The 144,179-nt window shown below is 41.0% G+C and overlaps 1 protein-coding gene across 3 annotated transcripts; it reads left to right on the top strand.

The window, feature by feature from the left end:
- The first annotated feature begins 41,127 nt into the window (after positions 1-41,127).
- LOC140480036 (phospholipid phosphatase-related protein type 4-like) lies at positions 41,128-130,924 on the top strand. Of its 3 annotated transcripts, none has more exons than XM_072574582.1 (7): positions 41,128-41,718; positions 72,756-72,941; positions 96,825-96,954; positions 99,846-99,951; positions 118,393-118,450; positions 121,180-121,353; positions 127,771-130,924. In XM_072574582.1, exons 1-7 carry the CDS (start codon positions 41,641-41,643, stop codon positions 129,109-129,111), a joined length of 2,073 nt encoding a protein of 690 aa, XP_072430683.1. In that variant the 5' UTR covers positions 41,128-41,640; the 3' UTR covers positions 129,112-130,924. The 3 variants fall into 3 exon arrangements, with proteins under 3 accessions (XP_072430683.1, XP_072430682.1, XP_072430681.1); XM_072574581.1 differs by having other exon boundaries at positions 99,819-99,951; XM_072574580.1 differs by having other exon boundaries at positions 41,129-41,718; positions 99,756-99,951.
- The last annotated feature ends 13,255 nt before the right edge of the window (positions 130,925-144,179 follow it).

Genomic DNA, 144,179 nt, shown 5'->3' with positions numbered 1-144,179 from the left:
GGCAGCATGGTTTTGTGCAGGGAAGATCATGTCTTTTAAACCTAATAGAATTCTTCAAAGAGGTGACAAAGATGATTGAAGAGAAAAGGGATATAGATGTCATATACATGAATGTTAATTAGGCATTTGACAAGGTTCCCCATGGAAGGCTGATGAAGACGACAAAGTCACATGGGGTCCAGGGTGTTCTAGCTAGATGGATAGAGAACTGGTTGGGCAACAGGAGACAGGGAATAGTAGTGGAAGGGAGCTTCTCAAAATGGAGACATGTGACCAGTGGTGTCCCATAGGGATCTGTGTTGGGACCACTATTGTTTGTGATATACATAAATGATTTGGAGGAAACTGTAGGTTGCTTCATTGAGTTGCTTGCAGATGATGCTAAGATTGTTGGAGCACCAAATAGTGAAGGGGACTATCACAGAATACAGCAGAATATAGATAGATTGGAGAGCTGAGCAGAGAAATGGCAAATGGAGTTCAATCTGGACAAATGTAAGGTGATGCATTTTGGAACATGCAATTCAAGAGCAAACTATACATAAAATGGAAAAGTCCTGGGGAAAATTGATGTATAGAGAGATCTGGGTGTTCAGGTCCATTGTTCATTGAAGGTGGAAATGCAGATCAGTACAGTGGCCAAGAAGGCATATGGCATGCTTTCCTTCATTGAATGGGGTATTGAGTACAAGGGTTGGCAGGTCATGTTACAGTTGTATAAGACTTTGGTCCAGCCACATTTGGAATACTGCGTGCAGTTCTGGTCACCACATTACCAAAAGGATGTGGAAGAGAAGGAGAGGGTGCAGAGGAAGTTCACCAAGATGTTGCCTCATTTGGATGATGCTAGCTATGAGGAGAAGTTGAGTAGATAAGGATTATTTTCATTTGAAAGAAGGAGGTTAAGGGGGAACCTGATTGAGAGGTATAGACAGGGTGGATAGCAAGAAACTTTTTTCCCAGAGTGGAGGACTCAATTATTAGGGGTCACGAGTTCAAAGTGAGAGCGGAAAAGTTTAGGGGAAATATGCATGGAAAGTTCTTCACGCAGAGGGTGGTGGGTGCCTGGAATGCAGAAATGGTAAAGACAGGAATGATACCGTTATTTAAAATGTATGTAGACAGATACATGAATGAGCAGGGAGCAAAGGGATACAGACCCTTAGAAAATAGGTGACAGGTTGAGATATAGGATCTAGATTGGCGCAGGCTTGGAGGGCTGAAGGGACTGTTCCTGTGCTCTAAGGTGCTTTGTTCTTTGTTCTTTAAAATAGAGTTTGTGAGTTTGGAAGTAATAAAGAAACTACATATATTTTCTTCTTATATTTTAGTGCTGCAAAAGGGATTTTAAAACCCACTGCTCAATGGAGAGCAGAGCAATAATAGAACCAAAATCATGCTACTGAATATATTGTGCCACTGTTTTTTCACATTGTGCTTTCCATCAAAGTACCCAAGATTCCTGCCTGAAAACCAAACAGGCAAAAGTGAGGACGGCAGGGACACCCGCACCAATCAACCTCACCGCCCCGTGGCCCAACATTTCAACTCCCCCTCTCACTCTGCCGAGGGCATGCAGGTCCTGGGCCTCCTCCACCGCCGCTCCCTCACCACCCAACGCCTGGAGGAAGAACGCTTCATCTTCCGCCTCGGAACACTTCAACCCCAGGGCATCAATGTGGACTTCACCAGTTTCCTCATTTCCCCTCCCCCAACCTTACCCCAGTTCCAACCTTCCAGTTCAGCACTGTCCTCATGACCTGTCCTACCTGACAATCTCCCTTCCCACCTATCCGTTTTACCCTCCCCTCTGACCTAACACCTCCATCCCTACCCCCATTCATCTATTATACTCTTTGCTACCTTCCCCCACCCTCCTCTCTGACCTATCACCTCCATCCCCACCCCCATTCACCATTGCTACCTTCTCCCCACCTCCACCCCCCTCCCATTTATCTTCCCACCCTGGAGGCTCCCTGCCTCCATTCCTGAAGGGCTTTTGCCTGAAACGTCGATTTTCCTGCCCCTCGGATGCTGCCTGACCTGCAGTGCTTTTCCAGCACTACTCTAATGAAAACCAAACAATCCATTTACATTTCAGTTTCTATATCCTTTGATCCTCTATGGCATTCTAATGGCCTACTGAACAATATGTACAGCATAGATGTTCTGCACTCTAAAACCAAAAGGTAGTGAACAGACTTGAAGATATCGATGTTAAAATGATTTTTTTTGTGGTACCAGGAAGGTACTTCCCTAGAATAACTTAGGTTCTGGGTCTTGGGCTCCCAACCTTTCCATGATCACAAAATGTCCGAGATCCTAATTTTATCCTGGCTGGCTATCCTCTGCACTGCTCAATGTGACATCAGTCAGGGACTAATAGGATGCATTGGGATGCCTCTCAGACCACAATGAACCAATCAAATGTCAGCTCTCTCAGACCGTAGGACTCACACCTAATCGCCAAATACTCTAGTCCATCCTCACACAATTACCAAAGCTGTCCGCTTTTCCACCACCTCTGATTACTTCCACAGGTGTTAAGGAAATGTGACCCACGAAACAGACTGTGTAATTTTGCCTCAGTTCTGGGGTGGCAAACACGTCCAATAGTTAAAATGCACCCTTAAATCTATAGTATAGTGTGGAGTTCTTCCACATATTCTCACGGATTGAGAAACCTATTAAAAAAGGAGAAGGACATCATACACATTTACAGAACAGAAAAAGGCAATGGGTTCACTGAGTATGAACTAACTGCTTGCTCTAGTACCTCCCTCATAATTTATTTTAAAAAATCTTTCTTGGGATATAAGCAACTCTGGAAAACCCAGTATATTTTGCCCTTTAACTGATTGACTCAGCCATTTCAATGGTCTTTGAAGAGTCAACCATTTTGCTATGGATCCGGAGTCAGATATAGGTCAGACCAAATCAGTATGGCAGATTTCCTTCTCTAAAGGACATGAGTGAATCATATGGGCTTTTTCTATATTTTTAAAAATTGTTTTTGATGGTAGTTACATGATTATCATTCGGCCAAGTTTTATTCTAGATTTCTTATTACCTGCTACAGTGGGACTCAAATCCAGAATATTAGCCAGGGAGTCTGGATTACTAGTCGAGTGACATGATCAATGTGCCACTTCCTCCCAATAAATCGTTGATCTTTGTCATCTGTTAATAATATTTGTCACTCCTGGATTGAAATGTGTAAAAAGGTCAGTCTCAACCTCATTGCAACATGTTCCATTTTGCAAAATTGCTCATCTTAAAAAAATTCTCCTGACAAGTGACAGCGTTAACTTAATGATTTTGCATCACTGATTCTGTGGTCAAATAAAATAATGGTTCCATAGTCACTAGGTCAAAATGTCTTGCAGTTCTTTTAAAAGAAAGCTTATTAACTCTCCTCTTTACCCTTTTATTATTCAATTGGAAATAGCCCTAATTAGAATCAGAAAGGCCATTTGACCTATTGCATCTATGCTGATTCTTTTAAAGTTCAGTTTAGACCCACACTCATATGGTTGTAAGTTCCTCAGTCTCAAATACAATGTAAAAAAAAAATGTTTATTGAAGTTTGCATCATCTTTTCAGGTAAACTATTCTAAATGCTGGTAATTCTCTGAGTTATAAAAAAAACTCCTCTCCCCTCTAAATCTTTTTCTAAAGATTTTATATTCATGGCCTCTGGTCTTTGATGGGAGATTTTAATTTTCCCAGCATTGACTGGGATACACTTAGTGTCAGAGGTCTGAATGGGGTAGAATTTGTAAGAAGCGTCCAGGAGAGTTTTCTAGAGCAGTATGTCAATAGTCCGATGAGGGAAGGAGCCATATTGGACCTGGTACTGGGGAACGAGCCAGGACAGGTGGTAGAAGTTGCGGTGGGGATTTTTTTGGGAACAGTGAGCACAATTCTGTAAGTTTTAGAATACTTATAGATAAAGAAGAGAGTGGTCCTAAGGGGAGAGTACTAAACTGGGCCAAGGCCAATTATATCAAAATTAGGCAGGGGCTCGGAAATGTGGATTGGACACAGCTTTTGAAGGGAAGTCCACGTTTGAGATGTGGGAGGCTTTCAAAGATAGGTTAAAGATAGTGCAGGATAGGCATGTCCAGTTGAAGACAAAGGATAGGAAAGGCAAGATTTGTGAACCGTGGATGACAGGAGAAATTGTATGACTAGCCAAGAGGAAAAGGGAAGCGTACATAAGGTCTAGGCAGCTAAGAACAGAACGGGCCCTGGAGGAATATCGGAAGGGTAGGACAATTCTTAAACGAGGAATCAAGCGGGCTAAAAGGGGTCATGAAATAGCTTTAGCGAGTAGAATTAAGGAGACTCCCAACGCATTTTATTCTTGTATAAGAAGCAAGCGGGTAACTAGAGACAGGATTGGTCCATTAAAGGATAATGAAGGAAGGCTGTGTGTCGAACCTGAGAGAATGTGTAAGATTCTGAATGATTACTTTGCATCAATGTTCACTGAGGAGAGGAACATGATGAATCTTGAGATTAGAGATAGAAGTTTGATTAGTCTGGATCACGTTGACATAAGTAGGGAAGATGTGTTGGGTAGGCTAAAGGTTATTAAGGTGAACAAATCCCCAGGACCGGATGGCATCCATCCCAGGTTGCTGAGGGAGGCGAGAGAGGAAATAGCTGGGGCCCTGACAGATAACTTTATGGCATCCTTGTATCAGGTGAGGTGTTGGAGCACTGGAAGGTTGCTCATGTTGTCCCCCTGTACAAGAATGGTAGTAGGGATATTCTGGATAACTACAGGCCAGTGAGTCTGACGTCGGTGGTGGGAAAGTTACTGGAGACGGTATTAAGGGATAGGATCTATTTATATTTAGAAAAGAATGGGCTTATCAGTGATAGGCAACATGGTTTTGTGCAGGGGAGATCGTGCCTTACCAACTTAATAGAGTTCTTCAAGGAAGTGACCAAGTTGATAGGTGAAGGAAGGGCTGTTGATGTCATATACATGGACTTTAGTAAGGTGTTTGATAAGGTTCCCCAAGGTAGACTAATGGAGAAAGTGAAGTCACATGGTGTGCAGGGTGTTCTAGCAAGGTGGATAAAGAACTGGTTGTGCAACAAGAAACAGAGTGTAGTAGCTGAAGGGAGTTTCTCGAAATGGAGAAAGGTGACCAGTGGTGTTCCACAGGGGTCAGTGTTGGGGCCACTGTTGTTCATAATATACACAACTGATCTGGAAGACGGCACTGTTGGTATGATCAGCAAGTTTGCAGATGACACAAAGATTGGTGGAGTAGCAGAAAGCATAAGGGACTGTCAGTAAACGCAGGAGGATATAGATAGACTGGAGAGTTGGGCGGAAAAGTGGCAGATGGATTTCAATTCAGACAATGTGAGGTGATGTATTTAGGCAAGACCAATTCTAGAGTGAATTATACAATGAATGGAAGAGCCTTGGGAAAAGTTGATGGACAGAGAGATCTGGGAGTGCAGGTCCATTGTACCCTGAAGGTTGCTGCACAGGTGGATAGAGTGGTCAAGAAGACATATAGTATGGTTGCCTTCATTGGATGGGGTATTGAGTATAGTAGCTGGCAAGTCATGTTGTATAAGACAGTTTGGCCGCATGTAGGATACTGTGTACAGTTCTGGTTACCACATTACCAAAAGGATGTGGACGCTTTGGAGAGGGTGTAGAGAAGGTTTACGAGGATGTTGCTTGGTATGGAAGGTGCTAGCTATGAAGAGAGGTTGAATAGGTTAGGTTTATTTTCATTAGAAAAAAGGAGATTGAGGGGGGATCCTGATTGAGGTTTACAAAATCATGAAGGGTATAGACAGGGTGGATAGAGACAAGCTTTTTCCCAGGGGGAAGGATTCAATAATGAGAGGTCACACTTTCAAGGTGAGAGATGGAAAGTTTAAGAGGGATACACGTGGCAAGTACTTCACACAGAGGGTGGTGGGCGTCTGGAATGCATTGCCAGCAGAGGTGGTAGAGGCAGGCACGGTAGATTCATTTAAGATGTGTCTGGATAGATGCATGAGTAGGTGGGGAACAGAGGGATACAGATACTTAGGAATTGACCGACAGATTTAGACAGTGGATTTGGATCGGCTCAGGCTTGGAGGACCGAAGGGCCTGGTCCTGGGCTGTCAATTTTCTTTGTTCTCTTCAGTTATTGATCAACTCAATAAATGCAATAGTTCTTTTTTCTACTTCCTTTATCAAAACTCCTCATCATCTTGAAATCTTACAGAAATCTTTCCTCTTAAATTTATTTTCCATCCTGAGAACCAAATTAGTGAATCTGTACAGTATCCTTTCGATGCATCTAATGTTTCTTTTTTACAGTGCATCTGCAATTTCACAAAATACTCTAACTGTAATCTAACAAATACTTGGTACAAATGTGCCATTACTTCTTTGTTTTGTATTCAATGACTTGGCTAATAAAATTCCAGATGCCACTTTGCATTAGTACATTGACCTGTACATCCAGAGATTGATATAAACCAACTCAACAAGCCAAGTTTATGCCTAGAGGCTACATTGAAAATCAATCCCATTGTCTCATCCTAAATTATTAGTGTACAGTCCACTGATTAGCTATGTACTCATGTAGTCTTTTGTAGAATTCCTCTAAATCCTTATTTTGCTGTCATCATCAAATTTTAATATTGAACTATACACCTAAGTCAAAATCACCAATACTGTATTTATGCTAGTAACAAAAGTGGAGCCTGCACTAATCTTTTGGGGTTTGACACCTTCAATGCTTCTCCAATCCAAGCAACCTGTGTTATTTTCTATCAACTGACTTGCTATCAGTGGTGTGACACACAAAGGTCAGGCAGCATCCAAGGAGCAGGAAAAGGTCTTTTGCCTGAAACGTCAATTTTCCTGCTCCTCGGATGCTGCTTGGCCTGCTGTGCTTTTCCAGCACCACTCTAATCTCACCAATGTTCTTACCAGCTGCAACATGACATCCCAACTCCTACAGGTAATGCACTGGCACAAGTGTGCTAAGTGCATTCTTCACCACTCTGCCTACTTGTGAGTCCACTTTCAAGGAGCTATGAACCCGCACCCCTAGATCTGTTTGTTTGACTACACCACCCAGGGCCCTACCATTAACTGTCTAAGTCCTGCCCTGGTTTGCCTTACCAAAATGTGACACCTGACATTTATTTAAATTAAACTCCATCTGCCACTCCTCAGCCCATTGGCCCAATTGACTTATACAGTGGACTTTGATAGATGCAGAGTCTTTTCAAATTATTTTGTTCCCAATAGACTCAGACATGATCTATGCACCATCCAATCTAATCTCACAGAAGTTGGAACGAGGCCACACAGCATTGCCGGACTTCTTTTGATGTACCTGTGATAGCACAAGCTTTCCACCAGATGGCAAAAGATTCCAGACAATCAACCGAAATCATCTTCAGTATTTACTTGGACATCTCTTTTATAGTGTGTCATCACAATTCCATCTCTGAGTCCTATTGAAACAGTCATCCCTTGTGGTTTATTCAGAATGCTTTCAAGTTGTGCTAGGCATTTGCTTGCTATACACACAAGATACTTTATACTTCAGGGTCAATTTAAAATCAATCCATTTAATGTCTCAGTATGAGAGATGTGACACCTCACTTCAATTATACCATTGCAATATGTACAATTGCAGCCAACATGCTCCATGCTGCTCAGGACACTGTTGTCTCTCACCGCCTGCTGCAGTCAGTTTTCATCTATCAACTAACTCATCTCCTTGATGCTTAGCAAAAAGCTTTAATATTGTGAGCTCGAGTTCTGTTGTGTAATCTTTTAAATACGTTTTTGAAATGCAATGCAGAGGTCAGTAAGACTTGCAGGCAGATTTTCATTGCCAGAATGAGTTGTGGTGTATATATGTTCCAATAGCACCAGTGCCCTGCGAGCTAGTTTGCTCCTTTAGCTGCTGACCCAGGTCGTTTCCGTGAGGGTGTGAGCAAAGCAGTGGAACAGCAGGCTCCCATTCTCACCTCCAGCACTGTTCAGCCCGACAATCACACTTAATGAACTAATTGCCATGCCTTTGAATCTTTTCAAGCTTTCGTGGGACAGCTGACCTTCAAGATCTGTCCAATATAGACTGGCTCAGTAGGCAGAGAGGATAGGATCATGTGTAATTTGACAGGAAAGGGTTAATTTATGAGGGAAAGTGAAAAGACTTAACAGAGAAGAAGGGACTTACCTTATCACAGGAAAAGTTGAAAAAACTTTACCAGTTCTCATTCCTGCCTAGTTCTGGGTTCCAGTGATCCACCTGGCCTCAAGTAGACAACCTGCATGTTCCTTTTTTTCGATTTCACACTTCAGTTTTAACTGACAGCTACAACAATGGCTGCCAAAGTGAATTGGAACATTACCTGCATTTCCAACAGTCCTGCATTGTAACCACCTTCCCACTGGCCACAAATTGGCTAGCTAAACTGTCCCTGACCCAACTGACAGCTTACCTCCACCAAACTATCAATATGCAGAGTCCTCCCAGACCTAGAATGACATGGGCTATGGTGAGAAATTTGGGAGCATTTGGTGAGAAGTAGAATGAAGTCTTTCTTGACTTTGAGTCTGACAAGTCTGATATTTTCCGGAATTCTAGATGAGATTCTCGCTGGGGAGCTGTGAGGATCCTTGCATATTAGTACTCAATCTCATCTCATTCACATGCACTCTCCTTTCATGCCAGCATGAGAGAGAAACGAGACACCAAGAATTCATGACATGAAAGTCAAAGTGGGAACCTGGCAACTCCAACTTGCTGCTTAGACACAGGTCAGCAATGTTTTAGGGCACACTCTGTGGATAGTGGCAACATGGACTTCATATTCAACAGACATTGGCATTCAATATATCCCAGCTTCACCAGCACTCTAACATCATATCACCATTCAACTTACAGTATGCTTCTCCACTTGAATGTTGCACTTTGAGTGCCTCAGCACCTTTCATTGTTGCAAGGACATTCCGCATGATTGGGCATACACCCAATGCTGTCTTAGCATTCACTCACTTTGAACCTACTTGGACATGCACAGAGTTCTTGTCCTGCTTTGCCTTCCTTTATTATGCTTTGCTCCCCCCAGCCAGTACTCGCAGGTGCACACAACGTCTGTCTTGCCTTGCTGTTTAGCTCAGACTCAAGCCAGGCAGATTGCCATGGTTGTCATCAGTGACCAGATAAACAAATAGACATATTTCTGTATGGCATCATGCTACCTCTATTTCACAGCTGCAACATGGGCCAATAGCTTATGTCACAAACACACTGAATGTGCTTCAACCAAATTGCCATATCACAAAGTCTAAGAAGGCTACTCCTCAGTTAAGAAACATTCTTGGTCAGGACTTCCCAGCACAGTAAGTTGAGGGCAGCCTTTGATATCAGTGCAGGAGTAGGAGCACATTCAGTCAACCACTTGGAGTGGTCAGTGTCAGACACTTCTCCTCAGAGGGATGAGGAGCTATATATCAGGCAGCCTGCCACTCATCCTTGCTTTCTCTGCAATTGTGTTTACTCCTGGAATGAGAGAAAGGGAAGGATTAAATGAGATGAAAGTGTCTGGCACAGCTATTAGTGCTGATGCAGGTGTAAATAAGGTGGTGAGGCCTCCGAAACAAGTGGGTAGGCAGCGCAGAGAGGTTAGCCATGAGGGAGGGTTTAGGTGGATGAAACTGAGTGAGTGAGGGAAGATGTTGCGTGCAATCGTGAGAATAGTAGAGCATGAGTCTTGGTGGGAGCTAGTTGCAGTTGTAGCGATAGTGTAGGAGGGTAGCTGAAAGAGGGTGGAGGTACCTACACTGGTGAAATGGACAAGGTAATTGACATTCTTCAGACACTGCGGCACATTCCTCCAGCTGTCTGATTGGGGTAGCAACCTTGGAGCAGTCTGACAGGATCGGGCGGCATGGCCTCTTCAGCTGATCCTGTGGAAAAGACATTTCTATTGTGCACCATCCCATCAACTAGGACCTCGAGGTTCCTCAAGTGGGTCACATATAAGACAAATGTTACAAACAATGCAGGGCAGCTCCAGACTGACAGTGCTTGAGTAGGTACACAACAGCCTTTTAAAGTTGCACTGGCAGCAGGGATCCCAGGATGTTTCAGCAGTGTTGAGTTCTTCCATCTGCAATGAGTGGGAGAATTGGTCTAGCACTCGACAAGTGGATGCCATAGGGACATGCTGGGTGGTTAATGAGCCAAGTTTTGGACAATAGCATAAGAAAACATGCTTGGACCTGCAGAGAGGAATAACTCATGAAACCCAACGCAAATGACACTTTGCCAAAATACAGCAAGATTTAGCCCAATGAATATCAACATTCCCATCAGGCATAGGTTTATGACTCAGTAATGAACCTGTCTCCACCACAAATTTTCTTTCAAAAATCAGGTCTCCTGAGCCCTTCAACTCTGTAATGTTCAAGAATCTAATTATTTTTCAATTATAAACATAATTAGTAATTTCATTTTAATTTGATAGAAATAGAAATATTTAAGTAGTCATCAAGTTAAACAAATAGCATCATTTAAAAAATTACGAGTTTTACAGATTTTTTTGCATTGTCCCATTGAGCGATTAAGGTAAACAAGATGGATATAAGTTTTACTCCAGTTGATATAACACAATATGCAGATTTTGTCTGATTGATCTGTAGTGATTGTAATGAGGTCAGCCAGCTGAACATCATAGAATGTGCATTCCCTGATCGGAGGCTGTTAATCTGGTCCAGTCTGGGAGCCCTGGCTGTTATACAAAAAGATTGAGAGTCAGAGAGCCTGTCACTCTGCTACCTGACTCTGTTTCAGGCAGTACTACAGTCGAGGACTGTTATTGTATAAATAAAGTGGAACTTGATGGGATGTTGGCTTCTGTGGACTTACTTCAGATCAGCTCTGCATGTAAACATTTGAACTTTGAGTTAAGTAACAATACCTATTATAATAGTTTTATTTCCCAACTTAAGTTAACATTAAAGTTGATATATATTAGCAAATATAAACATAATTTACATGAACTGACATTCAGTCGTGATCATAACTTTTATACTAGAGTATTAATTTGCATTGTGTGAAAGCTCAAAGTTCTACACTTGTCTAATAATCAGTTCCAATGAATTTGAATGGAACAACCTTGAGACGCTGATGGTCCACCCCAGTTCTTGTATTCCAGATAGAACTAGATAATGTAAAAGGCTAATGTTTCCGTTCAGCTCAAGAATACTTTTAACCATGCTGACTTCTCATTGTTAGGTATAATTGATCTTTTCAATAGCTTACAGTTTATTCACTTCTTAAATCTAATTGGCACAGCCCCAGTAATGTAAAATCTGCCTGTACTGCTCATAACACAAAGCGTTTCACTGTACTTAGGTACATGTGACTACAATAAATTAAATGAATAAATCAAATCCAGTCAAAAATCAAAATTCTTGCATAGCATCAACTTGCGCTTCTATATTGCCTTCAATGTATCTCTAGATTATCAAGCATTACCAATATTTGAAAAACACATCAAAATGCAGAAAGAGATTTTAACTCAGGTGCTTAAAAGCTTAGTTGTTGTTAATTTTCCCACCAGTCTAGGCTCTGCCTGGGAGTTGGCTGTAAAATGCAGGAGGGCAGCAGATGGAGTGCCCATCGAGTGATAGGTCCATGGTTTTACCAGCAACAGAGTACGTGGAAGTCAGTCTTCCTAAACAGACGTCAATTGAACCACCATAAGCAGGCAATAACGTTGCTGCTTACCTGAAGTGGTGGGACCCTGCAGTGAATGAGAGAAAATGACTTGGTGAATTCTGACAGTCTCCCTCTGGGCTTGTGGGTGGGGTGCACCTCCTTTTTGGCACACATTGACCTATGACAAGTCTCCATTGTGACAGTACCCTTAGTTTTTTCATTAGGGTTTCAACTGCTCAGACAAAATTGTGGAATAGTCACTTGCCTTGTTTACTTAGATCCTGGATATCCAATAAATAATTAATTATTAATTCAGCAGGAATTGAATTAAAATGTGGAGCATGGATTTTCCATCCTGGCATGGGGCAAATTCAAATCAGATATGGGGAAAAAGAGGCTGTGTGGCTGGATTTCTGCAGCTACAGTCTGAGTCCTTCCAGCCACCACTCTAACCAATCTGCATGAAACTTCGAGACCTATCTCAATTTTGTACTTCGTGGAGTTTGAAATCTTCAGTCAGGTGAATACGTACCTGAAACTCGAGTAAAAGATGTCAGGTCAGATGACTTGGAAATCCTTGGGGAAACCTGTTTTTGAGTTTACAACTTTTCGATAGGTAGGTATTGTAAATCATTGATCAAACATTGCTAGTTTGGCAGTGTTTATGGCCCATCCTTAATTTCCTTTCTGTAGTTGCTGAGTTGCCTATAAACTACTATAGCTCTTGGAGTGTAAGAACACACACAATGGTGTTAGAGAACGAGTTTGAAGATTGAGCCAATAACACCGAAGGGAAGACAATATATTTTCAGGACAGGATAATAATTGACTTGGAGAGAAACTTTTAAGTGATGAATGTTCCCATGCATCTCCTGCTCTTGTCTTAGATGATAATACTTGTGGGTTTGGAAGACACAGTCTTAGGAAACTTGTTGAATTTCTGCAGTGCATCTTGCAGATGGTGCACATGGCTGCTAAAAGGAATGGATGTTTGTGGATGGAGTACCAATAAAGTGGGATACTTTGTCTTGGCTGGTGTCAAACTTCTTGAATGTTTATGCCGTGGCACTTATCCAACTAAGGGGGAGAGCTTTCCCTTGCCCACCAGATTTCTGCCTTGTGGATGGTGGACAGACACTGGGAAAGTTGACTGCTAATCCCTTGCAAAAGATTCCTAGCCTCTGACCTCCTCTTGTAGACATAGCATTTATATGGCGAGTCCACTTCAGTTTCTGATTAATGATATTTCCTGGAATGTTGATAGTGTAAAATCCTTTGGCTATCTCACATGCCTTGATTAGATTCTGCATAATTTCAATATATTTTAATGCAATGATTGATGACAAGTTCTTAAAAATTAAGTGACCATTAAATTGATGAGTATTGTGAAAGTGCTCAAATGCATTAAAATACATTATCCACTGGATTAAGTGTACTTTTGCATTCAACTGTTTTGAGAATTTTCAGAATTTAATACAAGGAATTGGATCCTGTGCTTTAAACTTTACCGTGATTCACAACCAGACATCTTAAAAATACATGAACAAATAATTTGACTGACAGTCCAGCCATCTGTTGAGCCTTTGAAGTAATAGAACAGTTGGCCATCTCTTGCAATATTTCAAGATTTTAAGTGCATTCAGCCCTGGAGACATAACATTGCAATGTAATACCATTAGGAATACTTAGCTGAGTTCCAAATGTCCCAACGGCAACAGGTGTATGGAAGTGACATGGAAAGATATGAGAGTGCCTATGATGGATAGTATGGGCATAGGGGCTATGGAGTGGTGTGGGGGGAGATGAAGGGTCATAAATGAATATAAGTAGGGCATGATGGATGAGTTGTGTTTATTGAGGATGAGAGGTGAGGGCGACAGTATGTGAGAAGAGGACCAATGTCCCAGTGAAGACGCCAAGCCTTCTAACCTGCTCGTTTGACATCGGCCCAGCTCCAACCCCCTTCAAGCCTGCTTTGGGAAGTATTGTCCCCAACTTTAGCCCATCATCATAATCCAGCTGAAAACATAACATCGGTGGCCACTGCTACTCAGGAGATGGGATTGTAACTCTGGAAAATAACCCAATTTGTGAATTTCCACCTTGAATGGGAAAATTCCTGTCCAATTAGATGCAATCCCATTTTATTATTTGTTCATTTTCTACAGAACAGTCGAAACATTTATACTTCTTATGATTAAGTATTAGGAGGTTCTCATATAGAATTGCAATATTCAGGATGTAAGTCATGCTATATGATCAACTGGGTAAGTTTTCAGGATTTGCCATGTGGGATTGTGTTCACATCAAATCACTCACTTTGACTATGATTGTCTTTGACATTGTAGAGTAAAGAATGGATTACTGGGCTTAGCAAAAACTGTGGTAGCAGAAATCCACTTCAATCAAGCTTTCCAAATGAATGCAATCACTGCAGCACTGCAATAAATCCTTTGGTTTCCTTCTATTCTCCAGCACATAGAGATTAATGAGGATGCTATTTCAAGCCTCATTGAGTTCAATGTATTGCTATGTAACTTTATGCATCGGATTGCATTTTTCTAACCGGAAGATGTACCCTTGACTGGAAAATTTGCCTTGTGGATGGTGGACAGACACTGGGAAAGTTGACTGCTAATCCCTTGCAAAAGATTCTGACCTCCTGTTGTAGACATAGCATTTATATGGCTAGTCCACTTCAGTTTCTGATTAATGATATTTCCTGGAATGTTGATAGTGTAAAATCCTTTGGCTACCTCACATGCCTTGATTAGATTCTGCATAATTTCGGGTCTCAGTTTAAAATTAGTGTCAAATAGTTTGGCTTAAAATAATAAGGAAGGAATTAGGAACAGAAGTAATCCATACATTCCCTCAAGCCAGTTCCACCATTGAATAGCATCATGGATGATCGGATTTTGATTTCAACTCTCCTACCTGTTCCCAGACTTCTTGACTCACCTAAATTTCAAGAATTTGAACAGTGTCATTAATATTACAGCTTTTTAGGAAAGAGAATTCCAAAAGATGACATCTCTCTGAGGAAAGAAATTCTTCAATTCTCTTTTGATGTGACTTCACAAACTACCCAGTGATTTGAGTATAGGTCACAATCATTTATTCAAGTGTACACAGGAAGTGATGGTCCTAGATTGTCTAAGACAACATTTTGAAAAGGCACAAGTGTTCATTCATTATAGACAATTTTAGTCCTGTACATGTACCATCACTGGATTCTATAAATTACAATCTCATGCTAAACAGATACCCCATCTAGTTCCTTGTTCCCACAGTACATATATCAGTTTTTTATTAATCCAAAGTTCCCTTTTTCTGACTGATTATGTAGCCGAGCTTTCCATTTTATTCCTATCACCTACTCTTTGGCCTGAGCCTGAGTCATTCTCATTCCTTATCTGTCTAGAGTACACCTGCTAATCTTCTGTTCTGCTCTTTACTGCTTACATCATCTTTGACTAAAAGATACTTCCAACTAAAAGTGTTTAATCTTTTCAGTTTCACCCTTTTGGCTCTTAACCTGGTCCAAAGTAACCAACTTAGTCGCATTTACCTTTCCCCTTAATGCTCTGCTTACCAATAAATTCAAGAATAGCTTCTTCCCTGCTGTTGTCAGACTTATGAATGGACCTCTCATATATTAGAGTTGGTTTTCCTTTGCACCTCCTCTATAACACTATATTCTGCATTCTGTTATATTACCCTGACGTACTTATGTAAGGATCACATGTAAAACAATATTTTTCACTGTATCTCAGTCCATGTCACTATAGTGATTGTAATGAGGTCAGCCAGGTGGACATCACAGAATATGAGTTCCCTGATTAGAGCAGTTAATCTGGTCCAATTAGGGAGCCCTAGCTGACAGATAAGAACAGGAGCATCAGACATCCTGTTCACTCTGAGAGCTTGCTCTGAGGGAAACTAGAAATGTATTGACCTTAAGTTTGTAAAGATACTTGGTTATACCATCTGTACAAATAAACTGAAATACGGGCTTCTTGTCTCCTCTGTCAAGTCTCTGCATTATCTTAACATTTAGAACCTCAGGATCTCTTGTGTGTCTTCTGGTGCAGTGTCTTCTGTATGTTAAATACAGAACAAAAGGCAACTGGATAATAACCAAAATATGGGAGATGATAGATGTACCTGCAATTCAATCCCCAATTCAAATAGTCCTCTCATTTGTTTGATTTCATTAGCCAATGGCCCAGCTTGCTGCTGTATTATGTAATAGGTTCTATGCAATTGCTGGGCATCATCTTGAATCATCTCGAATAACTATAAGGTGTTTAGGTAACTGTGAGACCCAGATCAGACACTGTTTCAGATTTTCCTTAATGTCTTCCTTCACCTGCTTATTGTTTCTGTCAATGAGGGCTAATAGGAGCTGGCAGCAAGAGGAATTAAGAACTAGGGCAGTTGGGAAATATTTTATTGACTAGCAAGGCAGGCTTGAGAGACAGAATGATCTGATCCTGCTCCTCATTCTTATTTCCTTATGTAAACTTCCATCACACCCACCCTATTTGGTACCTGTAGAAATAAATATATTGCATGACTAGTTATAGGACAAGATCAATTGTTCCCGAATTGGGTACTTTTTTTTGATGTGGCAATGCCATATCATCCTGCATCCAGGTCTCCAACATTGATTTGTTCTACTGCAGCCCGTATTGTTTCTGTCATACATATAGCTATTGCATTAAACCTGCACATCACTTCTTCTGTCTCATAAAATGGATACGGAAACACTGCTGAAGAGATTTCCACATTGCACCGATATAAAGTGGGGCTTATCATACGACCCTCTCTCTCCACCACAAATGGTGGCAAATTTGGATAGCTTACATTGTTATTTACCCTAACTACCCCAATATCTTCTCTCTATATTGTTTTAATGGATGTTGACTCCAGAATGATTGAGATTGCCAATACACTGCCAGTTGATATTATTAAACATTCTGCATCAGTTTTATATACATATGTTAAACCCCTGAGCTGGCAACAGATAAGGCCATGCTTCTTGTGCCTTGATAGACTAAAAAATGCTCTAGTCAATCACCCACGATTCATAGGTGCTGCAGGTATCATTCCTGACCACATAATCTGAGACCAAAAGAAAAAATGCTGGAAAATCTCAGCAGGCCTGGCAGCATCTGTAAAGAGAGAAAAGAGCTGACGTATCGAGTCTAACTGACCCTTTGTCAAAGCCCTTTTGGTTTCAGATTCCAGCATCCGCAGTAATTTGCTTTTATCACATCATCTGAGAGATTTTTCTCCACATGAGCAGACTATCATTGGTCCATGCATCAGTCTTTACTACAATGGTCAATTTCTGAATTCCTTATGTCAGGTCTTGGTCCGTAGCAAAATGTCTAACCTGATCTCTTGTTTCTTCTCAGAATTTTCTTAAGTTGGGAACTCATGGTCAACTGTTGCCAAATCATCTGAAGTTACCACTGACATCCCTGTGCTTAAACGTTATCGAGACATCATTAACTAGGCTGCATTTTAGTCAACCTTTCGTTGTACAGGAATGAGGACTTTGGCTGCAATCCACTATTAGATCACACTCCCTGCGTTATCACTCAATGTACCAAAGCTCCACACAATACTTGGGTCTGAAGTGAGCACCACTCAGGCAGGCCAATATTGGGGATGATTAGAATGATGGGTATCAATCCATGGTGTACATTGTCATTTTGTTTTTGGAGCAGGCCAAGGTACCTAGTGTTGGACAGAAAGTAATATTGAAGAATTAAACCAAAAGTTCAGTTGATAGGATCTTATGAGGAATTAATGATTTACAGCTTATTTGTCTAGGGGTATGATTCTTGCTTTGGGATATGTAGCATAATGTGAGAGGTCTCTGGTTTCAAATCTTGAATGAACTCTCACCTTATTTTGTCTTTAGGGGACTCTTGTGGTTCATTGACAATGTCCTTGCCTGTGGATCAGAAGATACAAGTTTAAGTCCTACCTGCCACAAAGACATGTGACAACAGGTCTGAGTGGGTTGATCCAAAGTGCTTCAGGTGTGTTTGCCTAGTGTAGTGATAATCATACTCACCTTGTATCTAAGAGTTTCCTGGTTTGAAACTGGAAGACAGTATTACTAAGGCGCTTGGTAGTGTTCCTGCTTTAGGATCAGAAGGTTTAGACTCAAGGCCCAGCAACCCTGAAGGTGTATCACATGTGAGCAGGTTAATTAAAAATATCCATTCATTATTATTTAAAATTTTATCATCCTTTACCAAGTTTAGTTAATTTTATTTGGGTCTGGGCTTCACACCAGAGAAAATGGACACTTTTTTAGACCTCTCGTTCACTGTCCCCTGTGTGTCGAGTGACAGTTGTTGCAAATGTCCTCCTCAGCCCATTGGCCCATGTGACCAAATCCAGTTGTATTCTGAGGTAGCCTTCTTCGCTGTCCACTACACCGCCAATTTTGGTTTCATCTGCAAACTTACTAACCATACCTCCTATGTTCATATCCAAAGTGGTAGCTTTGTCACCCTATAGGAATATTCACCAAACTCCCATTTATGTTCCTAATTTTGCTGACCCTATTATTCAACTACTTTGACATCAGTCTATGCTGAGAGTTGATGCTGAAATGTTTCTGCCCAGTTATAGTTGAGTGTGATGTAAGTGCAGGCAAACTGCACACAATCACTTGTCAATGTCACCATTGTTTGTCTTCCCAAAGACGATTCAAGTATAGTTAGCAAACTTTAAGCATAAGACAGTGAGTTCTTTACTCAATCCTTCTGTTTCAAGTTGTACAGTGTTAAAAAAAACATTGCAAAGCCTGCACAGCAGGGTGGTTCGTCATAACGTTAAGTTCCAGGCAGTGAGCTGTTCCATCGTAAATTAGCCATTCTCCAGAATCACTGGGGAGGCTATTAGTATCACTATGACACATGCCAATTCCTTGATTAACACAGTTCAGTTACTTCTGTGATAATTATTCTACAAAACATAAACCAGCTAGTGGCATGCTTTGATTATAACCAATGCTTCTAGCACCCTTTCCCTTTCTTACCAATATATGTGTAAGTATCATAAATCATTATTTCCTCATAAGGTCCTATCCACTGAGTTTTTGGGTTTAACCTTCATCATTACCTTACCTCCTACACTGGGTAATTCAGCCTGCTCCATTCCTGCCTCTACTTCAATGTCCTGAATTATTTACTGATCCCTAACTTTTGTCTCAGTCTACAGAGCTACTTGCACAGCTCTCTCACAAATATTTAACTCACTCTCTCTCATGGTCCTACTTCCTCACCAACAAAGTTCCTAGCGATGACACACCCTTCCTGTCATTCATTCACACAGAGGTGATCCAGTTGCTCTATTGAGTGTTACCTTGAGTCCCATTAGGATACTCAACAACAGATCAGCTCATCTCTGCCCTGTATCTTAAACAGCTTTAGCTAATGTTCTCTTTAATGACCTATTCATTCATTCACTCATTCATTCAAACATTTCTATAGATGCTGGGGGATATGAAGCTTTTATCTGATTTCCAGCAATTTACATTTCTTAATCAATCATCCTATAAAATATAGTCTCTAATCCAAATCATGTGCCTTGGTAATCCCCTTCACCCTTAGGTTTCCTTCTTTTATGATATGTTTTCTTCATTGTTACGGTCATGGGAATTCATTTTTCCTCACATGGTAGTGCTGTGGCAGGGGAGTTGTGAGAGTGTCATCACATGAGGAACAATCTTTCACTTAAGTCACTTCTTCTTCTAAACCTCCCCAATCGGTTTCCCCCTTATTGTCAGTGGCAGGGTACACTTCCGCCACTTATGGTTTTGTTACTGAGATGGTTATATGTGGCATTTACTCACCTGCACAGTTGTAAACATAAAATGGTAATAGTCATTGCCCCTTTTCGTTCTTTCTTTTCTTTGGTCTAACCATTCTTGGAGACCTTGTTGGGTTTCACCCATTTGTCAGTATTTTCTTAATGATCTTCCTCTGGTACATCAATGTGATGGTGCTTTCAGAAACGAGCAACCCTGTTTTGGACTGGGTCTCTACCCCTCAAAGCATTTCAAGAAGGTAGCCCAGGCCCTAACTTTTCTAGTTGTTTTAAGCAGGTCTAAGGTGGATATTCCAGGAGCAACGTAGCTTGTCAAATCACTCAGTTTTAAACAAAACAGAATTTATTTACATACGCACAAAAGAAAACCAAATTTAGATTAGCATAACTATTTGAAAACCCAACCAACACTAAAACACAACTTAACAAAGAGCTGTTCCATTTTCCTGCAACATCCAAAAAAAACACACGACTTGGCTAAAAGGTAAATTCAAACGCAGGTTCTTACCGGAAAGAGACGCCACAAAGCGAGAGAATCAGCATGGAACTGTTTCTATGGATCCCCAGCTAAAACTAACCCAAAACTAGAAAAAAATCCCGAACTGAGAGAACTGGACACTCCTCTTTCATTGTAAGTCCACCCCTAAGACCACACTGTGGACCTTCTCCACAGTGCCAAGGTAAGTGCCACCATCGTTTTTCTGGTACCTCACACGATCTTTGCTACTCCACCCATCGTCCACCAAGCTCATACTCTGCAACCCTCATTACTGCACGCAACATCTTCCCTCACTGATTCTCAACCCCTGCCACCTCAAACCCACACGCCACTAACCCTGTGTGGTCTCTGTCAGTCATTCAGCTTGCCTCAATATCTATCCCCAACATGCACCAGTGGTCACAGCTACATAGATCTCACTCAATCCCTCCCATTCATTATGTGAGAAAACAGGCCACAGGCATGTTAGTCTTTTACAATCATATGTGACATATGATATCACTACATTAGCTCTTATGAGAAATGAAACTTTGCTGAACATTAATATCCAATTCATATTTCAAAAGGCTGCATTGCCATCTGAACAACATTTGAAATTGTCTTCTGAAAAAAGGAAAAGCGAATACTCTACTCAAAGAACAAAGACAGTATAGCATAGGAACAGGCCCTTCGGCCCACCAAGACTGTGCTGACACATGATGCCTTTCTAAACTAATAATCTTTTTGCCACTATGCAGTCTGTATTTTTTTATTCCCTACCTTCATATACCTGTCAGGAAACCTTTTAAATGTTTCAATTATATCCGCCTCCACAACCTCCTCTGGCAGCGCATCCCAGGCACTTACTATTCTCCTTTAAACTCACTTCCTTTTACCTTTAACTTATGTCGTCTAGTAATTGACATTTCTACCATGGGAAAGAAAAGACTGATTATCCACTCTATCCATGCCTCTCACAATTGTGTAAACTTTGATCAGGTTTTTGAATTTTCAGAATTTCGAATGAAAACAAACTAAATTTGTCCAATCTCTCCTCATAGCTAATACCCTTGAAACCAGGCAACATCCTGGTAAACCATTTCCGTACTCCCTCCAAAACCTCCACATCTTTCTGGCGATGAAACTGTACATCATATTCCCAATGTAGCCTAACTAAAGGTCTTTAGATCTGCAAAATGATTTGCCAATTTTTCTCCTATATGCTCTGACTGATGAAGGCAAGCATGCCATATGGCCTCTTGACCACATTATTTACTTGTGTCGCCACTTTCAGGGAATTATGGACATGTATGCCTCTGTATGTTGATGCTATTAAGGGTTCTGCCATATACTGTGTACTTATCTCCCAAAATGCATCACCTTGCATTTGTCTGGATTAAATTCCATCTGCCGTTTCTCAGTCCAAGTCTCTAGCCTATCTATATTCTGCTGTGTCCTCTGGCAATCCTCCTCACTATCTGCAGCTCTCCCAATCTTTGTGTTTTCTGCAAACTTAGTAATCAGGCCGCCTACATTCTCCTCCAAATCATTTATATACATTACAAACAACATGAGTCCCAGCATTGATTCCTGTGGAATACCACGGGTCACAGATCTCCAGTCAGAAAAGTACCCTTCCATCACCACTCTCTCCCTTCTATGACTAAGTCAGTTGAGTATCCATCTTTCTAGCTCACCACAGATGCCATGTGACTTCACCTTTTGAACCAGCCAGACCTTGTCAAAGGCCTTGCTAAAGTCCATGTAGACAACATCTATCACTCTGCCCATATCAATCAACTTTGTCACTTCCTCACAAATTTCAATCAAATTTATGAGACACCACCTTCCCTGCACAAAATCAAGCTGCCTATTGCTGAAAGGTCCATATTTTTCTACATTTGAGTAAATCTTATCCCTTAGAGTCTTCTTCGATAATTTCCCTACCAGTGATGTAAGGCTCACTGGCCTGTAATTTCCAAGATTATCCCTGTTGCCCTTCTTAAACAAAGAAGTAACTTTGGTTATTCTTCACTCCTCTGGGAACCCTCATATGACTAAAAATGATACAAGGGTTTCGTAACCAGGTCCCACCAATTTCCTCACCTGCCTCCCTTAACATTCTTGGATAGATCCCATCAGGTTATGGGGAGTTGTCTACATTAATGCTTTTTCAAACACCCAACACCTCCTCCTTTTATAGATGGACATAACCTAGAATATCAACATACCCCTCCTGAGACTCACCATCCACCATATCCTTTTCCTTTGTAAATACCAATGCAAAGTATTCATTAAGAACCTCAACAAGTTCCATGCATAAATTCCCTTGTTGTCCTTGAGTGAACTTACCTTTTCCCTAGCTACTCTCTAGCTCCTTGTGCATATGTGTAAAACACCTTGGGATTTTCCTTATTCATTTCCCAAAATCATTTCATCTCCCCTTTTAGCACATCCTAAATCTTTGCTGGTCCTTTCCTACTGTCTTTATATTCTTCGAGGGCTCTGTCTGTCTTCAGTTATCTAAACCTTACATTTTCTTTTTGACTAAGCTCTCAATTTCACTTTTCAACAAAGGTTCCTGAATCTTGTTATCATTATTCTTTACTTAAACAGGAACATGTTAGTCCTAAACTCTGATCGACTAGCCTTTAAAAGAATCCCAAAAGACAGTTGTGGATTTACCCTCAAACAACTGCTCCCAGTCTACATTCCCCAATTCCTAACTAATATTGTGGTAAATAGTCTTTTCCTAATTTAATGCTTTCACCAGAGGACTACTCTTGTCCTTATCCCTCAGCACCTTAAAATTTTCAGAATTATGGTCACTGTTCCTGAAATGCTCCCCTACTGAAACTTTGACCACCAGGCTGTGCTCATTTCCCAATACCAGGTCTAGCATGGCCCCTTCCCTAGTTGAATTATTTACATATTGTTTCAAAAGACATTCTTGATACATCTAACAAATTCCCTGTCATTCAGGCCCCTGGCACTAAGCAAGCTTCTGTCTGTATAAAGTTAAAAATCACACAACACCAGGTTATAGTCCAACAGGTTTAATTGGAAGCACACTTGCTTTCGGAGTGCCACTCCTTCATCAGGTGATAGTGTCTGTCTGTATAGGGGAAATTAAAATTACTCACTGCAACAGCTGTGTAGTTTTTACATTTTCCCATAATCTGTCCACATATAGTCAGTTCCAATATAGTGTAATAGTTCCATTCTTGTGCAAACTCGTGTTATAAGAAAATCTCACAATAGCCACGCCAGAACCACAATATATCCAATACAGGTAAGAAAAGTTCGCATTCTACAATTAATGGTCTAAATTCTTCAATCACATTAAAGCCAATTTGCATTGAAGAAACTCACACTGTAGCAGAACAGACTGTATCTGTTCCTTTATAACCCACTGGCTGCTGGAAGACCTGTAGCACAATCCCATCAAAGTGATTGCACCATTCCTATTTCTGAGCTTCATCTATATGGACTCTCTGGATAAGATTAGATTAGATTAGATTAGATTACTTACAGTGTGGAAACAGGCCCTTCGGCCCAACAAGTCCACACCGCCCCGCCGAAGCGTAACCCACCCATACCCCTACATCTACATTTACCTCTTACCTAACACTATGGGCAATTTAGCATGGCCAATTCACCTGGCCTGCACATCTTTGGACTGTGGGAGGAAACCGGAGCACCCGGAGGAAACCCACGCAGACACGGGGAGAACGTGCAAACTCCACACAGTCAGTCGCCTGAGGCGGGAATTGAACCCGGGTCTCAGGCGCTGTGAGGCAGCAGTGCTAACCACTGTGCCACCGTGCCGCCCACTGCTAACCACTGTGCCACCGTGCCGCCCTCTAAGTTTTCTCCCTCAGTCCAGCTGTGATATTCTCCCTTATCAGTAATAGAACTCCCACACCTCTTTTACATCCCTCTCTATCTCACCTGAAATATCTAAATCCCTGGAAGATTAAGCTGCCAATCTTGTCCCTCTCTCAACCAGGTCTCTGTAAAAGCTATATGTAAAAGCTGTAAAAGCACTGTAAAAGCTATATTAGTTATATGAATTAATCCAAGCACAAAGTTCATTTGCCTTATCTTTCATACTCCTCATATTAAAACGAATACACCTCAGACCACCAGGCCTGTCAGGATCAGTAACCTCTCCCTGACTGTTCTTCCACTTGACCTAACAGGCCTTAGTCTCTGACACCTCTTCAGTTTTTACTTGCTGACCCAATGCTCTTGTTCCCGTGCCCGCCACAGTAGTTTAAGTCTTTCTGAGTGACAATAGCAAATCTCCCTGACAGTATATTGGAGCACCTCCAGTTTAGGTGCACCTGTTCTTCTTATACAAGTCCCACCTGCTCTAGAAGACATCTCAGTGATCCATATATCTGAAGCCCTCACTCCTACTCCAGCCTTTTAGCTATATATTTAACTGCACTACTTTCTAATCTTAGGCTTAGTGGCATTGGCACAGGAAGTATTATTACCTGGGAGACTCCTGCTTTTCAACTTCCTAACCGACTCCTTGAACCCCCTTTGCCTGTCCCTAAAAGATATTTTAAAATACAATGAACGATTGCAGTTCATTCCAAAAGGTTTAATCATAATTCCAAATGTCCTTGTTGATATTCTTAGAACAAACTGGTACTGAGAAAAATAAAGCAGCTCTAGATTCCTTCTAACTTATTGTTGTTAATTCTAAGGTCCAAACAACAGTTCAGCCAAGTAAATATTGCAGGGACTACCTGAATTGGCACAAAATAAAAGTTGTTCATTCAATGTATAGCATTGCCAGAGCTTCTGAATGTTGAAAATTGTACATACTGCACTTATACAATATTATATAAATGCATTCCTATTTATTTCATCCAGCATGACATAACCTTGAAAGAAGTATTCATCATAACAAGGTGTCCAAGCATGTATTTTATTTAGGTGCTATTTGATGTCTAGACTTCATCCATTCCTATTTATGCTGGCAAAAGATTAATGTCAGGAATGGAGCTTGTACTGTCTGTACCTACACCAGATACAAGTTCCAAGGTAAAAGGAGATTTTACATTAATGTTGGAAAACTTGGGCTTAACTCTACATGGTCAAAGTCATTCTCTTCAAATTTTCTAAGGCATAAACATAGCTGCATGGAATGATAACAAATAGAGTAAAGGATATTCAAACTTATTTCTCTGCTCTGGTTGTTTAAAGAAATATTTAAATGGTCTCTTTCCCCATAGCCTTGTATTATTTTCTCCTTTAAGTAGTTGTCCTTATTTAGAGTTATTACTAACCTGGCAATGCATGCCAGAGCAAAACAAGTCATTGCATTTTTACACCTCAGGTCAACCCAAGTGTTTTTCCAACCATCTTAAAACTGCTTTTCAGTTAAAGGAAAATGTTTCTCTTTACCATGCTCGTAAGACCATTAATGATTTTAAACATCTCTACTGACTCTCTCCTTAACCATGTGTGTTTTAAGAAAGTAACTCAGTTTCGCTGGTATCTCCCTGTGGATCACATTTTTCACCCCTGACCTAGACGTCCTTGATAATGTGAAATGTGAAACCCTGAAGATTTTCCAGTGCCCAAGAATGGTGGATGGGTGAATTTAATCAGGTCAGATGTGAGAAAATCAGATTCTTGCTGTCAAGATGAACTTCAGTGATTAAGTTCTCCCCCTTCAGGTAGCGGGCTAAGTATGTCACCAGCAGGTGATGAGAGGCCTATCTGCAATTTAAATTAAAAGTACAACTTGGATTTAGTTTCTGTTACCCAGTTGAGCAACTTGACATATAAGAAGCCTGACAATAAGAAATTGTTATAGATCTGCCAATAATGTCATGCTGACAAGCACGACAAACTGCCACACTTCATATCTATGCTAGATATGAAGTACTGTGAGCTTTTAAAGTAGGAGTCAAGAGGCAAAATTCTGAATTGCAGGGATGCTGTGAGCATTTAGGTAGGCACAAAGTGAGTGTTCACTATGCGAGCGGTGTGCCTGTCCCTGCACTCAAAGTGTCCTTACAGCAGCTTTATAAAAAAATCATACTGGTCCACTCAAAAAGTTGAAATGCAAAATAACAATTCTACGATTCCAATGAGATCTCTTGAACTCACAGAGATAAGGTATATTTTTGCCCAATTATTACTTAAAGACCTCTTGAATATGCAGTAAGCAATGCAGCAAGGGAGGTAAATGTTAAGCTATTAGCTAATCTGAGTCGCAGAAGCCACTATCACATGCATTGCATGTCCTAGCTGGATGCCACTGCCACACAGGGAGGATGGGTGGCAAGAACTGGGGCTTAGGCTGGGCTGTGATGAAGCTACTCCTTATTCTGTCCTTGGAGGTAAAGGCAGAGGTACTGAAATGTCTGAACTGGCTACTTTAATAATGGCTAACAGATGCTGCCTAAGTCCACACACTGACCCAGATGGCAACCGATCAGGTAGTGTGTGATGTTGGTGATTCCTCTGCCAGTCAAGGGGAAAGGCTTGGCCCTCCACTCCACCAGGGGACATCTAGTCCAAGTCCACAAAGCAGAGCACCAATTTCCCCTTATCTGCCATTTTACTGTACAGGGCAACTCAAGTCTTCCAACTGAGCTTGACTGGGAACATAGTGACCTGTTAAAGATGACACCTTCACCAGGAACCCCAGGAAATCCGAGAGGTGACAAGTACTTCTGGCAACTATCAGTCGGAGAATTGGGCTAGCACTGGATGAGAAGGGTATCACAGAGGTGTGATGGATAGTTGTTAAAGTAAGTTAGAGGCATTCACACAAGAAAAACTCATTAGGACCTGGGGGAAATGTGTGAGATGTCCAGCAATGCCTTTTTCAATGTTGAGATCAACATATTGCATTTTTCAACCAAGTCCAAGACATCAAAACAAGATTCCTACTAACAAATGGAAAAGGGCATATGAATGGAGGTTATGAATGCAGAGAGAGACCCTCCATGAAACTCAACAGAAAGACACTTAGCCAAAATATGGAAAAATTCAGCCCTGAGTATTAAAGGTTATTTATGGGAATCAAAATTGAGCAACAGGCAATACAAAGCTGCACTTAATTTAAATTATTTAATTTACTATATAGCAATAACTTATTTTATATATCCCTGATTTCACTGTAAGGCAGATGAGATATTGTGAGATATAAAAACTGCATGAAGTTAAATCTGTAACACTTACTGATTACAAATCGCATTTGGTTATTTAATGCAACATGCTGTAATTCTTATGTGGGATGTTTCCATATGCTGCATAATCTCAAAAAAGAAACATTGATCTTTAGGAAAATGGTTGCTAGACTGAATAAATTTTTTGGTAGGCTTCAAGTGCTCATACTGTAGTCATTAAAGCTGACTCCGAAAGCAAAAGTAGCTTATGAAATGATTGGCCCTCTGAACATGAAGATATATCAAATAAATCATATGGAAGTAAATTTGCAGCAGTTAGCAATTATGATATTACAAAATCTTTTTGAATGGCTCATGTGATGAGTATTTTTACCCCTCTGTTAAATAACTAAAATCATTCCACACAAGTAGTGCTGAAACTGTATTGAATCCATGGGAGAACTATGGAGATACTTAATTAGTAAAGCACAGCAGGAATTCAGACTCATAATAATGCAGTCTGTTTTCTTTTAGTGCTGTGGAGGGCACCTTTAACCTGAGGGTGATAATACCTCCTCCTTTTGTTCCTAAGGACAGAACAAATGATAATCTAAGTAGAAATAACTTAGTTTAAAGCAGCAAATGATATTGATACTGTATGAGGAGAGCTGGTAGTAAATCTTGGGGAAGAGAGTTGATTTTGGGCATTAGGATCTTCAAAGCAGATTTGTCAGGTCAACTGTGAGAAGGATGAATAATAGATGTTTTTTTTGAACAGCTGCTTATCCAGTTGCAGTTCATTATCTGACAAAGCTTCTTTGAAATTTTGAGTACAAAATTCAGCTGCTTAGTACCTATATTTTCAACACTGGAGGCATTGTTTTGGATGCAAAATAGCATCTCTGCTGCTTGTGCACACTTTGGGCTGAATTTAGTCAGGCAGCAAGGGCCTCAACAATGGGACAGTGTCTTGCGGCACTCATCCCCCAACCACATCTTAGACCAATCTGCCATGGATTTGCAGACACCACATGCAAGTTCAGATATGCTCTGCACTCTATGTTCCCTCTGAGCTGCACAGCCACAGCCCAATGCAGAAGTGCCCGTGCAAGGTGCTTCTTGTCATCCCTTACTATGTAAGGCTGTACTGAAGAACTTAAAAGGCCCCAGAAACTTAAACAATTGTCCTGCATTCCAAAACAAATTTAGAGGATAACTTACTTGCGATCACAATGTGCAGCCATGCTCAGTGCAACATATGCAAATGACTGCCTCATATCCTGGCTGCTGTCACATTGGCTTAACTCTACATCAGTCCACGGTACCATCAGCCAACATACCAAACCAGAGACTGCTATCTACTGACTATCTGGCTTAGGGGTCCAGTGCACAATCTAATGTGCCCAGCACAGATATCATAAGACGCATGTTTCCACACAAAATGTCACCACTGACAATTAGTAAGCTCTGTGGAGAAACCCTGATATCTTCACCAAAGCATGTGTCAAGATATGTTATAATCTACTGTACTTTAGCATCATGAGGGCACAGCTTTTATCACATAATAAAAAGAAAGAAGTGCTGTTATATTGGACTTTCATGACCAACAGATATCCTATAGCCTGTGAAGTATTTTTGAAGTATAGTCACTATTGCAGGAAGCTAGATCAATGTTGATCAGCAGAAGAGGTGGAGAAAGAAGACAGAAGGGAGGGGAGACAACAATGGTAGAGGAGGAGGAAAAGGGAGAGGATTAGGAAGGGTGGAGGTAACCTTTCCACCTAAGCCCTCTGGGTTTGGCACACCCTACTGTAGATCCAATGAGCACAGCAATCTGTTGGGGGACTGAGACTGATAGCTGAATTTCTGTGAAGACCTGCATTCATCTTTCAACTCTACTATTCACAGCTATGATGCTCAGCCTCAGCCTGAGTGAGTTTCCAGTACCAGGACATTGCAATCTGCTATCACCAGTCTGTAGGTTGTTATGCCTAAATGCACAATGGTCTGGTTTCCAGTTCAGGTTTCGAGCCCAGCTGAGCCAGGAAATAGGAACATTCAATGCGCAAAGTTGTTAGCTCTGTTTCCACTTCCAGAAAACATTTAAGGGGAAATTCATTTCTCATGTCAATTCCTGCGATTGGTCGCAGCACAGACTGCAACCAGCCTGGATCAGTTGGCATTTTCCTTACTTTCATTGAAGATAACCATATAGATAATGGTGCATTGCATCAAATTTCGGAACTGGAGATCAATGCTATGAACACTGTTGGCATGCCAATCACTGATCACCGTGTGTGAATCCTTAAAGTAGCTGTGTGCTTGCACAGTCGAGACGGAATGTTGCACCCTTCCATAGCACCTAAAAACTTGGCATCCTACCAACCTGAACGTTCCCCACTTCTACCTCACCTCCTATCCACTTGGCACCCTATCCCACATGGTACAGACTTATCCAACCGGCGGGCATTGTATGTTTTTGATATCCTAACCTCACACTTACCTTATGTACTTACCACTTGATAGCAGCTGTCAAAGTGACTGCGACTCGAGATCTTTAAATTTCAGAATTGCCAGCTGACTGCTGTGAAAAAGGAGGATGTAGTTTGCCTTTGCTTACTGTTTACAATATAAGAAAACTGTCAGAATGTATGTACAGATCTGCATTTCTGAAGGCTCCCTGATTAGAATCTCTTGACAGAAATGCAGAGCTCTCTCTCATTTCATAAAAAAAGAGGTGGAGTGGCAAACAACATAAGATTGTCACTCCCAGAAAAATCCAATCTTATCTATTTTACTGAGCTTATTGTCATTTGAGCTAAGATGACTTAGTATCATAAATTGTACTACAATGCTCCTGAGAAGCAATGTAGGATGTTTCATTACAGTGTAAGTTCTATATAAATACAAGTTGTTGTAGCTGTAATGTCACAAGTGCTCCATTGACTTCTCCCCCAGCTCTCCCTTTGTTTGTAATGAGTTTACACCAACAGGTTTTGGAGGTCAACATATTGAAATCAACATACAATATGAAACTAATTACTTGTTTATCAGGTTTTTTAGGACTAGTGTGTTTCAATACAAAATAGTTTTATAAATTTATTTTTGAAATATTAGACCTTCTATAAAAGAGCTCACATTGTACAGATTCATAACTAAATTATTACCTTTAAAGGCATTGTAAATTGAGTGAGTTATGGGATAACAAATGTGGCAAACTTCCATTCATTCTACACTCTCTACTGCCTGGTAAATCATACTGGCAAATCAGACTCTGAAAATGTTGCTTAAATTTATAGATTTAATTGTATCAAAAAATAATAATTTCTCAAATAATAATTGGGGTTCATTGAAATGTATTGTATTAATAAGGTGACTGACATTTCCAACCTTACATTTTGTGGGAAAAAAACTGTGTTACATGGACCTATTACTGAAAAGTCTCAGAAACCCAATATCAGTCGGTCGTTGTGAAAATTAAAATTGAAAGTTTTTCTTGTACATGAATGAAGATATATTCTATGTTAAATAAATCATGCTTTTTGTTCTTCATCTGCCAACCAATATTGCAAAAGTACTCCTTTTGGATTATGGATAGGTCATGCCTGGAGTGAAATGCTTGGCTTATTATTAAACTAAATGGGATAGCAGGGAATTATTGCACAATTTTAACATCATTGTCTGAAATTTACAGAGAAAAAAAATGGTTTGCAGACAATTAAAATGACAATTTTAAAAAGACAAAAAGACAATTAAAATCAAGTCATGAATTCCTAATTCTCATTCCAGCAACATGCCAGAAAAACACACCAGGACCATTTGGTGCCAAGTTAGTTACTAATCACATGAACAGCAAGTTATTAAAAGTCAAAAGTGTGGAACTCATAGATAGCTGATTCATAATATGAAAGGCTGTTTGTGAACATATGCAGAAATCATCTCTTACTGATTGCTCAACCTACCATATCACCATTGAATGATTCAAGTCATTAACTGCACCATAAGGAAATAATTAATCTAGGGATTTAGAAGTTGTTGAAATGCCGGAGATGGAGTGCCCAATATTATCAAAAGGGCAGATGGTAAAGATGGTGGGAGGCTGCACTCAGGGTAAATTGTAAACTGGAACTGGAACTTCTGCTTCTGTCGCCCTATCTAGTCCCAGGGAACTTTTGCTTATAACCTGGAACGAAGCCACATCTAAAGAGAATGGGTGATGTTCTCCTCACTGGCAATTCTTTATTATGAAAATGTAATGCCATCTAGGCAACAAAGGCCCAGACCATCCAAATATGTTTATGTTTATATTTGAATTATCCTTTTGAACATGGACCAACATACTTGGTCACATGGGACTGGGACCTCAGTTAAGAGGGTTCTAGGAAGTCCTACTCAACCATACCTCTGTACATCATGTAAATAATTAACATAAATCCCATGCTTTCCACTAATGGGATGTTCAGTCCTTGTCTTCTAAAAGATACCAGAATCTGCTTGTAATATTTAATATTGGTAACAACAGTGGTATACAAGCTATGAATCACTTACACGCAATCTTAATAGTGCTGATGCTGGGAATGTGAAAGACCATTGGCTGGGTGGAACATTTAAGACAAACACTAATTGCAGTAATCATACAATTACCAGAATGTTGTCAGGACCGACAGCCTTTGCAACATCTAGTGCTTTTTGACATCATGTGGAATGTGAAGGGAAACTTTTTTCTGCCCTGTTTCTCTTCAAGTGGGTTGTTATTAACTTGATACCAAAATGTCTGCTTCATGAAAAGCAGAGTAAATAGCTTTGAGATTTTTTTAGACAAAAGAAGCATGAGTGGATGGAGTCAGGCTCACACATACCCAGGACTTTTGAAGTTGGGTTTCTGGAGTTGAAGCTGCTCTCCCTCTGCTGCTGCAAAAAGTTTGAGTTCTCTCTTTGTTGCTAAATTCATTGTGGTTGGTGTTCCTTCTCCTGGACTGGAAAAGATAACAAGTGTGGAAAATCCATTTTGCTGAATTTGCCTTTGCCAAGAGTACGTTTATGGGATGTGACTATATTGAAACAGTTAATGAGTAGTAGTTAAATAATATGTTATTTTGTTAAATATTTTGATAGAGTTAAAGTTGTTTCAATTCTTCTTTGGTTATTTGCATTTTATCTGTAGTGTAAGAATAAAGTGTGTAGTTGACCAATTAAATCACAGCAGGAACACAGTGCCTTTAAATAAAACTTAGGGTCTAGGCTATCTCATTAGTATATTTTGAGGGTGTTTGGTCTGTTCATAACAGGAGTGAATCAATATTGCTGTAACATCGAATTACTGCAGTAATGAAGTAGACCATTCAGTCCATCAAGTCCACACGCCCCTTCAGAGACCATTCCACCCAGACCCAGCCTATCCCTCATTGGCACATCCCTGGTCACTATGGGCAATTTAGCACAACCAATCCACTTAACCTGCACATCTTTGGACTGTGAGAGGAAAACGGAGCATCCAGAGGAACCCCATGCAGACAGGGAGAGAATGTGCAAACTCTGCACAGATAGTTGCCAAAGGCTGGAATCCAACCTGTGCCCCTGGTGCTGTGAGGCAGCAGTGCCGACCACTAAGCCACCATGCCTCCCAATGTCAAAAACTGGCATTTGTAATGTTAGGATAACTGGAGGAGGCCAAACTGGATTACCCACTTGATACTTCTTGCTGAAGATTGCTGCGAATGCTTCAGTTTTATCTTTTGCACTTACGTGTTGTGTCCTTCCATCATTGATGATGGGGATAGTTTTGGAGCCTCTTCCTCCTATGAATTGGCTAATTGTCCACCACCATTCAAACTGGATGCGGCAGGTTTTGAAGGCTTAGATGTGATCCATTGGTTGTGATTCCTGAGCTCTGTCTATCACTTGCTGCTTATTCTGCTTGGTATGCAAGTAGTCCTGTTTGGTAGCTTCATCAGGTTAATGCCTCATTTTTAGATAAGCTTGGTGCTGCACCTGGCATGTCATCCTGTACCTTCCTTTGAACCAGGGTTGATCCCTGGCTTGATTGTGGTAGTTTAGGAGGGATATGTTCTAGTTAGCACAGTAACAGTGCCACAAAATATGATGGGGGTTATTCTCATTGTGAAGGCAGGTCTTTGTCTGCCCGAGGATTGTATTGTGGTATCTCTTGCCAATACTATCATTAACAGATGCATCTGCAGCTAGTCAATTGGTAAGGATGACATAAATTTATCTATCTGTTGGTTCTCTCATAACCTGCTGCAGACCCAGTTTAGCAGCTATGTCCTTTGGGACCTGATGAGCTCAATTAGCTCAATGAGACACACTTGGTCATGAACATTGAAATTCCCCCACCAGAATAATTTTACATCATTGCCAACCTCAGTGCTTACTCTAAGTGTTGTTCAACAGGGAAGGGTACCAATTCATTAGCTGAGAGAGGTTGGCATATGGTAATCAATAGGAGTTTTCCTTGACAATGTTTAACCTGAAGATATGAGAATTTATGGGTTACACAGTCAATGTTGAGGACTCTCAGGAGAACTCCTGACTGTATACCATTGTTATGTCACTTTAGCTGGGCCTCTCCTAATATATTTGGACATATACAGTATATATGGTATATCCAGGGATGGTGATGGTCGTGTTTTAGGGCATTGTCTGTCAGGCATGATTCTGTGGATATGACTATGTCAGGCTGTTGTTTAACTACTCTGTGCAACAGCTCTCACACTTTTGGCATTAGCCCCCAGGTGTTAGTAAGGTGGACTTTGCAGGGACAACAGGGCTTTTTCTACCATTTGTATTCTGGTGCCTAGGTTGATGGAAGATGATCCATTCAGATTTATTTCTTGTTTGAGACTTCATAGCAACTGTGCGACTTACTAGGCCATTTCAGAGATGATTTGAGAGTCAACCACAGTTCTGTGGGTCTAGAGTCACATGCAGGCCAGACCAAGTGAGGATGGTAGATTTCCTTCCCTGAACTAAATGGGTTTTTCCAACAATTGATAATGGTTTCATGGTCATTGGTAGATTCTTAATTCCACATGTACTGTTGAAGGCTCTTCAGCTTCTTGTTATCTTTGTGGCCAAAAGCAATTACAGCCAAATCTTTTGTGAAGTTTCTTTGACATGTTTTGGCATTACATCTCATCAGTTCCAATAAGAAGTATGTACTCCTGCAGTTATGTTGTCTCTGTAGCAGTGCTTTATAAACCAAAAAAAACCATTTTGGAATTAAGAGCTAAAAGCACCCATACTATTTAAAGGCCTTGATGGATCATTGTAACATCAGAGTGGGAGAAATTGTTCTCACTCATAAAAAGATTTAGAATTAGAATGGGCAAATTTAATGTGATTTGTAAACATAGCAAATGTGATGTGTGAAAAGGTTTTTTTGCACTTTTGAGTGGTTCAGGGCAAAATGTACTGCCTCGATGTATTTTGGCAGCAGAGTCAATTGAAGCTTTCAAAAGGGCAGTGGATGGTTATTTGAATAAATATTCAACCTGCAAGGATTTGGGGGAAAAGGCAGGAAAAACTGCCAGTGTCTCAGCTGTTGTAAGAAGCTGTTCTGAAGTGTGGTTCTCACTGCGACAATGTGTTGACACTCCAAGAAGAAGATAATGGAATGCATGTACACTATCTAGCCATGCCTAGAGAGTCAAGAACACTGCTGGAGATTGTTACCTTCAGAGAAAAAGACTTACTTTTAGGAATAGAATGAATATGGTTTTGACGTAGATGATCAGCCATAATCTAGTATGTTGGAGCAGGCTGAACAGCCTACCTCTGCACTTATGTTCCTATGAAATACTTTATGGGTGGAATGAAGTTGTGGGGGGTGCAGGGGAGGGGGGGGGGGGAAGTATAGTGGTATATGGAGTTAATAGAATTTTGCTAAGAGCTAGACTGGTTCCAGTCAGTCCTGTCCAACTGTGACTCTCTGAATAGTGTACAAATGTTTACAATAAAGAATAAATTAATAGTTTATAAATATTCCTTGGCTGACCATGGTATATTGGGCAGATTTCCTCTATCCAAAGCTCCCAGAATCTGTTCATGTTATTTTTGCACTCAGCAGCCCTGTGAAACAAAAATATTCTTCAAATCAGTCTAAAGAGCTAAACTTGGCTTGTATGTCAAAGGTAATGCTTCAAACTAATTTTAAAGGAGCCATTGGTAGCATGGAGGGCCTGGCAGTGAAGGTTATATTGGGTATTTGCGACGAATTGTAAACTAAAAGAAAACATATAACCTTTTTAGAGGCAGAATGTTGCATGATTGAGGTAATAACTGATCAGAATTTCTTTTAAAAATTCATAAAAACATAATGTGCAGTGTAAGACAAATCCTGATCCCCAAAAGTTCCATTTTTTTCCCGAAGTGCACAAATTAACGAACTGGAATAATGAAAGTGCATAAAGAGAACAGGAAGTTAGGGACATTAAAAGGAGCTACCATTGAGGAACAGAGTGGTGAGCATGTAAAACATAACAATGACACTATCCCTACTTCACACCTAAGTACAATGCCAAGCTGCATTAGTAGTTGAAGGTTAGCTCAATTAACTGACTGGCTGCTCTGGTATTGGAGAGTGATACCAACAGCAACGGTTCCATTCCCGCATCAGTTGAAGTTAGTACAAGGGATTCTTCTCAAGATTTGCCTGAGGTGTGGTGACTCTCCAACGAGAAGCCTGTCGTTACCTGATGTAGCAATATCACCTTACTTTCATCACGAACATATATGTTGCCCCTTCATCCTCTAGTTATTGGTTATAAAACTATATTTCCTTTTTATGAGCCAGGACTCATACATTACAAGACTCCACTTGATTTCTTAACAGAAGTGGCACAGTGGTTAGCACTGCTGCCTCACAGTGCCAGAGACCCAGGTTCAATGCCCATCTTGTTGGGCCGAAAGGCCTGTTTCCACACTGTAAGTAATCTACTCTTTAAAAAAAGTATCGCCTCTCCCTAACAGGAATCAATATTAAATAACGCCACCAACAAAGAAGTGTTTATAATGTTAAAGTTTTCATATTGTTCCAGTTAGTTTCTGTCCAATTTCATACATGTTAATAATGCCCATGACCTCCCATGAGCAGTTTGTATCTGTAAGTAATTTAATTAAATTCAAGCAAACACTATCCTCAGAAAGGTAAAAACAATGACTGCAGATGCTGGAAACCAGACTCTGGATTAGTGGTGCTGGAAGAGCACAGCAGTTCAGGCAGCATCCAAGTAGCTTCGATATCTTGGATGCTGTCTGAACTGTGTGCTCTTCCAGCACCACTAATCCACTATCCTCAGAAAGCAAAGTGTGTGTATCTCTGAGTGATGATGAACGGGACTTCTCACCGTGCAGGGATCAGATTCCCACAGGAATAAACTGTATGTGTGTGCTTGTGTGTATGTCTATGTTTTAAATAAAATCTTCGGGACCATACTGTATAACCTTAGAAGTCAGACGGTTCAAAACAGTCCGTGACCTATTTGCAGGTGTTTTCCCAGTAGGATATTAAAACGAGCCAGTTCCCGACGCTCTTAAAAATGGAATTTCCGAAGCTTTGAGATTTAGACACACACATTACGTCTTGCTTTTATAAGTGGTGATGTAAGTAATTCTGTCCACGCGCTGCTTTGAAGAAATGTGAGCGTCTCTGTTGGTAAATTCTGGATTAGTGGTGCTGGAAGAGCACAGCAGTTCAGGCAGCATCCAAGGAGCAGCCCTACACGTCGATTTCGCTGCTCCTTGGATGCTGCCTGAACTGCTGTGCTTTTCCAGCACCACTAATCCAGAATCTGGTTTCCAGCATCTGCAGTCATTGTTTTTACTCCGTTGGTAAATTGCTCCATGCAAAAGTTCCCCAACACACAAAGGGAGGCGAGTTTGATTTCAGTTCAAGTCTTCAACATCTGGCATTTTCAAGGTCTGGGGCTACCTTCCATTGGTAGGTGTATCCAGGATATAGCGATTGGGATTTCCGTCCAGATACTGGAGGAAGAGGAATGTTTTGAACATGAGACAAAGCGGCCAGGGTAGCCCACAGTGAATCTGCGATTATCTTCCGCATTACTTTGTGTAGGTTGTTCTTTTAAAGCAAGCAGACGCTGGTCTCCAACCAATCACATCTTCAGCCCTTTGCTGTAAGGACTGGGAAGAGAAGTGTTTGCTCAAAGTAAGTCAGATCCCCGCCCCAATTTAACATTGTGAGTGGATGAGTTTTGAGTTAAAATCCGGAGAATGCTTCGTTTTTACGTACTTTGCCCGAACCACAAACAGTGCCAAACTTGATTGGACAATGCTGCAACGTGAGGACGAGTAGGGCTCTTCTGGCGCAGTGGTAGTGTCTTTACCTGTAGAGGCCAAGTCCCACCTGCACCAGTGGTGTAGCAGAAAATAAAATATGAAACAATAAAAAGGGTCACTGGACTCGAAACGTTGACTTTGCTTTCACTCCATATAGAGCTGAAAAATGTGTTGCTGGAAAAGCGCAGCAGGTCAGGCAGCATCAAAGGAGCAGGAGAATCGACGTTTCAGGCATAAGCCCTACTTCAGGAATGAGGAGGGTGTGCCAAGCAGGCTAAGATAAAAGGTAGGGAGTAGGGACTTGATGGGTGGAAGGAGGTTAAGGAGAGGCTGATAGGCCAGAGAGGGGTTGGGGGCGGAGAGGTTGGGAAGAAGATTGCAGGTCAATAAGGCGGTGCTGAGTCCAAGGGTTGGGACTGAGAAAAGGTGGGGGAAGGGGAAATGAGGAAGGTGGAGAAATCTGCATTCATTCCTTGTAGTTGAAGGTTCCTAGACGGAAGATGAGGCACTATTCCTCCAGGTGTCGTGTTGCCATGGTCTGACAGTGGAGGAGGCCAAGGACCTGCATGTCCTTGGCGGAGTGGGAGGAGGAGTTAAAGTGTTCAGCCACAGGGCGGTTGGGTTGGTTGGTACGGGTGTCCCAGAGGTGTTCTCTGCAATTAGGCGGCCTGTCTCCCCAATGTATAGGAGGCCACATCGGGTGCAGCAGATGCAGTAAATGATGTGTGTGGAGGTGCAGGTGAATTTGTGATGGATACGGAAGGATCCCTCGGGGCCTTGGAGGGAAGTGAGGGGGGAGGTGTGGGCGCAAGTTTTGCATTTCTTGCGGTTGCAGGAGAAGGTGCCGGGAGTGGAGGTTTGGTTCGTGGGGGGTGTGGACCTGACGGGGGAGTCGCGGGGGGAATGGTCTTTCTGGAATGCTGATAGGGGAGGGGAGGGAATTATATCCTTGGTGGTGGGGTCTGTTTGGAGGTGGCGGAAATGACGAAGGATGATACAATGTATCTGGAGGTTGGTAGGTGGTAGGTGAGGACCAGTGGGGTTCTGTCCTGGTGGCAATTGGAGGGGAGGGGTTCAAGAGCGGAGGAGCGGGAAGTGGAGGAGATGCGGTGGAGAGCATCATCAACTACGTCTGAGGGGAAATTGCGGTCTTTGAAGAAGGAGGCCATCTGGGTTGTTCGGTGTTGGAATTGGTCCTCCTGGGAGCAGATGCGGTGGAGACGAAGGAATTGGGAATATGGGATGGTGTTTTTACAGGGGGCAGGGTGGGAGGAGGTGTAATCTAGGTAGCTGTGGGAGTCGGTTGGTTTATAGTAAATGTCCATGTTGAGTCAGTCATCCGAGGTAGAAATGGAGAGGTCTAGGAAGGGGAGGGAGGAGTCTGAGACGGTCCAGGTAAATTTGAGGTCGGGGTGGAAGGTGTTGGTAAAGTGGATGAACTGTTCAACCTCCTCAGACTCCTTGCATCCACACCTCCCCCCTCACTTCCCTCCAAGGCCCCAAGGGATCCTTCCATATCCATCACAAATTCACCTGCACCTTCACACACATCACTTACTGCATCCGCTGCACCCGATGTGGCCTCCTATACATTGGGGAGACAGGCCGCCTACTTGCGGAACGTTTCAGAGAACACCTCTGGGACACCCGGATCAACCAACCCAACCACCCCGTAGCTCAACACTTCAACTCCCCCTCCCACTCCACCAAGGACATGCAGGTCCTTGGCTTCCTCCATCGCCAGACCATGGCAACACAATGGCTGGAGGAAGAGCGCCTCATCTTCTGCTTAGGAACCCTCCAACAACAAGGGATGAATGCAGATTTCTCCAGCTTCCTCATTTCCCCTCCCCCCACCTTTTCTCAGTCCCAACCCTTGGACTCAGCACCGCCTTCTTGACCTGCAATCTTCTTCCCGACCTCTCCGCCCCCAACCCCTCTTCAGCCTATCACCCTCTCCTTAACCTCCCTCCACCTATCGCATTCCCAATGCCCCTCCCCCAAGTTCCTCCTTCCTACCTTTTATCTTAGCCTGCTTGGCACACCCTCCTCATTCCTGAAGTAGGGCTTATGCCCAAAACGTCGATTCTCCTGCTCCTTTGATGCTGCCTGACCTGCTGCGCTTTTCCAGCAACACATTTTTCAGCTCTGATCTCCAGCATCTGCAGTCCTCACTTTCTCTCCATATATGCTGCCAGACATGCTGAGTTTCTCCAGCAATTCCTGTTTGTGTGTCAAAGCATGTCTGGACAGATGGATTCATCACAAGTGGCTTTTTGCGGCGTTGTGGTAATATCCTTAACTCTGAGCCAGGAGGCCTGTGTTCAATCTTACCTGTCAAAATATTTCTGGGCAGGTTAATTGGAAATATCTATGAAAACGTTGCTAAATAATGATGCTGTAGATTAGATTCCTTTAGGCCCATTTCCTTCTGACTACTACACTTAACATTATAGGCAATTTGGCATGGCCAATTCACTTGACCTATAGAAGGAAATCCACACAGTCGCGGGGAGAATGTGCAAACCCCACACAGACAGTCACCCGAAGCTGGGATCGAACCTGGGCTCTTTATTAGTGCTATGAGGCAGCAGTGCTAACTACCGAACCATAATATGCATGCTTTTTAATAAGGAGAAAGTGAGGGCTGCAGATGCTGGAGATCAGAGTCCAGAGTGTGTTGCTGGAAAAGCACAGCTGGTCAGGCAGCATCCGAGTAGCATGAGAATGGACGTTTCGGATATAAGCCTGATAAAGGAACTTATGCCTGAAGCGTCGATTCACCTGCTCTTTGGATCGTGCCTGACCTGCTGTTCTTTTCCAGCGTCACACTTTTCAACAACTTGCTATGGGTGTGTGAACCAGGTGGGACTTGAGTGGTCTCGCCCAGAGGAATCGTGTCTGTGCACCACTGGAATAAATACATGAGCAGTAATTACCACTCACCTATTGTACTCTATGCTACTTTCTCCCCATCCCCACCCTCCTCTAGCTTATCTCTCCACCCTTCAGCCTCTCTGCCTTTATTCCTGATGCTTTTGCTTAAACGTCGATTTTACTGCTCCTGGGATGCTGCCTGAACTGCTGTGCTCTTCCAGCACCACTAATCCAGAATCTGGTTTCCAGCATCTGCAGTCATTGTTTTTACCTAGTAATTACCGCCTGTCGACATTAAATGTTTTCAGTGGACTGGCGTTGTTACTGAAACAATTCAGCTGCTCCTGCTTCACCTGGGGTCCGTGTGTGTGTGTGTCAGAAAAACAATATCGAGGTAGCGAAATGGTAAAGAAACTTCTCTGGGTCCCACTTGGGTTTGAGGTACACGACCAAGTGGCACAGGACTCACTTGGAGCTAGCATAACTCCTGTACCTGCACAGCGTGCCTGCCTCTGAAGAAAACACTGCGGGATGCCAAGGTCGGAAGCTGCGGGGCGGAGCGGTTTCAAGGGATTTGGGGACTGCTGTGTTTTCTTTGAAATCTCACTTTAAAAAAAAATTCCTAAACCTGACTATTGAGGATACACTGTCATGTGAGTCTGCCTCCTGGGCTCATGGAGGTAGCCTTGTTCGGTCTGGTCACGTTGCTGTGATGCTTTCTTGTGTTCCGCCCCCCAGCCTGTAACGGACGTGAAAGGCGCCACATAAAGGCAAGTCGGGGTGGGTTGACATGAGCCAACAGGGCGACACATTCCTATAGCGTCGGTGCCTGTTGGGTGTCACGCTGCGCCTTTCCAAGCGGTCAGAGCCGCGATGTGGGGCGGCCAGGGCAGCTTTTGGTGACGCGCTGTTCCCCTGTGTGCTAACTTCTGGGATTTAATATGCACGGTTCAATAATTGGAGCGTCTTAACGCTGCAGGAGGGGCAACAAAAAAAAAGCCCCACCACACACAGAATCAGCGGCAGGCAAAGAAACGGTGCGAGTCTGGGGAAGCTGGCAATGTGCGGTCGAACCTGTCGGACCACATTACTGCTGTCCCTCTGCCCGTGGATCTGCGCAGCCTGACTGAGAGGGGCGAGACTTGTTGGAGGCAACAGCCAGGGAAGGGAATGGAAGGCAGCCAGGCAGCCTGAGCTTCCCTGGGAGATTGTGCCAAGCGTGTGTCGGGAGAGGGCTCGAAGATCCAACATGTCTTCGAAGGAGAGGCAGAAAGGGAGGCTGACCAAGGACAGCGTGACGCTGCTGCCCTGTTTTTACTTCGTGGAGGTAAGTGCACGCCCAGGTAAGACCGTCCCCACTGCTGGAACTTCCAAACAGTGGCATTGCCAGCCCCGTGTTAATTCAGTCAAGGATGCTCGGTCTCCGGTTCCCCCCCTCCCCAGCAACCCCCACAACCCCATCAAATGGGTAAAGCCAAGTGTATTCCTCAACGTTAGATCATGTATGGGAATCACGTTCACTGGGGTGGGAAGTGTATTCAGCCAGCCGGCTGAATCAACTCATCGAGGGCGAGCGTCCAAGAAAGGGACCCACGGCACAATATTTACAGCTTTCTCCTTCCAGTTGTTCCCACAAATGTTGCAATTGTTGGGCTGATGAATGACAGTTGTGAAAACAAAATGCACGGTCACGCCAGATTAATATTTGCATACTGAACGATTGACTTGTGAACACTGCAACGTGACACTGTTCTCTCCCTGCTCTTAACACCGTCCTGGATTAGATTTATTTCACAAAAAATGAAAACTCACCATTGGATGTTATATTGCAATGTAGAACTAAACATGCCCTCCTTCAAATTCAATAAAACAGCAAATCTCCAGGAACGATTGTGAGCGTGAGAGGTAGCTTAACATACATTGCTTTTATGTCATATTGTGAATAATAGAATGGAACTGGATTGGCTGTGTATGATAAACCCATTATGGCCCAGAATGGATGGGAGAGTAATGGGGATCTCTGGACACCTGTCCTTGTTGGTTCATTAAAAGTCCAGCAATTTGCATAGAAGGTCAGGTTCGCCAGAAATTGCTGGGTGCTTTGCCCTGGCCCTCCCTTGGCGTTGTGCATCGTGCAATTGCTGTATTTCCGCCGTCAATACGAGCGACGCTCGTCAATGCTTTGAAGTGCTGACAGTTCGGGTCCGAAGGGCCCTGCAGTTTCACTCGAACTTGGAGGCTCAAAAAGGAACAATGGTCTAACCTAATGGATGCAGTCATTGTTCCTAAATGTTATACAACTGGACATTTTCTCACTATTTAAAAAAAATCTGTATTCATCATTATCTCTCTTTCCCCATCCTTACTTTTCATCAAACTGACTCAATTGATTGGACTTCCTGTTCTATTGTTTGCTCAGTTAAATTCTTCACTGTTGAGGAAATGAACCTAAGGATCAAAATGTCTATTGACATCTCTGCATCATGTCCAACTCCAATATCCAGTAATTTGAGGCAACAAAACAATCCAATCTGAAGGGTGAAGGAAAATCCAGTTCTCAGCAGATATCCTGAGGTGTGGCCCTCCACCCATTCCTGGGCCATCCTTGTAAAAGATGCCATGAATGTGAGTTAGTATTCCCAGTGTGGTGAGTAACAAGGATACCATATGTTCAACAAGAGCACCCAAATTATTTCATTCCAGTTAAAAGAACATTCTCAACCCTTTGCATCGATTAAAACAAGCTAGTCACAGAAACTTCCCTTCATTGTGTGCCTCAGCTTTTGATATCTTCCCATCACAGATGAGTACCTGATAGTGATGGGAAAAAGAAATTGATGCTCTCACTAGGATTTTTTTGTGAAAGAGCAGAAATAGCCTTTCAATTTTCAATTCTGTTCTGAGACATGTCTCCAATGGTCTTAAATTCTTAACAATAGAATTTGCTGAAGATTGGAGATATTCCAATGATGATCTACTGTGTGGAAATACCCCAATTTTAATGTTTGGTATCAAGGTATTTCACTTTGAGTTATAAAAAATGAAACTGCAACAATCCTACTGAACCATAGAGTAATTTTGTCATTAGAGAAAAGACAACCGGCGCGCTTAATCTGAGGGGAATGACACCTCAGGCAATGGGAGAGGTTGAGATAGAAAATCCTTCATGATAATGTCAGCCAGTGTGGGAATTGAGCCTGTGTAGTTGGCACAGCTCTGCACTGCAAACAAATCAACTGAGCTAATCAACCAATTATACAATGCTGCGTGAGTCCATCCATTTCTTTGCTGTTATACTTAAGTTCTTGCAGTCAATTATATTGACAGTCACTTTCAAAGTTAGAAATCACACATCACCAGGTTATAGTCCAACAGGTTTATTTGGATATACAAGCTTTTGGAGCACTACTTCCAAATAAACCTGCTGGACTATAACCTGGTGTTGTGTGACTTTTAACTTTGCCCACCCCAGTCCAACACTGGCATCTCCACATCATGACTGCAGGTGTGGTAATGTCACAAAACAATTTCAGTTTTGCGTCAGTGCCAAGTTTGAGACCCATTTGAAGGGTCGAATGCAGTGTGCATTTTCTAGATTTGACAGACTAAAAAATCCAAGTTGGGCATTCTACAAAGAAGATGAAATTTGCCTTGAATTTCTGGGTGAGCTGACTCTTCCTCCAGAGGGTAACACCTGATGTATAATAGGACTTTACCTGTCAGTGATGAAAGTGAAATTCCATGGTGGTTCCCACAACTCAAGTGAATTATTTTAGTTTTCAGAAATTGGACAACATTGACATTCTTGAGTAAAGAATGAGCTGGGATAAAATGGCCATCAGCATTCCATCATGGCATTACCCCTACTAGATCCTTTTGGACATATTTAGAGGCAAAAGTGTTGTAAAACTTAGTTGCCAGATGCTTGACATATTTGTCAATATATTGGGCTTCTCATGTATGTGCATTGATTAAGTGGGCTGTTCTCTCATCAGTGCACCTATAGAATCTGATACTCATCCATTGACTGAATGGAAGACTCCATCCCTTGAGGTAGTCATTGCACTACATCAGTTTAATGCAGCATAGAATATAAATTCAATGTCATGTCAATTCACTTTGTAAAAGTGCTCAAGGAGTCTAATGAACCCTATTTCCCACATATACAGGTTTCTCCACACCATTATATTACATGAGCTCAGGTGTTCCCCTCCCCTTTTATAAATATTTAATTTCATGACTGTTGAGAGTGAACTATGCCCACATTTTATGGATAAGCAAGTCCATAGCTCTCTCCTGACAAGTCTATTATAGTTCCTACCAAGCAGTAAGCAACACCAACTTGCAATAAAGATGCTGCATAAATATAATGAAACATCCTAAGGCACTTCCATGCAGCATTATAAAACAAAGCGTGATATTGAGCCACGTAAGACGACATTAGGTCATACAAGCAAAAGCTTAGTCACAGAGAAAGATTTTAAGAAATATCTTTAATGCAGGAAATCAGTGTAAGATTAGAGAGATGGAAAAAATGATATTACAGAACATGGTACTGAATAATGGCATAATTATAATGTGGAATGCAATGGAGGCTAGAATCAGAGGAGCAGAGATATTGTTTGAGGTTGTGGAGCTGGACTAGAGTACAAAGTTAGAGAGGACAAGGTTGTGGAGGGATTTAAAACTAAGGATATAGGTTGTCAAGTACAAGGCTGATGCAGGATATGTTTCCTTCCAGTTAAAAAGCAGGAAGCAGAGTTTTGAATGGCCTCAAGTTTTGAGAGCTAGGTTATGATAGATCTGCCAGCAGCCTGTTGGTACAGTTGCGTCTAGGGATAATTAAAACATAAATAATGGTTCCAACAGCAGATGATGAGCTGAGATAGGAGTGTACTAAGAAGGTGGTAATATTGGTCTTTATAATAACACAAATATGCAGTTGGAAACTCATTGAGAGATCAAATGTGACATCAAAGTCGTGATTAGACTGTCTTAATGTAGACTGTTGTGTGAGAGAGGAGTGCGGGGGTGGGGGTTAGTCAGCTAGTGAATAGAGCTTAGAGCAAGGACCAAAAACAATGAGTACAAGCCCTCCCAGCAGGTGGATGAGAAATGGAAGAGGCCAAGGAAGATCCTTGTAGATGCTGGAAGTGACGGTGCAGGAGCAAAAAAAAGCCACTGAAAGTGATTGTTGAGCTATGATTGGAAGTATTGAATGAAAATGTAATTCGCCCAAACTGGGGGGACTATTTCAGACCAATAGCTTCAATACACCACTAAACTCATCCCACCGCAATAAATTCTCCACCATCCTGACCTCAATAAAAGTAACAGAACAACCTGAGAAGTATCATACATGGCATAAAGTACAAAGTTTGTGTCTATTTTCTCTATCCAAATACAATTATAAATACAGAACTTGCATTGCTGCAAAACAGTAGGAGATTCTAATCATCATAAACTGTGTGGTACAATTTGAGTGTGAAATCAACTGAAGTGCACTTTGAGTTATATAACAGTTGGAAGCTGAAGCCAGTATGTGGCAGCTCCTGGAGGTTCTTTGAATGATGCTGCCACTTAGATGGTGATTTCTATTCTGAAATTATTTTCAATCAGGTGTGGGCCACTTCTGGGAAGTAATTGCACATCACTCCAGCATTGCACCTGCTTTACTATAACTGCAGCCAGACTAATCTAGAACATGTACATGTTTAATTTGATCATCTTTAAAGATAGCAGATAACTGGGGGCGGGGGGGAGGTGGTGGTGGTGGTGTAATGGGGATATACTGAGTGGAAGTCTGAATGCAGAAGCAACTGTAGTGTGGCCTGATGAAGTTGACACAGAACATACATATGTCAGTTGTCTGTTGCTATTGATCAGTAGCAGGTAATGTTACATAATGGCTTAAACCTGTTGTAAAACAACTTCTTAGGTCACTCAAAGCCTTAGGGCAGGAGGTAGCACAGTGGTAACAGCTCTAGTCTAGTAGGTTAACCAGGTTAATATTCAGGGGACATGGGATTGTCTCCCACAGTAGATGGTGACATTTGAATTCAGTCAAAAATCTGGAATAAAAAGCTAGTCTAAAATCCATCTGGTGCATTAATACCCTTTAGGAAAGGAAATTTGCTGTCCTTGCCTGGTCTGGCCTGCATGTGACTCCAGATCTACAGCAATGTTGTTGACTGTTAACTGCCCTCTGGACAATTAGTGATGGGGAATAGCCCGCAACACTGACATCTCATGAATGCATTTTAAAAATGCTGCTTTGAAAATCTTTTGTGCCTATGTTCTGACATTTTACTTGAAGTTTAAAGTGACAGTTTCACTCTGTCAGACTTGGTGTCTTGTTAATTCTTGCCGTACATTATGAGCAGTAGCATCCTTTGTAAATTGGGACCATTAGAGAAGGAGCAGGCCTTTTAGCCCCTCAGGCATGTTGAGCCTTTCAATTTGATGATGGCTACCCTGTACCGTAGCTTCATTAACTCACTTTTACTGCTAATCCCATGATGCCTTGACCCAAAATATGTCTATTGCTCTCAGTCTTGACAATTTTAATGCAGCCTTTGGCGAAGTAAGCTCCAGATTTATGCTGTGATTTGTGTGGAAAAAGTGCAACCTGATTTCACACTAAATGGTTGCACTCTAATTTCCTGAGTGCCTACGTGTTTTCTGGACTCCCCATTAAGGAGAAATGGAATCTTTGTATCTACCTAGAAGATCCTTTTGACAATTTTAAACAAATTAACTTGCTTACCCTGCAACTTTCTGAATGAGCTGTCTTATACATCTGCAATTCTGTATGTTATCTGACAAATTTCAGCTTTATCTGAGGCAGAAGGGTTTTACTGTACTTCACATCTCCAAGTATCATCCAACTATCTCGGGACCTAGTGGTACATTTACACTGCCTCACAAATACAGTGTAAGAATTACATTGAAAGAAAACTTCCTCCAGATGCACCATGGGCTAGAGATGTGTTAATTCTCAGGAATTGGGATTGTTGCTCCACACTCAAGAGGAAGACCTGTCTCAGAGAGCTGCTGGCTAATCAGTCCCAGTAGCGCCACCATCAGCAGTGTCCACGGTTGGGATTGCAAGCAGCCCAACAGTCTTATGTACCAGAGCTCCAGGACTCAGTAGATGCAAGTTTTTGTAGCAAGGTCAGGAGGGAATGCCAGGGGGTGGTGGTGGGAGGGAACTAGTGGTGTGATGATGAGGCTATGTGGGGAGGGTGTACTCAGCTGGGTGACAGGTTGGTTGCAGACCTGGAGTGAAAGGGAAGCCAATTTGGAGAAAGGGCCTGTACTGGAAAATTTCTTTACCATTATCCCTCACAAGGCTCACGCAAGATAATTTTCTGGGCTGCTCAATCCTACATCCCTGAACTCCTTCCAGCATCTAAAAGATCATGGCCAATGGGAATCAGCCTTGAAGTGGCTAATAATTGACCACTTAAGGACCTCAGATTGGGTGAGGAACTGCTGACTGTACTCGGCCTTGCCTGATTCCTCCAGTAAATTGCAGAGCAAAGGACATCCACCACGAAAAACTGGCAGGCACTCTCATGCTCCTGAAAACCTGTTGGCTTTGGAACATAAAATTCCTCGCTAGATCGAACATAGAAAAGTACAACACAGAACAGGCCCTTCGGCCTATGATATTGTGCAAAGGATTACTCCTAATCTAAAATAAAATAACCTAACCTACACACCCCTCAATTGACTGATGTACATGTGCATGTCCAGCAGTCATAGAGTCATAAAGTCACCAGGGAAAAGACTTTACCTATTTATCCTACCCATACCCCTCATAATTTTGTAAACCTCTATAAGGTCACCCCTCAGCTTCCGACGCTCCAGGGAAAACACCCCCAGCCTGTTCAGCCTCTCCCTGTAGCTCAGATCCTCCAACCCTGGCAATATCCTTGTAAATCTTTTCTGAACCCTTTCAAGTTTCACAATATCTTTCCAATAGGAAGGGGACCAGAATTGCACACAGTATTCCAACAGTGGCCTAACCAATATCCTGTACAGCCGCAACATGACCTCCCAACTCCTGTAGGAGAAAGTGAGGACTGCAGATGCTGGGGATCAGAGCTTGAAAATGTGTTGCTGGAAGAGCGCAGCAGGTCAGGCAGCATCAAAGGAGAAGGAGAAACAACATTTCGGGCCTAAGCCCTTCTTCAGGAATGAGGAGGGTGTGCCAAGCAGGCTAAGATAAAAGGTAGGGAGGAGGGACTTGGGGGAAGGGTGTTGGGAATGCGATAGGTGGAAGGAGGTTAAGGTGAGGGTGATGGGCCTGAGAGGGGGTGTGGGCGGAGAGGTCGGGAAGAAGATTGCAGGTCAAGAAGGCAGTGCTAAGTCTGAGGGTTGGGACTGAGATAAGGTGGGGGGAGGGTAAATGAGGAAGCTGGAGAAACCTGTTTCATCCCTTGTGGTTGGAGGGTTCCTAGGCGGAAGATGAGTCACTCTTCCTCCAGGTGTCATGTTGCCATGGTCTAGCGATGGAATTAAACTCCATCTGCCACTTCTCAGCCCATTGGCCCATTGGTCCAGATCCTGTTGTAATCTGAGGTAACTCTCTTCGCTGTCCACTACACCTCCAATTTTGGTGTCATCTACAAACTTACTAACTGTACCGCTTATGCTCACATCCAAATAATTTATGTAAATGACAAAAAGTAGAGGACCCAGCACCGATCCTTGTGGCACTCCACTGGTCACAGGCCTCCAGTCTGAAAAACAACCCTCCACTACCATCCTCTGTCTTCTGCCTTTGGGCCAGTTCTGTATCCAAATGGCTAGTTCTCCCTGTATTCCATGAGATCTAACCTTGCTAATCAGTCTCCCATGCGGAACTTTGTCGAACGCCTTACGGAAGTCCATATAGATCACGCTTAAATGTCCCTAATGACTCTTCTTTCACCACCATTGCTGGCAATGCAATCCACACATTCAAAACTCTCTGCATAAAGAACCTAACTCTCACGTCTCCTCTATACCTTCTACCTAAACCCTTAAAACTATGATCTTGTGTGGCAGTCAATCCTGCCCTGGGGAAACGTCTCTGGCTATTGACTCTATCCATGCCTCTCATTACCTTGTATACCTCGATCAGATCACCTCTCTTCCTCCGTCTCTCCAGAGAGAAAAGTCTGAGCTTAGTCAACCTTTCTTTTTTAAGACAAGCCCTCCAATCCAGGCAGCATCCTGGTAAACCTTCTTTGCACCCTCTCCAAAGTCTCCGCATCTTTCCTATAATAGGACAACCAGAACTGGACACAATATTCCAAGTGTGGTCTCACCAGGATTTTGTAGAACTGCAGCAAAACCTCATGGCTCTTAAACACGATCTCCTGTTAATGAAAGCCAAGACACCACATGCTTTCTTAATAACCCTATTCACTTGGTGGCAACATTGAGGGATCTGTGCACTTGAACACCAAGATCCCGCTGTTCCTCCACACTGCCAAGAATCCTGTCTTTAATCCGATATTCAGCATTCTGGTTTGACCTTCCAAAATGCATCATTTCGCATTTATCCAGGTTGAACTTCATCTGCCATTTCTCAGCCCAGCTCTGTATCCTGTCAATGTTGCGCTGCAGCCTGCAACAGCCTTTGATACTATCAATGGCACCTCCAACCTTTTTGTCATCAGCAAATTTACTAACCCACCTCCTCATCCAAGTCATTTATAAAACCTACAAACAGCAGAGGCCCAAGAACAGAGCCCTGCGGGACACCAGTCACCACTGATCTCCAGGCAGAATACCTTCCATCTACAACCACTCTCTGCCTTCTGTCAGCCAACCAATTCTGAATCCAGACAGCCAAGTCTCCCTGTATCCCATACCTCCTGACTTTATGAATGAGTCTACCATGGGAAACCTTATCAAATGCCTTGCTGAAGTCCATATACACCTCAACCACTGCCTGACCTTCGTCAATCTGTCTCATCACCTCCTCAAAGAACTTAATAAGATTTGTGAGGCATGACCTGCCCCTCACAATGCCATGCTGACTGCTTTTAATCATGCTATGATTTTACAAATAGTCATAAATCCTATCCCTCAGAATTCTTTCCAAAATTTTCCTGACCACAGATGTGAGACTGACTGGTCTGTAATTGCCAGGGATTTCCCTATTACCCTTCTTGAAAAGAGAAACAACATTCACCTTCCTCCAATCCTCCGGTACGACTCCCATGGAGAGTGAGGAGACAAATATCTTTGCCAGCGGCTTAGCAACCACCTTTCTCACTTGCCGGAGCAACTTAGGATAAATCTGGTCTGGCCCTGGGGACTTACAAATCTTAATGTTTGCCAAAATTTCCAGCACATCAACTTCCTGAATCTCAATCCGTTCAAGCCTGTTTCCCAGCTTCTCAAAGTTCTCATTCACAACAAGGTCCCTTTCCTTAGTGAACACTGAAGCAAAAAACTCATTTAGGGCTTCCCCTATCTGCCCAGACTCCACGCACAAATTCCCTACGCTATACCTGACTGGCCCTACCTTCTCCCTGATCATTCTCTTATTCCTCACATACAAGTAAAATGTCTTTAGGTTCTCCCTTATCCTTCCCTCTCAGTCTTTTCAAGGCCCCTCCTGGCCCTCCTCAGTCCATTTTTGAGCTCCTTTCTAGTAAGCCTGTAATCATCTAAAGCTGTGTAATATAGTTGCTTCCTCCACCTTACCTAAGCTACCTTCTTCCTTTTGACGAGAAGTTCCTCTGTTCTAGTCATCCAAGATTCCTTAATCTTACCCCTTCTTACCTGTCTCAGAGGAACAAATTTATGCATCACTTGCAACAACTGTTCCTTAAACAGTTTCTACGTAGGTTGTCCCCTTTCTGTGGAACAATTGCTCCCAAGCTGTACTTCTCAACTCCTGTCTGATAGCGTCATAATTTGCTTTTCCTCAATTAAATATCTTGCCATGGTAACTGCTCCTTTCCCTCTCCATGGCTTTGGTAAATGTTAGGCAGTTGTGGTCACTGTCGTCAAAGTGTTCTCCCACTGCATGATCTGACATGTGTCCTGGGCTCATTGCTGAGCACCAAGTACAAAATGGCCTCTCTCCTCGTTGGCCTGTCTACATACTGAGTAAGGAAACTCTCCTGAGCACACCTGACAAAAATGGCTCCATCCAAACCATCTGCACTAAGGAGGTTCCAGTCAATATTGGATAAGTTGAAGTCACCCATAACAACAACCTTGCTACAAATCTGGTCTCCTTCCAACCGAAAAGTTGTTGTGAAACTTGAAAGGGTTCAGAAAAGATTTACAAGCATGTTGCCAGGGTTGGAGGATTTGAGCTATAGGGAGAGGTTGAATAGGCTAGGGCTGTTTTCCCTGGAGCGTCGGAGGCTGAGGGGTGACCTTCTAGAGGTTTATAAAATCATGAGGGGCATGGATAGGGTAAATAGGCAAAGTCTTTCCCCTGGTGTGGGGCAGTCCAGAAGTAAAGGGCATACGTTAGAGTGAGAGGGAAAAGATATAAAAGAGACCTAAGGGGCAACTTTTTCATGCAGAAGGTGGTACGAATATGGTATGAGCTGCCAGAGGAAGTGGTAGAGGCTGGTACAATTGCAACACTTAAAAGGCATCTAGATGTGTATATGAATAGGAAGGGTTTGGAGAGATATGGGGCGGGTGCTGGCAGGTGGGACTAGATTGGGTTGGGATATCTGGTCAGCATGGACAAGTTGGACTGAAGAGTCTGTTTCCGTGCTGTACATCTCTATGACTCTACAACTCTATCTGCACTTTTCCAAAATCTGCTGGCCTAAGAGTACTTCAATCTCCCTACTGCTGTTAGGGGGTCTGTAGAAAACCCCTAATGAGGTGGCTGCTTCCTTTCTGTTCCTAACTTCCACCCATACTGACTCAGTAGACGAACCTTCCTCGACAACCTTTGTTTCTGTAGGTGTGACACACTTTCTAATTAGCAATGCCCCCCCCCCACTTTTCTTTTTAGATGTTCTAAACCATGGAACATCTATCAACCATTCCTGCCCCTGTGAAACCCATGTCTCCGTTATGGTCAAAACATCATAGTCCCAAATACTGATCCATGCTCTAAGTTCATCGCTCTTATTTCTGACATTCCTTGCGTTAAAGCAGACACACTTTAACTGATCAGGCAGCATACAAGAAGCAGGAGAATCGACGTTTCAGGCATAAGCCCTTCTTCAGGAAATCCTGCTCCTGCTCCTTGGATGCTGCTTGACCTGCTGTGCTTTTCCAGCAACATAATTTTCAGCTCTGATCTCCAGCATCTGCAGTCCTCACTTTCTCACACTTTAACTGATCCCTTTGTTTCATCATGTGAAAAACCTTCCAATGGATTCACTACATCCTATCACTGCCCGATCTACAACCACCCCTTCTCAGGTATATAGCTCTGGTTCCGACCCTCCCGAACCACACGAGTAAATCTCCCACCCACGACGTTTGTGCCCCTCCAGTTCAGGTGCAACCCATCCTTCATGTACAGATCCCACCTTCCCCAGAAGGCATCCCAATGGTCTAAATATCTGAAGCCCTCCCTCCTGCACCAGCCTCACAGCCACGTGTTAAGCTGCACTCGTTGCCTGTTCCTCACCTCACCATCTTGTGGCACCGGTAGCAAACCTGAGAACATGACTCGAGTTGTCCTGCTCTTTAGCTTCCAACCTAGCTCTCTGTAGTCACTTTTCAGATCCTCCGTCCCTTTCCTGGCTATGCCTTTGGTGCCAATATGTACCACAATTTCTGGCTGCTCACTCTCCCCTGTCGGAACCTTGTAAACCAGATCAGTGACATGCCAGACCCTGGCACCTGGGAGGCAACATACCTTCCGGGAGTCCTGTTTCTGACCACAAAGTCTCCTGTCAATCCGTATAACTATTGAGTCCCCTACCACTAGCGCTTTTCTATTCTCCCCCCTTCCTTCTGAGTCTCAGTGCCACAGGCCTGACAACCATTGCTTTCCCCTGGTAGATTGTCCCCACCAGCAGTATCCAAAATGGTATACTTATTGCTGAAGGGAACGGCCACAGGGGATCCCTGCTCTGTCTGTCAGTTCCCTTTCCTCCCCCTGACTGTAACCCAGCTGTCCTTATCCTGTGTCTGAGGACTGACCACCTCCCTGCACATCTTCTCAATTTATCCCTCAGCCTACTGGATGAATTGCAGTTCATCCAGCTCTAGCTCTAGTTCCCTAACAACACAAACGTACATTTCTCTGTGTGCCTGCAAAATTAAATATAACCTTGCAATAATCTAAGTGCACTATTTCACAAATGAAATTGAGGACTTTAAAAAAAAAGTTGAGAAAACATTCTGGAGAGCACATTATGTTGACATTCTGATTTTAATTTTTAAACAAATTGTACTGTTCTTGCCAGTTTTCAAAAGAATTTGAAAACATAGTGCAAAATTATTTAAACTAATATACTTAGAATTGCATGCTGTAAGAATATTACAAAGAATTAACACATGGAAGTTAAATTCAGCTCTTGGACTTTGATGCCTTTTATTCATATTAAATTTGGTTAATTTTGATAGAAACATGTCGTACCAAAGACAGCTGTTTGTTACATTGTGGCTGTGTAAAGATAGAGTGGTAGAAAGCCATAATAGGTATTGCTTTAAATGCCTGTGTCCTGTAGTTACTAAACTTTCAAAGGGCCACCAGAATCTATGAAGTCAGAAATGTGAAGTTTTTTTTTATGGCGTTGTGCAAAGTGCTATAGTGATGAGGAATAGGATGTGACTCTTGGCGTGTCATAACATCCCCTCCATTCCCCACCTCATTTCCTATGTTAGCTCCTTCCATCAAACAGTGATGTGCCCCCTCCACACCTCTCTCCCCCCCCCCCCCCCCTCAAGGGATGGTTCTGTTCGCTGAGCAGGGAATTTGTGTAGCAGACATTTCGTCCCCTATCTAGGTGACATCCTCAGTGCTTGGGATCCTCCTGTGAAACGTCTGCAACACAAATTCCCAGCTCGGCGAACAGAACCACACAACGAGCACCCAAGCTACAAATCTTCTCCCAAACTTTGAACCCCCCCAAGGGAGTCTTTGGGTTCCCTATATAGTCATAACCCTATCTACAGTCACTTTGATACCAATGTCCATTGACTGAACAGTAATTGCCTGTTTAAGATTCTCAGTTGATATCGGGCTGGGAAGATTGTTCATGAGCCTTCACTTCCTAGAACTAATGGGGGCAGAGATGGAAAGGCAGCAGGGTTCCTAACATACACCCTCTGCTGAACTAAATGGTCCCCATTTCCAAAATTACTAACAACATGAGCATTAAATTTTGTCCACAGACATATTTGGGCACATATTACTTCCTGACACAAGAAAATCTCTGGCTTCTTAGTTAAAGGCCAAATTTTAAGAAGAGTATAAAAACTAAACATAGATGTCAGGAAGGCTCACAACTCTCCATATTCAATTTGTAAGTCAACACTACGCACCATAGATCCTTATCTCAAATTCCCAGAGAGCAGTTTTCAGCTCAATTCTTATTAATTGCACCAGTCTTCCATTCTGCTCTGTACAAGTCATTGCCTCCCACTTGTTAAAGAAAACATCTATGCTAACATCTTAAACAAGTTTTTATGTTTTCTTTTACTAACTGTTTCCTCCCACTCTTCAAATATGGCATTTGTCCATTGTTGTGATCGATCTGTGTTTCTGAGTCTGAATTACTGTGTTAAATGACAGCAGTGCAGCTTACCCATTGTGTTTTGAGGACTAACCTATTTTCTAATCAATCTGTTCAGAGATGCTATTACACACCTTTGGAGCAGGGGGAATTGAACCCAGGTCTCTTAGTCTAGGGGCAAGGATGAGACCATTGCTCTACAAGAGCCCTAGCTTGCACAGTAGTACTAACAAACACTGGAAAACAGGTGATGAATGGACACAGCACAGTTATATTGATTTAAATGAGTGAATAATTTAATGTGGATAATTATATATGAATTAGAGTTTAGAAATGGTTATTTGGACCATCAAATCTACACGAGCCTCCTCCCACCATGCTTGAATATCAGCTGTATCTTAGTTGGTTACACTCTTGCCTCTGTAGGAGAAGATTAGGTCCCACTGCATGACCAGAGAACAAGAATCTAGCCTGAAACTGGAGCTGTACTGAAGGAATGCTGCACTCTTAAGAGATTATCTTTTGGATGAGAAGTTAAATTGAAGCTCTTTGTGCCCTCTTAGATGGATGTAAAATATGGCGTGATATTATGAGAAAAGACCTGAGAGTTAGCCCTAATATCCTGCCAATATTTATCCCTCAGTCAGCATTGCTATAAGAAACAGACTGTCTGATCCTTGTAAGACTTGGTTCTTTTGGGTGATGATTCGGTACAAATTGACTGCTGCATTTCCCACTTTGCAGGAGTGACTATATTTCATTCGTTATACAATGCTTTAGAGAGGCTGTGGTCAGGCAAGATATTTTTATTAATATTGTATATTCATACAAGTCTTTTTTTTCTCACTCTATCAAACCAGATCAACATCTAGTTATGTGTATCTTTATTCATATTTAAAAAACATTTTGCTCTATAACATGGATAACTCATCAAGCTAAATTTAAGAATAATGCTGTACAATGCACTGATATTCTGTAAGGAGAAGTTTGGTACTGGCAGAAAAGTATTAAATTTAACATCAATCAAAGTTACAAAAACTCAGCAGGTCTGGCAACATCTGTGGAGAGAAAGCAGAGTTAACATTTTTAATCTAGTGATAACTGATTCAAAAGTCACCAGACTCAAAACATTAATTCTACTTTCTTCTCATAGATGCTGCCAGACCTGCTGAATTCCACCAGCAATTTTTGCTTTTGTTTCAGAACTCCAGCATTCACAGTTCTTTGTTTTATTTTATCAATCAATGTTAAATGTTTGCTTTATAAATATATTAAAAGAATGCACATTTTAAACAAATGATATAAATTTTCATATGTTTTATGAGTTTAGTTGCAATATTTAATAAATGTGCTCAAAATGCTCTGACGATATGAAACTTACATCCTCAAATTTAACACAGTCCAATTACATCACATTCTGGATTAGTGGTGCTGGAAGAGCACAGCAGTTCAGGCAGCATCCAAGTAGCACCACTTCCAGCACCACTAATCCAGAATCTGGTTTCCAGCATCTGCAGTCATTGTTTTTACCTCAATTACATCACATCTTTCATTTCCAGATTTAGATGGAATTAATATTCACCTCACATTTTCTCCATGTTTTGAAGTTTAGTCGGTAAACTGAGATAAGAAGGAAAGGGGACCAATTATAATTTGATTTAAGAAATAACAGTAAGAAAAAGAGAGACGTGTTCACCATTACATATGCAGACATCAATTCAGTGACGTGCAGTTACATCATAGAAGGGAAGAATAATAAGTGTCCGTTAAAAAAAGTTCAATTTCTTTTGGATAATTATCTGAGGTTCCAACACAGACTAAACTCAACATTGGATTTCACAGCAAGTGACAACAGTGCCACTCCTTCCCAGCACTCAGCTCATTAATCTTGCAGCATGTCAATTGCATTATAAAATAATGGAAGATACAATAACATTTTAAAATAAGTGAAATCCAAATTGAAATTCACGTTATGGCAATTTTCCTAAAAGATATCAAACAACCAGAGCTACCCGACATTACATGCAAGAGCAGCATTTCATAAAAGCAATCAGATTATTAATCTGCAGATTTGCATGATCCAGGAGAAAGCTGTAGTAATTTAAATCAAGACATTTTGTAGAACAGCCATTCTTTCATTAATATATGCAAGAAAAACAATTGAAACAATGAGTTATAATAAGTGGATTGCAAGTAATTGCACTCTGTCTCTAGTTACTGAATCACAGGGGACAATTATAGAAAATCATGATTTTGACTGTCCTTGACAATAGATCATGACCCAGTTCAAAGCAGACATCAGGGACATGTGTAAAGTAGCATTTCAGTTGTATATAGAACATTCATTAATTTATAACGGCAGGAGTCAATTCTGTACTAAAAGTAAAATACTCTCCCAGTATTTCTGACACAAGTATTTAAAAATAATTGAACATAGTGATATTAATTTCTGTGTACACAACATTTATATAGCTAATATGAAATTAAATCATAAGGTATGATATTTCCAAATTATCTTAGCTGTCATATCTAGTCATCAGAAGTTTTGTGTCTACAATGAGCTTACTGGTTCATACACTAAAGGATCTTTCAAATTCAGTGCGTTCCCTGCCTTTGGCGACTGTGGTCTCGTTTATAACTGAGTCTTTTTGTGATGGAACTAATCACATTAGGGATCTTTTTATGGTATGCATTTGAGAATAGCTACATGGGAATTGCTCAGAATGGTCAACAGGCAACTGGAGGAATCTTTGTCCCAGGTTCTTATCAATAATATGGTCATAAGCTGCTCATGGCACCATTCACCATTTGGCAGGTCATTAGTCTGGAGACAGAAAATTGGGTAATTGTGAAGGGTTTGCAGAAGCACCCCTTTAAGGAGTTGGGTATGAACATCAATTTAAATAACACAGGTCTTCAAAACAACATGCAGTATGTATACAAAACCTATGGAAGCAAATATATTGCATTTGAAAGCGTTTGAGGTTCAAAATTCATGTGACTGTCATGCCACGTTTCTTAAAGCCCGTCCCTTCCCTCATTCCAACAGATTTCCCTTACAGAAGCTAAAGATCTCTATAATCGCTATAATGACTGGAAGTAACCACTTCCTCACTTGTGCACAAATTGGAACTAGTCTGGTGGGCTCTTATTGGGGTGTATTGGCTGCATGAGGCGCATATGTGAGCTTCCCACTTGGGCTTGGATGAAATCTCTGACTGCCACCATATCGATCTTTCTGAAAATGAGGTGGTGACCTTGTGCTAAATTTGCACAACTAGTGGATCCTTTAAAGTGCTAGTATTTTTAACAAAAAAAGACAGTTTTTACCTGAACCTTTCTACCATTTTATTCTTGGCTGGTTACTTATGAAGCTGAACCAATTGCAGATTCACTGCTAGAAAAGTCTTGGGTTTACTGGTAAATAACATTAGTTAGATAGAACATTATTTCGCGTCTAAATTTCAATGCAATTTTTACATGTATTGCATCATTCAATAGATAAATTTATTGCTCAAAATTGATTTTGGCACAGAAATATTCTGTTGCTTAATAACTGCATTATACACCTCTAGTCCTCCTCAGTGCTTGGTCTGATGTTACTGTAAATTGTCTAAAGTGGTGCGGCAGTATAAATGGGGAGGTAGTAGCCTAGTGATATTATCACTGAACTGTTAATCTCGAGACCCAGGTAATGTTCTGGGGACCTGTATTCAAAAACCACTGTGGCAGATGGTGGAATTTAAATTCAAGACATATCTGGAATTAAGGTGACCATAAATCCATTGCCAATTGTTGGAAAAATCTATCTGAGTCACTAATGTCCTTTAGGGAAAAAAGGACCCTTACCTGGTTTGACCTACATGTGACTACAGACCCACATCAATGTGGGTGACTCTAAATTGTTGTCTTGGCAATTAGGGATGGGCAATAAATGTATGCCTAGCCAGCAATGTCCTTGTCCTATGAATGAATTTTTAAAAAAGACCAACTTTATATGCAGCCTGACAACTGTCTCCTCTCCACCATCAGTATTTAGCCATTATCTCCAAAGGGAGCTTTGAACAATGGGAGATTCACTTGTTTCCTTCTTAAAATAATCAAATGGCAAATTATGCTTGATTTACTGATGTTTAAAGAGAATGATACTCCACTGAATTGACACACAAGTTTGAATGCTTCAATTAATGTGCACATTGTGTTTCTCAGAACCCTTTATTTCCTTAACTTTGATCAGGATTGGCAATTAATAGGTAACAAAATCTCAAAGATTACACTGCACCTTTTGTATGTTGCTCTGAAATACACCCTACTTCCTTGACTCAGTCACAGTTTTGTCACCTCTGAGTGAGAAAGTTATGAGTTCACATTCCACCCCAGAGGTCTAGCCTCAAAATGTAGATTGGCACTCAGTGAATGCATTGCTTAGTTTATTGTCTTACAGGTGAGATGTTAGACTAAGTCTCACCTGCCATCTCAGGTAGATGGAAAAGAACATCCATGGAGTTTTCCCCTGAATCCTGCTCAAATTTTATCCCTCAATCAATGGTATGAATAAAACTGATTATCTTGTCTTCATGTCATTGTTGTTATGGAACCTTGGGCGGCACGGTGGCACAGTGGTTAGCACTGCTGCCTCACAGCACCAGAGACCCGGGTTCAATTCCCACCTCAGGCGACTGACTGTGTGGAGTTTGCACATTATCCCCGTGTCTGCGTGGGTTTCTTCCGGGTGCTCCGGTTTCCTCCCGCAGTCCAAAAATGTGCAGGTCAGGTGAATTGGCCATGCTAAATTGCCAGCAGTGTTAGGTAAGGGGTAGATGTAGCGGTATGGGTGGGTTGCGCTTCGGCGGGGCGGTGTGGACTTGTTGGGCCAAAGGGCCTGTTTCCACACCATAAGTAATCTAATCTAATAATTTAGCTGCTACATTGCAAAGGTGACTAGTCTTCAAAACCAAGTGATTGCTTGTAAAATACTTTGAGATTTCCTGAATTCATGCAAGGAGCTAGCTAATTGCATTCAAAATTGACTCGATGGTAGGAAGTAGAGGGTAATGCAATTCAATACAGATAAGTGTAAGTTGTTTCACTTTGGAAAATCAAACCAAGGTAGGGCTTACACAGTAAATGGTAAGGTTCTGAGGAGTGTTGTAGAACAGAGGGACCTACGAGTACAAGTACAGAGTTCTTTCAAAACAGTATCACAGATAGACAGGGTGGTGAATAAGGCATTCAGCATGCTGGCCTTCCTCGGTCAACGCATTGAGTATAAGAGTTGGGACATTATGTTAGAGCTGTATAAGTCATTGGTGAGGCCGCACTTGGAGTATTGTCTTCAGTTTTGAGTTAAAAATCACACAACATCAGGTTAAAGTCCAAAATTTTTACTTTTTAACTTTGTACATCTCAGTCCAACACCAGCGTCTCCAAATCAGCCTTCAGTTTTGATCACCCTATTATAGGAAAGACATAGTTAAGCTGGAAAGAGTGCAAAGAAGAGTTATGAGGATTTTACCAGGTCTAGTGGACCTAAGTTATGGAGAGGTTTTTGGCCAGAATAGGACTTTATTCCTTGGTATGTAGGAGAATGAGGGGTGACCTTATTGAGGTGGATAAAATCATGAGGGGCATAGATAGGATGAATACATCTTTGTTTTTCCCAGGGATGGGGAAATTGAAAAGTAGATAGCATAGGCTTAAGGTGAGAGAGGAAGGATTTAAGAAGGACCCAAGGGGCAACTTCTTCATACAGAGTAGTGCTTGTATGGACTGGGCTGCCAGAGAAAGTGGTTGAGACAGATACAATAGCAACATTTTAAAAACATTTGGATAGGTACATGGATGCAAAAGGTTTAGAGGGATATGGACCAAATGTAGGCAGTTGGAACTAGTTGAGTACACCATGGTCATCATGGACCAGTTTGGGCTGAAGGGCCTGTTTCCATGCTGTATTACTTTATGACTCTCTGACTCTAAATGTAAGTGATTGCCTATTTTTATGACTGAAGAAGGCAGTCATTATATTACTGGAAATCACTTTTTTTTATTTACTCATGGGATATGGCTGTCACTAGCTGGGTAGTATTTATTGGCCATCCCCACTTGTACTTGAGAAGATAGTAGTGATCTATCTTCTTGAACTGCTGCAGTCCATGTGCTGCAGGTCAACCCACAATGCATTAGGGAGGGAATTCTAGGATTTTCACCCAATTTCATTGAAGGAATGGTGTTAGATTTCAAAATCAAGATGATGAGTGACTTGGAGGGGAACTTGCAGCTGGTCATGTTCTCATGCATCTTTCACTCTTGACATTCTAGATGGAAGTGATTGTAAGTTCTAAACAATAATTCCTATTGCTGACAGAATGGAAGTGCACAATGTAGGGGCAAAGAATTGCATATTGCTAGTTATCCCATTTGCATTTATATCCTTCCATTACTACAGTAAATAATGGGTCAGAGTTCCTGCAGTGTAGCCAGTATTTCAAAGTTTGAGTATTGCTGAAAAAAAACACATATATTGTCAAAAAATGCACACTTCAGGATGTTTTGCAAGAATACAAATTCAAAGGGAAAAACAAGATGTAAAACTTTAACATTTGTAAATTTCTGATCAGTTGTGGTCAGTGGTCAAGTCTGGACAAAATGAAAAAACCTGGATAGCTTTTCACAATTGCATTTCTTCATGTACATATATGATTCCTGTTGTGAACATTTAATTAAACCATCCATTGTTAGTGTCACTGCTAAGGGAATAAGCATTTACTGTAAACATCATTACAAATTAAGGTAATTATTATGTCTTTTAGTTATTACAGAGATGAGATGCCACATTAAAAAAATGAAGAAGAAACTCAAAAACAATTTTCAAAGTATTTTAAGCAAGAGTTAGGCATTACATCTCAGTGGTAAATGTTCTACACAGTGTGATACAAAACTAAAGCAGAATGCAATGTTCAGGCAATGTTCCACATTGTGAGAATTAGTCTCAAGTAAACAGCTAAGCCTGAGAATTTACTTCATCAGGGAGTCAGAATGTAAGTTTAATTTTGGCATTTTTATTTAGTGTTTTCACATAAATGTTCTTATCTTCTGTTACCACCAACTTGTGGTTGCCAACTTTTACTGTGTTGGTCTGTGTAACACAAACAAGGTTTGTTAAAAACTATTATTGAATTTGAATGCTGTGAGAGAACTCTGCTATAACCATGCTTTGGGCTGCTGCAGCTATGTCTGAATTGAGCTTCTGCCATAGATTCAGAACTTTGTTGCTGTCCCTTCATGAATTCTGCACACTCTGGGTTCTCCTGGGCATTGGGTGTCTGCATGGTACTCTTTAAAAACTGCAGTGTCTTGCTAGATTGATTCAGGTCTGAGTTCCTTCCATACTTAGCTTGTCCTTAACTATCAGTACTTCTCCCTTAGAGTCATAGAAATGTACAGCATGGAAACAGACCCTTCGGTCCAACCCATTCACGCCAACCAGATATCCCAACCCAATCTAGTCCCATCTGCCAGCACCTGGCCCATATCCTTCCAAACCCTTCCTATTCATATACCCATCCAAATGCCTTTTAAATGTTACAATTGAACCAGCCTCTACCATTTCCTCTGACAACTCATTCCACACATGTACCACCCTCTGTGTGAAAATGTTGCCCCTTAGGTCTCTTTTATATCTTTCCCTGTCACTCTAAAACTATGCCCTCTAGTTCTGGACTCCCCGATCCCAGGGAAAAGACTTTGTCCATTTATCCTATCCATGCCCCTCATAATTTTGTTAACCTCTATAAGGTCACCCCACAGCCTCCGATGTTCCAGGGAAAACAGCCCCAGCCTGTTCAGCCTCTCCCGAGAGCTCAAATCCTCCAACCCTGGCAACATCCTTGTAAATCTTTTCTGAACCCTTTCAAATTTCACAACATCTTTCCAATAGGAAGGAGACTAGAATTGCATGCAATATTCCAAAAGTGGCCTAACCAATGTCCTGTACAGCCACAACGTGACCTCCCAACTCCTGTACTCAATACTCTGACCAATAAAGGAAAGCATACCAAACGCCTTCTTCACTATCCTGTCTACCTGCGACTCCACTTTCAAGGAGCTATGAACCTGCATTCCAAGGTCTCTTTGTTCAGCAACACTAATTGTAAACTCTTTGTTTACGCCATAGTATATATCCTGAACTCTCAGGACAATAAAACCATAAGACGTAGAAGTAAAAGTAGACCATTCAGCTCATCTAGTCTGTTCTGCCATTCAGTGAGAGGATGGCTGATCTAACTATACTCAACTCCACTCTTCTGCATTTTCCCCATCATCCTTGATTCCTTTACTGATTAAAAATCTGTTTATCTTAATGTACTTAATGACTCAGTGTTGGCATCTCACTGTAGTAAAGAAGGCCATATATTCACTACTCTCTCAGAGAAAAAAATCCTCCTCAACTCTATCTAAAATGGATGAATTCTACTTTGAGATTATGCTATTTGGTCCTAGACTCTGGCACCAGGGATAACAAACTTTCTGCATCAATTTTGTCACGTTCTGTATGAGTTTTATATGTTTTAATATGGTTGCCTTTCATTCTTCTAAATTTCAATGAGTACAGACCCAACCAACACAACCTCTATTTGCTAAAAAAAATTGCCCCAAACCTGAGATCAATCTTGTGAACCTTCTCTGGATTGCCTCCAATGCCAGTGTAAGGGGCTCAAAACTATTCACAGTAGTCTAGCTGTGGTATGAAAACATAGAAACATAGAAGATAGGAGCAGGAGGAGGCCATTCAGCCCTTTAAGTCTGCTCGCAATTCATCTCGATCGTGGCTGATTGTCCAACTGAATAGCCTAATCCTGCTTTCTGCCCATAACCACTGATTCTATTTGCCCCACGTGCTATATCTAGCTACCTCTTGAACGCATTCAATGTTTTGTGGTCATGAATTCCACAGACCCACCACTCTGAGTGAAGAAATGTCTCTATCCTAATACTCAAACTATGACCCCTGGTTCTGGACACACCCGCAATTGGATGCATCCCCTCTGCATCTAGCCTATCTAGTCCTGTTAGAATTTTATATGTCTTTATGGGATGTCCCCTCATTCATCTGAACTCCAGTGAAAATAATCCTAACCTAGTCAATCTCTCCTCACACATCAGTCCTGCTATCCCCAGAAACAGCCTGGTAAGCCTTCGCCACACTCCCTCAAGATCAAGAGCATCTTTCTCAGAAATGGAGACCAAAACTGCACACACTATTCGAGATGTGACCTCACTGAGGCCCTGTATAACTGCAGCAACACACCCCTGCTCCTGTACTTGAAAGCTGTTGAAATGAAGGCCAACATACCATTTGCCGCCTTTGCCACTTGCTGCACCTGCATACCTACCCTCAGCAACTGGTGCACAAGGACACCCAGGTCCCGTTGCACACTTCCATCTCCCAATTAACAGCCATTCAGGTAGTAATCTGCCCTTGTTTTTGCTTCCAAAGTGAATAACCTCACATTTATTCTCATTTGCCTGCTTATGCCATTGATTTGCCCACTCACCCATCCTGTCCAGATCATGCTGAAAGATAGAAGATAGAACATAGAACATAGAAACATACAGCACAGAACAGGCCCTACGGCACACAATGTTGTGCCAAGAATTAATCCTAATTTAAAATAAATTCACCCCTCAACTCACAGCTGCCCATGTGCATTTCCAGCAGTCACTTAAATGACTCTGCTTCCACCACCACTGCTGGCAACGAATTCCATGCATTCACAACTCTCTGCATAAGGAACCTACCTCTGACATCCCCTCGATACCTTTCTCCTAATATCTTAAAACTATGACCCTTCATGCCAGTCAATCCTGCCCGGGGAAAAGTCTCTGGCTGTTGACTCTATTCATGCCTCTCATTACCTTGTTATCCTCGATCAGGTCACCTCTCTTCCTCCTTCTCTCCAGACAGAAAAGTCTGAGCTAAGTCAACCTCTCTACATAAGGCAACACCTCTGTTCCTCCACACTGCCAAGAATCCTGTCTTTAATCCTATATTCAGCATTCGAGTTCGACCTTCCAAAACGAGTCACTTCGCATTTATCCAGTTTGAACTCCATCTGCCATTTCTCAGCCCAGCTCTGCATCCTGTCTATGATGTGCTGCAGCCTGCAAGAACCCTTGATATTATCAATGGCACCTCCAACCTTTGTGTCATCTGCAAATTTACTAACCCACCCCTCAACCTCCTCATCCAAGTCATTTGTAAAAACTACAAAGAGCAGAGGCCCAAGAACAGAACCCTGTGGAACACCACTCAACACTGCCCTCCAGACAGAATACTTTCCATCTACAACCACTCTCTGCCTTCTGTCAGCCAACCAATTATAAATCCAGACAGAATTAGTGTCTTCTACTGTGAAAGCTATTTCAAAGGATTAACTTAATGACCCTGCCATTTCCTGGTTCCCCATTATTATTCATGATTAATAATAATAAAGTATTTTTCTTCTGGTCCTGAGTCTCGATCAGTCTCAATGTCACAGTAGCATCATCATTAATGAAATTAATTTCCCACTATATTACAAGAAAGAAAGCAATTTATTATGTAGTAATATGCAGATGAACATAAAAGTAAAATATTGTGGATTCTGGAAATCTGAACTGTAAAGAGAAAATGCTGGAGAATCTCTTCACAGATGTTGGCACATTACTGTGTTTTACCAGTATTTTCTGTCTTAATGCAGAAGAATGTGTTTTATAACCATGCGACCTCTCATGTTAAGCTCAACAGAATGGTGCATTCTCAGAACAGCAGTGTCCTCCTGGCATTCACTGTTACTAAGGGAACCAAGGTTATCAAAATTAAATCCAGGTAGTTAGTAGAGTTTTATTTTAAAATGTTCATTATGGCCAAACCTAGATGTTTCTTTTTAAGGTGCATCGGTAGTGCCTATAGTCTGCTTTAGCCTTTTCCTCCAGCTAACTCTGAAATGACCTCCTTATCAAATGTGGGACTCCCACATGGCTCCTGCTAAAATGAGCTTAACCCAGGAGATTGGTTGTTTTTAGCAGTACAGCCAAAAGACATGTATGAAGCAGGATAGAAAATCCTGTCTTTTATTTCTATTTTAGGTCATTGTATCAGTGCAACCTTACAATTGCAATCTTTCACTCACTATTATATTATAACATTGTTATTTTTGATTATTCTGTGCTCAGTATATAAATACTTATAGCAATCAGCTACAAAGAACATAAATCCTGCAGCCAGTGGTGAAGGAGCCAACAAGATTAGTGAAGACATATATAGGTCACCTACAGTCAGAAACAAGAAATTTATAATGGAGAACAAAAAGATGACCAAACCAATTAAATGCATAAAAAAATCACAAGGGAAGACATAAGTGACATCCTAAAAATATAGTGGACTTCAGGGTCTGATGGAAAGCAGGAACTGAATCAGTAGGAAAATGGTTTTGGGGATAAAGACAGATATATGCCCAGGGTCTGATAAACATCTTGCCAGATTACTAAAGGAATTAGCCCTAGAAATAGCAGATATGTTAGTGATCATCTTCCACAATTCTAGAATATCTGGAATATTCCTATGGATCGAAAATCAGCTAATATAACCCTATGATTTGAAAAGGGAGACGGAGAACAGACAGTGAATTATAGACCAATTAGCTGGGTATTGCTAGTGAAAAAGAAATGCTTGTGTCCATTATTAAGGAAGTTTTAATAGAGCACTTAATAGATAGTGACAGGTTTGGACAGATTCAGTATGGATTTTGTGCTTGACAAACCTGCTGTAAGATTTTGAAGATGTAATGATAAAGTAGATAACGGGAAACTAGTAGATGTGATTTACTTGGATTTTCAAAAGGATTTTGACACAGAAGAGATTAACATGTAAAATTAAAGCGCATGGGATTTGTGGTCGTGTACTGAAATGGATTGAGGACAGGTTGGCAGACAGGAAACAAATAAAATAAAGGGGTCTTTTTCCATGTGGCAGACAGTGACTAAATGGGTACCCCGGGGATTCGTGCTTAGACCCCAGCTATTCACACTATATATTAATGATTTGAATGTAGAAACTGTGTGTTGTCTCTAAATTTGTAGATGACACAAATTTGAGTGGGAGGGTACCATGTGAGGAGGATGCAGAGAAGCATCTGCACAACTTTGACAAGTTAACTACATGGGGATATACATGGCAGATACAGTATAATGTGGGTAAGTGTGGTTATCCACACAGGTATTAAAAACAGGAAAGCAGATTATTATCTGAATGGGGATACATTGGGAAAGGGAGGGGTGCAATGAGACCTCAGTGTCCTTATACATCAGACACTTAAAGTAAGCAGGCAGGTGCAGCAGGAGCTGAAGAAGGCAAATGGTATGTTAGCCTTCATAGAGAGAGGTTTGAGTACATAGCAGGGATGTCACGTTGCAACTGTACAGAGCACTGGTAAACCTGCACCTGGAGTATTGCATTCAATTTTATTCTCCTTATCTGTGGAAGAATGTACTGGCTATTGAGAGAGTGCAAAAAGCATTTACAAAGCTGATTCTTGGGATGGTGGGACTGACATATATGGAGAGACTGATTCACTTAGGACTATATTCATTATATGGAATTTAGAAGAATAAGGGGGACTTCATGGGCACCTTTAAAAATCTAATCGTATTTTACAGGATAGTTGCAGGAAGAAAATTCACAATGACTGGTGAATCCAGTCTAAGGATAAGGGGTAGCCCTTTTAGGATAGAGATGAGGAGAAATTTCTTCACACAGAGAATGTGGATCCTGTGGAATTCTCTGCCACAGGAAACTTAAGGTCAAAATATTGAAAACTTTCAAGCAAAATGTACATATAGCTCTTAGGCCTAATAGGTATCAGGAGAAAGTAGTAACAGGGGACAGAATTAGATAATCAACTATAATCATATAGACCAGGTCAGAAGCACTAAACAGCCTACTCCTCCTATATTCTATATTTCTATGTTCCATGTTGAAGAAAAACCTTCTTGATCTCATCCTCGACAGTCTATCTGTCCATACAGTATTGGTAGGTGTGACTGTTGCCCATGTTAAAATGAAGTCCCGCTTTCACATTGAGGATACCCTCCAGCATGTGGTGTGGCACTACTACCATGCTAAATGGAGAGATCTCAATGATATAGCACCTTATAGCTGGAAATCCATGAGGCTATATAGGCCATCAGCAGCAACAATTGTATCATCTGTGATTTCTAACTTCACGGGTCTTCAATTTCCCACTCCAAAACCATCACAGTAGAAGATCAAACCGGATTCAATGAAGAGTGCAGGAAGCATGCCAAGAGGAGCAGCAGGCATACCTAATAATGAAGTGTCAACTTGGTGAAGCTATGTCACAGTATAGCATGCATGCCAACTCATAAAATTAACACGAAATAGTCAAGTGAAACAATGGATCAGTGTAAGCTCTGCAGTCTGCCACAAACAGTGGTGAACGGTGGTGGACAATTAAAAACTAAATGGAGAAAGAGGCTCCAAAAAGTTTCCCATCTTCAATGAGTGTAGTATAATAGTCCAAAAGTAACAATGAAAGCATTCACTGTGTCCTTCAGCCAGAAGTGTCAGCAATCACAGATGTCAACCTTCAGCAAATTCAATTCATTCCTCAGGATATCAAGCAATAACTGAAGGCATTGGATACGGAAAAGCCTACAGGCCCTGTGTTTGACTTGTGCTTCAAAACAAGCCATGTCCCTGAACAATTTTAGTACAGCTATCATACTGGCATCTACCTGTCAATGTAGAAACTTGTCCACAAAAAGGACATATCTAAGCCAATTACCAGGCTGGTAGTATACCCCGATCATCAGATCGAATGTTTTTTTCTGGAGACTAATGATGTTAAAGTATATGAGAGAGTGCAAGAAACTGGTGTTGAAGTGATGGTTGGTTATGATCGAGAGTGGCATGGCAGGCTTGATGGGTTGAATTTCCTCCTCCTATTTCTCTGCTCCTATGTCTTATGCTTCAGTGTTGGAGAGACGAATGTTGTTGCTGCTGGTGTCATCTGAAACATATTGGGCTGGATCTTACTTGACCAGTGCATCAGACAGTGTGCGACATTGGTTTTCCCTGGAGACTTGAGCTCAAATGCATGACTCACCAACCAGAATGTAGAATGCTTGTTGAAAATTACTACACAAAGACAAAGACTTCAGCGCAATATTTCAGGAGAGTTTCACTGGCAGAGATTAACACTCTTTACTGTTGATCTCTCATTCGAAGAGCTCATTTGAACAGCCGGTGCAGGCACAATGAGCCTAATGGCCTCTTCTGTGCTGTAACAATTTTGTGATCCCTTCAGTGGACTGCTAGCAATTACAAAAGGTATGGAGGTATGGTTGCCAAGATCATGTCCTTCACGCATGAAAATCCACAAAACGCATTGTTTTGAACTGTACTGGGTGCAAGTGTAAAACATTAATATATTTTTTGGAGATTATAGTAGAGAGCCACATGTCTCCACATTTACTCAATTTGATCACACTGAGGGAAATAATGGTGAACAAAATCTTCTAAATGTCCTTTGAAATGGTCATCATGTCAGGGGATTGGAGAATCTTTCCCTCAGTGTAGGAGAGTCCAAGACTAGAGGGCATAGGTTTAAATTGGGAGGGAAAAGAGTTAAAAGGGACTGGAGTGGCAACTTTGTCACACAGAGAGTGGTGCATGCATGGAATGAGCTGCCAGAGGAGGTGGTGGAGGCTGGTACAATTACAACATTTAAAAGGCATCTAGATGGGTAAAGGGGGATATGGGCCGAGTGCTGGCAAATGGGAATAGATTAATTTAGGATGTCTGGTCGGCATAGATGATTTGGACTGAAGAGTCAGTGCAACTCTATGGTTCTGTGACTCCAATTGCAAATCTCACTGCCTTATTCAAAAAGGTTTTAAGGATAAATGCAGCAACTGTAAGGCAGTCTATTTAACCATGCTGGTGGAAAAGCTTTTACGAACGATGTCTGATGGAAACAGATCCTGCTGTGGCATTCAAAGAAGAATTGTTTAAGCATTTGAGCTTTTCCAAAAAAATTGCAGTGGGGGAAGTAGCGCGAGCTGAGTTGCATTTGTGAGAGAGCTGGTGGGGACTTGACAGACTGATTGACTTGCTTCTGTGTTGGAAACTTTCTGTGGTTTGTTGGATATAAGTTTTGCTTGTTACAAATATCACTTATGTCACCAAAATTGTTTAGTAGAAGTACTCTAATATTTCAAACTAGATCAATCACCAGTTTGGATTTGTGCAACCAAACACAATTCCCCAATATAGGAACTGCAAATCTGTAATTGAAGATGGCTTTCATCTTTAGATTAAGCATGGGTAGCCAGCACCATTGTCAATCTTTCTGGACAGATTTATTGACTTGATTTTCTCAGTTAATACACCATTATACTGGCTGCTGTCCCCAATTTTATTTTCACCATCTGTAGGCGATAGCTTGATCATCAAAGTAAACAACATCAATTTTAATGACAGATGCAAGGTCATTGATGACATGAGGAACAAAGTTGACTCAATTTCCTGACTGAATCAATAAGAGCTGTTGGTATAGGGAGGAAAATGTATATTAATCACATGGTGCTTCCCATCCCTTTCTTCATCATAGAATACATCACAGAATCCTACAGTTTGGCAGCAGGCCATTCGGCCCATTGAATCTGCACCGATCATCCGAAGAATATCCCACCCAGATTCACCCCTCAACCCTGTCCCTGTAACCCTGCATTTCCCATGGCTAATCCACCTGGCCTTTACATTTCAGTACACTATGGAGCAATTTAGCAAGGCCAATCCATCTAACCTGTCCATCTTTGGACTTTGGGAGGAAATCGCGGCACTTGAGGACACCCACATTCACACAGGGAGAACATATAAACTCCACATAGACAGGCGTCCAAAAGTGGAATCAAACCCGGGTCCCTGACACTGTGAAGCAGCACTTGCTAACCACTCAGCCACCATGCTGCCCTGAGTCACTGTGCCGCCCCTCTGATTCACTGTGCCACCACTATGTGCCAGAGTGCTGCCGCTCTGAGCCACCATGAGATACCATGCTGTCCCTATTATGAACATCTATCATAAATACCATCTTCCCAGTCATGTTAAAGAAAATATAACTGCTTTTGTTCTCTCAAAGTTTTAGAGTGGCGATTACTCTAATTTTGTATCAGCTAGCAGGAGAATCACTTGTTTATTGAACATTTAAATCTTTACAAGCTGACTAATTAACCCCAAAATAACAAATTGTTAATGTTGGGATATTGTAACAACATTTGTTGCCTGTGTGTTCTCTGAGCTTTGAAGTGGGTGGAGGTCTGATAGGTGCATTACTGGAAAGCTAAGAGAAGACATCAGTATTTTTTCATTGAGTGATTGATATTCTCTGCTGTGAAAGAAAAGACATCGATATCTTTCACAACTTTTCCTTTTAAAGGATTTGCTATTGCTTACACCTCAGACATCATTAACATGAATTCATTCTTTCTCTCCTGGGAGAAGTTAAAATGACCAGGTTAGAATGAGCTTATCTGCTCAGTTGAAATTAATTCAATAATGAAGCAATTATACCGGCAGAAAATCTTCTTCAGAAATCAAAGTTTTTTGAATTTAAATCTTTCAATAAACCGTTGCAGGTCCAGAAAAGACTCAAAACGACCAAAACATTGCCTAATTATTACTTTCAAATATATTTAAACAAGCAGTTGTAGTGTCTGGATTGACATAAATATGAGTCAAGGTTAGAGTGGTCCTGGAAAAGCACAGCAGTTCAGACAACATCCAAGGAGCAGGAAAATTGACATTTCAGGCAAAAGAAGGGCTTGTTCCCGAAACATCAATTCTCCTGCTCCTTGGATGCTACCTGACCTGCTGCGCTTTTCCAGCAACACATTTTTCAGCTCTGATCTCCAGCATCTGCAGTCCTCACATTCTCCTAGTTGATTTCAGGCAAAAGCCCTTCATCAGGGCATAAATATGACTCTAGACCCACCAAATACGGCTGATTCTTAACCACCCACTAAAATGGCTGAACAAATCTCCTGAACCCCTACAACAAAGGGCTTCACCGATTCCAACAAAATGGCTCACACTACTTCCTCAGTGGGAATTATGGATTGGCAATAAATGTTAGCCTTACCAGTGCATTCACATGTTGTGAATGAATAAAACAATTCTAAACGTTTCTCTCATAACAGTCATATAATCACATTCACTTGATTGTATTTTAATGCAACTTATTTCATATGTACCATGTAATCAATACTGTACTCCCATTCTCATTACTATTCCTCAGTATACTGTAGTTTAATTACTATATAACACATAAGTTCTCCAAACAGTCTTTAAACTGGCATGTAGTTAAAAGTATAAAAATGCAAGTATTTGCATGAGATATATATATAATATATATATATTATATATATATATTCTCCTTTTTTCCTGATCCTTTCCATAACAGTAAGAGTTAACTAAACCTTTAAATATTGTTTGTGACATGGATTGTGTGAACAATTTTGTTTACATAATTTAATCATCTTTAGATTAATTTCTGGAATAATGATTATTTTAGTGGCGAGTGTAGATAAGTTGTGGTCTAGCTCACGTTCTTTTCTCATTTTCCCTTCTCAGTTACCTATACTGGCCTCGTCAATTGTCAGCCTTTACTTCCTGGAGCTCACGGATGTCTTCAAACCAGTTCGCTCAGGCTTTAACTGCCATGACAGGACACTCAGCATGCCGTATATTGAACCAACTCAGGAAATCATCCCCTTCCTCATGTTGCTTAGCTTGGCATTTGCTGGACCTGCAGCCATGGTGCGTATTTTGTTTAATGTACCTTAATACTATTAGATTCACCTTCCACCTGAAGTATGACACTTAATTATGTGATTGATTTTAAAGTCCTGTGCTCCTCACCCTCATATTCAAGCATGAAACAAATCAGTGAACATCTTTTACACCATGCATAACTTTGTGTTATTCTGCTGGATTGACTTAGAAATCCATTGCACATGACACTAAGATGTTGCACATGAATATTTTAAGGGTTAGTTCTGATTTAAAATAATGTTAAATAGCTTGTAGCAGAATGTGATTTATCCATGCTTTCTTTCGAGGCTTTTTTCAGCATTTTACCACAGTTTAATACACCTGAGAGAGATAGAGCAAGTTAATGGATTCAAAAACACGTAAGACACTTATCTTTCACAATATCACTGTCTAATTGTCACCATCCTTATCAGAAAAAGCCAAACTTCTGCTTTACCCATTGCCTTTAATTCTGTATTTGCTGTTGCATATTGTAGATCAGAGGAGTTGGAATTTAGTGGTGATAACAGGGGTCATGGTAGGGAACCAATCCCATGACTGGAAAACCAAAAGCTCAACGGTTCTGGCACCATCTGGAGAGAAAGCACTGTTAATGTTAGAACATTAGAAAACTAATGTCACCCAAATGGCCACTATTGGGAGACTCAATGGAATTTAAGTCCCAGTCAGGTGCTTATCTGACTGCTGCCGGAATTAAATTCTGGAGCAGAACAAATGTTCTGTGAGCTGCCAACCTCCGAGATCAACAAATTAATTACCAGCATCTCAGTACCAGCAGCAGCACTGGGAGTGGTGGCCACTGCCAATAATTCAATGCACCCTACACCATGGATTGTCTGTAGAATGTTAGGAAACAGGTGAGTGGGGCAAATTCGCTAGAGACAGACTTGATGCAATGGGATTCATTTTGAAAGGCAGAAGGGTTTCTTAATTCAGACATCTCTCTTCCTACTGTTGGGCACCTCTATCGAGCGCAGAGAGTGTGAGAGTTTGTGGTGAGCCTGTGGAATTCAGAAAACAGTCAAGAAGGGAATTAGATGTAGTTCTTTGGGCTGTAGAGTTCAAAAGGTATGAGGAGATAGTGGGAACAAGGTACTAAGTTGGATGATCGACCATGATATTGAATGGCAGGGCATGTTTGAAGGGCTGATTGCCCTCCGCCTGCTCTTATTTACGATGTTTCCCTGAACCCCTCCCAACCGATCTCACCCAAATCGGATCTCAGGTCTACCCACATAAGTATGCCTGACAGACTGCCAAAATAATTCACAATTGTTGCTGGCTAAATCCAGTGCTGGTAGAATGAGCCCCTTGTAAGTTAATTGACTGGCCTCTGGTGGAAAGGCTGCTCACATTTCTGCTGTGAACTTAATCAGAGGGAAATGAAGACTCACCACCCTCCATCATCCAACTTTGCACAAATTGTTTTTGAGAATATCTGAATTACATTTCTCACAAATTGCTACCACCCTAAAAATACCTTAATGGATTTCAACCCCATGTACACAAGGGCTGGAATATTGTAGTTACTACCTTTTTTACTATCTCTCCAATTTTAGCAATTGACATGGTATTCATTGCAACAGTAAATGCTACATTATTTCCCCATATAGTAATTCCTGATACTATGCAGCTTTAAACTAGAGATTTCACTTTCATCTGCAAGACATTCGGTACCTAATTGATTGCAAGGTTTTCTGGCTCCCAATTAATTGAGTTTTTTTTATTGATAGGTTTAAATCTGTTTTATTTCCTTTACATCCTTCCTCCCTGCAACTTTTTTGCAGCTGCTTACTCAGAACCACCTTTCTTACAGGCTTGCCTCTGCTAATTTTTTCAACTTCTCCACCCCCTTCCACTCCCTCCCCCTCCCCCAAAAGCTGACGCAACTCTCTTCCATTCAAATCCCACGAATCTTCTTCTTTGTCCTCCAACCCCTTTTGCAGTTTACTGGTACCCCCATTGCCCTATCAGCCTCCTCCTTCCCCAATTCCCTTGTACAGTCTATGACTCCCCCCACAAGGGGAGAAAGTCAAGGGCATAGTCCATAATAAATGTCCTGACCCTCAGCAATAGCACAAATCCTGACAATGGCAAAAGTCAGTGGTCAAACTTGTGACTGTATTTGCCCAATGCCCTCTCCCCTAATGTATTTCAAACCTTGCTGTCAGTCAAATGGCCACCATCACTGCAACTTCCCAACCTGCATTGTGGCCAGGTTTGGGCAGGTGGGTGTTGCGGAAAGGGGAGATTGTGTAACAGCATTAGATTGTGTACAGGATTTGTTAGTGCATCGTTTCTACCATGGAGAGCGCTTTTGCCACACTTCCTCACTTGAGTATAGTTCTCTGGCATGACGGGAACATTTGTCGATCCAAGCATGAATTTATAAAAGTTTTTTATTTGTATTGTGGAGTTCAGCTGTTGAATGTCAGTATGGTAGCTTCAGCAGTGCAAAAAAGGTCATTGTGACCCACTTTTGACTAGCTTTCGATTTAATTTTTTAAAAAATTGGCCACTGTGGAAATACCTTCTTTGATTAGTAATTGAATCTGATGTATTTCATTATCAGTTGATGAATTTTTGGAGCTACTGCTGGAATTAGTCTAGGTCGGCAGACAGTCACTTTATACTGTTTGAGCAAGTTAACTTGCTGAGATGGGGACCAAAGAACAAACAGCACAGGAACATGCTCTTCGGCCGTCCAAGCCTGCTTTCATTTCACAACCTAATACCAATCTAAAACACACTTGCATCAGGTTGTTAACTTTAAATTTGAGAATGATAGCTACACAAGGTTTAGATATGGGTCTTCCTATGATGGGATTCTTGGCCCACATACTTTTGGGTACTGAGTCAGGAGAGAAACTGAGTCGTGAGACGCTGGTTTCAGAGTGCAAGGTTTGCTTCCTTATCTCTTCTGAGTCACTGCTGTGCTCCCATTAAAATGCTTGGGAATCAAAGGACAATACAGCTGGATAGACAATTGTAACCCTTCTGAATGATTGTTAGCAAGCTGTTCCTATTCATTAAGATCAATGTTATATTACATCCAGGTGCGATGAGATTAACTGCCTCTATAGGTTAGAGCAAATGTTTAAGGTTGTTTTGAATGTGATGCTACACCTTTGTCTAATTAATCTACACTTAACCTTATCTGGGAGCCAATTACAAGATTTTCATGAGTAGAAGAAAGAGCAATTTTCTTATCTGTTCACCCCAACGAAAATAGTAAAGATGCGACATCATGAATATGGCTTTAGTGCAGACACTTCTCATGTGTATATGTACAAAGTTTAAAAAAGGGTTAGTGTTGAAGATATAAGAAATGGTTTATTGATTGTCTTTGAAGCCTTGAACCTGGAGGCTGAGGTGGATTCACTAGTTTCTTCAGTGCAGTCAGCAGAAGCAAAACTTGCATTTATCTTAAAATTCTCAACTTCCTGATAAGCCTATCCTGGAGTCTGGGCTAGATTGTTTTAGAGAGAGAGGAACTTTGGAACAAAAACAGAAATTGCTGATAAAACTCAGCAGGTCTGCCAGCATCTATGGAGAGAAATCAGAGTTAACGGTTTGCGTTCTGTGACCCTTCTTCAGAACATCTTAGTCTGTGTTCTGTTCTGTATCTTTAATACCTTTTGATCTAGCAGAAAGCTCCTTAAGATAGGTGGCCAGCAGGTCTAGCAGTATCTGTGGGGAGAAAGCAAAGTTAACATTCAGAGTTCCAGTTCTGATGAAGAGTCGAGGAGAAAGTGAGGACTGCAGATGCTGGAGATCAGAGCTGAAAATGTGTTGTTGGAAAAGTGCAGCAGATCAGGCAGCATCCAAGGAACAGGAGAATCGACGTTTCGGGCATAAGCCCTGATTCCTGTTCCTTGGATGCTACCTGACCTGCTGCGCTGTTCCAGCAACACATTTTCAGCTCTGATGAAGAGTCACCAGACTCAAAACGTTAACTCTGATTTCTCCCCATAGATGCTGCCAGACCTGCTGAGTTTCTCCAACAATTTCTGTTGTTGTTTCAGATATCCAGAAACTGCCACTGTTCTTGGTTTTATATGAGGTATGTGCTGGTTGTATATTCTATTTGGTGAAGTTTACATTTTTTTTTCAAGCTTAGAAATTACAGGCAATGTACCATCCCCAATATGTGAAGGTTGTCATAATACTGTCAATCAAATAAGAGCTGAGGACCTTTCCAGGCCTCCCACAGGGTCTTGCTGACCAGTTTCATTGCTGTTGGGTCAAATCCATGTCAGTTTCATGAAATATAGCCAACCTGGGTGAATTAGCTGATCCCTGTGGTCATTTATAAGTCAGCCTTGTTTTAAAGTCATTTCAATCCATGAAAGTCTCAGGCAATAAATTGGGTGATGGAATTCAAAGATCAATACTCTATATATTTTGTCATTGGGACAACCATTACAGTTCAAGGAGAGCATCAGAATTTCTTTGAAGTGCTTTCCTTGTCCACCCTGAAACATGGGCCATTTGAGAGTTGAGAGAACAGGATTGATTGACAGAAGTGTTTTAGGTTAACTGGACACAATGCCCAGTCCGTCAAAGTTGAGTGCGCAGGATTTTAATGAATGCTAATACACCTGGCTTCAAGAAGGACTTTTGCATTGCCATCCAATGAAATTGGAGGTTGTGGCAGGAGTATTGCTGACATAATTTCCTTTGTGTTGTTATGTGTTGCTAATACACAGTCCAGGTCTCATGGTAGTAGAGGAGTGTGGTGACAACATTTAATCTTTGCACTGGGGCTTTTGTTGACTTGCTGTTGTTGACTTTGTTTTCAAACACTCACTTCCATGGTTTGTAGAAGGTTGAACTAGTGTAGCAATCCAGTTCTGGATTATTTCCTCAATGGTGGCCTTTTGACAGGCTTCCAAGATATGGGAAGTGCTCAACATATTTCAGAGTCTGGCCGACAACATATATGTTGGGTAGAATATCTGGCTGGCCAGATGTGGATTGATATGAGTTGTGTTTTGGCAACATTCGAGGACATGTTGAATCCCTTCTATGCAGAATTGAAAAGATTGAAAGAAGCCAGCAGTTCTAGAATAGGCAACAACCCAGCAATTCTGTGCAAACTGTGGATCATACATGTCTATAGTAGTCCATTTCATTTTGACACAGAGGCAAATGAAATGTTAAAAAAGGTTTTCATCTAGACAGTATTTAATATTTGCACCAGAGAGCAGTTTATCTTTGAGATAAGTAGATACTTTTGAGTAGAATATAAATAGTATGGGAGTAATGGCACAATCTTGCTTGGCGTAGTCTAGATTTTGAATATGCCAGATTCGGATCTCCCAGTCGAGATGATCACGATCATACTAACTTGAAGCAAGTGCAGGATTGTGACAAAGTTTCCTGGACCTCCAGATCTTTTGAGCACAATCAACGAATCCTCATAACTTGCTGAATCTGAACTTATGTCTGTGTAGATCTTTGCATTGTTCTCAACAACCTTCTGGCACCAATGTTCCTTTGAAAGGTTTATAGCCGTACCATGTCTCTGGAGGGATTTCATCAGACATAGGAAGCAGGCAATGGAGGAGAATGCATTTCCCTGCCATAGATAAAAGGAAAATACCACGACAGTTAACATGGCATGATCTATCTCCATCTTGAACATAGTTAAAATATCTTATATCAGCTATAGCACCTGAAAGATGAAGCTCAATTTATACACTGTCCTTACACTCTGGCCCTCAATTCTAATCACAAGAGAACATCTTACATTGAAATAATGTGATAATTTTCCATTTTACAAAGCAGACACCAGATTTCCTAGTGATAGAGAGTGATGGCATCAAAGTATGTAGTTTTGACCAAGACCGTTATGACTGGATTAAGAATAAGTAAAATCAATTTCACACACACCCAATTGTGACCAGAGAGACTTTTTGAATCCTAGCCATAGAAGTTAAAGACTAACATTTTGTTGTCCACACAACCCATGTTCTTCTGAAAACTCCACATACAATAATATAGTTACGTCCTCAGAGTTCCTCAGGAACTCAGCCAGGCTCTACCATAGCACTTGCACAGCAATCCTGCACTTGTTTCAAGATGATATGACTGTGATCATTTTGACTAGGAGACCTGAATCTGGTGCATTCAACATCTAGACCAGGTCAAGCAAGGTTGTGTCATTACTCCCATACTCCGGCAGGACTTGGCTTTCGTTATCAGGGGAATTGAGTTTAAAAGCCGCGAGATTATGCTGCAGTTCTATAAAGCCTGGTTAGACCACACTTGGAATATTGTGTTCAGTTCTGGTTGCCTCATTATAGGAAAGATGTGGAAGCTTTAGAGAGGGTGCAGAGGACTTTTATTAGGATGCCGCCTGGGCTGGAGGGCAGGGCTTATGAAGAAAGCTTGAGGGAGTTAGGGCTTTTCTCATTGGAGCGAAGAAGGATGAGAGACAATAGACAATAGGTGCAGGAATAGGCCATTCGGCCCTTTGAGCCAACACCACCATTCATTATAATCATGGCTGATCATCCACAATCAGTATCCTGTTCCTGCCTTATCCCCATAATCCTTGATTCCACTATCTTTAAGAGCTCAATCCATCTCTTTCTTGAAAGTATCCAGAGACTTGGCCTCCACAGCCTTTTAGGGCAGAGCATTCCATACACCCACCCCTCTCTGGGTGAAGAAGTTTCTCCTCAACTCTGTTCTAAATGGCCTACCCCTTATTTTTAAACTGTGTTCTTTGGTTCTGGACTCATCCATCAGCGTAAACATGCTTCCTGCCTCCAGTGTCCAATCCTTTAATAATCTTATACATCTCAATCAGATCCCCTCTCATCCTTCTAAACTCAAGAGTATACAAGCCCAGTCGCTCCACTCTTTCAACATATGATAGTCCCACCATTCCGGAAATTGACCTCGTGAACCTATGCTGCACTCCCTCAATAGCCCGAATGTCCTTCCTCAAATTTGGAGACCAAAACTGCACACAATACTCCGGATGCGGACTCACCAGGGCCCTGTCCGGCTGCAGAAGGGCCTCTTTCTTCTATACTGCACTCTTGTTATGAAGGTCAGAATGCCATTAACTTTCTTCACTGCCTGCTGTACCTGCATGCTTGCTTTCATTAACCGATGTCCAAGAACACCTAGATCTTGTTGTACTTCCCCTTTACTTAACTTGACTCCATTTAGATAGTAATCTGCTTTCCTGTTTTTGCCACCAAAGTGGATAACCACACCTTTATCCACATTAAACTGTATCTACCATGCATCCATCCACTCACCTGGCCTGTCCAAGTCACCCTATATTCTCATAACATCCTCCTCACATTTCACCCTGCCACCCAGTTTTGTGTCATCAGCAAGTTTGCTAATATTACTTTTAATAACTTCATTTATATCATTAATGTATATCGTAAACAGCTGTGGTCCCAGCCCCACACCTTGTGGTACCCCACTGGTCACCGCCTGCCATTCCGAAAGGGATGGCATTTATCACTACTCTTTGCTTCCTGTCAGCTTCCTGTGACTTGACAGAGGTGTACAAGAAGCTGAGAGGCAGAGATAGAATGGATAGCCAGAGACTTTGTCCCAGGCTATCACAGTTTTAAGATGACTGGAGGAAGTTTTAGGGGAGAGTGGTAGGTGCATGGAATGCACTACCAGCAGTGGTAGTAGAGTCAGATACATTAGGGACATTTAAGCAACACTTGGATAAGCACATGGATAATAGTAAAATGAAGAGTATGTAGGTTTGTTTGATCTTAGAGTAGGATAAAAGGTCAGCACAGCATCGAGGCCTGAAGGGCCTGTACTGTTCTATTTTCTATGTTTTATAAAGGGATCCAGAGGAATATCTCATTTACAGCATGTTCCTATCAGAGACTTCTAATAAAGGTTACAAGGGGAGGGACCATGCTTGGCTCCTGCACATCCAACAATGCCAAGGATTATGAGCTCAGGATGGGGACTCCCCATGATGAATATTCCCCCTTCCCAGGCATATGAGAATCAGTGTCAAGGTGCTTCATATAGTATCCAGTGAGTGGTATGTGCATTTCACTTTATAACCCAGCACCTTAAATCCTATTGCAGAGTGGTGGGGAGGTGTGGAGGAGAATGGCTGCTTGAATGTTCAGTATTCAGACTGTGTCAAATCTCCAACAAATTTGGAAAATTGCAACAACCTGAGTAAATTGAGAAAAAAAATCAAAAGGAGCATCTTCAAAGAAAGAAATTAGTCTATAACTGTTCTCAAAACAATGACCTCATTAAAACATCTGCATTTATACACTGTGATTTAACATAAACAGTCAGTCTTACATCTGTGGTAAGCAAGATACTGGAAAGGATTCTGGGAGATAGGATTTATGACTACTTGGAAAAACACAGTTTGAATAAAGATGGTCAGCATGGTTTTGTCAGGGGCAGGTCATGTCTCACAAGCCTTACTGAGTTCTTTGAGGATGTGACAAGATAAGTTGAAGAAAGTCAAGCAGTGGATATGGTGTGTATGGATTTCAGTAGGCATTTGATAAGGTTCCACATGGTAGGATCATTCAGAAAATTAGGATGGGAAACAGGGAAACTTGACTGTCTGGATACAGAATTGGCTGGCCAAAAGAAGGCAGCAAGTGGTAGTGGATGGAAAGTAATTCTGCCTGGAGGTCAGTAACCAGTGGTGTCCTGCAGGGCTCTGTACTTATGGCTCTGTTCTTTGTAGTTTTTATAAATGAGTTGGATGAAGAAGTGGAAGGGTGGGTTAGTAAGTTTGTCGATGACACAAAGGTTGGTGGTGTTGTAGACAGTGTCGAGGGCTGTTGCAGGCTGTTGATAAACTTGACATTGACAGGATGCAGAGTTGGACTGAGAAGTTGCAGATGGAGTTCAACCTGGATAAATGTGAAGTGATTCATTTTGGAAGGTCGAATTTGAATGCTGAATACAGGGTTAAAGACAGGATTCTTGGCAGTGTCGAGGAACAGCAGGATCTTGGATTCATATACATAGATTCCTCCAAGGTGCCACCCAAGTTGATAGGATTGTTAAGAAGTTGTATGGTGCTTTGGCTTTCATTAACAGGGGATTGAACTTAAGAGCCGTGAGGTTTTGCTGCAGCTGTATAAAACCTTAGTTAGACCACACTTGGAATATCTTGTCAGTTCTGGTCACCTTATTATAGGAAGGATGTAGATGCTTTAGAGAGGATGTAGAGGAGATTTACGAGGATGCTGCCTCGATTGGAGGGCATGTCTTATAAAGAGCGGTTGAGTGAGCTTGGGGTTTTCACATTGGAAAGAAGAAGGAAAAGAGGAGACTTGATAGAGGTGTACAAGGTAATGAGAGGCATGGATAGCCTGAGACATTTCCCCATGGCAGAAGTGGCTGTCACGAGAGGTCATAATTTTCAGATGATTGGAGGAAGGTATAAGGGAAATGTCAGAGGAAGGTTCTTTCCACAGAGAGTGGTAGATGCGTGGAATGCACTGCAAGGGGTGGTAGTAGAGTCAGATACTTTCAGGACATTTAAGCAACTGCTGGACAAGCACATGGCTGACAGTAAATTGAGGGGTGTGTAGGTTAGGTTGATCTTAGATTAAGATAAAGGCTCGGTACAACATCGTGGGCTGAAGGGCCTGTACTGTTCTGTGTTCTATGTTCTATAAACAGAATAACAGAGATTCTATTATTAATATTAAATTGTGAAAAGTGAAGCCAAAATTCTTCACAGGCACCAAATCAGATTCACAACTGAGTACTTCAAGCTATTTAATTCTCTGGAAGCTGGAGTTGTTTACACAGTCATGGACTAAATCAAACTGTATTTTGGAGAAATTAAATCTACAGCCTGAAGGTGTAGCATTAAACTCCACAACAAAATCACAGCAGATACATTTGCTACATTAGGCTGTTATGGCTAGTTTATTATAGTACTTTCATTATTACATATGAAAATGAACAATAGCCATTTAAATATACCACGATGCTGACTTTATTAACCATGCTAATTTATTTTCGAATGAAAAGGTGGGGTTGGGATTTAACATAGCTTGCTATTGATGAAGCATTTATAAAAATACATTGTAAACCAACTGGTCATTGTATGTCAGAATTTTATGTTTTTCTTAGTTTAAAGGATATGAGCTTTACAGATAAGGCCAACTTTACTGGCTATCTCGAATTGCCCTTAAGAAGATGATGGTGAGCATTTTCTTGAAGACAGATGCATGGCTTTCTAAGTCATTACAGTGGGCAGTTAAAAGTCAACCACATTTCTTGTGTCTGACTTAAATGTGACTCATACTCCATAAAGATGGATGATTTCTTTCCCGAAAGGCCATTAATTGGATCATGTGGAGTTTGCAGAAGACTTGTGGTCACTATAAATGATACCAGCTTTTTATACCTAGATTTTAATGAGTTAATTGAACTTAAATTCTCATGCTGCCATTGTGGAATTTGAATTTGTATTTCCAGATATTTACACTGGTTGTTTTTATTAATGTGCCACCATGCATCTAATAAAACCAGTTACAGTTAAAGTTCAAATAATTTTGACATTACTTTTGTAAGTAATTAAGGTGTTTAGGTAGCATGATACAAATTGATAGTTTCTCATGAAAGTTTTGAGTTTGCTTATTGCTGGCCTGGTGGCACAGTGGTTAGCCATGCTTCCTCACAGTGCCAGGAGCCTGGGTTTGATTCCAGCCTTGGGCGACTGTCTGCATGGAGTTTGCACATTCTCCCCGTGTCTGCGTGGGTTTCCGCCCACAATCCAAATATGTGCAGGTTAGGTGAATTGGTCATGCTAAATTGTTCAGTGTTCAGCGATGTGCAGGTTGGGTGCATTTGCCAGGAGTTAAATGTCAGGCAATGGTCTGAGTGGGATACTCGTCAGAGGGTCAGTTTGGACTTGTTGAGCCGAAGGGCCTGTTTCCACACTGTAGTGATTCTATTTTAAAAATTGTCAGAATTACTGATAAATTAGAAATAATTTAGCAACTGTACTGCAGCAAGACTTGGAACAATCCCTTCAAACAGTCGCATATTTGGAGGTTAGCCAGAGATTGCACAGGTCACACCACAGGAAGGTATGTAAAAACACTGAATAAAATTAAAAGCCCATTGAGCTAGCAATTGAAGGAACTTAAAATGGCAGCAAATATTTTCAGCAAAAGGAACAGAAGGCCAAACTTCATAATCAATCAAAGGGCATTCAATCTCATTGTGCCTTATTATAGTGCCTCATTTTTAAAAAAATCTGAGATGAGAATCTTTGAAATATTTGTTTTTTTGCTCATGTTTTTGCTAATTCCTCCTGAGTGTTATTGGCAGTAAAATAATTGTAGAGGAAGCTCTAGTATGTATGCAGACTACAATTGTTTCTGCGAAACAATATGATATCTTTTAGCGTCTGCATCATGTCACAGTTCCAACATAATCATAAACACTCCTTAAATTTGACTTGCACCTCATTTTAAGAAATGCTCGAGAAACTCAGTGTTGGTTGTTGGTTGCTTAAAGAACTCCATTCAGAATTGATGATCTGGAGCCTGAGTTTGAACACTGTGACACATCAGGGAGGGGGAGAGTTACCTGGACACTGTGTTTCAGAAAGCAGTCACACCCCTTAGGTTAACTACCTCAAATTTGGTCAGTGGTCAGGGACAGGAGGGTATGACTATGAGTGAAGCAGATATAAGGGGAGCTAGGAGATAGTGCTGAAGGAGACTCAGCCCTTGAGCTTGTCTAACAGGTTTGCGTTTATTGTTCTGTGTATGGATGAGTCTTTATTGGCCAGAGTATTGAGTCCAGGAGTTGAGAGGTCATGTTGCAGCTAAACAGGACATTAGTTAGGACACTTCTGTAATATTGCATGCAATTCTGGTCTCCTTCCTATCAGAAGGAGGTTGTGAAACTTGAAAGGGTTCAGAAAAGATTTACAAGGATGTTGCCTGGATTGAGGATTTGAGCTATAGGGAGAGGTTGAACAGTTTGGGGCTGTTTTCTCTGGAGTGTCGGAGGCTGAGGGGTGACCTTATAGAGGTTTATAAATAGACAAAGTCATTTCCTTGGGGTGGGGGAGTCCAGAACTAGAGGACATAGTTTTAGAGTGAGAGGGGAAAGATATAAAAGAGACTTAAGGGGCAACCTTTTCACACAGAGGGTGGTATATGTATGGAATGAGCTGCCAGAGGCTGGTACAATTGCAACATTTAAAAGCCATTTGAATGGGTATATGAATAGGAAGGATTTAGACAATAGATGATAGATAATAGGTGCAGGAGTAGGCCATTCAGCCCTTCGAGCCTGCACCACCATTCAATATGATCATGGCTGATCATTCCTAATCAGTATCCTCTTCCTGCCTTATCTCCACAACCCTTGATTCCACTATCTTTGAGAGCTCTATCCAACTCTTTTTTTTTAAATGAATCCAGAGACTGGGCCTCCACTGTCCTCTGGGGCAAAGCATTCCACACAGCCACCACTCTCTGGGTGAAGAAGTTTCTCCTCATCTCTGTCCTAAATGGTCTACCCCGTATTTTTAAGGTGTGACCTCTGGTTTGGCACTCACCCATCAGCGGAAACATGTTTCCTGCTGCCAGAGTGTCCAATCCTTTCATAATCTTATATGTCTCAATCAGATCCCCTCTCAGTCTTCTAAACTCAAGGGTATACAAGCCCAGTCGCTTCAGTCTTTCAGTGTAAGGTAATCCCGCCATTCCAGAAATTGACCTCGTGAACCTACGCTGCACTCCCTCAATGGCCAGAATGTCTTTCCTCAAATTTGGAGACCAGAACTGCACACAGTACTCCAGGTGTGGTCTCACCAGGGTCCTGTACAGCTGCAGAAGCACCTCTTTGCTTCTATACTCAATTCCTCTTGTTATGAAGGCCAGCATGCTATTAGCCTTCTTCACTACCTGCTGTACCTGCATGCTTGCCTTCATTGACTGGTGTACAAGAACACCCAGATCTCTCTGTACTGCCCCTTTACCTAAATTGATTCAATTGAGGTAGTAATCTGCCTTCCTGTTCTTGCCACCAAAGTGGATAACCATACATTTATCCACATTAAACTGCATCTGCCATGCATCTGACCACTCATCTAACTTGTCCAGGTCACCCCATAATCTCTTAACATCCTCATCACATTTCACCCTGCCACCAGCTTTGTATCATCAGCAAATTTGCTAATGTTATTGCTGATACCATCTTCTATATCATTAACATATATTGTAAAAAGCTGCGGTGCCAGCACGGATCCCTGCGGTACCCCACTGGTCACTGCCTGCCATTCCGAAATGGAGCCGTTTATCACTACCCTTTGTTTCCTATCAGCCAACCCAATTTTCAATCCAATCTAGTACTTTGCCCCCAATACTATGCGCCCTAATTTTACTCACTAACCTCCTGTGTGGGACTTTATCAAAAGCTTTCTGAAAGTCCAGGTACACTACATCTACTGGATCTCCCTCGTCCATCTAGATTTGGAGGGATATGGGCCAGGTGCTGGCAAGTGGGACTAGATTAGGTTGGGATATCTGGTCAGCATGGGCGAGTTGGATTGAAGACTCTGTTTCCATATTGTACATCTCTATGACTCTATGACTGTATGAGTGGGGGCTGTAGAGCTAGTGAACACGACTGACCATCACACTATGGTACAGGGAGCCAGTAAAGGGAGAGGAGAAAAGAGAGATATGGTTGTAATTGGGGAGAGTATAGTCAGGGAAACAGATACTGTTCTCTGTGGACGGGATCGAGAAACCCAAAGGTTTTTTTTCCTGCCTGGTGTCTGGGTTCAGGAACTGTGCTGCAGTGGAACTTGGAGAGGGAGGGGAGAGATCCAGTTGTCCATGTAGATGCCAATGATATAGGTAGAAAGAGGAGAGAGGTTCTGCTGAGGGAATATGAGCAACTGGGGGCTAAATTAGAAAGCAAAACCAAAAAAGGTAATCATCTATGGATTACCACTTGAGTCATGAGCTAATTTGCACAAGGTCGACAAGATTAATGAGGTAAATGCATGGCCCAAAGATTTGTGTGGGAGAAATGGGTTTAAATACATGGGACATTGGCAGCAGTACTGTGGAAGGAGGGTGATGTTCCAGTTAGTGGGGCTGTGGATTGGACTTTAAACTAAATAGGGTAAAAACAATGACTGCAGATGCTGGAAACCAGATTCTGGATTAGTGGTGCTGGAAGAGCACAGCAGTTTAGGCAGCATCCAAGTAGCTTCGAAATTGACGTTTCGAGCAAAAGCCCTTCATCAGGAATGGGGTACGGAGGGTAGAGGGATTCAGTTGTATGGAAAATTACAAAATCAAAGATTTTGGGGTACTGGGCTAATGGTCGGATACTTGGTAGTGTGGAAGAGCAGAGGGACCTTGGTGTCCACACAGATCTCTAAAAGTTGCCACCCAGGTAAATAGTGCTGTGAAGAAGGCATATGGCGTACTGGCTTTTATTGGTAGAGGAATTGAGTTCCGGAGTCCTGAGGTCATGTTACAGTTGTATAAGACTCTGGTGCGGCCGCATCTGGAGTATTGTGTGCAGTTTTGGTCGCCATACTATAGGAAGGATGTGGAGGCACTGGAACGGGTGCAGAAGAGGTTTACCAGGATGTTGCCTGGTATGGTAGGAAGATCATATGAGGAAAGGCTGAGGCACTTGGGGCAGTTTTCATTGGAGAAAAGAAGGTTTAGGGGTGACTTGATAGAGGTGTACAAGATGATTAGGGGTTTAGATAAGGTTGACCATGAGAACCTTTTTCCACGTATGGAGTCAGCTATTACGAGAGGACATAGCTTTAAATTAAGGGGAGGTTGGTATAGGACAGATGTTAGGGGTAGATTCTTTACTCAGCGAGTCGTGAGTTCATGGAATGCCCTGCCAGTAGCAGTGGTGGACTCTCCCTCTTTATGGGCATTTAAACGGGCATTGGATAGGCATATGGAGGATAGTGGGCTAGCGTAGGTTAGGTGGGCTTGGATCGGTGCAACATCGAGGGCCAAAGGGCCTGTACTGCGTTGTATTCTTCTATGTTCTATAAAGGAGACGGCAAGATTGCAGGTTAGCGACAGAGTTGATTGTCACCTGAAAATAGAAGGAAAGGACGTAGTGTGTTAATGTCACATTGATCCAAAGAACCATAAAAGGAGGAAAGTAAAGTTGATAATAGAACAAACTTAAAGGCTTTAGTTCTGAATACACAAATCATTCAAAATATGGTAGACAAACTATATTGTAGCCCAAATCGAGGTAAATTGAGGTCACAAGAACTTTAAACTAGTTAAAGGTGGGGATGGCTCAGCAGAGATTATTAAAATTTCCTGAACAAGTAATAGGACAGAGAGTATGGAAAGGGTCAATAATCTAACTTCAGGCACAGCAGATACAAGAACAACTGAAACAAGTTAAATGAGATCGGAGCGCAGATTGAAACTGGCGGGTATGATGGTATGGGCATCTCAGAGACATGGCTGCAGGGGTATCAGAGCTGAGAACTATATATCCAAAGATATAAGTGCTATTGAAAGGACAGGCAGATGAGAAGACGGCCTGGTGTTTCCTTATTGGAAGAAATAAAATTAAATCAATAGGAAGAAGCAATGTAGGTCTGGAAGGTGTAAAATCTGTGTCGGTAGACTTGAAGAACAGCAATGGAGAAAAATCCCTGATGCGAGGTAGATACAGGCCTCCTAGCAATAGTCAGAATGTGGAGAAGAAAATAAATCAGGAGATAGAAAAGGTATGTAAAAAAGACATTACTACAATAATCATGGGGGTCTCTAAATGCAAGCAGACAGGGAAAATCAGGTTGGTAATGGATCCCAAGAAAAGGAATTTGTAGAAAGTCTACAAGATGATGTTTTGGAGCAGATTGGATATAGAGCCCACTAGGGAACAGATAATCCTGGATTTGGTGATGTGTAATGAGACAGATTTGATGAGGGAGCTGAAGGTGAAGGAATCCCTAGGGGGCAGTAACCATACTATGATAGAATTCACCCTGCAGTTTGAGATGGAGAACCTGGAGTTAAATCTAATAGGATTACAATTGAGTAAAGGTAACTGCAAAGACCTGAGGGGGGAGCTGGCCAGAGTTGATTGGAAGGGCAGATGGTGGAGCAGCAATGGCAGGTGTTTCTGGGGTAATTCAGGAGGCACAGCAGAAATTCATCCTAAGGAAGAGAAACACAGGATGAGGCAATCATGACTGATCAAGGAAATTACGGACAGCAGAAAAACAAAATAAACAGCATACAATGTAATTAAGGTTAATGAGAAGCTAGAGAATTGGGAAGCATTTAAACTCAGCAGAGGACAACTGAAAAGTAATATGGTGGGAGAAGATGAAATATGAGAATAAGCTAGCTAGTAATATAAAAGATAATGTTGAAGTTTTACAGGACATTAGTGAGGCCTCTTCTGGAGTACTGTGTCCAGTTCTGGTGTCCCTGTTCTAGGAAAGATATTATTAAGCCGAGAGGGTTCAGAAGAGATTTACCAAGATGTTGCCAAAAATGAAGGGTTAAGTTATAAGACAAGGCTGGATCGGCTGGGACTTCTTTCATTGGAGTATAGAAGGTTGAGATATGACCTTATAGAGGTTTATAAAATATGAGGAGTATAGATAAGGTGAATGGCAAGTTTCATTTCCCGAGTGTTGGGGGATTTCAAGACCAGGGGGCATATTGAGAGGAGAAGGATTTAAAAAATACAAGGACAATTTTTTTGTACAGAAAATGGTTTGTCCGTGGAATGAACCTCCAGAGGAAGTAGTGGATGCTGGTACAGTTATAAATGTTTAAGAGACATGAATAAGAAATGTTTGAAGTGATATGGGCCAAGTGCAGGCAGGTGGGACGACATTAGTTTGGGATTATGGTCGGTTGGACCGAAGGGTCCATTTCCGTGCTGTATGACTTGATGATTCTAAGATTGCAAGAGCTTTTTTAAGATATATGAAAGGTAAGAGAACAGCAAGAGTGGACATTGGACTACTCGATAATGAGGTTTCAGAAGTAGCAATAGGGAACAAAGAAATGGTGGAGGAACTGAATAGGTACTTTGCAGCAGTCTTCACAGTGGAAGACACTGGTAGCATACTGTCTTCAAGAGAGTCAGGGAACAGAGGTGAGCATAGTTGTCATCCCAAAGAGAAGGTGCTGGGGAAGCTGAAAGGTCTGAAGGCAGAAAGATCACCTGTCCAAGATGGACTATACCCCCCTTTCTGAAGGAGATAGCTGAGGAGATTTTGGAGGCATTGGTTGTGATCTTTCAGGAATCACTGGAGTTAGGGAGGGTCCTAGGGACTGAAAAATAGCTCATGCCTCATCCCTGTATAAGAGGGGAGGGAGGCAGAAGACAGGAAACTGTCGGTCGGTTAGCTTGAATTTGGCTATTGATAAGATTTTAGAGCCCATTATTAAGGATGAAATTACAGAGTACTTGAAAGTGCATGGTAAAAAAGTGCTGATTCTGCAAGATTTCATCAAGGGAAGGTTATGCCTGACAATCTGTTAGAATTCTTTGAGGAGATATTGAGCACGTTAGATAAAGGAAAGCCAGTAGGCATGATCAACTTGGATTTCAAGAAGGTCTTTGCCAAGGTGCCACACAGGAAGCTGCTAACTAAGATAAGAGCCCCTGGTGTTAGGGGCAGGGTACTGGCATGGATAGAGGATTGGCTGACTGGCAGAAGGCAGAGGTTAGATATAAAGGGGACTTTTTCAGGATGGCAGCAGGTGGTTAGTGATGTTCTGCAGGGAGCACAACTATTCACATTATATATTAACGATGTATATGAAGGAACTGAGTACTGTGCTAAATTTGCAGATGACATGAAGATAGGTGAAGGGACAGGTAGTGGTGAGGAAGGTGGGAGGCTGTAAAAAGACTTAGACATGCCAAGAGTGTTGGCAAGGATGTGGTAGATGTGACAGGGGAGGCGACGCTGTCATAGTATTATCACTAGACTAATAATTCAGCAACTCAGCTAATGTTCTGAGGACCTGAGTTCAAATCCCACCATGGCAGGATAACAAGAAACTGGAATTAAGAATCAATTGATGATCATGAAAATATTGTTGGAAAAACACATTTGGTTCACTAATGTTCTTCAGGGAAGGAAATCTGCCACCCTCACCTGGTCTGGCCTACGTGTGACTCCAGATCCATAGCAATGTGGTTAACTCTCAATTGCCTTCTGAATTAGGCACTTATACCAATTGCTACAAAATCTTTTCATGGGCAATAATTGCTGGCCAGCCCGTGATGCCCACATCCCACAAATGAGTTTAAGAAACAAGGAATACAATGTGGGAAAGTATTAGGTTTTGCACTTTGGTAGGAAGAATAGAGGCATAAACTATTTTTTGAATGAAGAAAGCCTTCAGAAATCTGAAGCAAAAAAGGGACTTCGGAGTTCTAGTTCGGGATTCTCTTAAGGTTAACATGCAGGCTTACTTGGCAGTTAGGAAGGCAAATTCAAAGTTAGCATTCATTTGAAGAAGGCTGGAATCTACTCTCTGAGAGAAGAAATTCCTCCTAATCTGTGTTCAATTTAAGAAATCCTCAATCTGAGATTATGCCCTCTGGTCCTAAACTTTCCTCTAAGGGGCAAAAACATCTCCACATTTATCTTGTCAAGCTGCCTAAGAATATTGTTATGTTTCAATAAGGTCACCTCTGATTCTTCCAAACTCCAATAATTACAGGCCCAAAGTACTTAAACACTTTCCAAATAAGAAAAGATTCTTACCCAGAATCAACCTAGTGAAGCTTCTCTGGGCTGCCTTCAGTGCCAGTATATATTTCCTTGGCTAAAGGGACCAAAATTGTGTACAGTATTCTCAGTGAGTTCTCATTGGCATCTTGTTTAGTTTTAGCAAGATATTCCTGTTCTTAATACTCCATTCATTTTGAAATAAAGGCTAATATGCCATTTCCCTCCCCGTTACCCACTGGAACAATTTGTTAGCTTTTTGTGATTTATCCATGAAGACTTGCAAATCTCTGTGCTATGCATCCTGTATTTAAGTAATACACAGATCCTCTATTCTTCAAGCAAGTGCATAATCTCACAAATATCACATGATATTCCATCTGCTAAGTTTTTGCTCACTCATCCTCACCACTTACCTTCTCACTTACTTTTATGTCATCCACAAACTTGCCAATATTATAATTACTTTCCTTAACCAAGTCATTGTAAATAATTGTTGCCCCAGCACTGATCACTGTGGTATTCCAGGTGTCAACCTGAAAATGCTTCCTTTATCCCAACACTCTGTCTTCTATTAATTAGAAAATCTTCAATTCATGCTCATGTAGTACTCTCAATATCATGGACTCTTGTCTTTTTAAGTAGTCTTAATGTTTTTTGGAAAGCTAAATACATTACATCTACTCTTTATTTATCCTACTCGGTCCTCCTCCAATAATTCTAATAAACTTGCCAGCCATGATTTTCCCTTTATGAAGCTGTGCTGATTCTACTCAATTATAACGTGTGTTTCTAAATGCTCTGCCATGGCATTTTATAAAAGATTCTAACATTTTTCCCAATGACAATATTAAGCTAACTGACCCTTAATTGTTTGGTTTTTCTGTCTCTCTCCCTTTTAAAAAAAAGTTACATTATCTGTTTTCCAATCTTCTTTAACATTTTCAGAATCTAAGGATTCTTGGAAAATTCTTATCAGTGCATTCATTATCTCTGTAACTACTTCCTTGAGTATCCTAGAATGCAACACATCAAGTCCAGACAACTATCAGCCTTCAGCCTCATTGGTTTGCCTGGCGCTTTTTTCCAGTGATAGTTTTTGCATTTTTTTCCTTCCCACTTTTTGCCTCTTGTTCCTTATTCTATTAATGCCCTCTACTGCGAAGACAGGGAATTTAAGCAACTCCAAAGCTATTTCCTGGTTCCCAGTTGTTATTTCTCTAGCCTTATTCTCAAAGGGGCCAATGCTCACTTTGGCCCTTCTCTATCTTTTTATAGTATATGTTGAAGAAGCGCTTATTGTCTATTTTTACATTATTTGCTAGTTTAACCTCAGTTTACTTTTGCCCTCTCTTGTTTCTTGATCACCTTTTGCTGGTTTCAAAGCTTTCTCAATTCTCTAGTTGGCCAATAATCTTTACATGTTGTATGTTTTCTTCCTTCAATTTTAAATTATACTTCACTTCCCTGGTTAACCTTGCCTTCTTCCTGGCGATGGCTGCCCTAATATCAATTTATCCAGCCAGCACCTCTATTAACTTGGCAAGTGGAGGCCCATCATGTCAGGAATTGTGAGGTATTGCTCTCATGGGAGGGCCTTCCTTCAAAGTCACTCATTGCCTGATCTTGTAGCCAGGCATTGGCAAGTTGGTGGGGAGGCCCACTTAATTCAGTCAGCTTACCATAAAAATGGTGACTTGGGGCACTTGTCAGCTCTCCAAGGAGTGCAAGACCCTTGTGGCTTCCTTTTAATTACAACCCACCAGTTGAAATTTGCACCAGTTCTTGACTATTTATAACTGACTTAGAGTTGAACCAACTACCCGAATAACTATAGACTATTTAGACTCATGTTTTTTTTTCCCCCGAGGATGCCACAGGAGATAGCATGCCCCAAAAGCTGTAAGTTATTTAGACTTATCTTTTTCCTGAGGATGCCACAGGTAATAGCATGCATTTTGTAAGTCGTGATATGAAAATCAGAACTATATTAAAGCTACAGGTTTACACTTCATTGCTACAAAGTTCCCTCATGTACAGTACAAATAATAGCTTTCAGATTATTTCAATTTGAAGCTTAAAAGATCTTATTTAATTTGAGTGAAGTTATATAAATTGCCATTTTTCTGGTTAGTCTTGAAACTATGTGGCAGGTAGGTTCATTTTTTGTAAACCATAATGCATTATGGAAAGGTAGTCAGTTATTCTTTTTATTCAGGATGCTCAAGCATTTTGATTGTTCTTCAGTTATCTGAGTCTCCTTGTTCTATGTGTTTCAACTGTTACATTTTCTTATTGGCATTGCTTAATGTCAATAGCCAATCAATTGATACAGCGCCATTCATCAGAACATTATTAGAATTGAGTCTTGCTATTTAAATTCAAATCAGGCTCTGCATGATTTCTTATGATTGGCACACTACAATTACTTCAGTATGGGGCAAATTTAAGTTATTATACACAGTGCGAAGATTTCACATGAAGTGGATGGAAAAATCAAGTTAGTTGCATAATCCATATGTCTTAACTCCCAAAGATGCTGAAATCATTCTCATAATTTCAAAAGGAATATACTTCAGTTTTGTTCTGCACAGCACTGTTTCAAATTTACTTTTTTCTTAAATTGATCAGTGATGAAACAACTTTCAACTTCGATAGCAAACAATTTCAAGCACTTCCAAGATGTGAACAGCATAGATTTCGCTGTAATCTCACTGATCCTTCCACAAGAATGTACTTTCTTCCCAGTTTGGAAAAGTTACTACCTTGTGTGCCAATGTCAACTTCTCCCGATTGAACATATTCAACAGCATTATGTCCTTACTGAGTAAGACTGCCAAATTGTGCTGCTAGATAATGAGCAACATTTGATGCTTTGGAGCTGCCAGAATGAGCATGTTTTTCTTTACATTTGTGTGAGTTGGTTTGAAATCCAGGGCCCAGAGAATAACAACTTTATCTTAGGCTCCTATCTGGTGAGGAATCTTGTATGTACACCTTAGTGAGTTTAGTCATGGGGACAGTTAATCAGGTGGCAGCGAGGTATGTGAGGACCTTGCCACCTTCTTATCTCCATCCCAATTTAGTCCACACTGCCAATTAATTGAGTGGTTAATGCGCTTAAGTAGGCAATTAAGGTACGCATAAGGGCCCTCACCTTACCACCATGGGGGAGGTAGGAGTACTTGCCTTCTTAGAAGCAAGACTAGCTTAAAATGTGGTAGTTGGGGGAAATCCAAAGGTGTGCATGTTAAATAGATTGGCCATGCTAAATTGCCCATAGTGTCCAGGCATGTACAGGCCAGGTAGATTAGCAGGCTAGGGGTGGTATGGCGGTCAGTGGTTAGCACTGCTGCCTCACAGTGCCAGGGACCCGGGTTCGATTCCGTCTCGGGTGACTGTGGAGTTTGCAAGTTCTCCCTGTGTCTGCATGGGTGTCCTCCCACAATCCAAAGCCGTGCAGGTTAAATGGATTGGCCATGCTAAATTGCCCATAATTTCCAGGGGTGTACAGGCTAGGTGGATTAACCTTGGTAAATGTAGAGTTACAGGGATTGGGTAGTGGGGTTGGATCTGGGTAGGATGCTGTTTGGAGGATCGGTATGGACTTGATGGACTACTGTAGGAATTCTATGAATAATGAGTATAGCTGCACATGAGATGGTGGGATATGGGTGCAACAGCAGAGATACAGTGAATGTTTGGTAGCAGAAAGACAGTGGAGGCACTTACCCTGGCACTGTTATGTGTTCCACCAGATGGTTGAGAGCACACTGACCTGGATGACAACCTCAAACTAAGGCAGCAGGGTGAGCTCCACTGTGATCTTGGAAGAAGAGGAATGTCCTCCTCTGCACCACTGCATCACACCATGATGTCCTGGTCCCTGTCTGCAAAGTAGTATGCTAATTACCCCTCACCTTCCATGTCAAGGACAAATTTCATGAACTGTGCAGGGCAGCTTCAGTCTGCCAGCACTTGTCCTGCTGTACAGCAGCCTTTTCAAGATGGTGCCAGCGCCAGTGATGAATACTTCTGATGGTGGGTCATTGGTTTGGGCTAGCATTGGATCCAAAGCATAACGAAAATTACAGCACAGGAACAAGCCCTTCGGCCCTCCAAGTCTGCACCAATCCAGATCCCTATACAAACCTGTCACCTATTTTCTAAGGGTCTGTATCCCTCTGCTCCCTGCCCATTCATGCCTGCCTTGACCACCTCCACTGGCAACACGTTCCAAGTCCCCACCACCCTTTGCATAAAGAACTTCCCCTTAAACTTTTCTGCTCTCACTTTGAACTTGCGACCCCTAGTAATTAATTCCCCCATTCTGGGGAAAAAGCTTCTTGCTATCTACCCTGTCTATATCTCTCATGATTTTGTAGACCTCAATCAGGTCCCACCTCAACCTCTGTATTTCTAGTGAAAATAATCCTAATCTATTCATTCTCTGTTCCTAGTTAGCACCCTCCATACCAAGCAACATTCTGGTGAACCTCCTCTGCACCTTCTCCAAAGCATCCACATCCTTTTGATAATGAGGTGACCAGAATAAGAAGCATAATGGAACATGGTAGATAGTTAATGATATAAGTTAAGGATAATTGCATAAGAAAATGCCTGAGGCCTCACATAGAAAAGCCTTCCACAAAACCCAATGAATGTGAAACTTAGCCAAAATATGGGCAGATTCGGCCCACTATCTCTGAATGGGTTGCTAATTAATGCAGCTAAAGAAGATTCCAAGGAGATTACATTTTGGGTAAGCTGGAAAAAAATCATAAAAGATTCTTACCATTAACCAATTTCCAATTATCATTGATTGTATTTGAACTTCAGGGAAGGATGGAAAAAAGCAATCCTTGAGGTTGAATAAACTGCCAATATTGACTATGCTGGCTCATACGTGATTAATGGCTATTTACTGATGTTTCAGAGAGTACCTAATATCAATGGAATTGCACCAATTTCTTCATGTGAGAAAAGGAGGAAGTGTTGCTGACTAATTTTAATCTCATTTGTAACAAGAAGATGACAACACATTGGTTTGAGAACTCATAAGAATATTTCTAATGACACCTCAATTTTCAGTTCTGATGTGCTATCCTTATGCATAACCATCCTTTTTGTCATTTCAGATTATGATAGGTGAAGGCATTCTTTACTGCTGTCTCACTAAGAGAAAAAATGGAATAGGATCAGAGGCCAACATCAATGCTGGTGGCTGTAACTTCAACTCATTCCTCAGACGAGCTGTCAGATTTATTGGTGGGTCCAAATACTCTTTAAGACATTTCGGTTCATATGTCACTGAATAGAAAAATGTTAGAAACTCAAACGATCGAATGTAGTTACTTGTGAATTTCCTTTTATGTTTTTGCTGAGATTACAGTGCTCTTAGATTTTAAAATGGTTATCAGCTGATGTAACTCAGGAAATGTGTCCATATTGTTCACTGTATGAGCTGTACATATTTGGCTTTGGCTGACTATTAGATGAACCAAATTTTCAAACTAACATACAGGAACATGATTTGGTGCCATTGAGGAATGAAGCTTATGAATTTGTGCTTCATTGAAAAAACAATTTCAATAAGTTTTGATTCCTAGTTACATTTCAAAGGCTGTAGCAACTATGAGGTGGTTTCCATCGGATCAGTTTCAAGTGACTCTCTGGAAGAATGTGTCTGCTGTCTGTCCTAGAAACCTCCTCTATTCTTTGAAATGCACCTTATTTAGACTGGGCCAGAAGGCTGTATGTAGCTCAGATTCAAGTGTCTTGGGAATAATCCACTATCTGAAGGAAGGTAGCGTCCCAGGCCTAGGTTTGGTGGCCCCAAATGACTGAGGGCTGTAGGAGGGAAACCAAAGCAACAGTTGGCTTTGTGGAACTGGTGAGTGCACCCCTGTTCATCTCTATCGCACTGAAATAAAGAGGAATTAACCTTTTGCATGTTCTTCAGTCCAACACCAGCTGAAATTGGCTTAATTGAACAAAGCCCACACTGTACAAAAGACATGCCAAAACTGGTATTAGGCTCCACTTGCATCTCCTCTTGATCCATCTGTTTTTTTAACATTGTAAACACTTTTGTGTACTCAAAAGAAGTTTCTTTTCCAAAAGAATAGCATTAATTGTGTACATTTGCATTGCTGTTATTGCATTCCAATGAACTGTATGAAAATTATTACAAATTACAAGACAATTGGTACATCGGTTTTCCATTTAAATCTTGGATATTCTCATGTTTTGATGCTGTTAAAGATTACATCAGGAAATCTACCACCAGCCAGCAAGTGGAATCAATGCATTTAAAATTGTAAATTGAATCAATTTTAAAATAGCTATGTATTACGGCAGGCACAGTGGCTCAGTGGTTAGCACTGTTGCCTCAGTGCCAGGGACCCAGCTTTGATTCCAGCCTCAGGTGACTGTCTGTGTGGAGTTTACACATTCTCCCTGTGACTGTGTGGATTTGCTCCGGTTTCCTCCCACAGTGCAAAGATGTGCAGGTTAGTTGAATTGACCACGCTGACTCGCCCATAGTGTTCAGGGATGTGTAGGGGAATTAGTCAGGGGAAATATCGAGGGGAATGGGTCTGGGTGGGTTACTCTTTGCTGTGGGCCAAATGGCCTGTTTCCACATTGTAGGGATTCTATTCTATGATACTCCACCTTAGTGATGATGCTATAAATGTACATTTTTCTGTGTCACACCTATGAGTTACTTCCCATACTGTTTTGGAAACTCTGAATGAGAGTTCAGGAAGCATTGTTTCATCAACAAATGCAGCAAGATTTGACAACTGATGCAATACAGAAAATATTTAATTCTGTTATTAATTATCATTTGATGTTTGGAAATATTGCCTTTCAAAATAGGGTTTTGAGCTCAACGTAGATGTTAAAAAGCTCTTCTTGAAAGTACAAGTTTAGTCATATTTAGAAATTCTACTGAATGTAAAAACAACATGTTTAAATTTACATTCCTATGACAAAAGTAAAGTGTCACAGTACATGGTTCACATGAGACGTTATGATAATTTACAGTCATCACAATTTTTATCGAATGCTTGCTTAAGTATCACACGTAATGTTTTAGCAATTTTTTTCAGTTTACCTGTGTTCAGTTAAAACACCACCCAAGTCTCATGGTATATTACAACATTTCAAATTGAAAAGTGCATAAATATCATAACATGAGTATATACAATCGATACTTCACTAATTATTAGTTATTGTATTAACACTGACAGAATTGACTTTATTTGTTCAATCTTAATTTGAAAATACAATTTAATTTTGCTTTTTGCATTTAAAAAATAATATTTTAAAATAGAAATTAAGTCTCCTTCCCACTTTAGTGTTTAAGTGGGAAATCTGCTTAATTGTATCGAACTGCTTAGCTTACAGATGCATGCTTCTGTGCCTTAGGACTAGAAATTCATCTTGGACGGTGGTGTAAGATGGATAGCATTAGATCGGCTGACCATTACACACAGCTCCTCATATAGAGTTCCACTGCACTCAAAGAAATTAAATATCAAGGATTGCTTCGAAGAAGCAGCTGCTTTGATATCTCCCATTTTGCACCATGACCCAAGGTGAATTCCTACCCCCTTGACTGCGTTTGAACCAGTGTTAAATGAAAAGGTTAGCTGCATGCTATTTAAAATATATAGATCACAATAAATTTACAAGTAATATGATTTCAGTTTGAAGGCTGAGTTTATACGTTGCACTGCAATTTCAATTGTTACCTTTAATAAGAATCATATGGAACTGTTTGCTGGAAGTATTAGTATTCTGTGGAAATATATTAATGAAAACTGTATGTTCTACTTAACGCAGTTCATCAACATGTCCAAAACTCTCAAATTCTCTCTGGTATACTGATTGAGTTAATTATGTTCTTTTAATGGTACTCGTATTCTCTAGCAGCTTTGATATTTTTGGCATTAATTTGCGACTATTTGGGATTAACAGACTTGTACCAGATGATTCTGAACTAGCAGCTGGAGATAAAATTTGTTATGCTAATTATTTTTGATTTCTCTTGAGTGTTTTAGGAGTACATGTGTTTGGCCTTTGTGCCACCGCTCTCATCACTGACATTATTCAGCTGTCAACAGGGTACCATGCCCCATATTTTCTTACAGTGTGTAAGCCCAATTATACGTCGTTAAATACCTCCTGTGAAGAAAATCCATATGTTGTGGAGGATATCTGCACAGGATCCGATCCTGCTCTCATTAACGCTGGCAGGTTAGACTTTACATTTCACTTTATGTATATAACAAAGAGGGACTTGTTTATTCTTTGCTCAATTTGGGAGTGTGTTTGATAAATCCATTACTTCACTGCAACATTTTCGATAATGGCAGACTAGAACAGGGCATTTTTCACCTTGTACTTAGCAAAGAAAGAAAGCGTGGATGAATTAATTGCAGACGTCTCTTCACCTTAAAAACTGATTTCAACCTTCATCTCAGATCAACATTTTTCACGAAAAGTGCTTCCCTTCCAACATAACTTGAATATTTAAATTCAAATCAGGATCAATTCTGTACTGTGAGCACTCAGTTCACCAATAGATAGGCACCTTGTTTCAAATTGTTTTGAAATAAGTAGGATGAATGGACTTTGAAAAAAGCTGTAAACTCTAATATTCCTGACTTGTTTTCATTCATTTCCTCCTCTCGTTTTATGAGAACAAATCAATTTCATTTCAGATCCCTCTTGCAAATGATAACTGTATGCTTTGCTGAAAACCAGTGCATTGACTAGGTTGTAGCAAGGAGTATGTGTTGACTTATTGAGATGTGCCCTAACTTACTCACATGACGTAAATATCTGGTAGTCTGAGGGCATCTCTTGTCATTGCATCTAAAAAAAAACATAAAGTTAAAATTGATTTGAATACGACTTGAATTTTGTCCATAGACAGGCGATAAAATTATGTACAGCTTTTTCAAAGATTCCCAGCAAATTTCCTTTTACCACTTGCAACAACATCAGAACTAAAGGAACAGTGACAATTTTATTGTCCTTCAGGTTGTTAGAAACCTCACTGCAAACATGTAGTTTAAATAATAATTATCAAAATTGAAAGTAAACAATGCCATATTGCTTGTCTGTTGTTATAAAATCTGAAGTCAAGGAGTTGAATAATATGCACAGTTGAAGTAAATTATTATATTATTATAGCAACATTCTTTTGTTTATAAATCTTAATCTGCAATTGTCAGAATGCAGTTAGCATTCTTAATATGTAATCAAATATAAATTGTATTATTTCTGCCAGTTATGAATGAGATTAAATTATAACTGCATTACCTTATTGAAGAGACTCTTTTCTTTATGCAACTCTGCTCACTGCATTTGGGGAGCTTTGACTCTTTTAATTCCTCCTCAGGATCTAAAGCAAGGCATCTGCTTTACTATAAATCACTGTGGCAGCTTGTGCTGATCAAGTCAATGGGAGTATTTGATCTGCCAGTTCATGAAGGCTAAGTCCACTGCTCAATGTAGTATCCCTTCTCTATCACTATCACTGATAGATATATATGCATATATTCTGATTTTATCTTTGAATATAAGGGTGTCAGAATGAAATCCATTTCCACTATAGAATCTCTAGAGTGCGGATAGAGGCCATTAGACCCACACCTCAAAAGAGCATCACATCCAGAACCACCTCCATAACCTGGCAATTCCAACCTATCTTGCAAAACCATGGACACTGTGAGCAATTTAACATGGCCAATCCATCTAATCTGCAAATCTTTAAACTGTGGAAGGAACCAGAGCACCCAAAAGAAACCTACATGGACACAGGGACAACGTGCAAACTCCATACAGACAATCATCCAAGGTTAAAACCAAACCTGGGTCCCTGACACTGTGAGACAGCAATGCTGTAACTTGTGTAAAAATGATAGAATAAAAATCTGTCAATCAGCTGGTGTCACCTTATACTGAGTAAGACATAAATACCATGGACAATTGATGCAATTAACGTAAGTAAGCTCATCCAATATGTCCCTCGTTCCATCTCCTGTTACTGGTGATCTTAACTGGTGTGCCATATTTCAATGGCTCTAGTTTCGAATGAGGAAAATCAACAACCTGGTCCACTTTCAGTCATTTGACAGCTGAATCTCTCCACTGACCCAATGTAATGTTGCCCAAAGATACACTGGCACCAACTGAGGAAATGATGCAGGAACCTATTGGTGTGCAGAGTCCATGCCTCTGGTCTGCTACTGTCCCATACAATATTTTTGCTAATGGACAGACCCCAAAATATCAGAAATTGGAGAGAATTTTTCATGATGCTGGTCTTCCATGGTGTTAAGAGATGACAGTAATAAATCCCTTGGTTTATTTTAATCCCATAATAAGGAAAACAATATCTAACCAAGCTAAACCTAATTGGAAATGAAGCTGAACTGAAATCTATTTTAATTCAAAAATCTAGAATACCCTTTGTTGACCAAATTGGAATTCTTTTTGTTATCTCCAGTCTTTTTAAAATTATAATTAAAATACTGGACACCATACTCTGTATGTCGCTAAGAAATAGCAAAACACTATTTGCTATTCTGGAAATCTGAAACAAAAACACAAATGCTGGAAATACAACAAATCAGGGAGGATTTGCGGAGAAACCAAATATATTAATGTTTCAGGGATGGGCTCTTCATTACCGAGTTGACCATTCGTGTTTGTTCTTGCTCTTTCTCTGATTTATAGAATTGGATTAATGTTTCTTCAAATTTCCATCCCTATCTTCCTTAATGTGTTCCATCCTGGACTCCCCCCCCCCTTCCCTCACTAACTGTCTCTATCTCTTGCCAGGAAATAAAAATACATTAGATGAATGGGTCCACATCCAAAATATCAACATATGCATTCATCACGACAACTGCATAATCTGCTGGGCATATCCAGCATTGTCAATCTTGTTTTCTATTTTATGAATTTAACTATATACCTATGTAATTTGTTTTTGCTTTTAACTAGGAACCACCACCAGTTTAAAAAAAAAGCCATGTAGCCAATCCAATTTACACACAATACTCGTATTCATCCAGATCTTAGCTTTGTGGGCGATTTTACACTTTTCAAATAGAACGTCACTTCAAAGCCAAGTTTCCAAAATACAAGAAAAGTTTGAATTTTATTTCACTCTTCAGAAATTCCTATTTACCCATTTCAGATAGCAATGAATGGTAAGCTATTCTGATCATAATGCCAACATCATAAAACAATAGAATTTTTCAATCTCTGTGGGTAGCAAGAAAGGTAATGGGATGGCCGAATAATTGAGTGGCACGGCTCCAGACAAATTCCCACAGCCGTCCTGTCATCTCAGCAATGAGGTTCGGGGTGAGAAAGTCGATGGTGACCGTCTCATTTTTTAAAATCAACCTGCTCATTTATGCTACAACACAGATGAGACTTGGGTCAGATTCAATAGGCCCTGAGGTAGGGACAGTACCACGTAAGATCCCATGGATGACCTTCTCAACCCACCACTATTTAATTGACCTTAACTGGTCAACTAAAGCCTTAATTGGACCTCTGACTGCTATCAACTCAATTTACTTGCCTTCTTGGAAGGTTATTTGCCTCACGGGGAAACCTGCTTTCTGGGTTGGAGTGATGGTGTTGAATGTGTGGCTACTGGGGGCAGGGGAGCTGGTACTGAAAACCACACCCTGCGCTTGCTCCAATCCCCCTGAGATTCCTCTCCCATGACCACCACAATTCCCTAAACAAACAGACAAACAAACAAACACACCCCTTTCCCTCTGCCCCACTAAACAAAATCTGCTCATCAGTGTAGCTGGTCATGGCTGTGTGCCATGGGAATGTGCTGCTTCTGATTGCCCAGAAAGGGCAGGATTTTTGTGGCACAGCTCCTGATTCAATGAGATGCTCATTACATGGCACTTAAGTAAATCTGGTGCTTGATGCAGCAAGCCTTCTTGATGACCCAGAGATGGCGGCTTTGTGGCCTCTCCAGCATATAGTGCAGAGAGCAGTGACGCATGGCAGTTAACAATCACCAAAAAGAAAAGTGATCTTAATACCAGCCCTTGAGGAACATAACTTACCCTCTGCTTTCCCTCCCAAAATCAATTCTGTGTCCAAACTGACACTGTCTCTTCAGTCCCATGTGTTTTTATTTTGCCAAAGTCTGTTTTGCAGTGTTACATAAAGTGCCATTTGACAGTCTATTCCACAGCATCAACTACCTGCATCAAGCCTCTCAACCTTCATCCAAGAACACACAAACATCATTTGCTTTTAATGCATATTGATTATCATTTGTTAACCTAACGTTTTCCACTTGTCAATTAATTTTTGTGTTAAATTGCTGTCACCAAATGTTTCCCCATTGCAGACATAAACCTGACAGGCCTGCCATTGTCAGATGTATCCTTTTCTTTCACTTTGAACAAAGGCATAATTTTTACAATACTTCCACTTTTTGGCACTACATTGGAAGCGTGGCACTATTTAAGAAAGGCAGTAAAGACAAGCCAGGGAACTATAGACCAGTCAGCCTGACCTCGGTGGTGGGCAACTTGTTGGTGGGAATCCTGAGGGACAGGATGTACATGTATTTGGAAAGGCAAGGACTGATTCGGGATAGTCAACATGGCTTTGTGCATGGGAAATCATATCTCACAAACTTGATTGAGTTTTTTGAAGAAGTAACAAAGAGGATTGATGAGGGCAGAGCAGTAGATGTGATCTATATGGACATCAGGAAGGCGTTCGACAAGGTTCCCTATGGGAGAGTGATTAGCAAGGTTAGATCTCATGGAATACAGGGAGAACTAGCCATTTGGATACAGAACTGGCTCAAAGGTAGAAGACAGAAGGTGGTGATGGAGGGTTGTTTTTCAGACTGGAGGCCTGTGACCAGTGGAGTGCCATAAGGATCGGTGCTGGGCCGTCTACTTTTTATCATTTACATAAATGATTTGGATGCGAGCATTAGAGGTACAGTTAGTAAGTTTGCAGATGACACCAAAATTGGAGGTGTAGTGGACAGCGAAGAAGGTTACCTTAGATTACAACAGGATCTTGACCAGATGGGCCAATGGGCTGAGAAGTGGCAGATGGAGTTTAATTCAGATAAATGCGAGTGCTGCATTTTGGGAAAGCAAATGTTAGCAGGACGTATACACTTAATGGTAAGGTCCTAGGGAGTGTTGCTGAACAAAGAGACTTTGGAGTGCAGGTTCATAGCTCCTTGAAAGTGGAGTCGCAGGTAGATAGGATAGTGAAGAAGGCGTTTGGTATGCTTTCCTTTATTGGTCAGAGTATTGAGTACAGGAGTTGGGAGGTCATGTTGTAGCTGTACAGGACATTGGTTAGGCCATGTTGGAATATTGCGTGCAATTCTGGTCTCCTTCCTATTGGAACAATGTTGTGAAACTTGAAAGGTTTCAGAAAAAAATTATCAGGATGTTGCCAGGGTTGGAGGATCTGAGCTACAGGGAGCGGCTGAACAGACTGGGGCTGTTTTCCCTGGAGCGTCGGAGGCTGAGGGGAGACCTTATAGAGGTTTATAAAATTATGAGGGGCATGGATAGGATAAATAGACAAAGTCTTTTTCCTGGGGTCAGGGAGTCCAGAACTAGAGGGCGTAGGTTTAGGGTGATAGGAGAAAGATATAAAAGAGACCTAAGGGGCAACGTTTTCACGCAGAGGGTGGTAATGAGCTGCCAGAGGATGTGGTAGAGGCTGGTACAATTGTAACATTTAAGAGGGATTTGGATGAGTATATGAATAGGATGGGTTTGGAGGGATATAGGCCGGGTGCTGGCAAATGGGACTAGATTGGGTTGGGATATCTGGTTGGCATGGACGGGTTGGACCGAAGGGTCTGTTTCCATGCTGTACATCTCTATGACTCTATGAATCTAAGAAATTTCACAATTTCCTATCTTAGGTCAATGAACAAAAACAGAAAGAATGGCAAGTGATGAGTCTGCAAAGAGACATAGATGGGTTAAGTGAGTGGGCAAAAACTTGGCAGATGCTCCCCTGCATCGGCTGCCCTTGCCATTCACACTGGCAGAGATTGTGGGTTAGGAAGGTACTACTGAGGTATATGACTTAATGTATCACACCTTGTAGTTGGTACACATTGCTGCCATTGTGAATTAGCAGTGTAAGGAGTGAATGTTTAAGTTGGCGAATGTAATGTCGATGAAGCAGATTGCTTTGCCCTGAATGAAGTTAAACGTCTTGAGCATTGAAGGACCTGCATTTTCCAAGCAAGTGGAGAACATTCCATCACACTTGTAACTTGTGCTTTGTAGATGGTGACAAGTTTTAGGGAGTTAGGAGATGAGTTACTCGCCACAGAATTCCCAACTTTGGACTGGCCTTGTAGCATACAGTATTTAGATGTCTGGTCATCGAATCTGCTCAGCCATACGATCATGGCTGGTATGCTCACCACCCCCACTTTCCTGCCTTCTCTCAATATGCCTTCAACCCATTACCAATTACCTGTTACCACAAGAAGTTGATAGTGGGGAAGTCAGCGATATTAATGCCATTAATGTCAAGAACAGATGGTTAGTTGATGTCTTTCTTGTTGGGGATTTTCATTGCCTGGCACTTACTGGATATTGCATCAAGCAGCTATTCACAACAAGCAAGCTATTGACTGTACCCAACCAGACACATTTGCAAAACTCGCAACAACGCTCAACATTAAATGTGATTCAACGATTGGACAACCTTCACTTAATAATCCTGAGTGGGCAAAGAATTAAACTGACAGTCAAACCCCCTACCTTTCTTGTCACAGGAGGTTGGAGGGGCCTGAAGTGCCATGCTGCTTTCTCCATGTCAGTGTCTCAGTCATCAGAGTTGTCTTGCCAAATAATCTGTGATTATTTGAAATTTGTTATGCTTGCCTGACAAGTGCAAAACAAAAAAAAACCCAGCTGTGGCAATAATGTCTTTAGTATGAGTAAAATTTAAATTCTTTACAATAAAGCAGATTGTTATTATAGTAAATTTCAAAGTTAGATGTTACTCATGTAAATTGTTGCAGCTTGAGAAAAGACAGAGGTTTAAAACTTTAAAGCCACAATGGCCCTTCCTGCTAAACACAGTAAACTGAATGCATTGGTCCAGAATCCAGATCTCCTGCAACAAGTGACACGTGTCAGCCATTACCTCCTTGTTAAAATGGAGCTACCTTACATCACGCTATAGGACCATAAGACATAAGAGCAGAATTAGGCCATTCAGTGTATTGAGTCTGCTCTACCATTTGATCATGGCTGACATGCTTCTCAACCCCATTTTCTTGCCATTTCCCTATATTTTTCTTTTCCCTTACTAATCAAGAACCAACCTTTCTGTCTTAGATACATTCGATGACTTGGCCTTTATGGCCTTCTGCGTCAAAGATTTCCCCAGATTCGTTACTCTCTGGCTGAAGAAATTCCTCATCACCTCAATTCTAAAAGGTTATCACTTCACACTGAGAGACTGTACTCTCGGGTCCTAGTCTTTTCATTACATCTTCTCCACGTCCACTCTATCCAGGCCTTTCAGTATTCTATAAGTTTCATGAGAAGCTCCTCATTCTTCTAAACTCCATGAAGTACAGACCCAGAGACCTCAACCGCTCCTCATACAACAAGCTCTTCATTCACGGTGTCATTCATATGAACTTCCTCTAGAGTCAACACATAGATACAGGGCCCAACACTCATTACAATATGCAAATGTGAGGTGACGACTTAGCGATATTATTGCTAGACTGTTAATCTAAAGACGAAGGGAATCTTCCAGCCTTCCCCATTTAGAAAATAGTCTATGCCTCTCTTGTTCCTACCAAAGTGCATAACCTCACACTTATCCACATTGTATTCCATTTGCCAGTTCTTTGCCCACTCTACTACCCTGTCAAAATCCTTCTGCAGCCTCCCCAAATCCTCAACACTACCCGTCCCTAATGCTCTTCAAGTTTGAAGTATAATGCCTGGTTCCTTCCTGTATCATTCCTTCCTCCGAAAGCCAACACACCAACAGAGTTTAACAGTCAAATGCTGGCCAAAACAGGGGTAAAATGGGACTAAAAGCAATCTCCATGCTTAAAACAAGCAACCAGAGAATCCAACCAACCAGATTTCATTGGAGGCAGTTCAAAGAACATTCACTAGTATGATCCCTGGTGTAGAGGAATTGTCTTATGAGCAAAGGCTAAACTAATTGGGATTCTACTCATTGGAGTTTGGAATAATGAAAGGTAATCTCATTGTAACATATAGAATTCTTAAGGGGCATGATAGGGTAAATACTACGATGATGTTTCACCCTCAGAGGAGAGTCTAGGCCCAGAGGGACTAGTCTCAAAATAAAGCAATACCAATTTAAGACTGAGATGAGGATGAATTTCTTCTCTCCAAGGATTGTGAGTCTTTGTAACTCCTTACCACAGAGCTGTGGCAACAGAGTCTTTGTGTATATTTAGGGCTGAGATAAATAGGTTTTTAATCAATGGAGGAATAAAGGAATATGGGGCAAATGCAGGGAAGTGGATGTGAGAAGGATCAGATCAGCATGATCTCATTGAATGGCAGAGTAGGCACGAAGGATCGAACAGCCAACTCCTGTTCTTATTTCTAATGGTCCTATTGTATTATCTCCCTGGCCTGGACTTTCACTCCAGGGTTGAGTGTGCAGAAATGGCAGAATTCCCAGTTTCACAAATCTGACCTTTAAGCCAGCGGCCCAGGTGTTGGATATTTAGTGGAGGGGTATTGTGGATGGGAGGACAGACTGCATTAGGTTTTGGGGCTGAGGAATCAGCTGCATGCTGAAACGGGCTGGTGGAAGGCTTGCCTTAGGCATCCAGCACTGTATCCAAAATTGGAAATAGTGAATAATGCATCCTTCCAGTCATCACACCTCAATTCTCTCAACACCAGCCCATGCATTCCAAACCATTCCACCATACGCCAAAGCCAAGCTATGCCCTATGCCTATCTTCATGGCCCCTCATAGCCTCAAGTCACCCTGTGCATCTTCTCACCCTATTACAGCTCTTTATTTCCTCTATGTCAACCAATGCCACTCTACCTAACTCTCATAAACTTTCATAATCCCTATACCAACTTAATAACAACTCAAATCTATCCCCTCACTGACCACATTTTCCACTTATACATCAAATGAGCTTAACACAATAAGTTTATAGACATTTTAGAGCATTTCTACTGCACTGGAAGAATATCGGTGCAAACAGCAAGAGGCAGTCAGTGATAACCCTGGAGTAGAGGCAATTGTAGATGTTCTGCTAGTCTAGGGATATGGACACTCAATGGAAGAATGTATCAGAGACTATAATCAGAATCTAGTACAACTGCTAGAAAGAGCTGGTTGGGTGAACCTGAAATTGAAGAAGGATAAAAAGCAATTGAAGATGCCTGAAGTCAAATACCAAGAGCAAAAAGATGTTGCCCAGATCATGACAAAGTAGGAGCTGTAGCAGAGATGCAGTGACCAGCAGATGTGAAAACAATGCAATGAATTGTTCGGCTTGTGAACCACTTAGCAAGCCCCTTGCCTAATTTGTCAATAAAGTGGGAACTCTACACAAGCTCACTGCCAAGAACATGCAGTGATAACAGAACAAAAGCTTTAACTAGAACAAAACAATGGGTGATGCCAGTGTCACTGGGGAGGTACTACAGTACTGATGGTGAAGTCTCCTTGCAGCATCATATCACTGGGACAGTACTTGTAGATACTTTTAGCAGAAAGGATAACAAGTTGTGTTTGCATTCAGAGCAAACAGAAAGACATTACACTTACAGTTCAGTCATCCCCTCAGTCATTACGATGAATGACCCAGATTTACTGCAGCAAATACAGACATGCACATAGAATGAGAGGAGCTGTTTTTTCGCTACAGGCAGCAGATCAGCAAGAGGTAATCTCATCATCTACACATAGTACAGAATGACCATTAGTACCAGAAGTCTGCTGTTCCCCAGAAAATGGATCAGAAACAACAGTTAACAATTAACAGCACTCTCCACAGAAATGATTCACCCTCGGAAAGGAACATCACCTTTGAACGAGCAGATGTCAGAACAACAGCCAAAGACAGCATGCATATGTACTATTAGGAACGTGCACAATTGAAAAACTAAATGCAGTGCATGTGCAGAGACTGACAAAAGTGGAAAAGACTACAGTTAATACACTGATTTGCTCATGAATGATTTCCCTTGTTGCTATGTATTACATGACTAGCAATTACCAAAAGGAGAGTACATATTTATTTTTTTGATAAGAGAAATGTTTAGGAAATATAGAACTGTCTTGTGTACTGGTTGGCTTGCCATAGTTACTATCTCTGCTGTAAGTGCCTTTGTGTGCAGTCTGACACATCACTTGAAACAGAGATGGTGGTATCCAGTGCCCCCTTCTGGATAAATTTTCAAATTGTGCCCACACCCTTTCTCATCTGCAACAGGAATTGAAATTTCAGGTACATGAGTCAGAAAATGAAGTCTATGGGAAAAAAATAATTGACTCTGATTTGATTACAGATTTCCAAGTAGTAAAGGTGCAAATAGGCTCTGTTGTGTTTAGATTGTTCTAAAATATTTAGTATATTTCAAAATTATAATATCCAATTGCATTTCTGATTTTACTGTAACAAACTATACTCTGAGGCATTTCTTATAAGAAAGAAAGGAACTGAGCAGTGGTTAACAAAAAGGTGACTGAATCCAGAATTGAAAAAAATAGATCTTTACAAGGGTTTGCAAGATACAGAAATGATTCTGGAGAATTGCATCCGAGTAACAAGTACGAGGAGAACAGATGGCCAGGGGTTTATGAATCCGAGGCTATGAGCTAGGGAATAGTGGGAATTAAGGAGACAGAGTGAGGCAAATAGATTTGTAAAAAAGGGTATGAATATTCTGAACTCGATACATCATTATAAGGAGTCAATGGATCGGCACGAATGAGGACAAGAGAGAGTTTGAGCAAAGATGAATTTATGTCAGTTGGAATCTGGGAAAGGTATGCAGGCCATTGAGAGCTTAATGATACGGGGAAACATGATAGTATAAGGCCTTGACCAATCTCAGCTGAATTTTAGGATTCTCACATCTGAGTCACAGAGTTATACAGCACAGAAACTTCAGTCCAACTCATCCACGCTAACCAAATATCCTAGCTGAAAATGTGTTGCTGGAAAAGCGCAGCAGGTCAGGCAGCATCCAAAGAACAGGAGAATCGATGTTTCGGGGTGCCTGAAACGTCGATTCTCCTGCTCCTTGGATGCTGCCTGACCTGCTGCGATTTTCCAGCAACACATTTTCAGCTCTGATCTCCAGCATCTGCAGTCCTCACTTTCTCCCCTAACCAAATATCCTAACCTAATCTAGTCCCATTTGCCAGCATTTGGCCTGTATCTGTCTAAACCCTTCCTATTCATAATACTCATCCAAATGTTGCCCCTTAGGTCCCTTTTAAGTCTTTCCCTTCTCACGTTTAACCTATGCCCTCTAGTTTTGGACTCCCCTACCCAGGGGAAAAAACCTTGGCTATTCACCCTATCCATGTCCCTTATGATTTTATAAACCTCTATAAGGTCATCCCTCATCCTCCAATGCTCCAGAGGGAATAGCCCTAGCCTACTCAACCTCTTCTTATAGCTGAAATCTTCCAACCCCAGCAACATCCTTGCAAATCTTTTCTGAATGATTTCAAGTTTAATAATATCTTTCCTATAGCAGGGAGACCAGAATTGAAAGCAGCCTAACCAATGTCCTGTACAGCCACAATATGACATTCCAACTCCTATATTCAATATGAGATGAGGTAAATGATGAAATATTAATGCATGTAAATAGGCCTCTGACACTCAATAGTGAGATTCTTACTTAACTGTTAAAATCTTAGGGGGAATGTCTGACTTTTTTCTCGATGTTGGCCATCTCATTTTTCTATTCTCAACATATTTTCCCAACTGACTTGCATATCATCAAAAGCCTGGAAAAATTCTATCTTATGTCTCCCCTTCTTAATGCACACAATATAGAAATACAAAACAAACTTAAAGCTATGTGTGGTTCTATTAATATCAGACCTCAAGTTACAAATTATAACATATGAACCTTTACCACACCTCCCCATGTTTGTATTCTAGTTCCCTTGCAATAAGCAATAACATGTTATTGGCTTTCCTAATGCCTTGCTGTGCCTTTTGTGATTCATGCACTCAGGCATCCAGATCCCTCTGCAGCTCAGCAATCTTCAATCTCTCACCATTTAGATAACAGGCTTATTTTTTATTCGTCCTGACAAAATGGATGATTTTACCTTTTTCCAGTTTATTCTCTCCTTGCCGAATCCTTATCCACTCAACAATTATCTATATCCCTTTCACAGAAATTGCTGGAAAAGACCAGTACCTGCAAAGAGAAACCAGAGGCAATACCCCTTGTGAGTTGACCTCACCTCCCACAAGAGCTTCTGAGGAAGGGTTACCGGATCCAAAATGTCAACTCTGCCCCCCCCCTCCCGACAGATACCACCAGATCCACTGTGCCTCTCCAGCAACCCCTGTTTTTATTACTGATTTACAGCTTCCTCAATTTTTTTGGTTGTTACCTGTATTCCTTTGTAGCCTCCTCATTTTCTCTTCACAATTTACTTTCCTACCTATTTTTATGTCGTTACCAAATGTACGTTTGGTTCCTTCAGCCAAGTCACTTATATAAACATTGAGGCTGCAGCACTGATCGCTATGGCACATTTCTCATTCCATCTTGCCAACTACAAAATGGTTGATTGAGACCTACTATTTTCTATTAGCTAGCCAATCTTCTATGCGGGCCAATAAGTTGTCCCCTAGACTATGAGCTTTCTTTTTCCACAATAACTGTTGATATGGCACCTATTTTATTTCAGTCGTTTGACATGGCATTGTTGGGTAGTCTGCATTTATTTCCCATCCTAGTTACCCTTGAGGAGATGGTGGTGAGTTGCCTTCTTGAACTACTGCAGTACACATGGTGTAGGTCGCGCATAGGGAAGCAATTCCAGAACTTTGACCCAGGGATAGTGAAGGAATGGTGATATATTTCCAAGTCAGAGTGGTGAGTGGTTTGGAAGGGAACTCACGGATAGTGGTGTTCCTGTGTATTTACTACCTTTGAATTTCTAGATGGAAGTGGTCATGGGCTTGGAAGATTCTGTCTAAAGATCTTTGGTGAATTTCTGCAGTGCATCTTGTGGATGTCATGCCAGTCAAGCAGGCTGCTTTATCTTGGATGCTGTCTTGAGTTTTGTTGGAGCTGCACTCATCCATGCAAGTGGGAAGTATTCCATCATAGTCCTAACTTGTGGTTTTGGGGAGTCAGGAGGTGAGTTACTTGCTGCAGTATTCCTCTCCTTGTAGCTATTGTATTTATATGGAGAGTCCAGTTGAGTTTCTGGTAAATGGTAACCCCTTGGATGTTGATTGGGGGGATTCAGTGATGAGAACACCATTGAATGACAAGGGGTGGTGTTTAGATTATCTTTTATTGATGATGGTCATTGCCTGGCATTTGTGTGGCATGACTGTCACTTGACAGTTGTCAGCTCAAACCTGGATATTGTCCAGATCTTGTTGCATTTGAACTTGAACTACTTCCAGTATCTGAGAAGTCGTAAGTTGTGCTGAACATTGCACAATCATTGGTGAACATTCCCACTTCTGACCTTCTGTTTGAGGAAAGGTCATTGGTGAAGCAACTGAGGACAGTTGGACCTAGGACATTACTCTGAGGACCTCCTGCAGATTCTTAGAGCTGAGATGATAGAAGATAGAACATTACAGCGCAGTACAGGCCCTTCGGCCCTCGATGTTGCACCGACCTGTCATACCAATCTGAAGCCCATCTAACCTACACTTTTCCATGTACGTCCATATGTTTGTCCAATGACAACTTAAATGTACTTAAAGATGACTGATCTCTAACAACTACAACCATCTTGCTTTGTGCCAAGTATGACTCTGACCTGCAGACAGTTTCCCCTGATATCCATTGATTCCAGTTTTTCTAGGGCTCCTTTTTGCTGCATTCAACAGAATGCAGCCTTGATGTCAAGGGCAGTCACTCTCACTTCACTTCTGGAAGTCAACACTTTCGGCCATGTTATAATCAAGATTGTAATGAAGGCAGGAGCTGGCGGAACCCAAACTGGTCATCAGTGAGCAAATTATTGCTCAGCCAGCGGTACTTGATAGCACTGTTGATGACACTGTCCATACTTTTCTGATGATTGAGAGTTGACCGATGGGACAGTAATTGCCAAAAGGCTGTGGAATTTAGTCTTATTCCAAAAACTTGACTATTTAATTTCTGCTGCCACTTCAGTATGATATTGAATAAGTGTACAATCAGAGAAAATGTTGAACTGAGACTCCATTTTGCTCTCATAAGTGGATGTAAAAAATTCTATGGCACTATTTGAAATAGAGCAGTGGAACTCTCAAGTTCTGAACAACGTTTATGTCTTAGCCAACATCACTAACTAGATCATCTCCTCTTTTACTTTATTGTTGTTTATCAGCTTTTGCTGGGCAGAAGTTGGCTGCTGAGTTTCCCTATTGCACAATAATGACTGCACTTCAAATATAACTCATTGGCTGTCAAATACTTGGGATATTTTGAGGTCAAGGGCAACTGTCTGTGTGGAGTTTGCACATTCTCCCCATGTCTGTGTGGGTTTCCTTCGAGTGCTCCGGTTTCTAAAGATGTGCAGTCTAAAGATGTGCAGGTTAAGTGAACTGACCATGCTAAATTTCCCATAGTGTTAGGTGCATTACTCAGGGATAAATGTAGGGGAATCCGTCTGGGACGATTGCCCTTCTGAGGGTCGGTGTGGACTTTTTGGGCCAAAGGGCATGTTTCCACACTGTAGGGAATCAAATCTATTTTCAGTTGAAGGTTGGATATGGGATTTACCTGCTACCAATTCAGTGCATGTCTTGAATTTCCTGCAAAACTGGAGCACTTTCACCATTTTAAAACCATTGTACTCTAATAAATATTTTATTTCAACTATGGGGTCCAAGCACTATTTGATCAACTTAGATGTTTCCTATAGCATCTGAGGTTTGCAATTTGTGAAAACGCAGAAAAGTCCAAATCACATATATTCTACTTTTTAATACTTTTTCTTTTTTCATAGAGTCAGTCCTCGAAACAGAGGAGATTCTAAATCTGGTTTTATTTTGTTTTACTGAGAAGACTCTAAATCTCCTTTTTTTTTCAAAACTTTACCCCCACACTATGGTCTAACTGCAGTATCACATATATTCTATTGATCCACTATGTTTCAAAGTCCTAAGTGGACTAATTTGCCATTAAATGATACTCATTAATAATTTTCAGTTTGAAAAACATTTGGTAACTAAAATCTAAGTAGTATGCCAACCAGGCTGCTCATTTCTTCCGTGGGGATAAATTTGGGGCTTATGTGGAACTGAAGCTACCCCAATCACCTGAAGGCATTAGCTGCCTAGGCATTGTTTCACTTCCTGGAGCAATTACTTCTTAGAGCCCTACAAATTATTTTAGTCTAGGCTACTTAAAGATAACTAAGTCGATGTAATAGCACAATTGAGTTTGGTGCTCAGTTATGCATAAGAGCACTATTTTAACAATTGAAGAAGGAATCATAATGACCATTGTGCAGTGTGTAAGAATATCCCTGATTCCAAGAGTGGAAAAAAAGGTTCATTTCTTAATATTGGTCACCCTTAACTTGGTTCACAAGAATATACTTATTTCTTTACTTTGGGTTTTTAAAAATAATTTATGGGATCATGCTGTACCAGCATTTATTTCCCATCCCTAATTGCTCTGGCAAAGGTGAGCTGCCTTCCTGAATTGTTCAGTCCACTTGCTGTAGGTTGATTCACAATGTTGTTAGGGAATGAGTTCCATGATTTTGACTGAAACAGTGCTGATGCATTTCCAAGTCAGTTCTGTGAGTGGCTTGGAGGAGAACTTGCAGGTAATGGTAAGCCCATGCCACCTGATACCTTTGTTTTCTTGATGGAAATGGTCATGGGTTTGGAAGGTTTTATCTAAGGAGCTTTGGTGAATTTTTGCAGTGCAGCTTGTTGACTATATATACTGCTGCTACTGAGTATCAGTGGTGGAGGGAGTGAATGATTATAGATGTGTTGCCAATCAAGCTGGCTACTTTACCCAGATGATGTCAACCATCTTGAGTTTTGTTCAGGCAACTGGGAAATATTCCATCACACTCCTGACTTGTACCTTGTATATGGTGGTCAATCCTTGGCGAATCAGGAGCTGAACTACTTGCTGCAGGATTCTTAGCCTCTGATCTGCTCTCATAGCCACAGTATTTGTATGGCTAATCCAATTCATCTTCTTGCCAATGATAACCCTTAGGATGTTCACAGTGAGGAATTCAGAAATAGTAATGCCATTGAATGTCAAGAGGTGATGATTAGATTTTGTCTTGTTGGAGATGATCATTGCCTTGACCTTGTGTGGCATATTTCCCATGTGTCAGCCCAAGTCATTATTTTGTCCAGGCCTTGCTGCATTTGAAAATAGACTGCTTCATATGAATCATGAATCATGAATAGTGCTGAATATTATGCAATCATCAGCGAACAAACTCACTTCTAACCTTATGACGGAAGGAAGGTCATTGATGGTTGGGCCTAGGACACTACCCTGAGGAACTCCTGCAGTGATGTCCTGGAGTTGAGCTGACCTCCAGAAACCATGACCAACATCCTATGTGTCAGATATGACTCCAACCACTAGAGAGCTAGCCCCAAAAATTCAAGCTTTGCTCAGGCTCCTTGACCCCACACTCGGTCAAATGTGGCTTCAATGTCAAGGTTTGTCACTCTCACCTCACCTCTAGAATTCAGCTGCTTTGTCCTTGTTTGAACCAATACTGTCATGAGGTCAGGAGCTGAGTGGTTCTGCAGGAACCCAAACTAGCATCAGTGAGCATATTATTGTGAACTAAATGCTGCTTTTTGGTGATGAGAGTAGACTGATGGGTCAGTAATTGGCTGAGGTGTGTTTGTCCTGTTTCTTTCCAGCTTTTTGTGTACAGGACATACCAAGGCAATTATCCCCATTAATGGGTAGACACCAGTGTTGTAATGTACAGGAACAATTTGGATGGGTTGGGATAAGGGTGGGGGAGCCATTCGGAAAATAAGAATACTGAGGAACTTCGAAGTTCTAAAGACGACAGTGAATGTTTCAGTGCTTCAGCATCTGAAGTCTTTGCTTTTCTAAACCTGTAGAAAGATGAGCAATAGCCTAAGCACCCATGAAAGTCCTATCAATCAGCTGATGTTGTTTCATTAACATTGGAAGTACAAATTTTTGTGTTCTGTAACATGACTAAATTGACGCGGTGGAAGTACATTCAGGAAGTACATTCAACTTGATAAATAGAAAAATGTTCTTTCTTGACAAATTCATGACTGATTACCCGAAGAGTTTTGTTTGAGTCACTAAAGCTGTTTTTAAGAAGACTATATCGAGATCACTGTTTAAAACCTGCTAACAGATGCTTTCTAAATCATTTGTTTGCTCACATTTAGAGCTGTCATGTGATCATTCCCTGCAATTTAATGCAGTGATAAATTTTAACACTAACCTTTTAGAATATTACATGTGAAAAATATTGGTGGTTATTCAAAATTTCATGTTTAATGAGAAGAGACAGAGAGTTCAATAACATGAAAATGACTATGTGATGCGTGATGCAAATAATTTGACAGGCACGTAGAAAGCCAATAGGTCGTTGAATAAGATATTATTTAAGATGACAGCAAGATACAATGTTTGCTCATTCACATCTCTGTAAGATGGAGGAGACTGAAAAATTCAATAGGAAAGAAATGACTGCAAATGTCTTATTATTAAATTGTTATATCATATTTCCTGGTATAAATGTATTCACTATCTTATTCACTATCTAAAAATATTTCACATGTTGCCTTAATACTGTCTACCTGTTAAGAAAATTCTTAACAATACTTTTTGTAGATTAAAGCATTTTTCAATTGCCCAAACGGTTAATTTGGTATCACATAAACGTAGATGATGATTACCATCTGTAAAATATGTTTTGGATAATTCGTTTTCCTTGGTAGCAGGATTTCTTTGAATTAATAATTTGTTACATAGAATTTTAAGGATCATAAATGGTCTCTTTGAGGTATAGCTTGTGTCTACAATGAGAACATTCCACATTGTACTTTACATAAAATGTAGCATGTAACACCCATTATAAATGTATAAATTTAATGCAAAGAAAAATCCTGTAAAAAATAAAGTTAGTCATGTTCGCAAGTATTGCTCCCTGCAGATTGAACATTAAATTGTCCAGTTTTATTATATAACATGTTTAATGGTTAATTGTCCAGTCTTAGTACTGTTTATAGCAGATAAAAGTGCTCAGGCAAATTAGTAAAATTCACAGTAGCTACAGAATGGGGCTCTGTGGGAGGTATAACTCTGGTTGATTATACCCATCGCTTGGATTTTAATTATTCTGCACTACAGTAAAGCCTTAATAAATGAGTAAAACATCAACAGCATAATTAAATTCTTGTTTTCCTCTTTGCAGAAAATCCTTTCCATCCCAGCATGCTACACTTGCAGCCTTCGCAGCTGTGTATGTTTCTGTAAGTAATCAGGACTACCTTGTGTGATCTACTGTGTCATAACTAGTACAGAGTCAAATCTGTCAATTAATTATTAACTGTGAGTAAGAGCTTGCTCTGTTATGTTAATTAGCTGCAACCCTCATTAGTGGGTGAAATGATCAGTGTGAAAATTAGAAAGAATTTAATATGAACATATGAAATTGATGGGCAGGAAAGGACCAGCTGGTCTATTGTACCAAACACTCAAGATTAACTACTTGTCATTCCCCCATGGTCACAGCCATGTATCCTCCTAGGAAAGATCGAAATAAAACAGGGTCAATAGGGAACGGTGGCTACCACAGCAGCCAGCAGTGTATTCCAGGGCTCACTGCTCTCTGGCAAAATGAGAGAACTTGGTGACATCTTTCGTATAGTTCATACAGTACTGATCCTCCCCAAAAACAGCACTTTTGTGGGTTTTTGTAGAATCATGGAACATTAAGAAGATCAGTCAACCCAGTATGACGATTTTCCTGCTCCTAGGATGCTGCCTGACCTGCTGTGCTTTTCCAGCACCACTCTAATCTAGACTCTGGTTTCCAGCATCTGCAGTCCTTGTTTTTACCTTTAGTAAAACTTGTCCAACTTCTCCAACCTGTCATTGGAACAGAATCCCTCGCACCATTCTTATAAATCTCTTCTGCACCCTCACAGCAGCCTTGATGTCATTCTAAAAGGTGACGTTCAGTGCTCCATCTTGAGAAAAACTGGGATTTCTAATGATTTAGGGTATTTTTTTCTGACCTGCTACAATTTCTACATTGTACACGCCTTATATAGCCTTCTTAACTTGCTCTGCAGTTTTTAAATTGTATGTATATCCTCACTCAGATCTTGTTGTTACTGGGCCCCCTTTTAAAATTGTGTCATCTGTGGGAGTGACCTTTAAACTATACTTTATACCGAAAGATAATTAGAAAAATTCAACAAAACTACAACATTTAAGCATAACAGCAATCTTTTCATCCTAATATATTTTGCCAATTGTATTGTATAATCATTTATTCAATTCCAAGTTGCATCAGTTTACTTAATAAGAACAAATTATTGCTCTGCAGTAGATTTGAGTCCAGAAAACATGCAGATACTTAAATTAGAATTGAGAGGAACTTCAGATAAACCGATGAGCAGGAATTTTAACTAGTTTTACATAAATGCTAAAAACCTTTCTGGTGGAACATATTGAACTAAGGGATATTTGTATAACAGAATTGCTGTAACGATGTGTAAATATATTGCAGGTCAATTTGTACTTCACAATGACTAGGTATTTTAAAATGTTAAATATCAGTATTTGCAGAGGGAGATGAAACTTGGGTAGCAGGAGTAGTACTCAAACATTTAGTCAAATAAAAAACACAGTATTAAAAGGTCAATTACAATTTAATTGCAATTGGAGAAATCACACATTGAGATAGTATCTATTCCAGAAGGCTAAGGAAGAGATTAACAAAGGCACTAACCAAAATTTTCCAAACAAGTGTTTGAAAATGGGAACTGTGCCAGATTACTGGCAACAAATATTATGCAATTGTTGAAAGAAATGCAAGCGTATGAGACTGAAAGGAATGTAGCCATGTGGCTGAGAAGATCAATGGAATTTTCAAATGGACAAGATGTAAATCTATGAGAAATGTACTGGGACTACTTTTCTACTTACTTAGATTATTCTAATGTGAGTACCAAATGAATAAAATCAAAGTTTGCCAAGGATCGAAAACTAGGGGAAATGCCAATGCCAATGTGGAAGATTGAGAGAAACCAGGTTAGCAGAGTGACTGCAAATTAAATTAGAGAAATATAAAATGGACCAAGGAATTAGATTCTAAATGGTAATAATGGAGGAACAGAGAGGTCAAGGAGTACATATATGTCACTAAATTGTTAACATGCAGTTGATAATATGCCATAAGGTAGAGTAAGGATTCCTGATTATTGGAATAGCATGCATTCTGGAATCTAGATGATCAACTGAATATAGAGCAACAGAAAGGACACAGGGCAGATTCACAAACATGATATCAGGAATGCAATTATTCTTGTTACGATGGAAATTTCCTATTTTAAAGTGGAATTGAGAAGCTTAAACACTGATCTTTTCAAAGTTATGAATGGTTTTGAAAGAATGAATAGTGAAAGATAGGCTTATCATGGTTGGTAAACTGATAATAAATAGACATGGACTAAGCACCATCATTAGAGGAATACAGAGTATATTGGAAGAAATTTTCATGCATCGAGGAGCATTTACAATCAGTGATTGTTTTACCACAAATCAGCAATTGAGAAAGAGACCATATGTCATTTACAATGGGATTACATACACATTTGAAAAGAATGGGCATGATATGGGGAAAGGCATAAGTGAGGACTGCAGATGCTGGAAGATCAGAGTCTAGATCACAGTGGTGCTGGAAAAGCACAGCAGATCAGGCAGCATCCGAGGAGCAGGAAAATCAATGTTTCGGACAAAAGCCCTCTATGATATGGGGAAAGGGCAGGGCATTGGATAGCTGAAGTTGGAAACATAGCACCAATGCAATTGCCTGAATTTGCTACACATTCTACAACCAGTATTTGGCTCATTAATTCAAGCATTCGATGAAATAAAATTCAATGCTTTTTACAAAGGTTTGAATGGGAATCAGTGGTATGAGATAATATGCTTCATTCATTTCAACACACATTTATTTTGTGTCATTTAGATGTATTTCAATGCAACCCTGACGGACTCCTCCAAACTCCTGAAGCCATTGTTAGTCTTCACTTTTATCATTTGTGCTGTGATCTCTGGTTTAACACGCATCATCCAGTATAAGAATCATCCAATTGATGTGTACTGTGGATTTATGATTGGAGGAGGAATTGCTATCTATTTGGTAAGTTTCATATCTTCGAATTCATTGCAAAAAATGTAATTTTAGATGTTGTGTATTCATTACTTTTAACAAGTACCTTATTTTCGCTGTTTATGCTGTTAGTCTGGTGGTCTGTAATTTTCTGGTAACGTTGTGGTAGTAAATTGGATGACATCTGTACAGAAAATCTATTTGGATACATTGATCCATTCAGCTGTACCAGCCAGAGGCTCAAGATTCAAACCTTTGTCAGTGATGGATTGTTGATGGATCTCTGATAGATGATGGAGAAGCACCATAAAACAGGCACTAATCTTCAGGATTAGGGACCTGAGGCAATTGCCCAGCGTTTTTTATACTAATTGATTCAAAATCCCAATCATCCATTTAAAGGAATGAAAAATTATGAGTAATATGTGGCCAAATTTCAGATACACTCATTTATGCGAAACTGGGAGGGCAAAGTTGTAATAAATGTTCCTCTAAATGCAGAAATGGAATCCAGTTATTGTCAGCTGATGTTAACTGAACTGCATTTAAGGTGATATCTTATAGAGTAATAGTGTCACACAACACAGAAATAGACCCTTTGGTCCAAATCATCCATGTCAAGTTTCCCAAACTAAATTAGTTCCACTTGCCTCTGTTTGGCCCATACCCATCTAATCTTTTCCTATTCATGTACCTGTCCAAATGTCTTTTCAATGTTGTAATATTACCTGCATCTACCACGGCGTTTGACAAGGTTCCCCATGGGAGACTGATAAGCAAGATTAGATCTCATGGAATATAGGGAAAACTAGCCATTTGGATACAGAACTTGCTCAAAGGTAGAAGACAGAGGGTGGTGGTGGAGGGTTGTTTTTCAGACTGGAGGCCTGTGACCAGTGGAGTGCCACAAGAATTGGTGCTGGGTCCTCCACTTTTTGTCATTTACATAAATGATTTGGATGTGAGCATAAGAGGTACAGTTAGTAAGTTTGCAGATGACACCAAAATTGGAGGTGTAGTGGACAGCAAAGAGGGTTACCTCAGACTACAACAGGATCTTGACCAGATGGGCCAATGGGCTGAGAAGTGGTAGATGGAGTTTAATTCAGATAAATGCGAGGTGCTGCATTTTGGGAAAGCAAGTCTTAGCAGGACTTATACACTTAATGGTAAGGTCCTGCGGAGTGTTGCTGAACAAAGAGACCTTGGAGTGCAGGTTCATAGCTCCTTGAAAGTGGAGTTGCAGGTAGATAGGATAGTGAAGCAGGCATTTGGCATGCTTTCCTTTATTGGTCAGAGCATTGAGTACAGGAGTCAGAAGGTCATGTTGCGGGTGTACATTGGTTAGGCCACTGTTGGAATATTGCGTGCAATTCTGGTCTCCTTCCTATTGGAAAGATGTTGTGAAACTTGAAAGGGTTCAGAAAAGATTTACAAGGATGTTGCCAAGGTTGGAGGATTTGAGCTATAGGGAGAGGCTGAACAGGCTGGGATTGTTTTCCCTGGAACATCAGAGGCTGAGGGGTGACCTTATAGAGGTTTACAAAATTATGAGGGGCATGGATAGGGTAAATAGGCAAAGTCTTTTCCCTGGGGTCGGGGAGTCCAGAACTAGAGGGGATAGGTTTAGAGTGAGAGGGGAAAGATATAAAAGAGACCTTAGGGGCAACTTTTTCATGCAGAGGGTGGTACGTGTATGGAATGAGCTGCCAGAGGATATGGTGGAGGCTGGTACAATTGCAACATTTAAAAGGCATTTGGATGGGTATATGAATAGGGAGGGTTTGGAGGGATATGGGCCAGGTGCTGGCAGGTGAGACTAGATTGGGTTGAGATATCTGGTCGGCATGGACGGGTTGGATTGAAGGGTCTGTTTCCATGCTGTACATCTCTATGACTCTATATGAACCACACTCTGCGTGAAAAAGTTGCCACTCAGGTCCCTTTTAAATCTTTCCCCTCTCACCTTAAAAATATGCCACCTAGTTTTGAACTCCCCTATCCTCGGGAAAAGACCTTTGCTATTTTCCTTATTTGTGCCCCTCATGATTTTATGAACATATACAAGGTCACCCCTCAACCTCCTACGCTCCAGTGAGAAAAATCCCAGCCTCTCCTTATAATTCAAACCCTCCAGTCCTGGTAACATCCTCTTTTATATGCATCAAAAATTAACATGTTTAGACGTCCAATTGAACTCATAAAACAATGTCAATATTGTGGCATCTTCCTTAACTCAAACAATTGCGTTCACCATTTTATTTGTTAAGCTTTTGTTCTAACCAACTGGCACACAGACAATGTATTAAATCAAATGTAATTTGTTGAAGTGACTCATTAATGCTTTAGCAAGGAATTTGACACTGCGTTCTGATATTCTGCTTTGTACTACAGTATCCTATCCCGGGATAATTTAACCATTATTATGCTTGTTGGTCCAGCTCGAGTGCACTTATCTTTGAAGACAGAGATCTGCCCTTTATGTTCAGTGAAGCTGTTAGAAATGCTACAGTAAAACTGTCATACTTTCTGGCCCATATCCAATAAGAGATTGAAATTAAAAATAATGGAATGTCAGGAAGTACCAAAAGAAGTTGAAATACATTTTAGTTCTGCATCTAACCGTCCAATTGTGGCTTGCTGGGTACCATGCTCACTTTCAGAATCAGAAGATCCTATTCAAGGAGCTTGCACATAACAATCTAGGTTGACAATCTAGGTGCAGTGTTAATGGAATGTTGCATTGTTAAAGGGGCTGCTTTTCAAATGAGGTACTAGAAGCTAAAGTTCTTATCTTGTTTTCCTAGGTGGTCTATAAAATGCCAAGGCACTTTTTCAAAGGAGTGAAATAGAGTTCTTGCTGATGACCCTCCCAATATTTATGCCTTGATGAAAGCAGATAAGCCAATCATAATCACATTTGAGTCTTGATTAGATTACTTACAGTGTGGAAACAGGCCCTTCAGCCCAAAAAGTCCACACCAACCCTCCAAAGAGCAACCCACCCAGACCCATTCCCCTACATTTACCCCTTCACATAACACTAGGGGCAATTTACCATGACCAATTCACCTAACCTGCACAGTTTTAGACTGTGAGAGGAAACCGGAGCAAATCCACACAGACACGGGGAGAATGTGCAAAATCCACACAGACAGTTGCCTGAAGTGGGAATTGAACCTCGGTCTCTGGCTAACCACTGTGCCACCCAATATCTTTTAGAACATCCTGAAGGTTGTGAAAGTTGCTAAACGTTGTGGTACCAAAGACTGACAATTTGTTGTTAGGGTAGAGTGCTGATCTGGATCATTCTCTTTTTAAATTAACTTGTTCAGACGTATTATGGCTCATCTCTAGGACAGGCAGGACTTGAACATGGAACTTGAACCCTTCTGGAGGTAGGGACAGCACATTGGCACCACAAGATCCTCCATCCTAAATACTTTTAATCAACCTTTTCAGGTATGTTATGGGATAGGCCTGAGGTAGGTAGAACATGAATCTGGACCATTCTGACTCAAAATTGTTTTGGTCAACATTGGTCTTCTAGCGCAGAGGTAGGGGCACTACCATTGCACCACATGAGTTCCTGCTCCCTATTCTAGATATTTCTCAATTATTATGATATGACTCTATAATTAGCTCAGAAATGTTGTTACATGCCTCTGGAGCAGGTGGGGCTTGAAACTGTGTTACCTAGCTTTGAGGAAGAGACACTACCAGCATACCACAAGAACTCCCATCTCCCATTCTGCTCTTTTTTGAAATAAACCTAAAATAAGGTTAAACTCTATCTGATGGGGTGCTGTAACAAAAATACAGACTAACAGTTAATGAAAACTTACAAACGTGAATGTAAACTTAGTAAATCAAAATAAGGTTGTCCAAGATAATGATATACTCCAGCCCCTGCAGTGCCCATTGGTCTCTAATAACTTTTATCAAGGCGGTAGACACTGCATTCTCCTTCTCAATGGACCCCCAAGTACAGCCATAACCCCAAAAGGGGCAGTCAGTCCCATCCACTTCCAACCCCCATTCTATGCTGAGTCTGAGGGCCTACCTAAGTAATAGTGGTATTGAGTCTTAACGAAATGGGCCTTGGTAAATATAACAAGGTGTAATTAATTGTATGACAACCATAGGTGTAATCTACATTGCATAGCTGAGCATAATTATAAAGTCTATCAGGAGCCAGAGATATGTATTTATCTCCACCAAGACTTCATTCTCCATTGCTTCTTCTCTATCAAAACACTATGCAAGGATGGGTGGAACTTAATTCTGGATTAGTGGTGCTGGAAGAGCACAGCAGTTCGGGCAGCATCCAAGGAGTGGATGCTGCCTGAACTGCTGTGCTCTTCCAGCACCACTAATCCAGAATTTGGTTTCCAGCATCTGCAGTCATTGTTTTTACCTGGGTGGAACTTAATGCAATTTCAATATTAACTCTTTCAGAACTTATTTAAATAACATCGTCCTATAAGCTTTCTTCCTTTAGTTAAAATTTAAATATGTCAGAAATATAACTAAATTTACATTTTGCTACCTATCCTTCACCCCAACCCATTCCACGATCTTAAAATTCTTTATGATCATTAGTGTTGCTGTTCAGAATTTTGTGAATTGTCCTTTTGTTGCCTCAAATATACTCTGATCTTTCCAATATTGCATTCTCAGTATGAACTAATGTTTTGGCCGTTGCTCTGACTACCACAACTGTATCGCATAAGTACAATTTAGGATGATTGTGATACTCATTTTGAAGGTTTGGCACTCTTTATCACTTTCCATCCATCTAAACTTGTTCCTTTGCTCCATTAATTTGAAGTTTCTTTCTCCCAAAAAGCTCATGGCAACTTCTCGGTTTACACATGGAGCTTCAAATTGCTCCCAAACGTCCTTCTTCTTTCAAATTGCTCCCAAATGCCCTTCTTCTGTAAAGACTTTGTCACTTCCCAATATGATTGGTTTTACATACTTTGTTGTCTTTACTGTTCCACCTTTGTCTTTTACCAGTCCTGAGGTAAAGGTTTTCTTCTGGAGTGCTGCTTCTGCCTTGCTGCTGCATCATGGGTACTGCTGACTACGGCTTGTCTTACAGCAACTGACTGGTTACAGCGTCTTGAAGTGGTGATGTTCTTAAAATGATAAAGTCATGTGCCTTCTTTTCTTCCCCCGGGTTAAATTGATTCTTTTTCACAAGTGTTACTTATGTAACAATCTCACTACTGATCACTATGTTCCATAGTTGATGACTTCTGGTTGTGGTAGAGTGCTGTCATTATTCTTCATTTCTGTGCTCAGTCTGTGATTCTATCTAATTATCCACCATAGAGGATAAATCCTCTATCTGCAATCTTCACTTTGGCATAATTACAAAGGCTGTCAAGAGCTAGAGATGACCTATGTCCATTAGGACCCTCTTTTTCACCCAAACACTGTATGAAATCCTCAGATTGGGTGCACTTAATGTAGATTTAACATGAACTCTTCCAGAACGACAATCTGATCTGCCAAAACGTGCCCAATAATTATTAGCTTTCTTCTACACTTTCAAAATGCCTTATAATATAAATGCTTTAAAATCTGGGAATATTAAAACGCAGTTTGTGGTATGTCCCCCAGGCACTTCAAATTCCAAATATTTCTGTCTATAATTTTCTGATGTCCTGAAATATTACTTGATCAGAAGTGAAGAAAATCTACTTAGCACATGAACTACAGTCGATGAAATGCTTAAGATGCAAATCCAGATAAAGGTTTAAGTACACATTCCAATTTCACTGAAGGTGGGATGAGTAATATATAGCTCACCAATTCCTGTAAACAGAAGGACTGATCAAATTTCCTTTGCAACAAGTGGTTTTCTGAACGAAGACAGGATCACTATTATACCTCCAACTCAGCTGGCCCCAGAGAGACGTCTGATGCACTGACAGGGACATCAATCTCAAAACGCATATGATGATTTTCTTTCTTTGAATAAAAACATGAGAAATAAAAGCACATTATATTTAAATAGAAAAAAATGCAATTAAGAAGAAACCTGCAAGTAAGTTTTATGTTAAAAGTGTTTTTAAGATTAAAACAATTATGTAGCAAGTTGTTGTGATCCAGAACACAAATAGCATAGGGGAAGCAGGCTCAATTCTAACTTTCAAAAGAGAATTGCTTATATCCTTATAAAGTGCAGATTTACAGGGTTATGGGGAAAGAATAAATGAGTGGGCTGAGTTGACCAGAAAGAAATGAGCAAGTTGCATTTATATAGTGCTTTTCAGAACCTCAGGATGTCACAAACCAGTTTACAGCCAACTAGGCACTTTTGAAATAAAATCAGAAGCAAGTGGTCCAAATGGTGTCTTTTGGTCCTGTATAATTCCATAGAATACATAATTCTTGACAAGTGTTTTGATTTCTTGTTATTTTGTGTTTCACATGTAGGGTCTTTATGCTGTGAGTAATTTCCAGCCGAGTGATGATGGCATAACCCACCAGACCCATCACAGAGAACCTTTGAGGTCACTGACAGACCTCAGCCAGGAAAGTAGTAGGCAACTTCAAGGAAAAACTGGCAGTAGCATAGATGGCATTTCATCCCACCATTCTGAAAGTATTCTGAACCGAAACCACAGAGAATCCGGCTCCCTTACAAACTTAAAAAGAACAAGTGCAGATGTTGAAATCATTACTCCCCGCAGTCCAATGGCAAAGGAGAACATGGTGACCTTCAGCAACACCTTGCCACGTGTCAACACCTCGTCAATGGATGAAACAGCCAGAAGGAATGCAACGATTCATGCTTCTATGGACTCTGCCCGTTCTAAACAGCTCTTGTCGCAATGGAAATCGAAGAATGAAAGTCGGAAACTGTCGCTACAAGTAATAGAGACAGAAACTGGTCACTCACCTCCAAAGTCCATGGAGATGAGATCCAGTTCAGAACCTGTGGGAGTAGGCATAAATGGAGACCAACAGGCACAACTCAACCAGTATCTAAAAATTCAACCTAGTACTATTCCTTTGTCCAATAATACCAGTAACATTGGTGGAGGAGCAAGAGTTTCCATGCAGTCACGCCCAGGCTCATCACAGCTGGTCCATATACCTGAAGAAACCCAAGAGAACATAAGTACTTCTCCAAAAGCAAGCTCAGCAAGATCAAAATGGCTTAAAGTAGCTGAGAAAAGTGGTGTTGGTAGGGTAAGCACCCAACCAAGAATCATGCAGGTAATTGCTATGTCCAAACAGCAAGGTATGTTACAGAGCAGCCCAAAAAGCACCGATGGGAGTACAGTATCCTGCACAGGTTCCATAAGGTATAAAGCTCTAACAGACCACGAGCCTAGTAATATTGTCAGAGTGGAAGCTCATCCAGAAAACAACAGACCTCTTGTTCAAGTACCATCAGGCAGTGAAGGCAGTGGATCATGGAAATGGAAGTCCCATGAGAAGGGAAGCATTCGCCAAGCATTTGAATTAAATGATCTTAACAGGGACTCTGAAAGCAGTGAATCAGTAAAAGATAGCTATGCTACAGCTGAAAGAAAGAAAACCAATCCAGACAGTAGTGAACATCATCACCATGGAATTACCACCATACGAGTTACACCAGTGGATGGAAGTGAAGCTGCTTCTGAGACGCTCTCAGTTTCGTCTAGTCGAGATTCAACCCTCAGGCGGAAAGCGAACATCATTTTAATACCAGAAAGGGGAAACAGCCCAGAAAGCACAAGAAATATCTTCTACAAGGGAACATCACCCACCAGAGCTTACAAAGAATGAATCCTTGTTGGGGAAGGCTGCTGAAGGACAATCCGTTGTAAACAGATGCTGAATACCAGTACATACTGATAATAGATTGAAACGTTTTAAATGTGCCATTCAGTTGTTTATTAATTGAAGAGTTAATGATATTTAAACATGGCTGCATGAATATGATATTTTTGCATACTAATCAAAAGCACACAGGCAAAGCCTGAGCCTTGTGAAATATGTATTTGCTATATCAATAAACTGTGAATGCATTTGCTCCCATTTTGAACACGTCACTCATGCTTTGAGCAATTTATTTATTTATTTCCTAAAAGCTTTGGCTGTACTGCTGCTTTCTGTACTGACCAATTTAGAATTTTGTTCTCAATTAGAGCTCTAAATAGTGCTTATATATCCAACAATGATGAGGGGTTATGTGTAATTTTATTTGTGAAGCATTATCTGGGGTTGCAATGATTACTTGGTCAATTATCAGTCAAAGATTTAGTTAGTTACAAAGCTTCCTTCAAGGGGATCACATAGATGAAAAAAATCATGTAGCTTTTATAGAAATTACATGCAAACTATATTGAAATACGTACAAATGTGCACCACGTACATTACAAATAGTAGAAATTTTCTCACAGAATGTAAAATGAACGGTAATTGATTACTGATCACTATTTATATCTTAGATTTTTATACCTATTGTAGCCTTAGCATATTGATATCATGCCTTTAAAGAAAGTTTTTTAAGTATAATAGACAGCATTTTTTGTAAGCTTACAAGGCTGTATTTCAAAACTATTAAAATATAAAATATGCCTTTAATCATGAGTTACAGACTTTGTACCAAGCTGTTTCTACATTGTTAAAAAGGAAAGTGTCCAATACAATTCTGCTGCCATTTCTACAGTGCCCTCTCTTCCTCCTCCTCCATCTCTGACCCCTTCCAACTGCATTGGCGTACCAAATATAACCCTGTACTTTCCTTTCAAGTTAATAAGAAAATTGTTTGGGTATTTATTCCTACATCCATATGATAGAAAAAAAGACTACGTAGTTTTTATTTGTTTATACTCGTGTTTTTGAATACAGCTTATACCTAGGTACACAAAAGCCAGGAACCTCTGAAGGAATCATTTAATTTCAAAGAACTATTGGTTTGAATGATTCCAGTGATTCAACTAAGAACCTTTACATCACATTCTGGCCAAATTATGTTGTATTATGATGGATAGATATAGATGTAGTGTTCCTGCTACTAAAGAGTGACTGTACCACATTGGACTGTGGAAGAAAATCCAAACACCTGCATGTATTTTTTATACAGTACCTCTGGTAAAATTAAACTTTATTTTCATTGCAACCAATACCTTCATTCAATATTTATTAGCGAATTATTTAACAGGTGACATCATTTTTGTAATTGTAAATAATTACTGATTGGTACAAACTGTGATATCTTATTGAAGGTTTGTTTATTTGCCCAGTAAGATTATATTTGAGTGATTTGTATGTAAAAGGGAAGAACATTTAACTAAGGTATGCACAGATGTGTATAGTGTTTAAAATGTGTTTTAAGTGTTCTGTTAACTATTTCTTTGAGAAGTGTTTTAAAAATGAGCACTGGTTCAGTAAGTGTGTGCAAAACATTATTGTGTGCGAGTTCTTAAAATGTGGTATTCAAAAGTCTTGTGAAAAGTAACCAAGGGAAAATACGGGAACTTATTTCTGTTCAAAAGCATTTGTTGGCTCTATTATCATATTTGAAAGATATCATCTACACTGTACCTTTCCCAAGTGTGTTGGTTATTTGCCAAATAAATGTTTCTTAATTGCAGTGAATACAAGTAAATCATGTTTTCTTTTCATTATAACACCAAACTAGAAACAAAAGGTATTCTTCTTCCAATCCAGCAATAATAATTCAAACAAAATCCAAGATCCTTAAAGTTTAATTTTATGGATGTAACTTTACTCACTGAGCTGGAAGGGTCGTACAATCTGAGCTACAAATCTTCTCAAAACCCCGTTTAATTTTATTTCCTACTTTCATTCACGTCCAATATTTTGCACTTCTTAGATAATTATTCCTATATTGTCACAACTTCATCAGTGAAACTCAAGATCAGTAAGGAAAAATTAAAAATGTCTAAATTAATTGCAGCACATGGTGAGATCCAGTAGCACATCATATCTGTGCTCGGTCATTGTCACAGCATGTCTAAATCAATTCCACTGTCACATTTCACTCTCTGGAATCTTATACCTTTATATCTTTTGAAATTGGATTTGAAACAATGCTTTTGCCTCAACTACACCCTCCTGCAAAGCATTCCATCTTGCTGCCAATCTTTTTCCTCATTATGTGTTATTTTAACTCTGTCACTTGACTGATGATTTGTATTGTTTCCTTACATTTGAACTATCTGTACCTAGTTACAGAACTAAAAATATCACAGGCTTTTAAAAATGTTTTATCTACTCACACTTGCAGAGGACACCAGCACATGGACTGCGACATTTCAATGATGCAGCCAACTATCTCATTTTCAGGACAGCTAGGGTTGGTCAGTACCACCCAGTTACTATTTGAAAATGACATTAGAAGATCCTTGTGATTGAGAAATTGTGCAAGATGAGAAAAAGGTTATCTGATCTATTAAGCCCATTCCGACAGAAATGGTACTCTTATTAGAATTTAGTTGCTCTAAATCAAGTTTTTCTTTCCTCCTCAACTAACCTGTGATTCTCCATCACTGCGCAACTCTCATAAGTGGATATCATTTGGCATATGCACTGACACATACTGGTCATCTGGGTCAAATCCAAGCTGTTTGATGATGAAATGTTTTATCCCATTAACAATAGATAAGGAGCAATGTGGAATCTCTTTGACTTTTTTGGGCAAGAGGAGCTTGTCGTTCTGCCAGGATCATTGAGTGTCAGTGTCAACTGAGGGTTGCATGGTTTCAAACAGTGGGGATGAAAACTCAACCAGTTGTCCTCCTAAATACTTAATGCTGCAACTACCTTCAAACTGTAAATCCAACAATATTAGGTTTAGATAAGACAAAATTCAAGGATTAAGGCTTCAAGGTTGAGTGATCAACATTACAATAAATGTAATGTTCTAGGTAAATGGCAGTTACTGTCTTTATGGACAATACTGGCACATTTAGTGGTGGGAGCCTTATCTAACACTGCATTAAATTTGTGCAGCAGGAGTGAAACCTATGTGAATGTTTGTGTCAGGTTTAAATTTGGCAACATCCTTGTAAATCCTTTCCTTTCAAGTTTCACAACATCCTTCCGATAGGAAGGAGACCAAAGTTGCACGCAATATTCCAACAGTGGCCTAACCAATGTCCTGTACAGCCGCAACATGACCTCCCAACTCCTGTACTCAATACTCTGACCAATAAAGGAAAGCATACCAAACGCCTTCTTCACCATCCTATCTACTTACGACTCCACTTTCAAGGAGCTATGAACCTGCACTCCAAGGTCTCTTTGTTCAGCAACACTCCCTAGGACCTTACCATTAAGTGTATAAGTCCTGCTAAGATTTGCTTTCCCAAAATCTAGCACCTCGCATTTATCTGAATTAAACTCCAACTACTACTTCTCAGCCCATTGGCCCATCTGGTCAAGATCCTGTTGTAATCTGAGGTAATCCTCTTCGCTGTCCATCTCCAATTCTGGTGTCATCTGCAAACTTACTAACTCTTATGCTCGCATCCAAATCATTTATGTAAATGACAAAAAGTAGAGGACCCAGCACCGATCCTCGTGGCACTCCACTGGTCACAGGCCTCCAGTCTAAAAAACAACCCCCCACCACCACCCTCTGTCTTCTACCTTTGAGCCAGTTCTGTATCTAAATCTCCCTGTTTTCCATGAGATCTAACCTTGCTAATCAGTCTCCCATGGGGAACCTTGTCAAACACCTTACTGAAGTCCACATAGATCACATCTACCACTCTGCCCTCATCAATCCTTTTTGTTACTTTTTCAAAAAAACTCAGTCAAGTTTGTAAGACATGATTTCCCCCGCACAAAGCCATGTTGACTATCCTGAATCAGCCCTTGCCTTTCCAAATACATGTACATCCTGTCCCTCAGGATTCCCTCCAACAATTTGCCCACCACCGACATCAGGCTCACTGGTCTTTAGTTCCCTGGCTTTTCCTTACCACCTTTCTTAAATAGTGGTACCACGTTTGCCAACCTCCAGTCTTCCGGCACCTCACCTGTGACTATCTAAGATACAAATATCTCAACAAGAGGCCCAGTAATACATGATATACAATATTTGCATTTCTTCTAGTCATTCCCAGATAAGAGGACTTATATGCAGTTAAATTAAGGCCAGAATTGTAGCTGTACTGGCCTTTTTTACGGGCAACAGCAAAGATGTCTTTGGTGTATATATCCCATAATTTCTAGTTTTACATGATATGCTGAATTCAGATGTTTGCACAAACCCTTCCTTCTCAAGTTTAACATTTCAATTTAATTTAACAGATGTTTATACCTTAGAGCATGGAAGGCATGTTTATAACAGGATTGATCAGGTTGATTGTCAGCCAGTACATCGTTTCAAGATATCCAATGGCAGGTAGTAAATGGGAAAGTCTTTTGCTCAACCATCCTAAAGAGGACAATGGCAAACCACTGCAGTGAACCTGGACCAACTTAATGGAAATCTATGACTAACCCTTGGAAAGGAGAATGGGAGAAAAGAGCAAAAGACTTCAATGATCTCTACTGGTGTTAAACTTCACTCTTCCTGCATTACTGACCATCACAGCTTACACTTAGTTACAAAGCAAAAGTAAAAGCCAATACAAAATAAGCATTCTAAACAGCATTTATATATTAAACTGTGCAATGTTCCCTGTAAATGTCAACTAACCATTGTTGTGATTCGACAATCACTTAATCACTGACCCAGTGTTTCTTCTCAGCAGTGCTACCCCACAGCTAAGCAGTAACTACACTACACCATGGTTGGTGGAAAAGTGCTGTTATTCAGTGAAGGAGACACTGAAAGACCTTGGAGGAAGTCACTGAGCAATTCTGAGACTGGGAGGCCCAGCTTTAGTTTGCACTGGTAGATCAGCCTGCAAGGTGGCATTCTGGGATGACAAACAAAAGCAAGGATTCCACAAGGTTAACATGCAGGTTCAGTTAGAAAGGCAAATGCAAGGTCAGCGATCATTTCGAGAGAGCTAGAATACAATAGCAGAGATGTACAGCTGAAACTGTATAAGATATATCAGACCTCATTGGAAAATTGTGAGCAGTTTTGGGCCTTGAATCTAAGGAAGGAAGTGTTGGCGTTAATGGGCATCCAGAGGAGGTTTACAACAATGGCACCATTGAAGAACCTGCCATATGAGGAGTTTGAGAGGACTCTGGGACTGTACTCAATGGAATTGAGAAGGATGAAGGGGTTCTGTTTTATACAGAATACTGAGAGGCCTGAATAGAGTGGATGTGGAGTAGGTATTTCCACTAGCAGGAGAGACTTGGACTCAACTAGCACAGCCTTCGAGTGGAGAGATGACCCGTCTAGATGTGCTGAGGGAAGATATTCCCGGAAATACATCCAGGGAAGTTATTTGGGTGGAACTGAGAAATAAGAAAGGGATGATCACCTTATTGGGATTGTATTATAGACCCCCTAATAGTCAGAGAGAAATTGAGAAACAAACTTGCAAGGATCTCAGCTGTCTGTAAGAATAATTGGGGAGTTATGGTAGGGGATTTTAACTTTCCAAGCATAGACTGGGACTGCCATAGTGTTAAAGGTTTAGATGGAGAGGAATTTCCCAAGGCAATTTTCTGATTCAGTATGTGGATGTGCCTACGAGAGAAGGTGCAAAACTAGACCTACTCTTGGGAAATAAGGTAGAGCAGGTGACTGAGGTGTCAGTGGGGGAGCACTTTGGGGCCAGGGAACTATAGACCGGTGAACCTGACCTTGGTGGTGGGCAAGTTGTTGGAGGGAATCCTGAGGGACAGGATGTACATGTATTTGGAAAGGCAAGGACTGATTCAGGATAGCCAACATGGCTTTGTGCGGGGGAAATCATGTCTCACAAACTTGATTGAATTTTTTTGAAGAAGTAACAAAGAAGATTGATGAGGGCAGAGCAGTAGATGTGATCTATATGGACTTCAGTAAGGCGTTCGACAAGGTTCCCCATGGAAGACTGATTAGCAAGGTTAGATCTCATGGAATACAGGGAAAACTAGCCATTTGGATTCAGAACTGGCTCAAAGGTAGAAGGTGGTGGTGGAGGGTTGTTTTTCAGACTGGAAGCCTGTGACCAGTGGAGTGCCACAAGGATCGGTGCTGGGTCCTCTACTTTTTGTCATTTACATAAATGATTTGGATGCTAGCATAAGAGGTACAGTTAGTAAGTTTGCAGATGACACCAGAATTGGAGGTGTAGTGGACAGCAAAGAGGGTTACCTCAGATTACAACAGGATCTTGACCAGATGGGCCAATGGGCTGAGAAGTGGCAGTTGGAGTTTAATTCAGATAAATGCGAGGTGCTGCATTTTGGGAAAGCAAATCTTAGCAGGACTTATCCACTTAATGGTAAGGTCCTAGGGAGTGTTGCTGAACAAAGAGACCTTGGAGTGCAGGTTCATAGCTCCTTGAAAGTGGAGTCACAGGTAGATAGGATAGTGAAGAAGGCGTTTAGTATGCTTTCCTTTATTGGTCAGAGTATTGAGTACAGGAGTTGAGAGGTCATGTTGCAGCTGTACAGGACATTGGTTAGGCCACTATTGGAATATTGCATACAATTCTGGTCTCCTTCCTATCGGAAGGATGTTGTGAAACTCGAAAGGGTTCAGAAAAGATTTACAAGGATGTTGCCAGGGTTGGAGGATCTGAACTACAGGGAGAGGCTGGACAGGCTGGGGCTGTTTTCCCTGGAGCGTCGGAGGCTGAGGGGTGACCTTATAGAGGTTTACAAAATTATGAGGGGCATGGATAGGATAAATAGACAAAGTCTTTTCCCTGGGGTCAGGGAGTCCAGAACTAGAGGGCATAGGTTTAGGGTGAGAGGGGAAAATTATAAAAGAGACCTAAGGGGCAACTTTTTCACGCAGAGGGTAGTACGTGTATGGAATGAGCTGCCAGAGGATATGGTGGAGGCTTGTACAATTGCAACATTTAAGAGGTATTTGGATGTGTATATGAATAGGAATGGTTTGGAGGGATATGGGCCGGGTGCTGGCAGGTGGGACTAGAGAGGGTTGGGATATCTGGTCAATATGGACAGGTTGTACATGCTGTACATCTCTATGACTCTATAATTGAGATGAGAAGGATTTCTTTTCAGCCAAGGATGGTGAATCTGTGGAACTCATTGCCACAGAAGGTTTGGAGTCCAAGTTATTGAGTGCAGGAGAATGGAGTTGAGAAACACATCAGCCACGATCGAACAGTGGAAAATACTCGATGGGCTCCTATACCTTATGGACTTAAGGGCTCGCGGGTGAAATGACAATTATTCTGAGAATTGTGTTTGACAGTGCCAATGCCAATTTACCAGGACAGTGCCTTTGCAATCCTGGCAATGTGTCGGAGGTCAAATTTCTGTAAGAACACGACAGCATAAGAAAAAGCAGTAGAAGTGAGTTATCTCTGAATTATTACATTGCAGAAGGAGGCCATTCAGCCCATCATGCCTATACTCCACTCCAGCTTTCTCTGCCATTCAATAAAAACATGGCTGATCTGGTTGTATTTTAACCTGATGAGCTTGATTTTACAGACCTCACCAGCATATTTGAAGGTGGGGAGGTTGTCTTAAATTGCAGCCTGTAGCCTGCCCACTGTTTTCCCAAATATTCTATCCTGTCTCCCATTTTATAATGGGGGAAACGCGGGAATACCAGGTCACTTTCATTCCTGTGAGTGCTTATATATGTCATACAACCTTTACTGCTATTTTGCCAGTGTCAGTGGAGCCCACACAAGTGTGTAGCCTGGCAACTTTAAGGTGCAGGCTGGTGTCAGGGAATAGAGGAATGGAAACTCCTTTAAAGATCCCCTGTAAACTTCGAAGGCACTCCCACCATTAATCCCCTTTGACCCTCACTCCTTGTTCACTCAAACCCAAACCCCAATTCTCTCACCAGGAACTGAAAGACAGGCCATACTCAAACCTCGGATTTAACTCGAAGTTGGGCTGCACATATTTTTAATTCTGTCCTCCACCAAAACTTCCCAACCTTTGACTCATTTGTCATCAAACATCTGTTTAAATTTTAATGTTTTCAACATTCACAACTTGTGAAAGAATTACAAGAAAATGAGTAGGAAGCACCACATTGCCAAACCTGACAACTAGCAGTGACCCAGAGACAAAGTGTGTGCATAGCATCTGGGTTGTTTCAAGGCTGCTATAGTCAGCACCTGCCAGTGATGCTCAGTCAATCAGCCAGGAAACACCAAGACTGGTTTGCGGAGAATGGCTAGGAGATCCAGGAGTTACTAGCCACAAGCACAAGCCATTCCTGAATTTGAAAGTGTAGCCCAAGTTGAGTCCTAGAATGCAGTTTTATGGATTGGTGAAGCCTGATGTCCAACAAAAGTATCTGAGACATAGAGAGCAGATGATGGGTGGGGAAAGCACAGGCCAACCTACAATTAGCTGCCAACCATGATGTGAATGATTCTTTTGTGTATTCAGTGCTGTTTATGGTCCATTCATGAAAGGGCCCACTGCCCTGCTGGCCAAGAATAGAGAGGTGCTCAGGAAGAACGGAGTGACAGCCAGAACCAAATGGAAGGAGCAACATTATACCTGTACCAGATTTTAATCAATCACGGTTGCAGAGGGTAATCTTTGTATCCCAGTAACCGTCCTTGTAAGACATCCAGCCCTTGATAGTTTAGAATACTCCTCTGTTGGGCATGCAGGACTTTGACCAGTAGGGCCATAGAATGAGTCTACACAAAGCTTTGACAGAGGGATCTTATTCCAATGAATACAGTGCAAGCCAAATCATGCAGATTACAGATTACAGTAGCAGATTGTAAGTGCTGCATGATCACTTGTCTCCGCCAGCACATTACCAAAGAAAAACAGCACTGCATGGAAGCACATATTTAAAGTTCAAAGTGAGAGGAATTAATTCTGTGCCCTGTGCAGCCTATGAAACCTCAGATAGGCTTTGTAAATGGTGACCTTCATTTGCCACGTTTTAGTTGCCTGTGGTTACTTTGCTTCACAGAAATGTCTATGGTCAATTTGTAGCCATATGGTCAAGATTGCTTGTGACTATGATTTGTACCTCACATAATTGGTCAATCCATACCTTTCACAAGCAGGGTGCTATGAATACAGATGCTTTCATGCTGCACTGTTGTAAGTGCCTGATAAATGTGATTGCCCTTTGAAGGGCCTCACCTTGCTCACAAGTACAGTCCATTTGCTTGAACAAAAAAACAAACTGAACACTCTGGGTGTCATATCAGTCATTTTCCATTTCCCTTGTGCATTCATGACCTCACAAGTATGGACAGTAATGCAGCTTGCTCTTGGTGCAGTAAACTGTAGGCACAGCCTAGAAATCCAACCTCCAAGCTCCTCCCTTCCTTGCCAGTCCCTGATTAGTCATCAGTACTGAGCTTCCACACATACCCACACACCTTTTTAAATGAAGACATCATCTCACAGCATTACCCCTGAGTCCTGACTTAAAGCTTAATGATTCCAATCACCATGCTGCATTTTACCCCTTTGAAGCAAGAGCGGAGGTCACCATTGATGTTGCTCCCTGTGCTATAATTTCCTACTCACATATTTCACAATGGTTTTTCCCTTTACATCACGTCATGTTGCCTCCAGTCCTTAAAATAGACATCCCAAGCATCCCAACCACACCTGTGGCCCCCAATAACTCATCTTGACTTTAATTGAGCTGACTCCGAGATCTGACTGTGGCCTAGATCCCTGACTAACTCAGATGGACAGCCCCAAATGATGATTGATAAGACCACTGACTGATAACCGTACTTCTGGTACTATAACTGACTTATCGTGATTCCTCGGATTGGTTGCACTTGACCACTGAGTTAACTGTATCTCATCAAAGAGACTGTCTCCCTTAGCCTGACTGAAAACCACTTTCCTTAGATGTTGAGACATGCCTTTTGATTGATGCAAATGCATTGTGTTTGTCATGTAGACTGTTGGCACAGATTCTGCTGCTGTGAGTTCGCATGGCACTAGCGCCACATTGCAAGGTGTCCACCTCCTCAACTGGTCACTGCTGACAACCACAAAAAGCTTTCTGGTTTTATGTTTGCACTAAACAGCAAGACAAGACAGAAAAACTGTCAGGCTGCTGACTCTGGATGGGCAAAGTGCCAAAAGGCTGGACAAAGCAAGGTAAAGCAGAAATGCTGTGTGTGTCCAAGTGAACATAAAGTGAGTGAGTGCTAAGGTAGCAAGTGAAGACTATGAGGTCTATTTGATGGCTTCCTGTCCCTGCCTGCAATGTTACAATGTAAGTTGCTGGTCTGCTCCATGGTGCAGCATTGAAGGGCAGAACTGAATTATAATTGCAGATGTGCTATTAGAGGACAGTGAGGCTTTTACATGTGTAATGCCAAGGTCTGTGGACTGAAGGTGTGTTCAGTTGCTGCCCATAGGGGATGCCCTGAGATGTTAGTTGTCCAAGGTAGATGCCTGAAGGAACAAGCTACAAGCTGGTGTCTCTAGGTACCTACTCTATCGTGCAGAGAATTGTCACTGACTAGTTCCTATCCAATGGGTGGGAGAGTAGGAAATGGCTTATAAACTAGCTGACATTAAGTTAAAAATCACACAGCACCAGCTTATAGTCCAACAGGTTTAATTGGAAGCACACTAGCTTTCGGAGTGTCGCTCCTTCATCAGGTGGTAGTGGAGGGCTCAATCCTAACACACAGAATTTAGAGCAAAAATGTAGTGTGATGTAACTGAAATTATACATTAAAAAATTGATTGTCTGTTAAGCATTTCATCTGTTAGAATACCGTGATAATTTCACTTTTTTCATGTGTAAATCACAAAACCTTTTTTTAAAAAGTTGCATTCTCGGGTTAGCTGTTAACAATGGTGATAGCTAGACAATATGTTGAAGGTGTTAGCCCCCTGTGTTCTCTGTCTATGCCATGATGTTTAGATCGATTCTAATCTAAAAAGTGAGATAACGGAGTTTTACATGAATGCATGCAGTTTTTGAGCAAAGTACAATGTATGTGTGTGTGTGTGTGTAGTGAGTGCAGAGTGTCTTAAGTCTGTGAGGGGATGCATGTGTGAGTGTGGGAGCGTTTGTGTCTGTAAGGGTGTGTGTGGGTGTCTGTCTGCGCGTCTGTGTATATGTGTGTCCGTGCGTATGTGTGTATAGGGGTGCCTGTGTGTGTGTGAGAGTATCTGTGTGTGTGTATAGTGCAATGGTAGTCACCTGTAATGTGACATGAACCCAAGGTCCCGGTTGAGGCCCTCCCTATGGGTACCAAACTTAGCTATCATCCTTTGCTCGGCCACTTTTCGCTGCTGCCTGTCCCGAAGTCCGCCTTGGAGGATGGTCACCCGAAGGTCCGAGGTCAAATGTCCTGGACCACTGAAGTGTTCCCCAACTGGGAGGGAACATTCCTGTCTGTTGATTGTTGTGCGGTGCCCATTCATCTGTTGTCATAGCCTTTGCTCGGTTTCCCCAATGTACCATGCCTCCGGGCATCCTTGCCTGCAACATATAAGATAGACAATGTTGGCTGAGTCACATGAGCACCTGCCACGTACAAGATGGGAGGTGTCCCCAAGTGTAATGGTGGTATCTATGTCCACACTCTGATACGTCTTGCAGCGCCTACCTTGACAGGGTTGTATGGAGTTGTCCTGAGAGCCTATGGATCCCTATGGATAGCTAAGTTCGGTACCCATAGGGAGGGCCTCAACTGGGACCTTGGGTTCATGTCACATTACAGGTGACCACCACTGCACTATACACACACACAGATACTCCTACACACACACACACAGGCACTCGTATACACACATACACACGGACACACATACACACAGACGCGCACACAGACACCCACACACACCTACACTCACACTCACACATGCACCCCCTCACAGACTTGAGACACTTTGCACTCACTACACACACACACATACACTTTCTCACACTCACAACCCCCAACCAAGACAGACTGACACACACACACAGACCCACATGCACACATATATTTTTTGGGGTGAGTTTGTACTTGCAGGGTTACATTGTACTTTGCTCAAAAACTGCATGAATTTATGTAAAACTCCGTTATCTCACTTTTTAGATTAGAATCAATCTAAACATCATGGCATAGACAGAGAACACAGGGGGCCAACACCTTCAACATATTGTCTAGCTATCACCATTGTTGACAGCTAACCTGAGAATGCAACTTTTTAAAAAAAAGGTTTTGTGATTTACACATGAAAGAAGTGAAACTGTCATGGTATTCTAACAGATGAAAGGCTTAACTGACAATCAATTTTTCAATGTATAATTTTAGTTACATCACACTAAATTTTTGCTATAAATTCTGTGTGTTAGGATTGAGTCCTCAACTACCACCTGATGAAGGAGTGATGCTTTGAAAACTAGTGTGCTTCCAATTAAACCTCTTGGACTATAACCTGGTGTTGTGTGATTTTTAACTTTGTACACCCCAGTCCAACACCGGCATCTCCAAATCATAGGTGACATTAAGTAATAATGGTAAGCTAATGCATGCAAGGATGCCTTTTGCTACCCATTAGCCAAGATCCCCATACAGTGAGAGAATTGGATTTCTTTGTCTTGATATCAAGAATTTTGTTTTTGCCAATCTCGCCATATTTTGCCACTGGCTCACCAATAGCCATTCTGTTTAGTGGCTGGAGAGATTCTACCCTCTATCTTGATCCTGTAACTAAGTCTGTAGGTAATGGAATGGACTCTCTGAAGTAAATCATCCTTGATCAGGGGGGGATGGCCTAAGAAGAGGAAGACATATGTCTTATCATTAAATGTAAAATTATCTAAATGCTCTGCTGGAAAACATGACAATAATTGTAATCATTGCCAATAATTATTTTGTAGATTGTAAAGATTAATTCATTATATCGTCAGCAAGCTTTTGTTCATAATTTGCTAAAGATTTTCCAATGGCAATGCCTCAACCAGTCAGAGTCAACCTGCCAAGCAACCAACACCATTTTTTCTCATTCAGCAAAAATTGCTGCTCCTCTTGAAATGTGGAATTCTTGGGTCTGTACTTATGAGTCCAAGATACAAACCTTCAACAGCATGCCCCCTTTTCATCAGTACTATAAGTTCTACACTACCAAGAGACTAATTTAGAAAATATCAAAAAGCTGAGGAAAGCTTTTTGTGGTCGGTGGTCATACTTGTTTATGTCTGCTGCCCTTCACCTTCTAATTAGGAGAGATCATAGATTTGGAAAGGAATTGCATCTTTCAAATGGTACGCAGTGCACCAATGGCAAAGGGAGTGGATGTTTAAAGTGCTTAGTATGATGATCAAATGAGCTGCTTTGTCTCGGATGGCATTGAATATTCTGAGTATCATCAGAATTTCACTCATTCAGTCAAGTGTTTTCAGTATCGCATCACCCTCATGATTTGACATTTATAGATGGTGGTCAGAGTTTGAAGAGTGAAGAGATGAGTTATCCACAGGGTTAGGATTCTTGTTATCTGCAATGTGAGATTCTCCAAATGGATCTGCAGGATTTAACCAATTTAAGTTGGTTTACGGTCATGAGATTACATTCAGTTAAAATTGATTAAGGAGAAGTTTTTAAAGTAGAAAGATGAATTGGGAATGTTGGATGATGTGTCCATGTTTCTAGAAATACACACAAGAGTATATATGGTAGTACTAGAACATTCAAATATTTTACAATTAAAAATGAAAGAATGGGGAAACAAACATTCGGCAACTAAAATGTTGCAAGCAGACAATGAAGTATTGGTATTGTTGCCTTTGCAAGATGAACCTCTGAAAGCAAATTTCAATGGTCCATCGAGGTAATTAGGAGAGTTAGTAATATAACTTATCTGATAAATACTCCCAATTGTATGAACAGAATTTGTTATGTAACTTATACATGTTGAAAAGATATTATCATAGGGAAGAGGATAAGGAGGAACAAGTATCACAAAGAGACCTAGAGATGCTGGTGCATAGTTCCTTGAAAGTGGAGTCACAGTTGGGCATGGGGATGTGAAGAAGGCATTTGGCACACTTACCTTCATTGGTCAGAGCATTGAATATAGGAGTTAGGAAGCCGTGTTGCGGCTGTACAGGATATTAGTGAAGCCACTTTTAGAAGACAGTTCTGGTGGCCTTTCTGTAAGAAGGATGTTATTAAATATGAAAGGGTTCAGAAAAGATTTACAAGGATGTTGCTGGACTGGAGTGTTTTAGTTAAAGGAAGAGACCGGATAGGCTTGAGCTTTTTTCCCTGGAGCATTGGAAGCTGAGGGGTGCCCTTAGAGAGGTTTATGAAATCATGAAGAGCATGGATAGGGTGAACAGCCAGGGTAGGGGAGCCCAAAACTAGAGGGCATAGGTTTAAGGTGAATGGCAAAAGATTTAAAAAGAACCTGAGGGGTTACTTTTTTACACAGAGGGTAGTGCATGTATGGAACGAGCTGCCAGGGGAAGTGTTGGAAGCGGATACAATTATAGCATTTAAAAGGCATCTGGATGTGTATATGACTAGAAAGGTTTTAGAGGATTGTGGGCCAAATGCTGGCAAATGGGACTAGGTCAGAATAGGATCTCTGGCCAGCACGGACAAGTTGGACCAAAGGTCAGTTTCCATGCTGTATAGTTCTATGATTCCATGACTCAGTGTGTCAGCTGGTGGGAATAGTGGAAGATAATAGACATAATAAGAATGAAGTAAGAAAGTTAGAGATTTCACGAAGCAAACCTCCTTGACTCGCTGACACAGAAGTATTGGGGCAATAAATATTGTGTTCATGTGAGGATCTTGTAAGACTACTGAGAA

Source organism: Chiloscyllium punctatum, chromosome 7 (assembly GCF_047496795.1).
Source record: "Chiloscyllium punctatum isolate Juve2018m chromosome 7, sChiPun1.3, whole genome shotgun sequence".
Taxonomy (NCBI): Eukaryota; Metazoa; Chordata; class Chondrichthyes; order Orectolobiformes; family Hemiscylliidae; genus Chiloscyllium; species Chiloscyllium punctatum.
The sequence above is the reverse complement of the archived record's forward strand: the minus strand, read 5'-3'. Positions and strand labels throughout refer to the sequence as shown.

What these genes read in the sequence shown, in the direction of transcription:
- LOC140480036 (XM_072574580.1), top strand. Translation starts at nt 41,641, where the DNA reads ATGTCTTCGAAGGAGAGGCAGAAAGGGAGGCTGACCAAGGACAGCGTG. An exon ending in CCTGTTTTTACTTCGTGGAG is followed by an intron (nt 41,719 to 72,755) that starts GTAAGTGCACGC and finishes TTCCCTTCTCAG; the next exon opens with TTACCTATACTGGCCTCGTC. An exon ending in GCTCTCATTAACGCTGGCAG is followed by an intron (nt 99,952 to 118,392) that starts GTTAGACTTTAC and finishes TCCTCTTTGCAG; the next exon opens with AAAATCCTTTCCATCCCAGC.